This window comes from Metopolophium dirhodum, chromosome 8 (assembly GCF_019925205.1).
Source record: "Metopolophium dirhodum isolate CAU chromosome 8, ASM1992520v1, whole genome shotgun sequence".
Classification (NCBI taxonomy): domain Eukaryota; kingdom Metazoa; phylum Arthropoda; class Insecta; order Hemiptera; family Aphididae; genus Metopolophium; species Metopolophium dirhodum.
Genome location: NC_083567.1, coordinates 15286457 through 15430635, shown reverse-complemented (window position 1 = coordinate 15430635; position 144179 = coordinate 15286457). Strand labels below are relative to the sequence as shown.

General features: G+C 28.9%; 8 protein-coding genes and 1 long non-coding RNA gene across 14 annotated transcripts in view; 4 read left to right on the top strand and 5 right to left on the bottom strand.

Annotated features, from left to right (window-relative positions):
- Window positions 1–40864: 40864 nt before the first annotated feature.
- On the bottom strand, window positions 40865–50929 carry LOC132950130 (lysine-specific demethylase 4A-like). The gene is given in 18 exon segments (XM_061021371.1): window positions 40865–41680; window positions 41820–41944; window positions 42009–42110; window positions 44867–45025; window positions 45086–45256; window positions 45341–45487; window positions 46251–46496; window positions 46675–46805; window positions 47202–47903; window positions 47969–48201; window positions 48263–48576; window positions 48659–48748; window positions 48750–48813; window positions 48918–49102; window positions 49185–49403; window positions 49466–49555; window positions 49650–49780; window positions 50257–50929. Coding segments are annotated over 17 exon segments (3171 nt in total). The 5' UTR covers window positions 49776–49780; window positions 50257–50929; the 3' UTR covers window positions 40865–41613.
- A 299-nt stretch (window positions 50930–51228) lies between these two features.
- Window positions 51229–81515, top strand: LOC132950129 (supervillin). Of its 6 annotated transcripts, XM_061021370.1 has the most exons (26): window positions 51229–51622; window positions 62906–62961; window positions 65162–65195; window positions 65297–66058; window positions 66154–66386; window positions 66998–67144; window positions 67657–67716; window positions 67852–68236; window positions 68296–68518; window positions 68574–68832; window positions 68894–69176; window positions 69275–69426; window positions 69501–69736; window positions 70131–70344; window positions 70416–70567; window positions 70654–70825; window positions 70895–71082; window positions 71165–71290; window positions 71374–71524; window positions 72238–72486; window positions 72833–73005; window positions 75000–75126; window positions 75276–75470; window positions 75718–76058; window positions 77322–77477; window positions 81358–81515. In XM_061021370.1, the coding sequence occupies exons 4-26, from the start codon at window positions 65301–65303 to the stop codon at window positions 81442–81444; spliced, it is 5067 nt and encodes a 1688-aa protein (XP_060877353.1). In that variant the 5' UTR covers window positions 51229–51622; window positions 62906–62961; window positions 65162–65195; window positions 65297–65300; the 3' UTR covers window positions 81445–81515. The 6 variants fall into 6 exon arrangements, with proteins under 6 accessions (XP_060877353.1, XP_060877349.1, XP_060877348.1 ...); XM_061021366.1 differs by having other exon boundaries at window positions 65162–66058; XM_061021368.1 differs by lacking the exon at window positions 51229–51622 and adding an exon at window positions 60648–60667 and having other exon boundaries at window positions 65162–66058.
- LOC132950131 (uncharacterized) lies at window positions 56408–61756 on the top strand. The gene is made up of 2 exons (XM_061021372.1): window positions 56408–56677; window positions 58965–61756. Exon 2 carries the CDS (start codon window positions 58978–58980, stop codon window positions 61495–61497), a length of 2520 nt encoding a protein of 839 aa, XP_060877355.1. The 5' UTR covers window positions 56408–56677; window positions 58965–58977; the 3' UTR covers window positions 61498–61756.
- LOC132950133 (uncharacterized) lies at window positions 75512–77474 on the bottom strand. The gene is made up of 3 exons (XR_009665185.1): window positions 77335–77474; window positions 76817–77084; window positions 75512–76041 (listed from the first exon to the last, which is right to left on the bottom strand). It is a non-coding gene; the product is annotated as an uncharacterized LOC132950133 (long non-coding RNA).
- A 4462-nt stretch (window positions 81516–85977) lies between the features above and the next one.
- Window positions 85978–89885, bottom strand: LOC132951176 (ubiquitin domain-containing protein UBFD1-like). The gene is made up of 5 exons (XM_061022933.1): window positions 89540–89885; window positions 89000–89460; window positions 88818–88940; window positions 87792–87980; window positions 85978–86479 (listed from the first exon to the last, which is right to left on the bottom strand). Exons 1-5 carry the CDS (start codon window positions 89550–89552, stop codon window positions 86381–86383), a joined length of 885 nt encoding a protein of 294 aa, XP_060878916.1. The 5' UTR covers window positions 89553–89885; the 3' UTR covers window positions 85978–86380.
- Window positions 89886–93558: 3673 nt separating this feature from the next.
- LOC132950993 (B9 domain-containing protein 2) lies at window positions 93559–95800 on the top strand. Its single transcript, XM_061022646.1, has 4 exons — window positions 93559–93975; window positions 94606–94731; window positions 94877–95011; window positions 95622–95800. The coding sequence occupies exons 1-4, from the start codon at window positions 93888–93890 to the stop codon at window positions 95798–95800; spliced, it is 528 nt and encodes a 175-aa protein (XP_060878629.1). The 5' UTR covers window positions 93559–93887.
- Window positions 95801–95803: 3 nt separating this feature from the next.
- LOC132950990 (tectonic-3) lies at window positions 95804–100613 on the top strand. Its single transcript, XM_061022644.1, has 6 exons — window positions 95804–96364; window positions 96539–96727; window positions 96812–97025; window positions 97119–97327; window positions 97582–98217; window positions 98794–100613. The coding sequence occupies exons 1-6, from the start codon at window positions 95804–95806 to the stop codon at window positions 99289–99291; spliced, it is 2307 nt and encodes a 768-aa protein (XP_060878627.1). The 3' UTR covers window positions 99292–100613.
- LOC132950992 (maltase A1-like) lies at window positions 100613–134521 on the bottom strand. Its single transcript, XM_061022645.1, is given in 11 exon segments — window positions 100613–101008; window positions 106184–107057; window positions 107160–107303; window positions 107559–107751; window positions 107855–108110; window positions 108190–108388; window positions 109836–110074; window positions 110181–110309; window positions 111018–111175; window positions 111264–111443; window positions 134301–134521. Coding segments are annotated over 10 exon segments (1761 nt in total). The 5' UTR covers window positions 134482–134521; the 3' UTR covers window positions 100613–101008; window positions 106184–106975.
- Window positions 134522–139314: 4793 nt separating this feature from the next.
- The window catches only part of LOC132950825 (histone-lysine N-methyltransferase E(z)), a 5822-nt gene continuing 957 nt past the window's right edge, over window positions 139315–144179 (bottom strand). The window contains 11 exon segments of the mRNA XM_061022405.1: window positions 139315–141649; window positions 141731–141896; window positions 142015–142197; window positions 142269–142439; window positions 142507–142959; window positions 143066–143306; window positions 143368–143471; window positions 143543–143706; window positions 143795–143907; window positions 143910–143948; window positions 144007–144179. The exon segment at window positions 144007–144179 is cut by the window's right edge and continues 10 nt beyond it. Of these exon segments, the coding sequence (XP_060878388.1) occupies window positions 141586–141649; window positions 141731–141896; window positions 142015–142197; window positions 142269–142439; window positions 142507–142959; window positions 143066–143306; window positions 143368–143471; window positions 143543–143706; window positions 143795–143907; window positions 143910–143948; window positions 144007–144179 (1871 nt within the window). The 3' untranslated portion in view covers window positions 139315–141585.

Sequence of the window (144179 nt, the reverse complement as noted above, 5' to 3'; positions counted from 1 at the left end):
TAAAAAAAAAATCAAGTATGCCATAAATAAATAATATTTTTATTATAATCAATTTTATCATTTAATTTTTATAAAATACAATACTGAATAATAAATACAAATAATATAAAGATTACTAAAAATATATTGATATCCAATGTAAAATCGATTTCATACATTCTACAATACTATAGTTGGACTTCACATTATTATTATACAATAATAGAAGTATCAATTGACGGCTAAAATACCCATAATTGTAACCACGAGTCGTGACCCATGGTTTGGGAAAAACCGGGTAAGGTTAACCTACATACAGATTCTAACGGATACTTAGGACACTTAGGTACTCATATTTTTAACGTGATTTTTTTACACATATTTAATAGTTAACATTTTGACATTATTCCTCTAATTAAAAAACTATCTACCTTGTCTATTACAGGTAACCTAGACGGCTTAAGCGAAGATGATCGTTTGATCCTCGAGACCTTATCTGTCTAATAACTAAAATTAACTTAACTTAAAACTTAAGAACACAAAATGGGTAGTATCACCAATGGGTGGTTTCTTCCCTCAAAAAAATTCATATGCAAATACCCTATGCACATTTGCTTATTATTCTAGTTAAGAACAGATTGTACATTTCTTGTAAAAATAAAAAAAAAATTTTTAAAAAAACATTATGACGAAATTGGATATTTTAACAAAATAATAACATTATTAGTTACTTTGTTTTTATTCCAAAAATGTATTATTTATTCCTATGGACTTGAAACTTTTTGGCCTTACATAGGTTATATTTTACTAAACACAAAGAAATTTTTAAGTTATTTAGATTCATTTTAAGCTAATTATTCAACGAACTTATTTATACCGATCAACGGCTACAGACCTGTAGTGAGTTAAACGTGTTAATGTTATAATTTATAATAGTTATTGATCATTATAAAATGATGCGATTTGTTTTTGCCAAAAAATAAGTTCCATCTATAGACATATGGTACCTAACCTAACCTAACCTAACCCACCAGTTTGTATAGTTAAATTTGGCATGCGAACTATAATTGAAATAGAAAACCAGAATAGGTGCATTGCAGATGACAAAGATTTCTGTAAAAGAACATACGATTTATCAATATACCGTATAGGTACTGATAATACTGATAGTACTAGATAATACAATAATATATAAGTTCTATGGATTTATCATAATAAACAATATATTTTATAATATCTATGGCAATCGTCAATTGTCGAAATTCGTCGGCGATGGTTAACAATTCTAATAATTTCAGCAAATACTATTGTATTATAAATATAATATATTGTATATTTTGATTTCAGTGCACAAAAAAACAATAAGCCACTAATATAAACAGACAGTTCGTTAAACCGTACATATTATAATGTAAGTTTTAATAAAAACTCGCAAATTTCATTATGATCAGGTTATTTTCATAAAGTATTTCGATACTTTCAAGTTTCAGTTCATCGGAGTGAGATGATTAGATGGAGATGGATGAAGATGGCTGTTTCTTCGGTGATGGCGGCACTCTAGCTACGTTTCACCGGAAGAGTAGATGTTTACGAGTAAGTTTGTTTTCATATTATTACCTACTATTTTACATTTACTTTTTAGACTTAAATTAGGCGTAAAATAGGAATTATTCTTGTTTTTTTAAATAATTTTTTCGAAAAATATATGTAACATGTATAGCTCATACAATTATGAATTTATAGTTAATAGAAATACGGATGTTTATACTTCATAGATATTTTTTCATTGAAATCGTGTAAATAATTTGATTAAACAATCAGGTACCTACTCATCACTAGTATCAATTTTATTATATTACGTGTAAAATCACCGACATAAGGTGCAGACTGAATTTAAAAAATTAAAAACATAAAACAATGTTGTAGTAGAAGCTGGAAACTGTAGTTTTTATAATCCATATAATGTAACTATTAAATTGAATCATTGAATTATTATTCAGAGATAACTTTGGGATAAATTCCAAACGCATAAATGTAAATTAAATTAAAAATAATTAAAAAACATTTTGTGAAAGGAACAAGATTACTGCTAATATTTAAGTCTTAATTATTATTAACAAATAAATACAAATAATAGATATTTTAATAGCTTTTTACTATTAACATTCAGTGTAAATATAGTTTCTGATCGACTTACCTATATGTAATAAAATAATTATTCATATCAAATAATCCTAACAATTTAATGCAAGGATTCTCATAAATTGATCTTACAGCAGCCTTAAAACACCAAAAATACATTTGTACATCATTTACAAAATTTTAGTTCCCTATTATGGTGTAGGTACTAATACAAACAATAAATTGCTATTCGAAAAAACAATTTCGTATACCTATTATTATTTACTAAATACCTACAACTAAACTAAACTAAAAATAAACATATGATTACATATACTGAGTGCCTATAAAATAATATTATATATGAAAATTGAATCTTTATTACGAATACTTATCGTTTACACAGACCACCAAGAAAAAATAATTAAAAATATTAAAAAATAAAGAACACATCATTGTAAAATTAATACAGTCATCGATCCGCTCAGAATCTAGAATTATGGACTCGGAGTTTTAGAAATCTAGTTGGTATTATAGTATTTGATGAATTTACTGTACCTCTAAAATCCAGTAATCACATTTTTATTTAATAATTCATAAAATACAATATGCTCTTAAAAAAATATTATTGTGCTTCTGATATTTATTCACCACCTTAATCAATAATTAAATTGATAAACGAAAATAATAATTTAAATAATACCCATATCATATTATTATAATCAAAATTATAAACTATTTTGGTTTATTGTCATATCAAATTTCAATGAACAAATTGTTCCTTAACACGGAACTCTTTGATACAAAAAGTTGCATTATATTATATCCGTGGATTCATCATATTGATGTACCTAGTATAATATCTATCATTTATTTATTTATCTATGGCAAATCTCAGAGTCGTTGCAGAAGACACATTCGACTAAAAATTCTAAAATTTCAATAAGCAAAGAAGATATTCTAAGTTCTGGCTGCATTCTGGAGCGTTTCCTCATGGGCGTCGCAATTCACACACGTCACGGATTCCGCCGAAGGAGTCGATAATTAATGTAAGTTTGTTTTTATATTCTTTTGGGGCTTAAATTTACTTTTAAGACTTAAAACAAATATTTAATGTCACGAAAAATGTGCTATCCAAGTGTTGTAGGCGCATATTTTAGTTCCGGACTAGAAATGTATAAAATACGCGAGATATAAACGTCGTCGTCGTTTTTCCAGTCCCTGTTCGTAGAATAATTATAATTAATAGGTGCATACCTTTATAGGGTACTCAATATATATATGTTTTGGTTTAATTTATAGAAATATATGTTATAACTTATAACTGATAATAGTCATAAGATACAATTTTAATTAATAACTGGTATTTTTTTTTTCAAATACAACGTTATAAGTTATAGGTTATAAGCTATTAATTTAGTGTCACATACTTAACTTCTATTGTTCACCTAATATCTATATTCTATATCATAGGAATTAGGGCCGTATAACCATGCACACATAAAAGTAATATTCACGGAATGGTCAACTGCTTAACCTGACGTGTGCGCACTTATGAATAACATACCTACTCATATACTCGTATAGGTATATAAATATACCTATATAAATAGTGTAATACTACATACACGAATGTGTTACCTATTATGTCCCTAAAAGTTCAATAGTTATTATTATATTTATTTATTTTTTACATATAGGTAGGTACATTACAAGACTAATTAAAATCACATTTATTTTTATTTTTTCGAACACAATGTTTCAAAAATTATTAATTAATATATAATTTATTGGTATAGTATTAAATTAATTAATGAAATAAAACAAACACACCTACTATAATTATTAGTAATAATAATATATCTATGTATAAATTATTAAAATACAAAACGAACAAACGAAAAACGATTCTGAGCAAAGACATCGTTAACTAATAAATAATATTGAGATTAAAGTAATTTATTTTACTATTAGACATTAGCGCCTACAATAGTAGGTTAAAGTCATTTTTGACCAAATAATAACATTTGAAAGTGTCATCGTGTCTATAAATTATAATAATATTAAATATACTCTAAAAGTTTCATAAATCCGCGAATACTTACTATTTTTAAATTACAACAAAATAACTAAAATCGTTATTTTTGGTTTTAATATGTAATTTCGTCCAAATTTTAACTTATAATATCTGTAAAAAGTAACTGTGTTTATAATAGATTATTTAGATTTTTCGGTTACAATACGAACCAGGAGCGGACAGGGCCGGCGGGATACTGGGAACTTACCCGGTTGGCCGCTACTCAAAAATGATTTGTTATTGCTATATATTTATAATTATTATTAATATAGAAGATCGGTATAAATCGGTAGAAAATCGGTATAAATATTAATTATAAATATTTTTTATTTTCATATCATGACGCGTGTGTGAAAAATTGTTTATATTAAGTGTTTAAGATGTTAGATTTCGGTTCGGCAGATTGTGCACCTCTCTCACTCTTCAGCATCAATGCATCAGAAATTATTATTTATAATTAGGCCACGGATTTAAATATAAACTGCATTTTCTGAATTTTCTAAACATTGCTTTCCAAGCAAAGAATTCGTTTCATATATTATCAACGAATTGAAAAAATGAAATAAGAACATTTATATGGGTTGAAGTCAATATTATAAAAACTTATTAAAAAAAAATTAAATACAATTAAATAAAGGTAATTTTTTTAAATTATATTTCTATTTTTTTACGTACCCATTATGCTACATTATAGAATGTCTATAAACTTGTGGTCTAGTATATGGTTAAAATTGGCATGCGACCAACAACTGGGGGCTTGTTCCGGACAATTTAAATGATCTAATAAGGTTTATCTCATTATTTGAATTAAATTAATTTTTAACCGATTGTTGTGTTAATCAATTTTTTAATTTATTTCATTCAACACACTCGTCTCAGTTTTCTAGTACCTCTAGATTTCTCACAAAATTCATATCGATCATCTCACAGCTTTCATATTCAAAACCAAAAAAATATGTATTTTTATCTTATTTCAATCTTTTTCATCGAACACCAGAATATATTACAGATCATAAAGGTACTAGTATTGTATACTAGATAAGTTTCAATTAGCGAGATGTAGAGAGAGATGGAGATGGAGCGAGATGTAGACGGATGAAGATAGCTGTTTCTTCGACGACAGCGTGTGCTGCAGTACAGCTAGGTTTCACTGGAAGAGTCGATGTTTATGCATATTAAGTTTGTTTTTATATTATTTTGGTCTTACATTTACTTTTTAGACTTGAATTAAATATTTATTGTCGCGGAAAATCTGTTAACTAAGTAACGTAGAAGCATATACGTTTACTACTGCCTACCAAAGGCGCAATGTATAATAATAATAAATTATACGCCAGTCCGAACAATCCAAACGCTGTCTTACTCGTAGTCGAGTTCTAGTTGATAACTGACTTGTGAATAAATGTAATTTTTGTTAGGTATAAAAATAAAACTAATAAATCCTTAAATACAACATTTAAAAATACAAGCTCTGTATAATAAAAATTAATATTAGGTATTTATTGGTAGATTTATATAATATCTGTAGACTGTAACGCATAGGTCATTAGAATATTGTAGAACATTTTACTGCATAAGATGCGTGTTATTTCAGAAATGGTATTCATCAGTGAACATTTTCAAACTGGGAATAATATATCATAAGCAGATTGAAATGTGTGAACGTTTCAGTGTTTTGAAGACTAAGTTTCGTAGCAGATTTCGATTCCGTCACGGGGTATGTATTTTCTTATTTCTCAGTAGGTTTTTTTTTATTATAGTTAATTGATCAGGGGATGTATTGCCCGAACATTATCAATATTTGTATTGTAACTATACCGGTATAACACTATTCGGGCTATCAATAAAGTCGTGTTCAAAATTAGAAAATTGGTGAGGTATGATATTTTTTTAAGCAATTCTTTCGAGTAGGGAATTCGCTCAATGATATTTAAATATTTTCACCGATAATCAAGTACGATGACTTGTAGGTAACTAGAAACTGGGTGAATAGGAATTAGGTAGTGTGTAATATGGCGAAGATAAGGAAATGGGTCAACAGGATTTCAGAATGTTTGGTGTATGAAAGGGAAAGATGAAAAATAAATGTAATGTTAGGGTAGGTAAGAGGAGTGAGGGTAGCAGATATGAGAATAATAAGTAAGGTGTTAAGGTACAAAAGAGGATAGAATAAGAAATTAATTAATTAAGGGTAGTGTAGGGTAGTGTACATATTGTAGTGAAAACAAGAGAGAATAGGTTTAGGTGGTTCGGCCACTGTATGATAAGAGATAGTGAGAGTGGCTATAGAAGTTAGTTAATTTAGGTGGGAAATGAGGGGCGAGAAGACTGAAGAAGAGGTGGATAGACAGAATACCGATCATATGGAGGTGTGGAATGAGAGTGGCTGAACCTGTATATAGCTGTGAGAGACGGGGGAAGAAAAAGTGTAAAGGTAGAATAGTTATGTTAACAATGCCGAATACGTAGGATAAGATCTTGAATTGCAAAGGCCACTAGCTTCAACTAACCATAGGTTTACCTAACTAACCTTCTTATGACTCATTAGTACACTTTGAATAAAAAGATCCTGAGTTGCTGCAGGTTGCCGAACTTGGTTGCCGTGTTTGATTATCAAGTTGATCCTCTGATTGTTGACACCATGGATAGTCCACGCCTATGTTAAATACATTTGAGGCCGCGTTCCCGGAGGGGAAGGCAATTGAGGCTCCTTTATATTGATAGTCGATACTCGATATGAGTATACTTTATTTGGCCTCAATTGTTCCCCTCGAAGGACGAAGACCGCTGATAAGACCATTATGTCCTATCCATATCTTTATTATCTATGATGGAGCCATACCCAGCTCACTCGTGTAAGTTGGGATGTCAGCGCACTATTTGTTTTCCATCTTTGACCCACGCGTAGCATACCAAATGTACGATTAAGAAAACACTAAAATGATTGTGCGTGGGTCAGAGAGAGAAATAAATGGTGCGCTAAAAATCTGACATCCTCTTAAGTGTTAAATATTTGCCTGCATGTATGCACTAAAAACAGGCAAATATATGCACTGAAATATTCAAAAATATTAAAAATAATAAAATATTCAAAAAAATACTGAATGAAAACGTTTTTATTAAAATTTTTTTAAATTAATAAATAATAATTCAAATTGGTTTACAAAAAAAATTCTTTATTTATACACTTGGTAGGTAGGTAACGGATGAACCGAAAATATAAAAACATTTTAAGAAAATAAGCATAAATACGAAGAAATCATGAAAACATGCAATTATATTAACTAACCAGAAAAAAACGCATATTGGTAACGGTGTTGTAATAATAGGGATCTCCCCAAAAAAATACGTTCTAATAGTTCAAACAAATCATAAAAGCCAACTGTAATAAATATTAATTTATAAAAAAGTATATTAAAAAGCATTATAATTATAAATGAAACAAAACTATCAACTATGGACCGTGACATAATATAGGTATTTCTATATTTTTAGCTCCATAATTTCTGTTAAAATATTAGGAAAATGTATTAAGTACCGTAAAAGTGCTAAATTTGAGTTATTACTTAAAATATTATATTCATAACAAATTATAATAGAAGGTTAGGTACTGTTATTCCACATACCTATATTATAGTTTAATTTAACTACAACATTCTAGTAGAGTCTGATAAAATTTGGTTCCACGACTTTGATCATACAAACTTTAAATACTAAACTATGGGTCTGAAATTTAGTTTATATAGATCTAAATAATCCAAAACATATAATGTTGCTTCAAAATATAAAAATAAAGTGTCTTGTATTGTAGTAGGCAGGAAACTATCAAAAAAAAAAACTAAAAAAAATCATACTTGAAATCTATGTATAATATACATATATTGTAATAAACGTTCAAATGTTTACTTAGTACATTATAAAAAATTAACTTAAGTTCATTATAATACATTATAACAGGTGTTCAAATAAACATTTCATACCACAAATTTTGTTAATTCACACAGTCTCTCTTCAATTTTAAATTTTTCTTCAAATTATCTACAAAACATAAATGTTTAAAATTATCATTTATCTAAAAGAGATGTGCCGGGTCGCCACATTACTATATCGAGGGGCCATGGTGCAAGTGTCGTCCATAAATATCATAACATATATTATATTAGTTACAAACTCTTGAATTAAGAGTTATGTTTGAGAATTTAATTAATTTCCTAAAAGGAAATGCCTCAAGGTTGCCTTAGTAGATCGAGGGACCGTTGTTAAAGCGCCGTCCACCAATAAAGTACCGGGAAAAAAACGAAGAATTCAAATATAGAAGGTACTTATATCATATACTTTTATCAAAGTATGATTGTGTTAGTCACAGTCTTGTAAATGATATTGTCTTATGTTTTCCCAATCTAATTATACAAAATACTGAAAATTAATGAAATCACAAATATTAGTACAATAGAGAGAGTGTGCATTGATTTACAAATTTGTCTTAAATTTACTTTTTGCATAGAGAATATGAAGGTGGGCAGGGCTCTTAATATCAGAGTATGGGGGACAGGTCTGGGATTTCATATTATCAGACTCGTTAATCGCTTTTATGTGCTTCAAATTGTTTACACGAGTGAGCTGGGTATGGCTCCATCATAGATAATATAGATATAACATAATGGATAGGACATAATAGTCTTACCAGCGGTCTTCGAGGGGAACTAAGGTGTCAACAATCTAAGGATCAACTTGATAATCAATCACTTATAAGTTCGGCAACCTGCAACTCAGGAACTTTTTATTCAAAGTGTCCTAATGTAATTAGTCATAAGAAGCTAGTTTGGTAAACCTAAGATTAGTTGAAGGTATGGTGATGATAGACGACTACAATCACTAGTCGAGAGCTTTGCGATGATGTTTTCCTACTAACTATAAAGGTATTCGATATTGTAAACATAACAATGAAAGAAAATATTTAAATATTATTAATTTGGTTATGTTAGGTTAAGTTAGGATAGGACAGTAAATTAGACGTTAACTAATTATTATAGTTTTTAACACGGTCTTAAAGACTGTCAGCTAGAGTTGTACCAGTACAGTTATTAAAAACTTAAATACAGCCAACATTAAATAATGATTTTTTTAACACAACAAATTATAAAATGTATTTTAAAATATAACAAAATATAATTTTTTTAGGATTTTATAAGGTTTTCAATACTTATGAGCTTTTGTAAATAGAAAATGTATAAAATCAATAGTTTTAATTTAATATATAGTTTTGTGTTTTATTATCCTACTGTCAAAGAATTTTCAGGGTTTTCTTTCCACATTTTTTTACATTGTACTATATCTAATTTTTTTCCGCACATATTTACAAAGACTAAAACAGATATCTGATTATGTTTTTATTTGCATTTAGACTCTATAGTTTGTTATGTAATATTGACTGTAGACCCAGCCAAACACAATATTATTTTAAATTAAACATTATTTTGTGTCCTTCATAAATTACAATCACATAATAGAGTCCGTGCAGGACCTTTTTCGGATTTAATTTTTTTGCATCCTTTATAATTTACATTCGTTTTTATACATTTTCTAATACATATATTACGGTGATACACCTCTGATCATAATAACTGTTCGTATTATTATAATGTAAACAATACCTAGTTTTTGGATTGTAGTTAATATGTATTGCAGTATTTAGCTTCCAGCGTATTCTTTTGTTAGGTGTTATTTCACACAGATTTCTCAAACAATTTTTTTTTCAATTCATTAAACTCTAGTAGATTTTTTTTGTATAAATATTTTTCAAGATTAACCGGCTATACTTGGGAGTACGCTGAGTACCCGTGTACTCATAAAGCGTGTTCCTACAGTCAAATTTTTTCCAAATTTTTTTTTTGTTTTCTAAAATCAATTTGCCTGCAGGCGCCAACACCTCCCTTCAATTTTTTTTTTAGTACTGTAACTCTAGTTGAATATTTTGTATTGACTTGAAAATTGATAACTTGGTGCCCCATGAATAATCATTCTTCAATGAATTAAATATTTTGAATAGTTTTTTCAGTTTAAGATTTGGTTAGGACATTTTAGTTTTATTCGTAATGTGTGTTTCTAATGTAAATTTTTTTCCAAATTTTTTTTTTGTTTTCTAAAATCGATTTGCCTGCGGGCGCCAACACCTCCCTTCATTTTTTTTTTTATGATTTTAACTCTAGCCAAATTTTTTAAACATTGACAATCTGTTCATTTTTTTTTTGTTTTGTGACTAGTTGAATTTTTTGTATAGACTTTGTAGTGTGTATTCCTACAATAATATTTTTTTTTAAATTTTTTTTTTGTTTTCTAAAATCAATTTGCCTGCGGGCGCCAACACCTCCTTTCATTTTTTTTTTCATGATTTTAACTCTAGCCAAATTTTTTAAACATTGACAATCTGTTACCCTTTGAATAATTCTTTAATGAACTAAATATTTTGAATAGTTTTTTCTAATTTTTTTTCCAAATTTAATTTTGTTTTCTAAAATCGATTTGCCTGCGGGCGCCAACCCCTCCCTTCAATTTTTTTTTTTCAGTAGTTGTAACTCTAGTTGAATATTTTGTATTGACTTGAAAATTGATAACTTGGTGCCCCATGAATAATCATTCTTCAATGAACTAAATATTTTGAATAGTTTTTTCTGTTTAAGTTTTGGTAAGGACATTTTAGTTTGAACTTCGTAATGTGTGTTTCTAATGTAAATTTTTTTCCAAATTTTTTTTTTTGTTTTCTAAAATCGATTTGCCTGCGGGCACCAACACCTCCCTTCAATTTTTTTTTTATGATTTTAACTCTAGCCAAATTTTTTAAACATTGACAATCTCAAAGGGTAACAGTAATTCTTTAATGAACTAAATATTTTGAATAGTTTTTTCTAATTTTTTTTCCAAATTTAATTTTGTTTTCTAAAATCGATTTGCCTGCGGGCGCCAATCCCTCCCTTCAATTTTTTTTTTTTTAGTACTGTAACTCTATAGTTGAATATTTTGTATTGACTTGAAAATCGATAACTTGGTGCCCCATGAATAATAGTTCTTTTATGAACTAAATATTTTGAATAATTTTTTCCATATTTTTTTTGAAAATTTTTTTATTGTTTTCTAAAATCGATTTGCCTGCGGGCGCCAACACCTCCCTTCATTTTTTTTTTTATGATTTTAACTCTAGCCAAATTTTTTAAACATTGAAAATCTGGTACCCTTTGAGTAATTCTTTAATGAACTAAATATTTTGAATAGTTTTTTCTAATTTTTTTTCCAAATTTAATTTTGTTTTCTAAAATCGATTTGCCTGCGGGCGCCAACCCCTCCCTTCAATTTTTTTTTTTCAGTAGTTGTAACTCTAGTTGAATATTTTGTATTGACTTGAAAATTGATAACTTGGTGCCCCATGAATAATCATTCTTCAATGAACTAAATATTTTGAATAGTTTTTTCTGTTTAAGTTTTGGTAAGGACATTTTAGTTTGAACTTCGTAATGTGTGTTTCTAATGTAAATTTTTTTCCAAATTTTTTTTTTTGTTTTCTAAAATCGATTTGCCTGCGGGCACCAACACCTCCCTTCAATTTTTTTTTTATGATTTTAACTCTAGCCAAATTTTTTAAACATTGACAATCTCAAAGGGTAACAGTAATTCTTTAATGAACTAAATATTTTGAATAGTTTTTTCTAATTTTTTTTCCAAATTTAATTTTGTTTTCTAAAATCGATTTGCCTGCGGGCGCCAATCCCTCCCTTCAATTTTTTTTTTTTTAGTACTGTAACTCTATAGTTGAATATTTTGTATTGACTTGAAAATCGATAACTTGGTGCCCCATGAATAATAGTTCTTTTATGAACTAAATATTTTGAATAATTTTTTCCAAATTTTTTTTGAAAATTTTTTTATTGTTTTCTAAAATCGATTTGCCTGCGGGCGCCAACACCTCCCTTCATTTTTTTTTTTATGATTTTAACTCTAGCCAAATTTTTTAAACATTGAAAATCTGGTACCCTTTGAGTAATTCTTTAATGAACTAAATATTTTGAATAGTTTTTTCTAATTTTTTTTCCAAATTTAATTTTGTTTTCTAAAATCGATTTGCCTGCGGGCGCCAACCCCTCCCTTCAATTTTTTTTTTTTTAGTATTTGTTACTCTAGTTGAACATTTTGTATTGACTTGAAAATTGATAAATTGGTGCCCCATGAATAATCATTCATTAATGAACTAAATATTTTGAATAGTTTTTTCTGTTTAAGTTTTGGTTAGGACATTTTAGTTTGAACTTCGTAATGTGTGTTTCTAATGTAAATTTTTTTCCAAATTTTTTTTTTATGATTTTAACTCTAGCCAAATTTTTTAAACATTGAAAATCTGGTACCCTTTGAGTAATTCTTTAATGAACTAAATATTTTGAATAGTTTTTTCTAATTTTTTTTCCAAATTTAATTTTGTTTTCTAAAATCGATTTGCCTGCGGGCGCCAACCCCTCCCTTCAATTTTTATTTTTTTAGTAGTTGTAACTCTAGTTGAATATTTTGTATTGACTTGAAAATTGATAACTTGGTGCCCCATGAATAATCATTCTTTAATGAACTAAATATTTTGAATAGTTTTTTCTAAATTTTTTTCCAAATTTTTTTTTTGTTTTCTAAAATCTATTTGCCTGCGGGCGGCAACCCCCACCTTCAATTTTTTTTTTGCCATGTGACTAGTTGAATTTTTTGTATAGACTTTGAAATGTGCATTCCTACAATAATATTTTTTTTTAAATTTTTTTTTGTTTTCTAAACTGCATTTGCCTGCGGGCGCCAACACCTTCCTTCAATTTTTTTTTTTTGTTATGTAACTAGTTGAATTTTTTGTATATACTTTTTGAACATTGATAACCTGGTGCACTTTGAATAATCCATCATTAATGAACTAAATATTTTGAATGGTTTTTTTCTGTTTAAGATTCTGGACATTTTAGTTTGAAGTTTTTAATTTCAATTTTTTTTCGTTTTCTAAAATGCTTTTGCCCGCGATCACCAACACCCTCCTTCAATTTTTTTTTTGTTATGTAACTAGTTGAATTTTTTGTATAGACTGAAATGTGCATTCCTACAATAATATATTTTTTTAAATTTTCTTTTTTTTCTAAACTGCATTTGCCTGCAGGCGCCAACACCATCCTTCAATTTTTTTTTTAGTTATGTGATTTTATTTAGTACAGTATGTCTGATCCTAGTTCGAATTTTGTGATTTTTTTTATATTATGTAATTTTAAGGATTTTTTTTTATCTTAAAATTAACTATGCATAGATATTTTTTTTTATAGAAACACAAGTTTGTGTGTTAATTTATAATATGAAGTCGAATATGAAGTATTAGTTGGTGTTTTGGTAATTTGGCTGAAGCCAATAGTGTCAATTAATTTTTAAATTGGAATCGTTTTTCGTATACAATGATATTATATCATTGAATTCAAATGTAACACTATCCATAACAGTCACCCACTTGTACCCTACTGTTCAGCAGAGTCACTTCCAAATTTTTTTTTTTTTTCAATTGACCTCCCTTTCTATTTAAATTCTGACAAACGAGTTTTGGTTAAGTATACATGGCCCTGTCTACGGCCAGTAAAACAATTAGGATTCTTGGGGTCCCGGACAAAGTCAATGTATTGGACCCTGAGGTATATGTATACAATATTTGTTTATAGGTTACCTATACAAAAATAAATAATGATGGTGATTTTTTTTTTTTAAAAACCTAAAAAATTTTATGTGAAGGCCCGCTGACCAGTGTATTGTTATTAAAATATAACTACACTTTTAGTGTTCTTTTTTTTATTATAAATATTAATTAAAGCTTTTCACACATAAAAGTAACTCAATAACAATAAAACAATAAAACACTATAAAAATATAATTTTAAAGATAAATATAGGTATTATTATGGATAAATAGGGGCCCCTTGTTCTTCGACAACAAATTAGATAACATGATAAATTATAAAAATAGATATTTTTATTTAATATATTTTATCTGATTTAAACATTAGATTACAATGCAATTATTTAAAAATTTAAAGTAGATGCTGTGCGCCGTCGGGGCCCCTTGAGCCAACGATTAGCAGCCCTCTACAGGGGCATTGACCCGGCTGCCCCTGCGGTTGTTGCGGCACTGTTATAACTGGTAATTCAGTTATTGATATTATAATATATATTTATACTATTTGAAGAAAAAAAGCATATAACTAGAGCAGTAAAGCAATATATTATATATTACTATAGTTTAAGGATTATTAAGAGAATATTTTTGGATTTTTTAGAACATATTAGAATCATATTTTAAACCTAATAATCCATTATTTACTTATAATTAACTTATATTATTGTAATATAATATAAAAACATGAATAACATTTTGTTAGATAGTTTATTTAAATATTATAATTTTTCGACTTACATTTGCCAATGACCATACCACGTTGAATACACCAGATCTCGTCCAATCACTGCAACGTCGGGGGTAGTTAGTACTTGGATGGGTGACCGCTTGGGAACACTACGTGCCGTTGGCAATTTTTTGCTTTTTTTATAAACTTTACTTCTTTATTTATTAAAAGAAAAAAATTTAAGTAAAATTTGTCGATTTCAGTTCATACAAATGATTTAAACTTACTGGAGTGCCATTCACTCCAAATTCCCTTAGTCCCTACACCCTTGTTTTGTCAATATAAATAATGTCCATCGCGTTTACAATCATTAACAATTCATAACTTTCTTAATTTAATTTTGTTTAGTTTGCCAAAGCATTCTGGACACTTAATATACATACTTTCACTAATTATACCTACTTGTCTTATTCTGTACTGAAACGTAATCATATAGAATATAATATGCCTGTTATTATTGATTAATGTATTATCTATTAATTGTATACCTACGCACCTTTACAAGTCATTATATTATTTTTTTGTTATCGCTATAAACGTTTTGTATGTCAAAATAAATGCCATTCAATTTTATGTGTCAATACTCAATTTAGTCGTCGTTTGCCTTTGCTCTTTGCATATGCAGTGAAATCTCGATAACTCGAATCGATGACAGGCACAAAAAAAAATTAAAAAAATTAAAAAAAAAAAAAACACACATTGTAAAATCAATACATTCATCGCTTCGCTCAGAATCTAAAATAGTAGGTATCTATTTTAAATATATAGACAAAAATAATTTAACCACAAGTTAAATTAAACGCTTACTTTTGAATATTATTATTTTAATTTAACACCAATATTTAAATAAGTTTAAACACTGATAATTTTTATGAAGCATAAAAATTAATTTTAGACTAATTGGACTTTATTTTTGGGTCTGTCGTCATATTTCGGAGCAGTAAAAATACCAAGATTTTCAACTTTAATATCTTTTCTAGTTGGTAGTTTGTAGTGTCAAAAAGTAACATATTCTCCGTACTTGTTTTAATAGTTTTAATTAATAAGTAACCAAGTTTTCAATAAAATCTATTCTCTTATTTTTTTTTAAATTAAAAAACCAATAACCGTATATCTTGAACTGTTCTCCAAAATATGTTTATATTAGCAATTTTTATGCATGGAATAATTTTCAAAATATTTTAACTCTTTTTGAGAACTTTAGACATTTTAAATTTTCGAATTTTTTTGTTGTTTTTTTAATAATTGTTGATAAAAAACTTTTGCTTTGTCAAAAACATTGAACATTTAATACAAAGTGTAACATTAGTTCTTATTACTGGAAGAAAAAAAAAGTTGAGGGTTCCTCATATGTTTTTTGTGAGTGTTTTAAGTTTTTTACAATTATTGTTAATATTTTTTAAAATTAAGTTCATATTTCATATTCAATGGTATTATTTAATTAATTGGTCATTACAATTAAACAAACATTGACACTGACTATTACAGACACCATGTCATGTTTTGAATTTATTAAAGCTATTATTTTTGTAAAATAGAAAAATAAGATAAAACAAACTGATAATTTAGTTTTTAGATTCTGAGTGGAACGATGAATGTATTGATTTTAAAATGATGTGTTTTTTTAAAATTTTTTTTTGTCTATGTACACAGTAAGTATTCGAAATAATGCTTCGATTTTCAACTTCAGTATCTTGTTCGATTAGAAAGTGAATATTGTTGGTGGTTAAGCATTTAAAGTTCAAAAATTGACAAAATAATGAAAAATCACGAAAATTAACAAATTATTTTGAGTTAAGAAAAAACTTAGAATATTTTTTCGGTTATTTTGTTGAGCTTGTATAAAATAATTCGTGGGTACTTGAAACTTCTAAAGTATACTAATATATTATATCTATGATAGTATCACGGTATTTTGTTGATGTATAACGCGTTATAAGTACCTAATGGATATTGTGATATAAAAATTTGGCTAGAGTTAAAATCATAAAAAAAAAAATGAAGGGAGGTGTTGGCGCCCGCAGGCAAATCGATTTTAGAAAACAAAAAAAAAATTTTCAAAAAAAATTTGGAAAAAACTATTCAAAATATTTAGTTCATCAATGAATGATCATTCATGGGGCACCAATTTATCAATTTTCAAGTCAATACAAAATGTTCAACTAGAGTTACAACTACTAAAAAAAAAAAATTGAAGGGAGGGTTTGGCGCCCGCAGGCAAATCGATTTTAGAAAACAAAATTAGATTTGGAAAAAAAATTAGAAAAAACTATTCAAAATATTTAGTTCATTAAAGAATTATTCAAAGGGTAACAGATTGTCAATGTTTAAAAAATTTGGCTAGAGTTAAAATCATAAAAAAAAAAATGAAGGGAGGTATTGGCGCCTGCAGGCAAATCGATTTTAGAAAACAAAATTAAATTGGGAAAAAAATTTACATTAGAAACACACATTACGAAGTTCAAACTAAAATGTCCTAACCAAAACTTAAACAGAAAAAACTATTCAAAATATTTAGTTCATTGAATAATGATTATTTATGGGGCACCAAGTTATCAATTTCCAAGTCAATACAAACAATTTAACGTATGAATACACATTACATAGTACAAACTAAAATGCCCAGAATCTTAAACAAAAAAAACTATTTAAAATATTTAGTTCATTAAAGAATTATTCAAAGCGTAACAGATTGTCAATGTTTAAAAAATTTGGCTAGAGTTAAAATCATGAAAAAAAAAATGAAAGGAGGTGTTGGCGCCCGCAGGCAAATCGATTTTAGAAAACAAAAAAAAATTTTCAAAAAAAATTTGGAAAAAACTATTCAAAATATTTAGTTCATTAATGAATGATCATTCATGGGGCACCAATTTATCAATTTTCAAGTCAATACAAAATGTTCAACTAGAGTAACAACTACTAAAAAAAAAAAAAAATTGAAGGGAGGGGTTGGCGCCCGCAGGCAAATCGATTTTAGAAAACAATATTAAATTTGGAAAAAAAATTAGAAAAAACTATTCAAAATATTTAGTTCATTAAAGAATTATTCAAAGGGTAACAGATTGTCAATGTTTAAAAAATTTGGCTAGAGTTAAAATCATAAAAAAAAAAATGAAGGGAGGTATTGGCGCCTGCAGGCAAATCGATTTTAGAAAACAAAATTAAATTGGGAAAAAAATTTACATTAGAAACACACATTACGAAGTTCAAACTAAAATGTCCTAACCAAAACTTAAACAGAAAAAACTATTCAAAATATTTAGTTCATTGAAGAATGATTATTTATGGGGCACCAAGTTATCAATTTCCAAGTCAATACAAAATATTCAACTAGAGTTACAACTACTAAAAAAAAAAAAATTGAAGGGAGGGGTTGGCGCCCGCAGGCAAATCGATTTTAGAAAACAAAATTAAATTTGGAAAAAAAATTAGAAAAAACTATTCAAAATATTTAGTTCATTAAAGAACTATTATTCATGGGGCACCAAGTTATCGATTTTCAAGTCAATACAAAATATTCAACTAGAGTTACAGTACTAAAAAAAAAATTGAAAGGAGGTGTTGGCGCCTGCAGGCAAATTGATTTTAGAAAACAAAAAAAAAATTTAAAAAAAATATTATTGTAGGAATACACACTACAAAGTCTATACAAAAAATTCAACTAGTCACAAAACAAAAAAAAAATGAACAGATTGTCAATGTTTAAAAAATTTGGCTAGAGTTAAAATCATAAAAAAAAAAATGAAGGGAGGTGTTGGCGCCCGCAGGCAAATCGATTTTAGAAAACAAAAAAAAATTTGGAAAAAAATTTACATTAGAAACACACATTACGAATAAAACTAAAATGTCCTAACCAAATCTTAAACAGAAAAAACTATTCAAAATATTTAGTTCATTGAAGAATGATTATTCATGGGGCACCAAGTTATCGATTTTCAAGTCAATACAAAATATTCAACTAGAGTTACAGTACTAAAAAAAAAATTGAAGGGAGGTGTTGGCGCCTGCAGGCAAATCGATTTTAGAAAACAAAATTAAATTTGGAAAAAAATTTACATTAGAAACACACATTACGAATAAAACTAAAATGTCCTAACTAAATCTTAAACAGAAAAAACTATTCAAAATATTTAGTTCATTAAAGAATGATTATTCATGGGGCACCAAGTTATCGATTTTCAAGTCAATACAAAATATTCAACTAGAGTTACAACTACTAAAAAAAAAAAATTGAAGGGAGGGGTTGGCGCCCGCAGGCAAATCGATTTTAGAAAACAAAATTAAATTTGAAAAAAAAATTAGAAAAAACTATTCAAAATATTTAGTTCATTAAAGAACTATTATTCATGGGGCACCAAGTTATCGATTTTCAAGTCAATACAAAATATTCAACTAGAGTTACAGTACTAAAAAAAAAATTGAAAGGAGGTGTTGGTGCCTGCAGGCAAATTGATTTTAGAAAACAAAAAAAAAATTAAAAAAAAATATAATTGTAGGAATACACACTACAAAGTCTATACAAAAAATTCAACTAGTCACAAAACAAAAAAAAAATGAACAGATTGTCAATGTTTAAAAAATTTGGCTAGAGTTAAAATCATAAAAAAAAAAATGATGGGAGGTGTTGGCGCCCGCAGGCAAATCGATTTTAGAAAACAAAAAAAAAATTTGGAAAAAAATTTACATTAGAAACACACATTACGAATAAAACTAAAATGTCCTAACCAAATCTTAAACAGAAAAAACTATTCAAAATATTTAGTTCATTAAAGAATGATTATTCATGGGGCACCAAGTTATCGATTTTCAAGTCAATACAAAATATTCAACTAGAGTTACAGTACTAAAAAAAAAATTGAAGGGAGGTGTTGGCGCCTGCAGGCAAATTGATTTTAGAAAACAAAAAAAAAATTTGGAAAAAATTTGTCTGTTGGAACACGCTTTATGAGTACACGGGTACTCAGCGTACTCCCAGGTATAGCCGGTTAATCTTGAAAAATATTTATACAAAAAAATCTACTAGAGTTTAATGAATTGAAAAAAAAATTGTTAGAGAAATCTGTGTGAAATAACACTTAACAAAAGAATACGCTGGAAGCTAAATACTGCAATACATAATATTAACTACAATCCAAATCTAGGTATTGTTTACATTTTAATAATACGGTTTAGGTTATATTTGGCTAGAGTTAAAATCATAAAAAAAAAATCTGGAAAAAAATTTACATTAGAAACACACATTACGAAGTTCAAACTAAAATGTCCTAACCAAAACTTAAACAGAAAAAACTATTCAAAATATTTAGTTCATTAATGAATGATTATTCATGGGGCACCAAGTTATCAATTTTCAAGTCAATACAAAATATTCAACTAGAGTTACAACTACTGAAAAAAAAAAATTGAAGGGAGGGGTTGGCGCCCGCAGGCAAATCGATTTTAGAAAACAAAATTAAATTTGGAAAAAAAATTAGAAAAAACTATTCAAAATATTTAGTTCATTAAAGAATTATTCAAAGGGTAACAGATTGTCAATGTTTAAAAAATTTGGCTAGAGTTAAAATCATGAAAAAAAAAATGAAAGGAGGTGTTGGCGCCCGCAGGCAAATTGATTTTAGAAAACAAAAAAAAAATTTAAAAAAAAATATTATTGTAGGAATACACACTACAAAGTCTATACAAAAAATTCAACTAGTCACAAAACAAAAAAAAAATGAACAGATTGTCAATGTTTAAAAAATTTGGCTAGAGTTAAAATCATAAAAAAAAAAATGAAGGGAGGTGTTGGCGCCCGCAGGCAAATCGATTTTAGAAAACAAAAAAAAAATTTGGAAAAAAATTTACATTAGAAACACACATTACGAATAAAACTAAAATGTCCTAACCAAATCTTAAACTGAAAAAACTATTCAAAATATTTAATTCATTGAAGAATGATTATTCATGGGGCACCAAGTTATCAATTTTCAAGTCAATACAAAATATTCAACTAGAGTTACAGTACTAAAAAAAAAATTGAAGGGAGGTGTTGGCGCCTGCAGGCAAATTGATTTTAGAAAACAAAAAAAAAATTTGGAAAAAATTTGACTGTAGGAACACGCTTTATGAGTACACGGGTACTCAGCGTACTCCCAAGTATAGCCGGTTAATCTTGAAAAATATTTATACAAAAAAATCTACTAGAGTTTAATGAATTGAAAAAAAAATTGTTTGAGAAATCTGTGTGAAATAACACCTAACAAAAGAATACGCTGGAAGCTAAATACTGCAATACATATTAACTACAATCCAAAAACTAGGTATTGTTTACATTATAATAATACGAACAGTTATTATGATCAGAGGTGTATCACCGTAATATATGTATTAGAAAATGTATAAAAACGAATGTAAATTATAAAGGATGCAAAAAAATTAAATCCGAAAAAGGTCCTGCACGGACTCTATTATGTGATTGTAATTTATGAAGGACACAAAATAATGTTTAATTTAAAATAATATTGTGTTTGGCTGGGTCTACAGTCAATATTACATAACAAACTATAGAGTCTAAATGCAAATAAAAACATAATCAGATATCTGTTTTAGTCTTTGTAAATATGTGCGGAAAAAAATTAGATATAGTACAATGTAAAAAAATGTGGAAAGAAAACCCTGAAAATTCTTTGACAGTAGGATAATAAAACACAAAACTATATATTAAATTAAAACTATTGATTTTATACATTTTCTATTTACAAAAGCTCATAAGTATTGAAAACCTTATAAAATCCTAAAAAAATTATATTTTGTTATATTTTAAAATACATTTTATAATTTGTTGTGTTAAAAAAATCATTATTTAATGTTGGCTGTATTTAAGTTTTTAATAACTGTACTGGTACAACTCTAGCTGACAGTCTTTAAGACCGTGTTAAAAACTATAATAATTAGTTAACGTCTAATTTACTGTCCTATCCTAACTTAACCTAACATAACCAAATTAATAATATTTAAATATTTTCTTTCATTGTTATGTTTACAATATCGAATACCTTTATAGTTAGTAGGAAAACATCATCGCAAAGCTCTCGACTAGTGATTGTAGTCGTCTATCATCACCATACCTTCAACTAATCTTAGGTTTACCAAACTAGCTTCTTATGACTAATTACATTAGGACACTTTGAATAAAAAGTTCCTGAGTTGCAGGTTGCCGAACTTATAAGTGATTGATTATCAAGTTGATCCTTAGATTGTTGACACCTTAGTTCCCCTCGAAGACCGCTGGTAAGACTATTATGTCCTATCCATTATGTTATATCTATATTATCTATGATGGAGCCATACCCAGCTCACTCGTGTAAACAATTTGAAGCACATAAAAGCGATTAACGAGTCTGATAATATGAAATCCCAGACCTGTCCCCCATACTCTGATATTAAGAGCCCTGCCCACCTTCATATTCTCTATGCAAAAAGTAAATTTAAGACAAATTTGTAAATCAATGCACACTCTCTCTATTGTACTAATATTTGTGATTTCATTAATTTTCAGTATTTTGTATAATTAGATTGGGAAAACATAAGACAATATCATTTACAAGACTGTGACTAACACAATCATACTTTGATAAAAGTATATGATATAAGTACCTTCTATATTTGAATTCTTCGTTTTTTTTCCCGGTACTTTATTGGTGGACGGCGCTTTAACAACGGTCCCTCGATCTACTAAGGCAACCTTGAGGCATTTCCTTTTAGGAAATTAATTAAATTCTCAAACATAACTCTTAATTCAAGAGTTTGTAACTAATATAATATATGTTATGATATTTATGGACGACACTTGCACCATGGCCCCTCGATATAGTAATGTGGCGACCCGGCACATCTCTTTTAGATAAATGATAATTTTAAACATTTATGTTTTGTAGATAATTTGAAGAAAAATTTAAAATTGAAGAGAGACTGTGTGAATTAACAAAATTTGTGGTATGAAATGTTTATTTGAACACCTGTTATAATGTATTATAATGAACTTAAGTTAATTTTTTATAATGTACTAAGTAAACATTTGAACGTTTATTACAATATATGTATATTATACATAGATTTCAAGTATGATTTTTTTTAGTTTTTTTTTTTGATAGTTTCCTGCCTACTACAATACAAGACACTTTATTTTTATATTTTGAAGCAACATTATATGTTTTGGATTATTTAGATCTATATAAACTAAATTTCAGACCCATAGTTTAGTATTTAAAGTTTGTATGATCAAAGTCGTGGAACCAAATTTTATCAGACTCTACTAGAATGTTGTAGTTAAATTAAACTATAATATAGGTATGTGGAATAACAGTACCTAACCTTCTATTATAATTTGTTATGAATATAATATTTTAAGTAATAACTCAAATTTAGCACTTTTACGGTACTTAATACATTTTCCTAATATTTTAACAGAAATTATGGAGCTAAAAATATAGAAATACCTATATTATGTCACGGTCCATAGTTGATAGTTTTGTTTCATTTATAATTATAATGCTTTTTAATATACTTTTTTATAAATTAATATTTATTACAGTTGGCTTTTATGATTTGTTTGAACTATTAGAACGTATTTTTTTGGGGAGATCCCTATTATTACAACACCGTTACCAATATGCGTTTTTTTCTGGTTAGTTAATATAATTGCATGTTTTCATGATTTCTTCGTATTTATGCTTATTTTCTTAAAATGTTTTTATATTTTCGGTTCATCCGTTACCTACCTACCAAGTGTATAAATAAAGAATTTTTTTTGTAAACCAATTTGAATTATTATTTATTAATTTAAAAAAATTTTAATAAAAACGTTTTCATTCAGTATTTTTTTGAATATTTTATTATTTTTAATATTTTTGAATATTTCAGTGCATATATTTGCCTGTTTTTAGTGCATACATGCAGGCAAATATTTAACACTTAAGAGGATGTCAGATTTTTAGCGCACCATTTATTTCTCTCTCTGACCCACGCACAATCATTTTAGTGTTTTCTTAATCGTACATTTGGTATGCTACGCGTGGGTCAAAGATGGAAAACAAATAGTGCGCTGACATCCCAACTTACACGAGTGAGCTGGGTATGGCTCCATCATAGATAATAAAGATATGGATAGGACATAATGGTCTTATCAGCGGTCTTCGTCCTTCGAGGGGAACAATTGAGGCCAAATAAAGTATACTCATATCGAGTATCGACTATCAATATAAAGGAGCCTCAATTGCCTTCCCCTCCGGGAACGCGGCCTCAAATGTATTTAACATAGGCGTGGACTATCCATGGTGTCAACAATCAGAGGATCAACTTGATAATCAAACACGGCAACCAAGTTCGGCAACCTGCAGCAACTCAGGATCTTTTTATTCAAAGTGTACTAATGAGTCATAAGAAGGTTAGTTAGGTAAACCTATGGTTAGTTGAAGCTAGTGGCCTTTGCAATTCAAGATCTTATCCTACGTATTCGGCATTGTTAACATAACTATTCTACCTTTACACTTTTTCTTCCCCCGTCTCTCACAGCTATATACAGGTTCAGCCACTCTCATTCCACACCTCCATATGATCGGTATTCTGTCTATCCACCTCTTCTTCAGTCTTCTCGCCCCTCATTTCCCACCTAAATTAACTAACTTCTATAGCCACTCTCACTATCTCTTATCATACAGTGGCCGAACCACCTAAACCTATTCTCTCTTGTTTTCACTACAATATGTACACTACCCTACACTACCCTTAATTAATTAATTTCTTATTCTATCCTCTTTTGTACCTTAACACCTTACTTATTATTCTCATATCTGCTACCCTCACTCCTCTTACCTACCCTAACATTACATTTATTTTTCATCTTTCCCTTTCATACACCAAACATTCTGAAATCCTGTTGACCCATTTCCTTATCTTCGCCATATTACACACTACCTAATTCCTATTCACCCAGTTTCTAGTTACCTACAAGTCATCGTACTTGATTATCGGTGAAAATATTTAAATATCATTGAGCGAATTCCCTACTCGAAAGAATTGCTTAAAAAAATATCATACCTCACCAATTTTCTAATTTTGAACACGACTTTATTGATAGCCCGAATAGTGTTATACCGGTATAGTTACAATACAAATATTGATAATGTTCGGGCAATACATCCCCTGATCAATTAACTATAATAAAAAAAAACCTACTGAGAAATAAGAAAATACATACCCCGTGACGGAATCGAAATCTGCTACGAAACTTAGTCTTCAAAACACTGAAACGTTCACACATTTCAATCTGCTTATGATATATTATTCCCAGTTTGAAAATGTTCACTGATGAATACCATTTCTGAAATAACACGCATCTTATGCAGTAAAATGTTCTACAATATTCTAATGACCTATGCGTTACAGTCTACAGATATTATATAAATCTACCAATAAATACCTAATATTAATTTTTATTATACAGAGCTTGTATTTTTAAATGTTGTATTTAAGGATTTATTAGTTTTATTTTTATACCTAACAAAAATTACATTTATTCACAAGTCAGTTATCAACTAGAACTCGACTACGAGTAAGACAGCGTTTGGATTGTTCGGACTGGCGTATAATTTATTATTATTATACATTGCGCCTTTGGTAGGCAGTAGTAAACGTATATGCTTCTACGTTACTTAGTTAACAGATTTTCCGCGACAATAAATATTTAATTCAAGTCTAAAAAGTAAATGTAAGACCAAAATAATATAAAAACAAACTTAATATGCATAAACATCGACTCTTCCAGTGAAACCTAGCTGTACTGCAGCACACGCTGTCGTCGAAGAAACAGCTATCTTCATCCGTCTACATCTCGCTCCATCTCCATCTCTCTCTACATCTCGCTAATTGAAACTTATCTAGTATACAATACTAGTACCTTTATGATCTGTAATATATTCTGGTGTTCGATGAAAAAGATTGAAATAAGATAAAAATACATATTTTTTTGGTTTTGAATATGAAAGCTGTGAGATGATCGATATGAATTTTGTGAGAAATCTAGAGGTACTAGAAAACTGAGACGAGTGTGTTGAATGAAATAAATTAAAAAATTGATTAACACAACAATCGGTTAAAAATTAATTTAATTCAAATAATGAGATAAACCTTATTAGATCATTTAAATTGTCCGGAACAAGCCCCCAGTTGTTGGTCGCATGCCAATTTTAACCATATACTAGACCACAAGTTTATAGACATTCTATAATGTAGCATAATGGGTACGTAAAAAAATAGAAATATAATTTAAAAAAATTACCTTTATTTAATTGTATTTAATTTTTTTTTAATAAGTTTTTATAATATTGACTTCAACCCATATAAATGTTCTTATTTCATTTTTTCAATTCGTTGATAATATATGAAACGAATTCTTTGCTTGGAAAGCAATGTTTAGAAAATTCAGAAAATGCAGTTTATATTTAAATCCGTGGCCTAATTATAAATAATAATTTCTGATGCATTGATGCTGAAGAGTGAGAGAGGTGCACAATCTGCCGAACCGAAATCTAACATCTTAAACACTTAATATAAACAATTTTTCACACACGCGTCATGATATGAAAATAAAAAATATTTATAATTAATATTTATACCGATTTTCTACCGATTTATACCGATCTTCTATATTAATAATAATTATAAATATATAGCAATAACAAATCATTTTTGAGTAGCGGCCAACCGGGTAAGTTCCCAGTATCCCGCCGGCCCTGTCCGCTCCTGGTTCGTATTGTAACCGAAAAATCTAAATAATCTATTATAAACACAGTTACTTTTTACAGATATTATAAGTTAAAATTTGGACGAAATTACATATTAAAACCAAAAATAACGATTTTAGTTATTTTGTTGTAATTTAAAAATAGTAAGTATTCGCGGATTTATGAAACTTTTAGAGTATATTTAATATTATTATAATTTATAGACACGATGACACTTTCAAATGTTATTATTTGGTCAAAAATGACTTTAACCTACTATTGTAGGCGCTAATGTCTAATAGTAAAATAAATTACTTTAATCTCAATATTATTTATTAGTTAACGATGTCTTTGCTCAGAATCGTTTTTCGTTTGTTCGTTTTGTATTTTAATAATTTATACATAGATATATTATTATTACTAATAATTATAGTAGGTGTGTTTGTTTTATTTCATTAATTAATTTAATACTATACCAATAAATTATATATTAATTAATAATTTTTGAAACATTGTGTTCGAAAAAATAAAAATAAATGTGATTTTAATTAGTCTTGTAATGTACCTACCTATATGTAAAAAATAAATAAATATAATAATAACTATTGAACTTTTAGGGACATAATAGGTAACACATTCGTGTATGTAGTATTACACTATTTATATAGGTATATTTATATACCTATACGAGTATATGAGTAGGTATGTTATTCATAAGTGCGCACACGTCAGGTTAAGCAGTTGACCATTCCGTGAATATTACTTTTATGTGTGCATGGTTATACGGCCCTAATTCCTATGATATAGAATATAGATATTAGGTGAACAATAGAAGTTAAGTATGTGACACTAAATTAATAGCTTATAACCTATAACTTATAACGTTGTATTTGAAAAAAAAAATACCAGTTATTAATTAAAATTGTATCTTATGACTATTATCAGTTATAAGTTATAACATATATTTCTATAAATTAAACCAAAACATATATATATTGAGTACCCTATAAAGGTATGCACCTATTAATTATAATTATTCTACGAACAGGGACTGGAAAAACGACGACGACGTTTATATCTCGCGTATTTTATACATTTCTAGTCCGGAACTAAAATATGCGCCTACAACACTTGGATAGCACATTTTTCGTGACATTAAATATTTGTTTTAAGTCTTAAAAGTAAATTTAAGCCCCAAAAGAATATAAAAACAAACTTACATTAATTATCGACTCCTTCGGCGGAATCCGTGACGTGTGTGAATTGCGACGCCCATGAGGAAACGCTCCAGAATGCAGCCAGAACTTAGAATATCTTCTTTGCTTATTGAAATTTTAGAATTTTTAGTCGAATGTGTCTTCTGCAACGACTCTGAGATTTGCCATAGATAAATAAATAAATGATAGATATTATACTAGGTACATCAATATGATGAATCCACGGATATAATATAATGCAACTTTTTGTATCAAAGAGTTCCGTGTTAAGGAACAATTTGTTCATTGAAATTTGATATGACAATAAACCAAAATAGTTTGTAATTTTGATTATAATAATATGATATGGGTATTATTTAAATTATTATTTTCGTTTATCAATTTAATTATTGATTAAGGTGGTGAATAAATATCAGAAGCACAATAATATTTTTTTAAGAGCATATTGTATTTTATGAATTATTAAATAAAAATGTGATTACTGGATTTTAGAGGTACAGTAAATTCATCAAATACTATAATACCAACTAGATTTCTAAAACTCCGAGTCCATAATTCTAGATTCTGAGCGGATCGATGACTGTATTAATTTTACAATGATGTGTTCTTTATTTTTTAATATTTTTAATTATTTTTTCTTGGTGGTCTGTGTAAACGATAAGTATTCGTAATAAAGATTCAATTTTCATATATAATATTATTTTATAGGCACTCAGTATATGTAATCATATGTTTATTTTTAGTTTAGTTTAGTTGTAGGTATTTAGTAAATAATAATAGGTATACGAAATTGTTTTTTCGAATAGCAATTTATTGTTTGTATTAGTACCTACACCATAATAGGGAACTAAAATTTTGTAAATGATGTACAAATGTATTTTTGGTGTTTTAAGGCTGCTGTAAGATCAATTTATGAGAATCCTTGCATTAAATTGTTAGGATTATTTGATATGAATAATTATTTTATTACATATAGGTAAGTCGATCAGAAACTATATTTACACTGAATGTTAATAGTAAAAAGCTATTAAAATATCTATTATTTGTATTTATTTGTTAATAATAATTAAGACTTAAATATTAGCAGTAATCTTGTTCCTTTCACAAAATGTTTTTTAATTATTTTTAATTTAATTTACATTTATGCGTTTGGAATTTATCCCAAAGTTATCTCTGAATAATAATTCAATGATTCAATTTAATAGTTACATTATATGGATTATAAAAACTACAGTTTCCAGCTTCTACTACAACATTGTTTTATGTTTTTAATTTTTTAAATTCAGTCTGCACCTTATGTCGGTGATTTTACACGTAATATAATAAAATTGATACTAGTGATGAGTAGGTACCTGATTGTTTAATCAAATTATTTACACGATTTCAATGAAAAAATATCTATGAAGTATAAACATCCGTATTTCTATTAACTATAAATTTATAATTGTATGAGCTATACATGTTACATATATTTTTCGAAAAAATTATTTAAAAAAACAAGAATAATTCCTATTTTACGCCTAATTTAAGTCTAAAAAGTAAATGTAAAATAGTAGGTAATAATATGAAAACAAACTTACTCGTAAACATCTACTCTTCCGGTGAAACGTAGCTAGAGTGCCGCCATCACCGAAGAAACAGCCATCTCCATCCATCTCCATCTAATCATCTCACTCCGATGAACTGAAACTTGAAAGTATCGAAATACTTTATGAAAATAACCTGATCATAATGAAATTTGCGAGTTTTTATTAAAACTTACATTATAATATGTACGGTTTAACGAACTGTCTGTTTATATTAGTGGCTTATTGTTTTTTTGTTCACTGAAATCAAAATATACAATATATTATATTTATAATACAATAGTATTTGCTGAAATTATTAGAATTGTTAACCATCGCCGACGAATTTCGACAATTGACGACTGCCATAGATATTATAAAATATATTGTTTATTATGATAAATCCATAGAACTTATATATTATAGTATTATCTAGTACTATCAGTATTATCAGTACCTATACGGTATATTGATAAATCGTATGTTCTTTTACAGAAATCTTTGTCATCTGCAATGCACCTATTCTGGTTTTCTATTTCAATTATAGTTCGCATGCCAAATTTAACTATACAAACTGGTCCAGGCACGGACTGGCTGGGATGCTGGGATGCTACAGCATCCCTTGCCCTAAAATATATTTGCCTAATATTATTTATTATATATTTAAAGACTCTAGACACCTAATGAACAACAGATTGTTACCAACTTACGATTACGAGTAATCTATAATATTGTACAACTTTGATTGAAAGTTTTTTGTAACTTGGTACTTATTTACGTGTTTAACGTATATTCAATATTTTTTCAAAACAAAATAAAATATATTAATATTTTATAAATAATCTACATATATTAAATTCGCCCCAACAATTTATGTTATTTGCCCTTTAAATTGTGTAGCATCCCGTGCCCTATTTTACCAGTCCGCGCCTGTTTGACACTGCCGGGAGAATGTATTAGAATGTCTATAAACTTACGGACCAGTTGTCCTAACCTATTTACTGATGGTAAATATTACTAATATCAATTTAAATTTCCTTAGTAATATTGGTTGACGGACCATCTCCGCTCAAAATCGTTTTTCGTATGGAACTATTTATCATTGAATTCGGACTTTATAAACAACCATTACAGTGACCTACTCACTGAAGATGTAAACTCGTGTACTCCACGCTCACTATACAGCAGAGTGGCAATACCTTGGTTTTTATTTCAAAAAAAGTGATATTGTTATTTTGCTGCTTTGAATTCCGTCTATGTGCAATGTGCGTAGTACCTATATAGGAACCTAATACCTGTGCGAATAAATATACAGATATCGTTTTAACAGTAAACATTATATCACGAAAAATATTAGGACTTTTTGTATATATTTTTTAGTTAATTTGAAGTTATATAATGACAAATATAATTTTTGTGAAAAAAATTATGATTGTGTTTGACTATAGTTTAACAATGTATAACAATTATTAAGTAGTTATTTCCTGATTTACATATATACAAATATGTTATTATATTATATACTAATATTATTATACTTACCAAATTAGTTAATATTTGTAAGAAATATGAGTAATAGTTACTAATGTATAATCATATATATAAAAACTATAAATCCTTAGAAAACCCAAAAACCTGTCTAGCTGTCTCGTATATAATGTCAGGGAAAATCCAAGATTTACGCTACTGCAGTTAATACGTATACACTTACATGAAACAATGTTGTTTTCGGGTTTCCGGATTAATCATCGTTCGACGCATGCATCATAATTCATAAATACTTAAGTACCTATATTGTATAAGCGATGAAAAATATTTCCAGAATATTTGATGATAAGTCAATTTGTAGAAATTATAATAAACCATGATATCCATCTTTGTAATAAACATTAACTAAGTATAATTAGGTACCTATTTGGTTATTTAAATATAGGTAGGTGCTACTTTTGTATTACAATTGTAACTGGGGCAGTAAAACTGCTTCGATTTTCTTTTCGAAATTCCCAATAGTTTTTAAAAGCGCCGGGAAAAACGGAAATATTTACGCAAAATCGATTTTGGTCTTTGGCGTAACTATAAAACAAATGACCGTAGATACATACAATTTTCACTGATATGCATTTGAAATACACCATAAAATACTCAAAATATTTTGGCTTGTTTTTAGCTATTAACGGACATTATTGATTTTCAATTCTTTTAGTTTTTTTTTCTATGATTGTCAATAAAATGTTATTTGTTGGGTAAAAAGCTTGAAAATGTAATACAAGGCTCTTAATATATTGTTATACCTAATGACATTTGAAAAATATTAAAAATCCATATACTCTGTCTAGTGAGATAACGCACAGCGCACCGACCAAAACTGGTTCCCCTACGCAACACCCTGCCATTGGGGCACCGGTTTCTATAGCATGGTGACGCGGAGGGATGCGCAGAATCGGCGCGTTCTCTCGCTGGACATAGTTATAATTTTTTTATAAGCATTTCAAGTTCAAATTTTGATAAAAAGCGTAAAAATCACGAAAATGTGCAAATGTATTATAAGTTATAGGTAACTAAAAATATTACACTTGGTATGTTTTTAAATTATACACTAACATTGAAATCGTGTGAATATAATGTTTTAAACATACCTAATATCTTTATTATGGCGTTATTTTTCCTGGTCAAAATTTCTTGGGTATTTTTCCGGGGTTATTTGTTTATTAGAGGAATTGTATTTAAGACGTATTGCATACCTATACGTATTACGCGTAAGGCATGTGTAAAATTATATCACGTTACAATTATTACACGCCATCAAGTTTACAACTCCATACATATTACATATATATACCTATACATATATCCTATAGGTAGGTATGGGGTGTAATTTTTATGTTTGAAATTAGTATAGCCGTATGGGTATCAAATATCTATAATTATGTACTAATAAATAATTATAGGAAAGTCGATAAGGATTCCTTCAATTCATCATTCTCACAACGTAAAACCCAGATAAAAAAGCCGATGTCAGTGATTATCGACCGCGATCTATCATAATATACCTACACTGCGACCGGTTTTCACAGCAGTCTTTGTGATGGATGATATTACTCAATACTGAAATAAGTGTTGTTTGGACTTTCCTATAGTTTAATTACAAAATTAGACTAGTTAATAACAATCTTTTCGGCGCATCCCAAACGGCTCCAGTCGAAAAATGTTTCACGAACCGGTAAATTCCCAAAAGGCGGACGGTAATACTGGTGTCTGGTATACCGATTTGATGTCGACATACCGATAAACCGTATACAAGTATACCTTATACCGCTGTATTTTAGATTCTGTGTGGAACGATGAATATATTGATATTACAATGATGTTTGTTTTTATTTTATTTTTTGGGTCTCATCACCTTTTAGGACAGTAAAGGTAAAGTTTTAGTAAAGTTTTAGGACTTGGATTTTCTTCAACAGTATCTTTTCTGATAGGAAAGTGAATCTAGTTGGTACTAAAGGGGTCAAAAAGGGAATTTTTACTAAAATTGGTACAAAGATTTTGGTTTTTGACGCAACTCTAAAACAAGTGATCGTAGGTACATAGCATTTTCTATGTACCATAACATTTTCCAAATATTTTGACTTATTTTGAGCTGTTGACGGACATTTTAAGTTTCCATTTTTTTTAATACACGATTTGAAGATTCCCCGTAAGTTTGGTTACCTTTATTAAAAAAAAAATGTCTACAAGAAAGTCAAATTAAATTTTTATGAGCGTTTGAAATTCATATTTTTACAACATTTGATATTCACTCGATTTCTCATGTAACGATTTTCTTATTTTGTTGTAATTAAAAAACGAATGACTGTAGATACTTAAAAATTTCACTAAATGTTTATATTAGCATTTTCTACACACGATAATATTTTGAAAATAATTTGACTCTTTTTGAGCTGTTTACGGACATTGTCAGTTTTCATAAATATCAATAAAATTTTATTTGTTGGGTAAAAAAGCGTGAAAATTTAATATAAGGCTCCTGATATATCCTTCTAATAGCAGTTGAAAAATATTAAAAATACAGAGGCACAATTTTTTTTTATAAGCATTTAAAGTTCAAATGTTGACAACATTTATCAAATTTATAATTTATTAATTATTTTATAGTTATAAATGTATAAAATGTTTAACTTTCATAGCTAAGGATTGAAAATTTAAAACAAGGCTCCACGTAAATAGGTTATATATAAATTACTTTATTCACAATAATATAATCAAATATACTTGGTAATATCATAGGCTGACTGACCGTTTTCGCTCTGAATCGTTTTTCTTATACATTGATATTATATTATTGAATTCAAATTTACCCCCATCCATTACAGTGACCTACTTGTAACCTACTTTACAGCAGAGCAACATCCAATTACCCACATATTTCTTTAATTTAAAATGATAAAAAATATATATAAATTATGAATAGGTAGGTACAACTAAATCGAAAAAAAACAGGGTCTCATTGAAAACATTATTGACGAATTTTCATTTAATAAAATAACACATGTGTGGGTAACCACCACTCAAGCTGAGTCCACGTTAGGCTATCAAATGCTCACACTAGAAAGAGTGCCTTCCACCCATGATTTTTTTGTTTTTCGAGGGGAAGGAAGGTCGTGTGAATTTTCAAACTAGGCGTGCGAATTCGTGCGAATTACGTGCGAATTACGTGCTAAATATCTGTATAGTTTGTTTATAGATTTTTCCTTTTTTTTTGGGAGGGGGGGGCTGGCAAAACGTACGTCAAAATCTTAATTGTTTTCTATAAATGTCAATATAAAATTGTTCGCTGGGTCAAAAAGCTTGAAAATCAAGTTTTCTCCTAAATTGTTATTGCTGTAAATAAAAACAACATCTGAGCTGATTCCTCAAATAATTTTTATGAATGACTATAATGTTTAAATTTTGACAAAATTGGAAAATAACGATTTCTCGCATCCAACGATTTTCTTAATTTGTTGTAATTTAAAAATATTTTCGAATGCATGCAACATATAAAGTATAGGTATATTATCATATATTTGAACACACACAGTGACATTTTCAAATAGGTACAATATTTTTAACAAAAATTAATTAAACCTATAAATACTATAGAGTATAGGTAATAGGTATAATGCAATAGTATTATAGTAAAATAAATTAAGTACTTTAATAGCAATATAAATAGTAAATATTATATCATAAGTTATACCTAGTATAATATTATATGAGCTGACTCGACTTATACATATTATATAGACTTCACTCAGAATCGTTTTTCTTTTGCATGATTTACTATGAATTCAAATATTTAACACACACATTACATTAATATGATCCTCAATGACGAGGTAGAATAGACACCTACTGTATACAGAGAGAGATTACCTATTTCCCCCATTTGAATAAAGTTATATTATTATTTTAAAATTTTAAAATCTAAAAAAATGTATAATGTAAAAAAAATAGTAAAAATTATAAGGTTAGGTTAGCTTAGGCTGGTCCCTTGAAGAGCGTCTTAGGGCCCGTATTACAATCGTTAAACTAAAGTTAAACCACCGAATTCGGCCGGTAAAATCAGTGGGTTAGGTGTAACCGAGGTTTTAAACTATGATTGTAAAACAGCCCCTTAGCGAGTTTCACTGTACTATACGTCTATTATACTACTATATGCATATTGACGTAACAATAATAATTTACTTTGTGGAGAGAGGGTGGAAGTTTATACATTTTTAGTTAAAATCTGTAAACTTAATACAGGTATACCACCTTCAAAAACCTTTAAACTCTAAAAGAAACGCATTTTTTTTTTTTATAGGATGTCAGCACAACATTATTGTTTTCTCTCTAGCTCACCCACGCGCAACATCGTCAAAATGCATTCACGTAAAATCGTCCTCACGATATTTTTTATTTTACTTAGGTACTATAAAAACTGTAGACAATATTATTATATTTGGAGTGCTTGAAATAATAATAGGTATCACATATCGGTTTTATGTTTTATTATTATTTTTCTTGATATTCGACTTTAAAAATAAAAAAATCCCAAAGCCGATTTCGCGTACTTTCCCAATCTCGTGTGTCGACAGTCGTCACTGTCGCGACTCGCGGTATTTACCCGACTTTCTGACTACGTGCTACGAGCGATTTACGGATTTCCGAATATATTATTGGGCCAACCGCTGTCGTCACGCCGCAGTCTGAGCTGCAAGAAAACCGGTCGCGGTCCGCCTTCGTTTCTCGTACGAGTTTATAAATATGATATTATTATTATTATTGTAGGTAGGTCGGCGGGTATAATTTATATATAGTCGTTAAGTATTACAGGTAGCAGTGACGTCAACGAGTGTTAAACTGGAAAACCAAAAAAAAAAAATACCGAGTTTACCACATTATGATGGATTGATGGGTATTGACGTTAATCGGTATGCGGTAGGCGGTGCCGCGGATTAAATATAGATTAGTGATAAAATAGGGAACTATAACTTCGTTATGTGACGTCATTCTAAATTGTACGTACCTAGTATTATAATGTCATTGTCGGCAACGTTGACGAAGGGGTAATAGGTCTAACCTATCCATATCCCTGAGACCAGTATCCAACATAATGGAATCCACAGGTCCTCCTCCCAATAGCTCTCTGCCAAACAACTGGTGTTAATTTGATAATTGAGTGTTTTTCAATTGATCATGCACCACCCAGGTACTGCAAGTAATGCGTATTTTGTTATAGTTAATAAATAATTTTTGATTTGTTTTTTTTTTCAATAATTTGTTATTGAATAATACATTAGGCCTATCCGCCTAGGTCACAATAGAGACCAATAGGTTGATCTTTCAACCTTTCTTAAATAAATTGTCATCAGAAAACAAATACAATTTTTTGTAAATTATTTTATCTTCGATTAACCCACATATATACAAATTGAATAATTAAAAATTAATAAAGCTGGCAATAATAGTAACTATGAAAAACGAAATTATACACTGAGAACGATTAGCTAAAAAATATTTGTTTTAAATATTATTTAAATATAATATTTGAATTATCTCCTTTTAAAACTAATAATTTGTAATTAAATAAGTGTAACAAAAGATTTAACAAAAAAAAAAATTAATGCTAGTTAAACGTATGACAAAAATTGTAAAAGATATTAAATAATTTAAGAAATATTTTTATGTCATGAAATTCCCAAAAATAATAATATAAAAAAGTTATTATACCTGTTTTAAATTAATTTACTCCAAAAATTATTGATATTTTAAAAGAATTCTAAAAAATAAACTACTGTATTTAGATAAATGTTTTTTACCGTCAAAATTGTTCTTATAATCAGATTTACAAATTGGCAATTTTTAAATATTCCAAAAAAATTTTAATCAAATCTTAATATTTTCAGTTTCAGTTTCATGAAATAAAAATGAAAAAAAGGTAGATTTTGATCTGCTGTATGTACAGTATTTTACAAAGTGGTCACTCTGTAATGGATGGTGTAAGGTGTTACATTTGAATTCAATTATACAATATTATTATACTATTTTTTTTGGCGTTATTTACGCATTTTTTAAATTATAAAGTAATGTAAGTACTTTTAATATTTTAGTTCATGATGATAATTATTATAAGATAGGAACCACCAAAGTAAAATTGTAACATACATGATACATAAATACATAATATATTTATATATATAGTATATACCTATATAGTCGTATTCAATTTACTATGTGCAAAAAAACTTTGTTGCGTGCCTGATCTAACAATAATATATATTATATTATAATAAGAGAAACAGCAAGGAAATATTCAAATTTAGGTGGTTAAGACCGGGTTCTGACTTATGACAGATGTAATTGTACCAAAAAATTTTGACATAGGTTTACATAGACCAACCTAGACTGGGAAATGTATAATTTTGCCTACCTACATTTCTTTGGCATAATCAAACCGTAGGTACGCCATATAATGCACATGTAGTCAATGTACAAATTTCCCGATAGTGTACTTTTCCCGTAGGTCATTACGTATATAATATTATATTGTGTTATTGAATAAAGGTACCTATATGTCTATGTGTGGACATAATATGTACCTACCTACCTATATTATTACTATTATATTTGTGTTTTATGTGTGTGGGAATAAATTGTTACATTGATTAACGCATGGGGCGGATAAGCTAAATTATTGTTATTGGAAAATTTATGAAAATGGTCAAAAGGAAAAATGTTACTACCGATTATTATCCGATTACATAAGACCGACTCGTGCGAGATTTCACCCTGCACCATCCTCCCATTTTCCTTACACAGTCACACAGGATGTATTTATTCTTTGATTGGGCCCTGTATATATTTAAATGTTTAGAATAGCAAACACTGTAATAGTATGTAAATAATAATAATAAAAAAGTGGGTACCTGATTGTGTCACTCTGCTGTACAGTAGGTTACAAGTGAGTGAATGTAATGGATTGGTGTTAAGAGGACGTTACACCGACATTTGTTGTCTCCGTCTTATAAGTATAGCAAATTTTGCGCTCCGCAGATCACGTTCAACTTTATTTAAAAATTAGAGTGAATTTACCTCTAATAAAATTGAAGTAAGATTGTTATTTAGGGCATCTCGTAGGCTTCTTGTTATATTTTAATTTTAAAGCGAAATCTGAGTATTTTGAAATTGTGAATTGTTTGTATGTCTTAAAATACTCATAATTCGTTTTAAAATTGAAATATTACAAAAAGACAATGAGATGCGCTAGATAATAATCTTATGTTTAGATTGTAGTATAAATTAATTCACTCTAATTTTTAAATTAACAGAGTTAAACGTGATCTGCTGAGCGTAAAATTTGATGTTACGAACTTGTAAGACGGAAACAAAAAATGTCTGTGTAACGTCCTCTTAAATTTGAATTCAATGATATAATAATAATATAATTGTAGTATATAAGTATAAGAATATATGTATTTTAGATTTTTTGGTTACAGAATAACCTACTTAAGTGGAACCTTTTTTTAAATTTCAATGGTTAACTATAAAAGAGAACATTTTATACATTTTTATGCTTATAAAAAATTATGATTGTAATTTTAAAATTTTTCAACTGCCATTGTACTAATATATTAGTATAGTCTTGTATTAATTTGTTGTTACTATAACTGTTGACTGATGTAGTCCGCGGCTACAACTAATGCACGTCTACAGTTCTACTGGTAATTATTTATTATTATTATTATTTATTAGTTATTACCAGTGCTCGACATGTCAAAAATCAAAATTAAAGTTGAGGCCTCTGTTTACTTTAAAAAAAAGAGCGTCTCCATCACTTGTTAAACGATATTGAGTCATGGGGGGTTATGCTTCCCACATTCATTAATTTCACTTAACCCCTCTTTAAATCATATAAAAATATTTACAAATAATCAATTTAAAAAGTTTAAAAAAATATACAAGTTAATAAAAGACATGCGTAATTGATGACTAATGACTCTACCTATTGGCTATTATATAATATATAGGTATTATAGTTATAAATAAAAACAAACTCAAAAGGATAATATAAGTAAATAAATATATAATAGTTTAGCAATTATAAATCCGCGGTTATGAAATAATCCACAAGACAATTTGTTGGTATTTCACGCATTTGTGATAAAAATGCAGAATATAATATGATGAATCGTCCCGTGCGTTCCCCTTAAAAATAATAGTAAGGGTACCTACGCTAAAATGTCTGAAAAATTAGTTGGGGTACTCCATCCCCCTCCAAGTCGATAACTTATAAGTTATAACATTTATTACGATTGGAGGGGTCGGCGGTCGTACTAATTACTGTTGTTATTTATTGCATATTTGTCGAATTGATATGAACGAGTTAAAGACGCGCGTAATAGTCACGATAAGTAGGTAGTCGAAATATTTCTTTGATTTTCAACTTCAATCACTTTTCTTGAGAGAAGGTGAATCTAGTGGGTACATTCGAGAGATAAAAATAAAAAATTCTCGGTAGTTTTCAAAAACATCTGGAAAAACGGGATTTTTATCGCAAAATAAGTTTTTGATAAAATCGAAAATTTGGTTTTTGGTGTAACTCTATAAATGATTGATGGTAATATTAGCATTTTCTTTTAGTCATAACATTTTATAAATATTACTTTTTGAGCTATTTATAGGCATAAGAAATTTTCGATTTGTATTAGTTTTTATTTAATTATAATAAAAAAAAAAATTTTGCCCGTCCAAAAACCTTGAAAATTTAATATAATAGGTTCCTCATTAGTTGTTGTTAGTGTAATTTAAAAAAATTGATCGAAATTCACAATATTTTTTATGAGCGTCTGAAGTTAGAATTTTTACAAAACCACATTTGCAAATTATTTTGAGTTAGAAATTCATAAATGTTGATTTATGTATCTCATTTCAAAATTTTATGTAAAATTCATTATATTTACCTTCAAAAAAAAAATGTTTTCCGTAAAAGTAAATTCATTTTTAATGAGCATTTAAATTAAAAATTTTTTTTTACGGTGTTCACCCGTAAACTAACGATTTCTCATGGAACAATTTTCTTATTTTGTTGTAATTAAAAACGAAATACTGTAAAATGTATAGTTGACATTTTTACCAAATGTTTATTTTGTATTTATATGTAGATGATAAGAATTTCAAAACAATTTGTCTCATTTTGAGCTTTTTAAATAGACATTTGAAATTTGCAATCTTTTTTTAGTTTTTTTCTATAAATGTTAAAAAAATGTTTTCGTTGGCATCAAAAATGTAATACAAATGCAAATGGTTCCTCATAAGTTATTTTAATATATTATCAGTCGAATACGAATAATATTAAAGATTATTTTATGACGATAAAGGTTTTTGACACTATTCATCAAAATCACAAAATTTTCTAATTATTTTCTCATAAGTAATTTCTATTGAACCCAATATATATATATATATATATTTATACCTAGATATTTTGTTCAAATTAGGACAAAATTTACTATGTTAACGAAGAATAATAATTTTAGTTATTTTGATGTAATTAAACCTACTTGAAGCTTTTTAAATATACCGATTGTATTTAACCCACAATGACTTTTTTAATCCATTTTTTTCAAAAAAAAATTAATTCAACCTACTATATTACCACAGATTATATAAATTTAATTATATTAGTTTCATAATATAATTTATGGTATTACTAATACTTAAATAAATTACTTTAATACCAATATTATAAAATATAATAGGTAATATTATAGGCTGAGATCGTCTTCGCTCAGAATCGTTTCTCGTAAACTATGATTTTATATTATTGAATTCAAATTTAAAACAACTTTTACACTGACCCCTCTACACACATACTAAACTGTAAAACAGAACGGTATCCCCCACTTGTCCCTTTTTTTATACTGACATTAAATTACGCAAATAAAATATTTTTTTTTCAAATTAATGAGTTTTTATTGTTGAATTTGCTGGACTAACAAATTTTTCTAAATCGAGAATATTTTGAGTTGAATTATGTATTAAAAGTTTAACTCCATAATATTATATGCACGAGATAGATATAGACTGATATAGCTGGTATTTGTAAGAAAAGCAACTGAAAGAAAATAAACATTTTTAATAATACTATAAACTATAATAGTCTAAATTAATAAAAAGAAAGTGTTTTTTCCCTTTATTTTTAATAAAAGCATTTTTTTTATATTATTTTACAATAATTGAACACAAAAAAAAAGTTTATAATACATGAGACAAACACAACTACACAAGTAGGTACTTATTAGTATTGTAAAAGTTAAGTAAAACAAATTTACAAATAAAAATATATAACTTTATCTTATATCTACGAATAGAATAATTAGTAATGATATTGACTTTTCAGCCATCGCTAAAGTCGAGTGTAGTTGTCGAATAAAATTAAAGTATTGGTTAATATAAATATGTTAATATAGCTAACAAATTTTAAACATATAATATACCACCTGGGATAGTGAGATCACATGGAAACTCATTATATTATCAAACAAAAATAAATTGTTTTACCTTAAAATGTAAAGAAACATTATTGTGCAACATAACACATAGACAATTAAAAGTAATTATTTTAAAATAAAGCAACTAGAACACAAACTTTGATAAAATAATTACAATACTGTACATAAATAATGGTCAAATTAAACTATTGATTTTTCTTAAAACTCTAAAATTGATGAAAAAATACATTTTGAAAACAGTATTAATAATACAAATGTTGTAATTTAAAATTAATATAAAATAAATACAATTAACGGGACGAAAAAAACTGCAGGAACATCACTATCATAATATAATTTAAAAATAAAATAAAATATATTGAACAAAACCAGAAAATTAATGCAAATGTTAATTTCAGTAATTTTAACTATAAATTGCTTACAACTTCTAAAATGCTGGATAAATTATTAAATTTCTGTAACCATGTTAATTTTCTAAAACAAAAAGTAAAATTAATTCATATTTCAGGTAATTATGAAAATGTTGTCCATATAAAATAGCTAAGTTCTTATTATGAAATAGTTAACTATGATATACAACAGTAAATACATTTATAAAACATCAATTATTTACTTTTCTTTTAGATATTTTTTTAACCCACGCTTGCCTTGCAGATTTAAACGGCCCATACCCTGCTCATCTTCACTGTATATATCCTCAGGGTGTATAAAATCAGTTGTGCCATCATTATATAAAACCTGACATATAAAATAACATTAATTTTAAGTAGAAATTTAATGTAATATGATAAATCACACTTACTGTATATACGGTCCTGTAATATATCCCCAAGAATAAACCTTTATCACCAGATTCTAACTGTATTTCTGTGTTAATGGCTGGAGGATCTTCTACTCCATAATTCTAAAAAAATAGTAATTAATGAATGTTAGAGGATATCAATTAGGTTGTAGGGAATTTTATTTACTCCATGTTTTGTAATTTTATTAATTTAACTTAATAAAAAAAGACTAACATATTAAAAAAAGTGGGAAAGTGGGTGTAGCTCTGCTGTACAGTAGGTTACAAGTGGGTCACTGTAATGAATGGTGTTAAATTTGAATTCGATGATATAATAATATTCTGAGTAAAGATGGTCAGTCAGCTTATGATATTACTTAGCATATTTGATGATATTATTGTGAATAAGTAATATATATATATATAACCTATTTAATGGAACCTTGTTTTAAATTTTTAACCCTTAGCTATAACAATAGTTGAACATTTTATAAATTTTTAACTACAAAATAATTATAAAATTTTAAGTTTGATAAATGTTGTCAAAATTCAAACTTTAAATGCTAAAAAAAATGTGTGCCTATGTATTTTTAATATTTTTCAATTGCTATTGTAAAAATATATCAGGAGCCTTCTATTAAATTTTCAAGTTTTTTGGCCCAACAAATAAAATTTTATTGGTAAAAATTTTTAAAAAAAACTAAAAAATTAAAATTTGAAAATGTCCGTAAAAAGCTCAAAAAGAGTCAATTTATTTTCAAAATTGTATGGTGTATAGAAAATGCTAATATAAACATTCAGTCAACATTTCATTTCATGTTTTTCAAATTGTGAGTATGGAGTTTAATTTTTTTTCATCTACCTTTGAAACAATATACTAGGAGCCTTCTATTAAATTTTCAAGCTTTTTCAACTAACAAATAAAATGTTATTGATATTTATAGAAAAAAAACTAAAAAAATGGAAACTGAAAATATCCGTAAACAGCTCAAAATAAGCCAAAATATTTGGAAAATGTTATGGTATATAGAAAATGCTAATATAAACATTCAGTCAACATTTCACATACCTACGGTCAGTTGTTTTAAAGTTGCACCAAAAACCAAAATCAATTTTCTCGAAAACAGTTTTTGCTTAAAAATTCCATTTAATTTTCATTTAATAAAGGAGAAAACTTGTGAGGAATCTTGTAGTACATTTTCAAATCTTAGATTTAAAAAGCAAAATGTTTATGAATTTCTATCTTGAAATAATTTGCACATTTTCGTAATTTTTAGGTATTTTGTCAATATTTGAACTTTAAATGCTTATTAAAATAAATTGTGTTTGGGTTTTTAATATTTTTCAAATATCATAGTAACAATATATTATAAATATAACAGTATATTAAGAGTCTTGTATTTAATTTTCGAGCTTTTTTAACCAACAAATAAAATGTTATTGACATTCATTGAAAAAAAAAACTAAAAAAATTGGAAACTGAAAACGTCTGTTTAAAGTTCAAAACAAATCCAAATGTTTTGAAAATTTTATAGTGTATAGAAAACGCTAATATAAACAACCAGTGAAAATGTGTCATTTGTTTTAGAGTTACATCAAAATTGATATTGTCAAAAACCGAATTTGCATAAAAATGTCCGTTTTTCATTATTTTTTTTTTGTTTTACCTGTTGAGAACCACTGGGAACTTTAAACTTTTACCTCTCAAAAGTACCGTCTAGATTCACTTTCCCACCGGAAAAGATACTGAAGTTGAAAATCAAAACATTATTTCAACTACTTATCGTGTAAACACACAAAAAAAATTTTAATTAAAAAAACACACATCATTGTAAAATCGATACATTCATTGGAGCGATGCGCGCTCAGAATCTAAAAAACATGAAGTCATAAAATACCTGTGTAAAATAATAATGTTCTTAAGCACCAGGTCAATTATAGAAGCATTATAATATTTTGTATTTAATTCAATCGTTACCATACAATATAAATCAATTATACTATAAACTAAATAATATATTTGTTAGTAGAACCATTGATCATAAATATTAGTATCTATATCAATAATAAAACTAAAATCTTTTGTTATAATCCTAAATAAATAACATAACATAACAAAAATATAATATAAGTTAATTTGTTATTTAAGAAGATGCTACACAGCCATTGGTTGTCTCTGTCTTACAAGTGCGTAACATACCAAATTTACGTGAAGCAGGTCACGGGGCGTTAGTTTAAAAATTGGAGTGAATAGACCTATTATGAAATTTGATGTTATTATTGTATGTGGTTTTTTTTACGATAGTTCAATTTGTAAGCAAGTTATGCGTATATAATATAGTGTAAATTAAAAATGCCCATAACTTACTTAAAAACTGAGTTATTGTAAAAAACCTACATACAAACACAGTTAATGTTCTTACCCTCAAATTTCATAATAGGTCAATACTCAATTCACTCTAATTTTTAAACTAACGTAGTTAAACGTGATGCTGAGCGTAAATTTGCTATGTTACGCACTAGTGAGAAAACAATTATCTGTGTAGCGTCCCCTTAACATTAGATGCATTACTTGAAGATTTAAATAATAATACAAAAATTTGTTACGTCCACGTAAACAACACGTATCTCCAACTGGGCAATTACACGTATATTTTTACCAATAACACGTAAGTACCAAATAAATTAAAATTTTTCCAGAAATCGTTTTTCTGTTTGGTAGCCATAAAAGACATATTATTAACTTTATCTATCAAAATCAATAATATTTTAATGGTGTAATCAAAATTAAGAAGTTTTTTTACTGTCCTAAAATATATTTAAAATGGATATACGTGTTGTTTAAGTGGACGTAATGAAGTGTAACAAAAAAAAAATACCTTAATTTCATTTAATGAAAAAACGTCCGATATTGTATCATCATTGAATTTTATAATGCATGTAGGAGCTTTACCAATTTTTACAATTTGACATTCAGTGATCCTTCTATGTTTAGAGTGCCTGGCCCATACTTTTTGGTTTAAGTGAACTACCGGTTGCTAAAAATAGAAACATCCACCATGAAATAACTATCACAAACAATATGGAATATAACTTACTTTATCTGGAACATGACAATGACTTATGCAATGGATTAAAATATGCTTGTTTTTTCGGTCAATTTGATAATCAAATCCAGCAAATATTCCACAAGAAATATGAAACCAAGCATTGCAATTGCCTTCAGAGCAACGAAAACAACTACCACAAGTTAAATTGCATATTACACACTGTAAAATATTTAATACATTAAAAATGCTGCACTTATATAGGTATACAATTTAATACAACTTCAGAATGAACCCAAATTATACCTTTTGGTTAGTTGAAAAGTCTGTTGAAAAAGTATTGCTAGTCAATGGACTACTGCCATGCACAAGTAGATGACATTCAGCATGTGCCCATGCATTGAATTTAAATTCTTTTAGCGCCCCGCCTTTTAATGGACAGTATACACAAGTCTATACATAAAAATACTTATTAACATTTTATCATAAGGTAGGTTTGATAAATTAAGTATTTTTTCTCTGCATAGATCTTTTTATATATTTTAAAGGCAGAAAAAAAACTTAAATTTAATTAGTTGCGCGAGTATTCTCTTTTAAAAACAAGTAGAGTTGAGTATTAATTTTTCAAGTAGAGTACTTTAAATTGCAAAAGTACTCAAATTGCTCAATTATTTTAGAATTTCCCGAATATTGAGATCGTGAGATCCAACCATTTGTTGATTGGTATTTTTAATGAATTTATTAGGATAGTTTTAGGTTTCAAAACACAAGTTCAGAACACCCTATATTCTCATTAGTTACTACTGATATTAAGATGTTTAATTAAGATTGTTGATTTTAAGTCATTACTTATTGTATAAGTATTTAATAGAGATTCAAACTATCTAAAATATTAACATTACCTAATACTTTTTGGAATTATTCCCGTATGCAGTTTATTACTTTGTATTTTTTTTAAATGTATTAAAACAAGTTTTGAAACTGGGAATTTAGCATGCTCGCAGAGTGAGCTTTCTTAATTTGTTGACATTTATTTTAAATAAAATAGCTGAGTACTCAACTTCAATTGAAAACTAGTGTTTACGAGTATAAAAAAATATAGTAGTAGAGTATTTGACTCGAGAATTATTGTTTTAATTGAGTACTACCACAACAATACATAATTCATTAATTTACGAATTGTTTCACGTTTTATTATAGTAGAAAATACACTTACAGCAAGCATCTTATTTTTCATGCATCGATCACACAACCAATGTATACTTGTGTCTACATTAATGCCATAACACACTTTATGAACTGTCAAATAACATTTTTCACATCTTATGAGATCTGCCTTAAGACCTTTGTCACCGCCAGAAAGTGCATGTTTAAATAAAGCATTGCTAGGTTTCTGCAAGTCGGGTAACTTTGGATGCATGAAATTAGTTGCTGTGGTTTGCCAATCCAAGTTGAAAGTTAACTATTCATTAAAATATTAAACAAATAATAACATATTTTAAATGTAGTTTATTTAAAACAATTTAAATTCTTAAAACATATACTGGTGAAAGCAAAAATCATATTTTGATCATAGTTAATGCCAAATCTACATTTTTATAAGGATAAGTGATAAACTTTAGAAATTAATTTTCTATTACCTTATGGCGGCGATTAAACATCATACACAATGAACAATAAGGATCATCCATACTTCTAAATACATTATACAGTCGCTCAATCTCAAATGAGCAACAATTGTTAATCATATCACATATATTATTTGGTATACCTGTGAATAAAAATTTCTGTTTAAATAACAAATTTAAATAGATACTCATATTCTATTCAACATAATAAGTAAACCTCCGCGACTGAATTGTGGATAAAGGTGTGGCTTTAAACATGGTAACTTACAGATAGTTAACTTAACACATGACTTAAACAAACATGTGCAACTGGTTGTCAATGAGGTTATGTCATATGTTGACTAGAGTATGGTAAAAACATTTTGAACATAAAATTAAAATAACAAAATAGTACTATCATAGTTAGTATTTATATTGTAACCAATAATACTAGTATCATAGATAATATATTGTACTTTAAAATTTTTATGTTCACTTTCATTAAAATAGTAAATTTAATATTTTCTGATTGTTATAAGTAGGAATTAACTGAAACATACCATCAATTACATAATCTTCTGCATCCTTAATTTGTATAGGTTCAAGAGTTGGAAAATTCTGTGTAGATTTTATATCTACTATTTTTAGAGTTGGAGTCAGAAATACTTTTGACATATAATTAGGTGGATATTTTGTATTAACCTGGGTATTTAAACTAGTAAGAGATGAATTATGGGGCTTTTCCAAGTTATTTGGTGGTAATGGTTTTATTATAACTACTTTAGAATGTGCGTTATTATTAACACTGACACATTTTTTAGATAATAAACGATCATTGTTTGAGGTATTGTTAAAAACTGTTGAATTATTAATACTCTTATTGAGATATTTATTCACTCGAGACTCTTCTGTAATTTTATTAATATTCGAAGAATTGAGACTTTCAGATTTTATAGGTGATATAGTTATTACTTTTTTAATACTATTATCACTCTCTTTAAGGCTAATGGTTGTTGAACTCGTTGGGTCAATAGTTTGATCAAGAGGAACATTTTTTTTCTCAGTTGATTTAGATATTTTCTTTTTCTTAGATTTTGAATTCTTTTTTGTTTCTCGTTTTTTAGACTTTCTTTTCTTGGCACATTTTTTTTCTGAACTATCACAATAATCACTATCACTTGTAAATTCTATATCTTCCAAGATTGACTGATTTTTATTCAAAAGCCTAGATCTTCCATTGTTATATGATACTTCAGTGACATCTAAAAATAACCATTTAATTAAAAACAATCATTGAAGCAATAAGATCAATGTAAATGTTACCCACCCATTTCATCAGCTTTTAGCCATATATCTTCCATTACTTCTCTCTGTTCATCATTGAGTTGTTCATCTTCATATTCCTTTTCATCTAACTCTTGTACACTTGTTGATGAAGATACATCTATACATTTATTGTCATTTGTTGTATCATTAGACAATTCAGAATCTGAAAATTTATGTGTTACAGGATGACGTTTTCTACCAGCTTCAATATAAAGTTTTGGAATACCTGTATTGCTGTACCATTAAAAATCAAAATTAAACATTTTATATTTTTGGATAATGAAAACAAACTTACTTCTTGTTACATAATATGTCACATTTACTAGGCAAGGGTGCTGCTAAAGTACGAGAAGGATCTTCTGGATGAGTGCCAATATCATTTCCTTGTAGCCACAATTCATACTTTTCAGGTTGTATACGTTTAACAAATGTGTCCATACTGATCTTCACTGAATCTTGACGGCAATGGCACTGTGAAGCTCTTTTCCCGTACTCCACCCAACGTGGTGATGCAAAGTTTGTGGATTCAGCCATATTAAAGCCATGGTTAAAGCCAGCATGATACCCAAAAGGGAAAGTTATCATAAACTCACCTCGTTCTTGTGTTATCTGAAACAAATAATAATATCGATCATAAAAAAACATAAATATTGATAATTTAGTTTAAAATTAGTAATTCTTTAGTGTTTACTTTATTAAATGGTATAGAATATTGTTTCAACATATGGGGAGATATAACAGTCATTTTATGTCTAAGAAAAGCAGAACATGTTGTAGCATCGGTTGGAAAAAAAACCATTAGCCAATCTTTCTAGGCGGCGACCATGTTCTGGAGGTATTGCATACCTTAAGTAAAATAAAATATTTGCAATTTAAATTTAAATTTAAAAATATTGTACAGTTACAAATAATTACAAAGGTATAATAATAAAATGTAAGATAAATCTTACCATGTCTTCGGATATCCTTCATGTATATAATTTATACTGTACAAATCCATGTCTTCAGTATGCCATGCAAAAGAGGTTTTCCACATACCGAAATACAGATAAGCTGTATTAACACCTTCAATGCTGATACCATAATCTTCATTTACATAATCCAGTATTGTGCCCAGTTTGTTAATATTCCAAACCTTAATTTAATAAAAAAAAGATTATTTACTTCATTCAAATATACAATTTGAGATAAAATGAAAGTATAAATTTAACACATACATTAACATCTTTATCTGTAATAGATCCTGATACATCTGCACCATACATTGGGGACTTGTAAATTATATTTTTCCAATATTTTCTTTCAAGGTCCCCATAATCAAAATGGTTAGGTGTCTTATACTCATCAGATTCAGCTATTAACTTGTAATCTCCTACTGTCATAGGTTTCTTTTGTATATTAAGTTGTTGATAAAGACCTTGTTTACCTTGTACAACCTAAATCAATATAATAAATATTAGACATAATGTATTAAAAGCTATGTACTTAAGCTCGTTACTTGACATATTGGAGCTGGAATTTTCAAATTCATAATATCATCTTCATAATAACTTCTTTTTCTAGGTATCCACTCAGGTGGTGGGATAACCTACAAAATTAATATTATTTATTTAGAAAAAAAGTCTAATTGTAACAATAAAATCTGAAATCTTAAAAAAAGCTATATTTTTATAATAACATACTTTTGCCACGCCAGCCTTATGAGCACCTTGTGATTCCATCAGCTCAATATAGCTACTAAAATTTTGAAATTCTTTCCATGTTGGTCTGAATACCATGATTCTAGGTGCAGTTTTATTCGAACACATCTTATCTAAAATTATAAATAAATCATTATTAAAATCAATCTGTTTTAAGTACAACTATATTTAAATTAATCAATCATATTATAATAACTACATTTTTACTCCAGGTACTTTTAATGATGGCAATAAAATATATATATTGTTGTGTTTTGAATATCTGTAGATGAGAAATTGCAACAAAAAATAGATTTAACACTATTTTTTTTTAAAAACTTTAAAAATATATTTTTAATCAGGTAAGTACTTAAAACTAATGATCAATCGGTGAAAAAAAATAATGATAAGCAAACTTTAGTGTTGCATCTTTAAAATCAGCATACGATTGAAAAAATTTAGTATTAAGTGTTGTTCTGATAGCTTTCATAAAGAATAAGATTAAGCCAATCTCAAATTGTATTTTTGTTAAGTAGTATGTACCTAAAGACATACCCAATCTATTCCATTATCAAATTTTAATAAACATCAAACACATTTGAAAACTCACAATTTGAAGAAGATGTAGGTATCAATGTAGAAATTTGAATGTTACTCGCCGTTCCCTCACCTAAGCGTCGTAAACCATCTATATTCTATTTTCTTTCAATCCGTCCGACGGTGACACCGACGGACTCATCGGTCAAACGCAATACCTGCTGATGATTGTGTCGATTCTTTGCTAACTTGGTAACACACGAATGTATCAATCAACAATGAATGGCCATAATACTTCGGACTTGACGAGATGGAAATTCGACTGGATCTATCGTGGTTTCAATGAAAACTTTTACCACCAACGAACGACTCGCAGCGATGTTCTTCGGGTCTGTGATAGCGAAGTGTTTCGATGCTTTCACGGCAAATACCGTGTGGTTACTACTTACAAGTTTTTATGATTTCGTATTTATCGTCAAACTTCCAAGTTTCCAACAGACTACGACGAGATGATTACGGTACACATAACATGTATAACTCAGTATAAGCTGCCTATATTATAAGGATTAAAGAGCCACAATAGTATATCTATACAGATCACAAACGTTATTATTATTGTTGTTGCCGAACGCCATTAACAAAACACTGGAAATCTCGTAGGCCACAGCCAACGAATTCGTGCCGGTGCGAAACGTTCGATGTCCGGGTCCCATACCATATTACCATGTCGCTGTGACACAATCGTTGTTCCAGTAGGCCACGGATGACTATATATTATAATTATATTATGACTTTATTATTACAGTATTAAATAATATTATTAAGACATGACCGGTGCGCCAAAATGTTCACTGTTGTACTCAAACCCAAGTCACCACTTACCAGGCACGTCGAACGTACCTATTTACGCGGAAGTGTTGTTGCGGTAGCGGTAGCGGTACGCACCATTGACCAACGGTTCGCACCGGCGGTGATGGCATCAGTTCAGCAGTTCGCCAACATCACGGACGGGAGTCCGAGTCCGTCGGATGGCTACACTGTTTTACCTCGACTACAAAAACTGATTACGGAAGACGGGAACAAGTAACAACAACTACTAACTGATAATGTTGTAATTGGTGTCCAAGCAAATAAACAATGTTATTGTTTTTTTTTTTTACACATTTAATATTTATTATTTTTTATCACAGTATTAACATAGATCAAGGGTCGTAGACCTAGTATGTAGTTTTAGACGTTTTAGTTTAATAAATTCTTAGACGAATCTTTTTTCAGTTTTTCTTGTTTTTTATCTTTGTTTTAACCTACCATATTGTTCATTTTTAATATTTATTCTTGGGTTAGTTGTTCCTCTAGTACTGACATCAATAATTATTCTAATCTGTCAAATATTATTATGTAATGGTTCAGTGCAATACCAAACTGATCTGGATACCAAAGTAAGAAAATTATTTTAATGTTCATATTTTACAATCAATAATAATGCTCAAATATATTTTAACAAATTATAAATTAAGTAAGACATTTAGGTAATAGAAAACTCACCATCTTTAAACTTTTTTTTTGTATTAGTTTTAAGACGGTTTTAAAAAAGTACCCAACATAATTTCTTTTTATTCCCATTATGTTGATAGGTAATAATCTTTGATATTTAAACAATAAACTAGTTAGGTAGTATTTAAATGTGATCAAAAGTTTATGTTAATTATAATGTCAAATTCATTATGTTTTATAAATTATAGTATGACATATTTAGTAGGTTTACCTATATTTTTTAATAGGTACTATTTAAATTAAAATAAATATTTTTGAAGAATAGGTAATACAAATGCTAAACAATTGTGTAAACACTAAATTGGTCATTTAAATATTGAATAGGTAGTTCAATTTATAAACACCTAATATTAAAGTACACCTAGTTGGTGACAGGAAATAGGTGCAGTTAGTAAAGCTATAATTTTATAAATTAGTTTTGAGTATTGATAATCTTTGTTACAACACTTTATCAATGTGATGTGATAAAATAATTTAACAAAAATCCTAAAATATCAAATTTATGTTGAACATGTAATTAATTACTAAAAAGTTGGTAATTTAAAATATCCAAACTATTTTTTTTTAAATTTTAAGATAACTTCAGTGTTTAAATTAAAGCGGTTTAATGCTATTATCAATTGGTGACGCTGATATTTGTATGTATACACTTTACAAAATATTTTATAATAAACACATTTAGGTAAGTACTTTCACAATCTTAACACACAACAGTTTTATAAAAATAATTTTCTCTTTAAATATCTTTGAAAGTTATTCTTAAGCAATGGGGTGTGTTTAGACAAATTTTTTGGGCTTGTAAAATTTCTCAAAATATAACAAATCCGGGAAGTGAGGCCGCTGCCAAGAATTTTCATTTTGTACATTTTATACAATTTTAAATAAATGAAAAGATATAGATAATCCCTGATATATATCTATTTAAAAAAAATGAATAGTTGAATAGCTTGAAAGTTAATTACATTTTTATTGTGTCCAGTCTAATAATATCAGACATTTAGGCAAGGTATTTTAAATTATTTTTACAATTTCTCAACTTTTCTAGTAGAAAATATGTTCTGATCATCAAGCAAATTGGAACTAGTTGGTACTTTTGGGAGGCCAAAATAGAAAATTCGGAGTACTTTTTAAAATAATTGGGAATAACAAAAATAAATAAATGACAATTTGTTAACTATAGTAACCTTAAGGGGATTCCATACCGTGATTTTCTGTTTTTGTCTAACACACCCGCAACATAGGATTTTTGATAGATCCTTTGCCAAACATATCAATTGATCTAATGAAGTGATGAGAATTCTGAAAACAGATTTGAATTTGTGTCAAGTTTACTTGAAATTGACTTTCCCACAATTGTGATTTTTTGATTTTAGCTTCTCCAAAAATTGAAATACAAAAATGTTTAAAACTCTTTTGTAATATGACGTTTTCTGGAATTTGGGGGATAATATCAAAAATGTGGGAAAATGGTTTTCAAGTAGACTTGACGACGAATTCAAATCTGTTTTCAGAATTCTTATCGCTTCAATAGATCAATTGGAATGTTTGGAAAAAAAACACGTCTAAAATACTGTCGCACGTGTGTTAGACAAAAACAGAAAATCACGGTATCGAATCCCCTTAAGTAATTACTCATTATAACAAAATAGATACATTTAAAAAATAACTAATATTGTAGAAATGTCTGGAGTCACAAAATAATATATTTGCAAGTTTGCAACCCTGGTATTTGTTAGGGCAATAATACTAATTTAACGCCTTGCAACCCATACTTTACACCACTGCTCTAAACTCTAAAGTACATATGTTAACAAATAAATGTTTAATGTAGTTAAATCTTAATAAATTGCTTTTTTTTGTTTTTTATAAACAAATATTAAAAATTGAAAAAATCATAATATACAATATCTTAACTTTAATATAAATTCAATATTATTTACAAAATATTTTATGTTAATATTCCAAAAAATGTTCATATTTGTACAATTATAAATAATAATAATAAAAAATAGTATGTACTATGTAACTACTTTTTTTGTAGGTACCCAAGGCTTAAGTGGTTTTTGTGGCTTTTTAGGATAATATGATAATTTTGCCATCTGTTATAACACATTTCAATCAAGTTTAAGCCTTATATACGAGCTTATATATGATATTTATACCCATCAGGTACCTATTACAATTTTTTGAAGCTTGTATATCTACTTTAAAATTCCTAATAATATATTAATATATTAAGTCAAGTTTAAAATTTAAAATTACTAGTTAATATTATTTTTGAATGATAAAAATATGTATCTGGTTTTTAAATAAAGTTAATTAGATACCTAAATTAAGAAATATACATTAGATAATCAATAGATAAGTATATTATGCATTGTTAGTTATATAATGATCATTTTCATTAACTACCACACTCTACACACTGTTTAATTAATCACTAACACTATATACAACATATAAATATACTATATTATGTATATTATTCTACCTAAAAAATAAAACGCTGATTAAATCTTAATGACTTAATAATATTTGTATTAATTTATGTTGGTACATAATACATTTTGTAATTTATATAGCAAGTAGGTACTGTAAGTGCCTAATATAATTGTTACTTATTATTATTATTTTTTTTTACTATGGTAGACGGTAGTATACTCATATTTAGTTACCAATTTTTGATTTTGTTATTCTGATATGATTTTTTCAAAATATGAAAGTGTGTTAAATAATTGGTGTAATATACTAGTAATATTAAATTTAGCAAATCACTAGATAAATTAATGGTACTATTATTTATACATTTTATGTATTTTAGAAATTGTAGAAAAAATAATAATGCAGTAATATATGTTTTAAGTTTAAGATAATCTTCAAGGGACTAGTTAAAAAAACTTATTAAGCAGAATTTTTTTTATTTTATTACTCTGGATAATATGCATGTTATCTATTAATCAGGAGCGTCTTAAACCAGTTTTATTGTACTTTTTAGTTTTTTTTACCCTTTTACAGAGTTATTTTAGTAGTTTACCAACATAGGTGTGTGCACAGGGGCAGAAGATGTAGCATAATATACTGCCCTTGAAATTGTTTTCAGACGGTCACCAAGTGTTGAATTTTGGGCTGCATTCAATTTTACCTCCATAAAATTATATTTACATTAACTATATACTGTACATTGTAAAATAAAATTTAAAAAATGTTTAAGATATTATTTAGTAAATATGTAGAAATGTTTCTAGACCCGGAGGGGGGGGGCTAAATCAAATTTTTGGATTTTTTAGGAGTTTTTCATAGTAATTGATAAAAAAAAAATAAAGAAATTTAGCATCTTTTGAACGCCAATAATTAGCAAATAATTAAATTTGCGTGACCTATTTTGGAAATGTACACCAAAACCCTATTTTTTAAATATCTTTACTATTGGAAAATAGGCCGGATTAATCTCACGCTGCTCCTGAGTTTGCGTACGACTGGTAACCAACGATATAACTACATTTTTAAAATATTAAATTATTAAGCTAACCATTATAATTATACCTATTGTTTTCATTTTATTTAAAAAGTATTTACTTATGGTGATTCTATTATTCACAAATCATAACATCTGAGGGTGAAACATTAAACATAATATTATAGTATAAGAATACACTGTAATTTTTTGTGATATTTCTTACTTGTTTATGAGATATATTAAATTGTATTCTTGATTTTTATATTACTATAGTATCAAATACAGTATAAATATTATACAAGTACATTTTTCAGAATTGATGCTGTTATTTAAATATTAAATTGTGATATTATATTTTGAAAATATTTAATTAATAGTTTTATTCGGATTCGAAGATTAACATTACACTGTACGTAAGAATGTATAAGGTAAGTAATTTAAATATTTACTAAATAATTTATTTTTTATCCATTATATAAATTTAAGTATCTTAATTAGTTAATACTTCAAGTACAGGTATAGTTTCAAGTTAAGCAATTTAATTTCAATAAATAAGCACAAAATTACCTAATTATTTTAAAACTAATATCATTAAATATTAAATAATACACGTTAATATTATATTCTAGTTTAAAGATTCCCATTACTATTTTTTTTATTTGATGTTCCATTTTGTTTTGATTTTAAAATACAATTTTTAAATTTGTGTGAGTTGTACATATTATATTAAAATATGGTTGTATGATTTTAAAATTTCATTTAATTTATCTTTACTTAAAGCAAGCAAATGTTCACTAAACTTTTTTAAGTAAATAAAAATAAATATTTAATTCTCTATTGCTTTATATAGTTCAAAAGGTGTTTAAAATATAAACAATTTAAAATCAGTCAAAAGTAAATATAAATATTATCCTGAAGTTTTGATAAATTACTTTTTTTTAACCTGTATATTTTGGATTTCATGAAGAATCAAATTGTTAAAATTTAATTATATTATATATTTGTGAACTTAATTTTCAAACGTTTTAATTGTCCTCTTATTTTAAAAATAATGGATTTTTTTCTCTTTAATAAAGCTTAATAAAATGCCCTAACAATTGCCTAACAAAAATGCACCTTACTGTACAACGTATTCTCATAAATATATAAGTTATAACTTATAACCATAGTAGGTACATAATTTCTGTCATTCTTAGTTGTGTATTTGTTTCTATATCCTAATACGTGTGCATATGAGCTCAATGTCAAATATTACTGCCATATAGGTGATGTGATAGTAGAAGGGGTTTGTAACGATATTAGTATGGACAAGACAGAACCATGAATGCCGCAGTGTTGTTTTAGCGGTCGACCTCATTGGCGGTATTTTACTACCTTTATTTTACGTGTGTAGTAAAGCCTATTAAAATTTGTTTCCCCAGAGAAAGTTAAATTAATATACATATTGGCGAGAGTGTTCTTCTAGTCAATTACAAGAGTTTTGGTAAGATTCTACATATTTATTGACTCGTTTTACTTTTATAATGTATTATCGTATTTCGATTCAAGTAGGTAACAAAATAATGTCATATCTACGATAGCCGATAGGTATTTAATATTCATTATAATATCGGACTTTAGGATTTAATAATTGAGGTCATAAACTCATAATTCGTTTTGTTATTATATATTATGTTATATTATCAATTTTTAATACAACATCGTGTTTTGTATGTTATAAATCTAATAGGTCAATAATTTTACCATAGTAGTGGAGCCGTGAAGGTAATAGCAGACGCCAATAGTTTATTCAGCTGGTTATATAACTATCCTAAAAAAATACGATATGAAATATAACTATTTTTCTATCATTCGAATATGAGTGGAGCTTAAAATGCATAGAGTTTTTCACGTAGGTTGTTGTATAAAGTATAACATTATTTATATACAAAAAGTTAGTACTTAAATAATTAATTGTTATGTTATGTAAGTAAAAATAATGATTATACATAGGTTTCGAACATATAATAAAAATAATTTAAAAAGTAGATAAAATAATAAGGGTGAGAAAAGAAAAAATATTTTCAACATAATTCGTTTTTTTATATTATTCTTATGTATGATGCATTTCTAAATAATTTAAATTATTATTATCGATTTGTTTATGATGAAGTCATGTATAGGTATATGTTAACATGAATATTTTGTAAAACTAATATTACAATATGTGTTTTAAATGAATTATATTATTTTAATAATTGTATATAAAACTGTATTATATAAACTAAATTTACTCATAAATCATAATAGGTTTACGTGTGTATCGTAAATGACCTTAATGAAAATATACTACGGTAACGTTGATTAGGGGCACTTAAACGGGTTAAAATTTTATTTACATTGAATGCACCATCTCTAAATTGACTCCGGTTCATAACTGAATTTCAATCATATTCAAATATCATAATACCTCTGAATATTATATGTTACCTATTGAATTTAATGCAGTATCTTTCGTTCCGCAGTTACTTCATTCGTTTTAAATGACAAATTAATTAATATTTTCTTCAATCTGAATGTACAATTTGTATAGAATTACAGTATTTTTAAATTATCATAATACTATTCGTGTGGGTAATAGGTACCTATATTATATGTAATTTGATAATTTATATTATATAGGCGTACTACATTATGTTAGAAGTTAATTTTCGTCGTTCTAAAGCATAATAGGTAATATTTTTTTTATAAAATATTGAAATGTAAAAATTCCATATTCCCTATTATTTGCAAAATTAAAATTGCTCTTGTACTTGTGAAACATAAACTAAAATTTGCATGTGCCAAAGATCAAGTCGTATCGAAAGTAATTTCTTTGTTTTTTCCGCAATATTTGTGAGTAAATTACCGCGATAAACTACATGTAGCGATTAGAAAAAAGTGATTTGTATAAAGTAAACGTTTCAGTAGATTAATAAACATACGATTCAAATTAAATAATACTTAATGACTTACAAATTATTATGCATTTTTAATAGTAATAACAATTTACTTATAAATAATTGTCAATTGATATTAAAATATTATATCATACTTATTTATATTGCATAATCTTATATTTAAAATTATAATCCAATGAATTCTCAACATTTACTTCATATATCTTATTTTATAAAATTTTAAAATTTTATTGAGTGTAAATTGTAATTTTATTTTTGTTAAGTTGATTTTTTTAATCATTTGACTTAATTTATTGAATAAAAATTTAAATAATTCTCATGAATAATTAAAAATACCAGTTTTTTCATCAGATAAATAACAATAAAAAAAAAAGAAAAATTAAAGCTAATAAACTGTTAACCATCTATCTACATATATATTATATATTCATCAAAAAAGACGAAATTAAATTAAAATATCAAAATATTAAACATCCTAAAATATATCATAATTTGATCTTAAAATAAATAATTATTCTATTTTAGTTGTTTAACCTATATTTTTCTTCTTCAGTTATTGCTTTGGCCATTTTAATTTCTCCTTGAATTTCCTGTTTGTTTTGATTTTCAAGGTGAAAATAGTTAACTTCACCATTTAATAGGAATTGTGAATTTACGTCTAGTTACGTATCACATATGTCCGTATGTGTAAATTAAAAAAAGGGAGAGATAATAAAATAGGTCTGTGTAATATGTATTCGTATTCTATGTATATTACGTCACTCTCATAATTTAAACTAATTAAATTCCTCTCTAAATTGATGAAATAACAAAATATATTATATTTTCCAGACCATTATAAATTATGCCAGTGCCAAATGAAAAAAATGAGACAAATAGTCAAAAAAAACAAAGACGGTGGTCATTGATTGGAATTTTATCAAAAAAAAAGAAATTAAAAAAAAGTCAAGAGAGTGTGGACTTCTGTCCGTATGATGGGAAAATAAATCAAAAAGTGGCACACAACAACCACTTAAAACGTTCTACTGACTGTCTTATCGAGCAGTACACTTGTAGTCCCAGGCTAATAAGAAGATGTAATTCATTACAGTACACAAATCACATGTCCACGTATGCAAATATTAACAACCAATCTTCATCAAACGAATGGAAAACATCACAACAATCCGTATATAGCTCTAGTTCAAGTGCTTGCTATAGTGATATCGGTGTGTATAGAAGTTGCGGTAATAGTAGCCAATCGTCGCATTATATTCAAGAAGAGGACGAGCAGACACCTTCAGTTTTAAAAAGTGTTCCGTTTAGATGTTCGTCTGAAATCGGACATTACCAATATAATACTAACTATAGAAAAAAACACCCAAAATCATATGTAAATCCAAACAAATTAATTGGTAAGAAGATTCCACCTCCTCCTCCCCCCAGAGACCCTAATATTACAACGGTTTATTATTTTAGAAATAATAGACTCATGTCACGAGAATCAGACTCGACGTATTTTAAACAGGGATCTTATGATAATATTACAGATAAAGTCAAGTCTCTTGTCGATAAGACAGAATGTCGAAATGAAAATTACACAAAAGAACCGCCGAGAAGTAGACGACCCATTCAAATCTGTGACGTTGAGACCTTGTCGTCTGAATCTGAAAATTCCGTACCCAAAATTCAAACCGTTGAAGAAGCACTTCAAGAACTGGAGGACATGTATAACAGTTTAGGACTAAGTGACGAGGATCTACTGGACAGAGCTGAACGGCGTGACCTTCCTACAGTACACCAAAACATGCGATACCAAAGTTCCGACGAGCTGGACTGTATAACTGTTAAAAGAGTATTGCCCAAGACCCGACGGTCAGGCGTACCTGATATTATATCCGATGATATGGCTTACAGAAGGCTGAATAAAAAAGAATCAAAACGGCAAAGTTTTATACCAGGAAGTTTCCTCTTAGTTTTACCGACAGTTTATAATCTCGATAAAATACCTAAACCGTCGTCCGGAGAACCTGACATTACACTAGATGACGTGGTTTTCCGAAGCCAGCGACAACACCTCAACTTCCTAAAGATTTCTGATCCGCAACCGCCGTTTGGAATACCTCTAGGTCCGATCGTGAGCGCCGCTCCCACTGATTATTTGCATGCGGTGCCTGAAGGCCGTTATAAACCATCGTTCCACCCTAGAAAAATACCAGACACTGTTGAAGACGATTTGGCATTTCGGTCTCTTAGGAAAGACCATAAGTTTAAAACTTGTATTGATTTTTCGTTCGTTCATAGAAATCGATTCAGAATTGATGACCTGATTCCCAAACTGGATAATAATAGAATAAAAAACGATACTCATTGGATTATAAAAAAAAGACCATCTGATAACAGCTATAATAAAAAAAAACAAGTAAAACTCTCATATGACGATTTGGTCGATTCTATCATAGCTGAAAACCAACAAAACTTGATGGTAGTCAAAATAAATCATCATAAACCAATTATGCTGACAGGATTCACTTTTAGCGAAGCCAATCAATTAAGTAAGTCGCTTTTTTGCACGAACTTATTACAGCATGAACCTCATAAATTATGTTTAACGAATGACACTTGTATTACAAACGATGCACCACCACTAAAGTTAAAATTGATTTGTCCGTTATCGAACGAACGAAACGTAAACGGAGCGTCACCCGTTGCTCTAACGTGTTCTAAAAGTTATCACGTTGCAAATTATGCCACTGATGAGTATCTAAAATATACGGCTAAAAAAACACCCAGCGCGTCCATGCAATTCACAAATTTAGGTTTGACGAGCAAAAGCGTTGACAATAAAAACCAACCGAATTTTAGAGAGCTTATTAAACGAGAGTATGCCCATAGGTATCTGCGGTCGACCGATAACCGATCAAACGATGGTTTCGTGGTGGTAGGCAATAAACGCGAACGAGACGAAAATATCAAATACCAATTTCTAAAATATAACAAAGAAGATAATACCCGTGCTTGTGCCACAGTCGAGCAACCGGCCAATGTACTCTCCGCCATCGTCGCCGAGCCAAAGACCAAATGCCTACACATCCACAGCGACGAACCTGCACCAGTGGTTTTTGAGTCAGCCGTTTCTTCTTCTGCAAGTGCATCCGAAAACCGAACCGAGACTTCTAATAATAAACAACCTAGTAAAGACCTATCATCCCTATCTACCGCTAATGTGCCGTCGATGGAGTATCCAAACCGTATGCCCGGATATCTGGAGGTGTGCTTGTACATCACAATATATATTTATCAATTATTTAGTGTAAACGCATACGGCACTTTTATTGCGTTGATCTTTCTCATAACTTTACATCTGTGTAGACGCTTTTCGTGAAGTTATAATACGCTCTTGTACAATTTTGTTGAATTAATATTTAAGCTTTTTGTCGCTTTTTTTTATTTATTTACTACCATAACTATTATTATTATTATTATCATTACTATTTATTTATTACACCTATATATACGTATGTAGGTGTTCGGAAACCAAATATTTTTGTGTACATACGGTACGTTTAGTCTGTTTCGTAATATAATAACGCAATGTACACGCTGGGAGAAAATAAAAACTGCACAACGCATATTAAATATTATTATTATTATTATTATTACACAGTTGATTATTTTCCTTATCCCTTCCCCCTCCTTACTCCTTAGATATTATAACTCGCTCACTCTCCGCCTGAGCAATTTAGTCTGTACAGGCTGTTGTCGTAAAATATTGTATACATATATAATACTACCTTTATTGTAATAATATATGTAGTCAGTCGAAAAATAAAAAAACAAAACATATTGAGTTTCAAAAATATAATGACAGAGAATTAACACACACAAGTATGGTTTATGTATAGATGTATATTCTATAGTATGATAATTAAATTTAATCTTGACCCGCCAAATAAAGCAACACGAATAGTGTTTACAATGGAGACATACTACAAAGGTGTGTCATTTTGTCAAAATAATAATAATTTTGTTCGAATCGTTTTACCAATTGTTTTAACTATTTTTTTCGTATATTAGATTTTATTCATAAATATAATATAGTTATATCGAAGCAATTTGCGATATCAGCCATATTATTACAGTTATTTCTTGTACACTGAAATAAATTATACTGTGCTCAACGTTCGTAACATAGTACCTAACTGTCGAGTTTTAAAAATTAAGTCATTATTCTCGCGTTTTTTGCAAGTCGACTCAAGTCGTATACATATAAGACATTAAATCGTTAAACGAGGTGGTTAACTTTCTTATTTTGTTCACTTTGACAATTGATTAGTGACAACTTTCTCTAAATTGAGTTCTCGAATTCTTCACTCTGTATATATGTATATTTTCGCCCCGAAGATATCTACAATTTGCTTTTCCTCTCTGTAATACCTACCTGCTTATGTACACCGTTTATGTGTGTATAGTAGATATTATGCATACTAATTTTAAAGATTTGTTTCCCCTTGGGCCTTAAGGTATAGATATTAGATATATGTAGTGAAAAGCCTAAATATTGTGTTTAACAACGCAGTGCACATACCACTATAATACCTACCTACTTTATATTAGTCTAAACATACTAATCACACATTCACACATTCTATGTATTGTTGAGCACGTGGCTATCAAAAAAACTATTCTTGAATTATAAAATAATTACTTGTATTTTGTTACTAATATAACCTACTTATATGTACCATTATATTATATTATTAATTTTAAATAAGTAAATGATTGTTTTTCAGGACGACTGGAATGTAACTTAACATTTAAAATCGGAAAAACTCCAACGTATTATGATGTAAGTCAATCTAAATGCATTACACATAAAACGTAATAATAGTTAAAGTATTAATTCAGTAGATTATGTACCTACCTATTAGAATTTTAAATCTTACCTATATTTTTAAAATTTTAATCACTTAACATAAATTACAATAATTCAATAATTGCTACCCATGTATTCATATTTATAGTGTAATTATTATTTTAAAATTATTATAACACATCTACTTTAGTAATTCAGTAATAAAATTAAAATAAATACCTAAAATGTGAGAATTTCAAATTTAATTTAAACAATTTAAGAAATAGTTATTAGTTATTTAAAATTAAATATGCATGTGGTTTGAGACGAACAGATAAAATTATTTGGCTGTTTAAATATTGTCGGTTTAGATGAAAGGTTGAAAATCTGTGACGTAGTTATAAAAAATTAAGTAGGTACCTAACAACTTGGCCTACAAAAAATATATATTTTTAAAATTAAAGAATTGCTCGATAAATACCTTAATGAGAACATCACGCAGTAACAAGTTGATACTGAAATAATAAAATTTATCATTTTTATATATACCTATAATGGTTGCTATTCAGTATTACTATTATCAGTATTAATTACACTACCATTTTTTTTTTTAAATCGTATATTGTAGTTTAATAGAAGCTAATTATGGTAACAGTAACACCAACATATAAATTAACATTCCTATTATTTTATTTCCCCCCGTGAACCCCTGAGAACTTTTACTTGAAACTTAAACAAGTCCCTTAAAAAAAGTATTCAAAATTACAATTTAATATTTTTTAATAATTTATTTAACGTTTGCTCATGTTATTATTTTATTCTGTTATCTACTATACATTATTTTAATGTTATTGTTTTTTTTCTGTCCATACTAAAATTAAAATTATGTTTTTTTTTTCCATTGAGCTGAAGCCCGGAAATAGACTGGTTATTAGCTGCAATGTTTGTTAATTACATAATAAATACATATTATTATCATTGATTATGAATACTAATCAATTATTATTTATAATTTATTTATTAATATTTATATATGTATTCATAATCAATGATGTATTTAATATAATATGATATATTATATACTATACGTATATTAACGATATAAATATATAATATTATAAGTCATTAGTTCATAACATACATCATACATGCGTTGGACTTGTAAGTCATCAGTTACAGACTGTGGCTATCAAACTAAAATATTTTTTTATATAATATTTTAAAGACAATACAAACTATATTGATATTAATCAGTCGTTAATTCTGAAAAATGTAATTTATTTGATTTTTTATACGAATTATATTTAATTATGTTTTAATCGTGAAATATTGAACAGTAAAATCGTTATCTATGACAAAAATAAGTATTTTAATAACCATACGGTTTTTATAGTTTTGTAAAAACGGTAAAAATAATGTATTATATTTTTCAAATCTATACTCTGTAGCTATATTATAATATCTGAATGTCTATAGAATAACAACCAACTTTAAAAAAAAAAGTTATACTACTGGTTTTTTCGAATAACATTTCAAGGATTACCTATATGAATAAAGTATTTTTAAATCATAACTGCAGTAAGAAGATTAAAATAATATGTTTTTAAAAATTTACAGTTCTTATATTATATTAAGATTATATACAGATTATTCGATTAACCGTGTTTATATTATGTACCTACTTATATATAATATAGATGCTGATGATGTCATAATAATTGTCGACGATTTAGTTTATCTTGGAATTCTTTCACCGTAATAAGTAATAATAGCAATAATACTAAAAATATTTTAATCAACCATTGTTGTGACGAAATATTGTGGAACCGTGCTAGTATTCCGATATTTTCTTACGATATTTTCTTTGTTTTCCAAGGAGCTAGTCTATATTGTCAGATTTCACTAAAATCATTGAGCGTGTAATAGACCAAAGCTGGAAAACGCTATAGGTACCTTTCATTAATGCTAAAATGACGGTAAATCATTCGATTGTGAAGGTCTATTAAATACTGGAGGGGATCTGTTACTCTCAAACCATGTAAGGTTGCATTATTGCTGTTAGGAAAGATGTTATTCATTAATTCACGCACTTCGGTCCAGCTCGGCTAGTTGTTATTACGCGATATAACAAACATTATAGTACGTTGGTACATAGTGAATTCATATACTAAATTGTTACTATTTTTTTTTCCAGCTCAAAATGCCCTAATTATTTATCCGACTCGTATGTAAGTAATTATAATTTGTATTCGTTCGAACACAGTATTATTCAATTGAACTTGCCTAATCAAATTTCATATATCAATAATTATAATAATCGTCACTGCAGCAGTATGGACCATCACCACCAACCCCACTACCTTCGCCATCAACCAAATAGTTCTAAATCTATTTTGAAACGGAAATCTCTTGAAATAATGCCCGCCGACGAAGACAGTCCGATGACGCCCGCGATAAAGGCGGACGTCAACGCAGACCCTCGGCTACAGCAATGTTCCTTAAAAACGTCCAACCACAAGTCATTCTGCAGACAGGGCATACTAAAAAAACAGTCGGCCAGTTTTGACGACGAGTCGACACAGAAACCCATTTTGAAAAACCGCTGTCAGTCTTGCGACGATGAGACGTTGCTCGCCAACAATTTTAGCGAACTCCATTCGATTTTGAAACGGAAAACGAGCGAACCGTCGCCGGAACCGCCGTCACATGGCATACTAAAGAGGCGTGGCGAACGGGACGTCCGCCCGCCTCGGGATCGCTGTCAGGCGGCAGTGGTGGAAGAGTCAAACCGAGACTGTCTCAGGCCAATTTTGAAGAAGATTATGTCGGCCGCGGCGGTGGCGGCCGCGGCGGACGACAAAAGGCCGATTCTAAAGTCGAAGTCAACGGCTGACGGTCTGACCAAGTGTAGTTCGTCGTCCAAACGACCATCGGTCGCCCAGCGGATATCTGACCTGGAGTCCGGGGTCGTCAGAGATGATCCTCCCGGCAGCATCCGTGACTGCAGACTGCAGCACACGCGTGGCGCCCGGGACCGGACGAGGTTTCGCACGCAGCCTGTGACTCCCAGCGAAATCAATGCCGTTAAAAAGTACGTTTTTCAAGGTGACAATCGCGTAAATATGATAATATTATGATGACGCGCGTATTGTGTTGTCATGCGGTTTATTACATTTATCGTTCTAGAACTACTGCTGTTACTACGCACTCGGAAAACGACACTCATCAGATCGTAAGAAACGTTTCGACACCCGGCTGCAGCGGTCGCAGTTGGGCTGATAACGAGAATGTTGTCGATGCGTCCTTGAAGCGCACCAACAGCGTTTCGGTGAAAAATCGCGAATTCCAAAGTATTTTCGATAAGACCGCTGCAGATATCTGCATCACATCGTCGGATGTCAACAGTAATATCTGCACAGGTATTTATTTTATTGTTATTAAGTACGTGTTTTGTTACCTTATCTTTTAAACTATTTTTTTATGATAAATGTATTTAGCTTTATATAAAAAAAATTAATTAGTTTAACAATAATAGGTAATAACGATAATGATAATAACCTGGATATAAGGATATATATATTATTATACCTAAGTTAGATAAAAAAAATAATCGCTCTAGAGAATAATTATCGTATTTTTTTTATGTATTTTAATATGATATACTTATGTATAATGTATATTCTAATTAACGAATTTTTCTAAGGGCGTTTGAACTTTTGGTTCTAAAACACTGTAATATATACCTCCGCGTATAGAGATTTTGTATAGCATTTTTATTGCTAACCGTTTTATTTGTAAACGTGTAAAGAACAATTGTCAGATAACCTACTAGGTAATTAAAATACTAAAAAACACTGTTGTCAATTTTGCTCTTGATTTGACTCGACTTGTATCGTGCATACATTCCGGCCAATTACGCTGCTACTTAATTGGGTTCATTACATAAAACTATACTATATGTTAATTGCTGATATAATATTTAATAGTTTTACTGAAAATATGTATTATATTGTATATTATGTATAAATAGCCCAAAGTAGACCGTCAAAATATAAACAGTGCCAAGAAAAGAAGCTGAATGCTGCCAATCGTTACTCGACGCAGCCAGTGACTAACCACGAATTACAAGAAGCTAAAAATCTGAACAGTGCTAAATGCAAAAACGATGATGATAATGGTATGTCACGTACTTGTAGTAAAGTATTATGTAAATATAACAATGATTACAATTAGCTTCAGTAGTACTTATACTAGACTATTAGTACTGTTTCTAAATTATAAACAAATATAATATGTACAATATTTAATTTAGTTCTTTTACTATCTGAAATTAACATGCTGTATTTAAACTAATAGTCTTTCTTATATAACGTAGTTTGTTTTCAATTTTAATTTATTCACATTTGGCTTGATTTGAAAATATCTATAGTTTTTATCTTCGAATCTAATCTCACAGTTAATATACCTATGCAAAATAATATTTTATTATTTAGATTTGAAGCCTAGTTGTTTAGTCTCACATATATTAATTATGATTTGCAGTAATTGTATTTATGTATACTATTGTATGTGTTATGTATAAATTAAATAGAATATTATTTATAGTAATAAATATTTAACGAGAATTAATTATTTTGCTTTTGCATGCGTTTTGGTGATTGTTTTTGTATTCTGCTTAAAATGTAAAAGGAAGATTGCCAAGAAGAAAATTAGGAAGCTTTATAATGGATCGGCTTCGTATATTTAATGGTAACGTTTTGTTGTTTTATTCATTTTTTTTCAATACACTACTTCTTCAACTGTAATTAATTTTCCATGCAAAATCTTACGTAATTCGTTGAATAATTTAAATAATAATATACGTATTACGATTATGAAATGTAGGTAACACTTGCACTATTGACGTTGACAAAGTAGAGGAAAAAATATATTTAAGAAACGGGATGGCAGAATCTACAAAAAATCCAATTGAATGTCTTAATAAAGAACAATTAAAAGATGAGACGAACAAAATCGCAGATATTATCGTCCAACCAAAAGATGAGACAAAAACTGTACTAAAAAATAAAGTCCCATCAAAAAATCCGAAAAAATCCACCGAAATTAAAGTTCAATCCAAAGCTAAGACAAAAAAAAATCCAGAAATTAAAGTTCAACCTGTAAAAATGGCAAAAGAATCCGCTGATAGTGAACGTATTAAAAATCGTATTTCCCGAAATGTCGCTATAAATCGATCATTCAACAGCAATTCAAAATTGGAATTGCTCAGGTATAAAATCATATATACAAATAAAATTGTGATTTTTCAAATAAACTTTTTAATTGTAGACAAGAAAAATTTGGAACCATGACCAAAGAAAATGAAGAGTTACCGAAGCCTAAAAAGTTAGTTGAACCATCTAGTGATAATACTGATGGCACTTCGGTTGTTAATGGAGGATCTATTAGGGATAGGCTAGTAGCTTTGAAGAAGAGTGGTCAGATGGATTGGCAAAAAAGATTATTGAAAATAAAACCAGAGGATCACGAGGTGTCAAATAATTCAATAAATGTAAGGTAACTAAAACTAATGCTTATTAAAACAAAACCTAACTGTAGTATTTTAGGAGGCTCAAGATTTACTTCGTAAGCAACTTACTAGACAAGTTAAGTCTACCGAAGAACCAGTTGAATGTATGGATAATATTTTAGTTGATCGACTTAATCGGCTTGAAACTTCTTCCAAGGATTGGAAAAAACGAGTTGAACAAAAGGACACTACTAATTTTACAGTAGCTGGAAAAATGCAAAATAAATCTTTACCACCTCTTACGCCTGTTCTTCTGTCAGTCACTCAGCGTACCTCATTAGAAAAATCATCTTCAAGTAATTAAACTAAACTTAAAAATATTTATCAACTTTTAGTAAATTGTATTTATTTATAAAGGTGTAATGAAAAATAAAATATGCGATGAGTCTACCAAACAAATAAATGTCCGTCGAAGTCTTTCAATGTCTGATAGTAAAACAAAATCTTACCTCAATAACAAGTCTGAAAAAATACCTTTAGAAAATGGATTAAATAACATAAAAAAAGAAAAAACCGTTAACGTACCAATTATGATCGATGATGATTTCGATAAATTTTTCGGTAGTTCGGTTCAGACATCTAATGACGATCAAATAGAAAATGTAGATTTTGATCATTTGAAATCGACACGATCTAATTTGTAAGTATATAATATGTATTTTCGTTATTAATTATTGAACATTATGAAAATAATAGACTTTTATGTTATGTAATATTACTTATATTTTTTATTTTCAGACTCGTGCAGCGGAAAAAGGTTAAATTTAATCAAAGAAAACACGAGGGGTCAAAAAACCCATTAAAAGCATTAGCGACAAATCGTGATCTGGCCCAGCAAAAATATACAGAAAATAAATCAAATGTATTATTACAACGTAGTTTGGAAACATGTAAGTATACCTTTAACTTATATTACATTATATATTCATTCTTGTAAGTCAACATTGTTATGGTCGGTATTTAGCAACTATCAACACTCCATTGGCTCGAGAAGCTCTTGCAGCATTGGCCAGTAAAGAAGATTTTGCATCTGTGAATCTTCGGAAGTCTGGAGATTCAACTCCTACTCTATTACCACCATACAAAGATTTGATGTTGTTACATATAAAAGGCCGACGGCGGGTTCAAACTCGTCTTGTTTCTCCGTCTGCTGATTCTATCAATCAAGGCGATTCCTATGTGTTAGTCACACCTTCACAAGTAAGATTTACTTCATATATATGTTGTAATTATTATTATTGAACGCCTTATAAAGGGAAAAATATGAAGTCCATTTAATACAAGTAACTAGTACCTATAATAAAACAATCTAAAAAAAAAAAATAATAATCCATTTTATATTATTATACATAATAATACTAACAATAATAATTTTCCGAAATATTCATATATATCGATGTTAAGCAAAAATTAAATTATAGTGTTATATGTTGATATATGTTTCATGTTAATTCTTATAAAGATATTATAGGCATAGATTTAATATATTATAATATAATCAAATCAAATCAAATGTATTCTACAATCAATTAAACTTTATAGCAGTTCCATCGAAGACATTAGTTGTTAACCATATCGGTTATAATTTGTTTAGATTTTCGTTTGGATCGGAGAATATTCAAACGTTATTGAACGATCGCATGCTGCTAAAGTGGCTCAAAGCATATTTGATAAGAAAGATCTGGGCTGCAAATTTGCTAACCAGTTGTACACAATCAATTGTGATTCTTCATTGCCCAATAGTCAACACGAAAAGAAGTTTTGGACTCTTCTGGGCGTCACGTCCAGTGAAACGTCTTCCATCAAAGGTAAGACTTGCAACAATTATATTCGCTGGGAATGGTTTATAACATTAATCGTAAATGGATTATGTGCTCAGGCCAAGGAGCGGGACACCCGGACGAAGATGAATTGTACGAAGCGGCCATCGTTTCCACAAACGTGGTGTACGAGGTTACTAACGATGAGCTCGTTATGTTGCCAGTAATATCGGAAACCATGGCCAAAATAGAAATACTAGATCCCTCAAAAGTGTGTAATTTTTTTATTATTATTATTATCATTATTAGCCCATTTTCCTACGCCCCAACTTTGACCGTTCTTGTTTTATTTTTTAGACGTTGGTTTTCGACTTTGGTAGCGAAATATATGTGTGGTACGGCAAAAACGTGAACGTTGCCAAACGCAGGCCGGCTATCCACCTGGCTCGTCAACTTTTCGACGACGGTTACGATTATTCACAATTTGACGTCAGTCCGATTGATGTAGCCACGTGTTTGGGTGACAGAAGTAAGTATTGTGGTAATATTTTCCGATTATCATTTGTTGGGCGTTTTTACCTGTGTTTATCTTGCGTAGATAAAGACACCGTCTACGTCAAGTCGGGAGCAAAGAGGCCTGAATGGACGCTATTTGCCAAGATAACGCAACATATGGAGACGGTGTTGTTTCGAGAGAAGTTTTTAGATTGGCCGGATTATAGTCGGGTCATAAGATCGTCGAAGAAGAGCGACGACAAAGAAACTGGAGAACATGACACCACATGCGTTAGTTTGATCGTTATAATTTATATCATGTTAATATAATTTACTGTGAAATATACATTAAATATTGAAACTTTGTCCGTAGATCGATTGGTCGACCGAAATAAGCGCGTTTGACGCGGACGAGATGCTGAAAATGTCGGTCAATGAGCCCGATTTGGTCTTAGAAGGTAGTCATCTCGGTCGTGGGTCCTCGTACTACGACAAAGAGGTAAGTTGGTGGACTTATATAATGTATGATATCATGTGCGTTATATATAGCGTTAAACCAATTCTGTGTTCTCATCATTGAAGACTTTACGAGAGTTCGTCATAAACACCATGGAGGTGACCGTATGGCATGTCCGAGAATTCGACAGCACCGAATTGGGACCCAAATCTGCTGGTCAATTTCACAGCGGTGACTCATACATTATTCGGTGGACATACAACGTTTCTATTCAAGGTACGTAAGTGCAATGCATGCTTGCTATTATAATAATTGTATAGAACCTACTTAAAATACCTAATACTGGTGGGTGGTGGCTAACATTTTACAAATTGTGTAGTATACTGTAGTGCATTCATATAAAAATATTCTCTAAAGGGCCTGTACACATTTCTGGGGAGGCGCAAGCATTAATCACGAAGTAAAATTTGTATTTACTTAATTATTTGTATTTTACAATTCAAGGAAAAAATAAAAAAATAATAATGACCGGTTATTACGGATGTCGATAAAGATTATGAGTATTTAGCCGCTAAACACTCAAAATCTTCGCCGGGGTACTTAATTGTTTTATGCCATCACGACGTCCGTAAATAATTTTTTTAGGAAGAGTGCGGGATTACTACAAAGAGAGCCTAGAATAGAAGAGGTGGGAACCACTAATCTAGTATATATTTTTATACTAAAAATGTATACAATATTTTTAAAAAAATTGAATATTTGAATGTACATTGTAATCTATGGTTGATAAATACCTTTAATTTTGTTACGTTATACTTGAAAAATTGGAAATATTGTTTATAATTTATAAAAAGAATATAATTCTTGTTTGAGGTCTGGTCACCTCTAAAATGGCCTTGATTTCAATTTTAGGCTCTTTATGACCATTATGATATACGTAAGTGTATATAAGATCAATATTTACTTAACTTCAAGTTGATTATCTACAGGTAGAGAACTCAGCGGGTTACCGTCCCGTCGAATGGTCACTTCTGGCAGAAATCGCTGTGCGTACTGGTATTGGCATGGTCGTGACGCTACCCAAAACGATCAGGGTGCAGCCGCTCTGTTGACCGTACAACTAGACACAGAACAGGGACCGCAGTTGAGGATTGACCAAGGTCACGAACCGCCGGCGTTTTGGAATCTGTTCAAGGGGACCGCGATCGTTTACCGTGGCAAGAGAAATGGAACACCAAGTAATTTTGTTATTATATTAAATTGATTCAATGTTGTTTTATAATAAATTACAAACCTGGTCGTTTCGATAAACAATTTTAAAAGAGAGCAAAACCAACATTTGATTTACAATTATACGTGTTTCTTATCTGGAGGATGGTGTATTACTTGTCTAGATGGATGTAATGTGCGGGTACCAATATATATAATCGTACCATTTTATGTATAATATTTTTGACGATAATACACGTAAAAACTCGATTTAAAAATACGCTAATTTCCTTTTAATAGAATGCTCACGAAGCCACAAATTCACGATCTATAATAATATATGAGACGATTGTAATCAAAATACACCAATTTCAGGCACTTGGCGTCTATTCATGGTCCACGGGGCGAATGAGAGTGAAGCCCATTTAACCGAGGTACTGTGTTCTACAACGCAATTACGTAGCCAAACGTCGTTTGTTCTTCTCAACTCTGAAAACGGCACAGTTTTCATTTGGCACGGGAACGGATCTTCAGATGCAATCAGAGAGGTATGTTCCTTCCTATAATGTTAGATCTAACATGTGGTGATTTACCATCAATTATTCAATTTTGTGTTTATCAAGACATCAAGTACACAATTTAGATTTTAATAAGTAACGGACAAGTTAAACATACTATAGTATATAAGTTTTATTTTTTTATATCGTTCTATATAAATATAGAAGTATTTACTGATTTATAGTACCGTATTCTCGAGTACCGAGTATTTTTTTTTGTTTTTTAATAGTTTTATTTTATAAATGAGTCTGGCTTATGTTAAATCTTAAATGATTTTTTAATTATAATATATCAACAGGTTTTTTTTTGTTTGCGAATAACGGTTTATTGTCAGTTTTATAAACTTCAAAATTTGTTATGAACAAATTACGTTTATAAACAAAGTATATTTGAACACTTGTCCGGTTATTATTTAATATTAAAAATAAATATCTCAAAAATAGTAAATAACATTAATGTATTATTATAAACTTATTTAGAGTTGGACAAATATCAATTTAAAGATGCAAATTAAGTATTCATTTTTATTATTATAGTAATTCTATTTAAATCTTTAAGTATAAAGAAAAAAATGTAATAGTAAACATCTACATTATACAGGTTAAGACAAGATGAAAATATATAAAAGTTGAGCGTTAAGAGCCAATATTATGAGTATGTAAAATATTATAGTTTAAAAAATGAAATATTGTAAACCCACTTGGTCGTACCATGGTAAATGTCTTTATATTTAAGTTTGATAATAAATCAATTCACTCTAATATTAAAGCTAATACAATATTTGAACAGCTAAATATAAATTATATGCTTTGTTGTACGTTTGTAAAACGGAGACAAGATGTCTACGGGGTCGGCATCCAAAACGTGATAAATATTAAGTAAAAGTGTAAAAAAATTGAACATATTATATTCCTTTGCATTAAAGATCAATGATCTTTTTAATTAAATTTAAAAACTAGTAAGTAGTTCAATTTCAAATCAATCTTCCCCCAACTTAAAACATGTATAACACCGTAATTATATACATTACATAATAATTAATAGGTGTTCATAGTCTAAAATCAATAACTTAATACTACTACAATAGGACCGTAACATTATTTAATGGGTGTAATATGGCACACATACTCACGCCTCTTAACGTTTTAAGTAGGTATCGAAATTGATCAATTCATTAAAATATGTTCTTGCTCTAAATCTCAATACAGTCAACTCGGCATAATAACAGTTAATTAGTCGGAGAAAAAACGATACAGCTGTGTAATGCGAGTATGTGGCATTCATCACGTATTACGTAATCGTATAATAATTTCATTATCATCACGAACGATAATGAATTTTATCACGCTCAAATAATAACAAATTAATCGAATGATAAATAGACCATTTCGTGAGCTTCTTTTGCTGTTTTCGCCGATACATTAAAATATTAAATGACAAATAATATACGCGACTACTCGAGTATGTCTGAAATCCACATCATGAAAATATAAAGTATGCACACTGGGTAGAGGGCCCTCTACCGGCACGAAACCTATATGTAATCGCCGCTAGTTTTGAAATGCAAAATGGTCATGAATTAATCGTTACCCGTCATATACTTTGGTATTATGTTTACTTATTGTCTATAGACATTATACATCATAATATGGGATTTACATTTTGTAGTGTCGTCTTTCCGTGTACAATACATTTACGAGTATAAACACGTTACATTATATACATTATACCTATTTCTAATTCGGACCTACGTGTCCGTGACCATAACTATAGGACTATAAATTAACTTATTGGGGATATAATTGGACTAGATATATGAAGTTATTGTGGTTATAGATAACTCTTCTAAATCGATATTAATAATAATATATTCATACATACCTAATGGTGAGGATTTAATTTATAAAATTTTTGTAATGCCGTAAAAACATTCCGTTAAATTTTTTAACTAATTTACATTGCGTGTGAATATATATTATTACAGCTATCATTAAAAGTGGCCGGTAGTCTGTCAAAATTGGACAGAGCGGAATTAGGACTAGCCGATGGCGTCGTCCCGCAGGAACCGAAGACTGTTAGTGAAACAAACGAGTCATTAGATTTCTTCAGAGGTATGTGAAATGAAAAACTATAGAGGATTTTGAGGCGTAAAAGACCTGAAAATTCGAATAAATTATAATAATAACGACGACGGGCAACCGTATGCATAATATTATAATAATAAATTGTATTGTGTGTTTGTGTATTCATATATATATAGCTCTGGGCTGCAAGAACTCTCGGAGACTTTGCAACCAGCAATTGTCTCGGCCGGTCGGACATGGTGCAAGCGATATGAAACTGTTTCATTTCTCGTCAGTTCTCGGGCAGTTCAAAGCAACGCTGGTGGCTGGTGCATATGTGCCATCGCCGTATCCGTACTTGCAAGATCACCTGTACAACGTCAGCCAACCAGGTAGGTGATTTGTCGTCATCTATTATAATATGACATTAACATTTCAAATGTATTCATTTTATTTTTTAAATATAGACTCGTATTGTGTAATTACAAATTAGTCATTGATAAATATTATAGCTAATTATTTGGTATTGCATAGTGGCACACGAATGGTTTTTATTCTTTAAAAATAATTTAATTTTATAAATACGCGATAAGAATTTGCACGATGTCTTTTAAACCGCTGTTTCGTTTTCACGTTTAGCGACGTTCATGCTTGACACGGGCGAGGAGTTGTGGCTGTGGCAAGGATGGTGGCCCGAGACGGCGGTGTTGACGGCGGAGGAGGGAGATGACGCTGACGCGGAGCCCGCTACCTTTACGGCAACAGCGTTAAACCATCGCGGATCATCGTCGACCAGACTTCAAGCCGAAAGGAGGGCGGCCATGCAGACGGCGTTAGATTACTGGAAACGACAATACGGCGACGACGATGACAACGATCCGAAAGCGTTTCTGGTATGGGCCGGACTCGAGCCGCTCCGGTTTACGGACTGTTTCCCGGAATGGCGCGACCGCGACGACATCGCTGAAATCAATATGAAGGTAACAATATTCATCCCACCCTAATTAATCAAAAAGGGAGGGGGGAGAGGTATTTACAACTAAAATGTAAAACTGATTAAATAGCTATGTACAGACATTTTTATACCTAATCAAAAAATATATTAATACTTTTTCTATTATGGTGCAGCTCTTTCAATTACTGTGTGGTCGCTATATAAATGCATTAATTAGGTGTTAGATTCTGAGCGGAGTGAGGAATCTAGTGGTTTTACAGTGGTGTTTTTTTTATATCCTGTATACAAAATTTCTACCAGAAGGAGTGCTTCGATTTCAACATTTCAACAATCTTTTAGCAAATTGGATCAAAATGGTACTTCATATCACCACAGAAACGATTAAAAATAAAAATAAAAATAACGATTTTAGTTATTTTGTTGTAATTTATAATATTAATTCAACTTAACAGGCTATAATAAAATATAAAATATCCAGACTGACAAACCGTCTCCGCTCAGAATCGTTTTTCGTATACAATGATACGATATCATTTTTTTATATTTACCTTTTCATAACAAATATAAGGAATATGCCAATTATAATAAATAAACCTAATTACATTAGTACAAATGGATAATGTAATAAAGTATATTTAATATCAATTCAATTTTACAATTAATGGTTACTTATTAATCCATATTTATGATTCATACATTTTCTTCTTAATATGGAGTAGCGTGCTACGGTTTTCTTCTTTCATTTTTTTATAACTTCGGATTTCCGTATCTTTCTTAATTTACCTGATGTATGAATTGCTAGGTCGTCCTGGGCGTTCTTTTCCCTTCCATCATACTGTTTATTATTATAGTTTGCAACTCTTCTAGGTGTCTTAGAGCATGTCCAAACAATCGAAACTGTCTCTTAATTAATTTAATTAGTGACAATCATCAGAAAATGTTCTTCCTAGCTTCAACATTTTCACTTCCTTATTTGGTTTTCGTGCTATTCAGCTTAACATTTCCATACATCTCCAATTCCAGTGCTTCTAGTGCTTGCTTTTCAGCTTAACTACATAAACATTAATTAACATTTGAATAAATATGTAATTAGATGTATTATAAAACTGGGTGAAAAGGACAGTATATTGTAGATAAACATCCTAATAGTTTTAATCTTTGCTCTCAAAATCGAGAAAAAACTAATTTAAAAAAAATATTTTAATCTCTTCTGAGACGTTAAGTAATAAACTAATATTATATAATAAGTATTTAGCCGAAGATAAAAACGTTTGTTTTATGGTTTCAGCATAACCACAAACCTGGTGAGACGCAGCTTGTCGAAATAGAGTTGGCGCGTATCACTCAAGAATCCTATCCGGCCGCCCAGCTACTCCAGAGACCTCTACCAGACGGCGTCGATCCCACCAGACTGGAGCTCTACTTGTCACCGGCCTCGTTCAAAGTACACTTTACATAATAATTAATAGATAATAATTGATTTATAATGAATAATAAGTACCTACAAAGATAACCATTAGTCATTAGTAATGTCTCATTACCATTCTGATTCCGTTATTTTAGACTTAAAAAGAGTCCCACTCGTGTACCTAATGCATAATGATATGCGTTGCTATACATTTGCTTAAAATATTTTATAAGTAGGTACTTACCTAATAAGTAAATAAGATTTAACTATTTACTTAAATTTATTTTAAATCCACATTAATTTCTATGAACGTTTGATGTTCAAATTGAATATTCACACGTAAAATAACAATCAAAAAAATAACGATTTTTTTTTATTTTTTTGTAATTTAAAAACTTGAAACACTCCAATATTACTTGAATTACCTATTATTTTTTTATAGAAAACGTAATTTTCAAAATATTAACACTAATTTGTAGCTATTTTATAGGCATTTAAGATTTTCGTTTTTTACATAAAGTATTTTTTACATAAGTGTTAATAACATTTTTATGCTCGGTCAAAAAGCTTATAATATAAGCGTTTGAGGTCCTGCACATTCGTCTAAATAACGTAAATAAATAATTTTTTAGTTAAAAAATATAAAATATTTTAAGTTTTTATAGCTAAGTATTGAACATATACAAGGTTTAGGTTATTCTGTATTCATAATATTCGTATATATATAAGTTGTTCTTACCGTTGTTCGTAATTCTGAAAATATACAATTTAATTTTGTAAACATTTGAACTTCAAATGGATTTGGAAATATTTTCAGAGTAATTTTTATCAAACCACTCTGCTCACTAGCAGTATGGTCACGCGTCGCGTCGTAGTAATAAATTGTGGCACGACATTACGACAACCATAATAAATCGATAGTATTATAATTTTAAAATCTGAATATTATTGCGTTTACTATGAAGGGTGAAACTTTTACGTGCCTTTACGTGGCTGTTTTAAATTTTCATCAATATTTCTTAAAATAATACATTTTTTTCATCGGATTGTTTTGATAAATCTGTATAGAATAATTTAACTTTTTATTAATTTGAATAAAAAAAAATTGTGTTGTGCGCGCTCCTTTAAACAACTATTGAGATTAATATGCTAAAAATAGTATAATGTGAAGATTCGAAGACCTACAATCTAAATGGTATTATATTTCGGGAACTACAATATTTTAATCCAATTATAGCCCCTGAACATTCTCTTGATATATAACACGACATACATTGGGTGGAGTGGAGTAATTGTTAATTGGATCAATTGTAAAAAATGTAGTTATTATTATATTAATATATTATTTTTTATCAACGGCTCAACAACCTTAAAGTTTAAAAAACGTATTGTTATATTGCGAAGTGCGAACAATTAATAATAAAAAATAACCGCCATGTTTAATGTTATGCAATTTTTATTCTGATAACACATATTATGATTTTGATTATTTTACAATCAACAAAGCAGTAGATACTTACCCAGACGGTGCCGTAGACACGAATTTAATATGGTTGGAAGGGGGAGGGCTAATTCCCCCAAATATTATTTTCAAAGCTATCCTAAAATTATAATAATTATTTTTCTCCTCATACAGATAGATATTCCTAGTCACTGAAACAGCCTAACTATACTACTCTAAATTCAGAAATCGCCTTTAAAATCATACCAACCGCCGTCAGCATGCTAAAAATATACCGTTCATCTCCGTCCCTAGACCCCTCCTAGACGGCTCAAGTGACAATGGTCCCAAAATCTTATTTGTTAAATACACAAATTTCCTAAAAAATCTATAAATTCACGCTAAAGTACCTCTCTGAATAGTTCATCACTCACATCATTCAAGCCACAATATATAAAACATCCATTATGCTTATTGTCCTATTATTTGTAAAGATTATATAATTTTCTAAATTAATAATTAAAGAATTAATTTGTTTGCCTTTTAATTTGCTTGTATTTTATGAACTCGATTTTAGTTCCAAAAAAAAAAAATTCAATCAAATTCTCATCTATAGGTTATCAGGGGCATAATAAATTGGTGAATTTTGAGAGTGTTCGTTTTTAGAATATATCTAACCAATGAAAATTTATAAATAATCAAAATCAATTCGTTATTTGTGGCCTGTGGGACTTTTAAGCAGAGAACAATTTTTAAAATACATTTAAACAATAATATAAAAAAGGTGGATAAGTGGATGTCGCTCTGCTGTACAGTAGGTTACAAGTGGGTCACTGTAATGGATGGTGTTAAATTTGAATTCAATGATATAATATCATTGTATAAGAAAAACGATTCTGAACGAAAACGGCCAGTCAGCCTATGATATTACCAAGTATATTTGATGATATTATTGTGAATAAAGTAATTTATATATAACCTATTTACGTGGAGCCTTGTTTTAAATTTTCAATCCTTAGCCATAAAAGTTAAACATTTTATACATTTATAACTACAAAATAATTAATAAATTATAAATTTGATAAATGTTGTCAAAATTTGAACTTTAAATGCTTATAAAAAAAAATTGTGCCTATGTATTTTTAATATTTTTCAACCGCTATTAGAACGATATATCAGGAGCGTTATATTAAATTTTCACGTTTTTTTACCCAACAAATAAAATTATTGATATTTATAGAAAAAAAAACTAAAAAAATTAAAAACTGAGAATGTCCGTAAACAGCTCAAAAAGAGTCAAAATATTTTCAAAATCGTATGATGTATAGAAAATGCTAATATAAACATTCAGTGAAATTTTCAAGTATCTACAGTCATTCGTTTTTTAATTACAATAAAATAAGAAAATTGTTACATGAGAAATCGAGTGAATATCAAATGTTGTAAAAATATAAATTTCAGATACTCATAAAAATTTAATTTAAGTTTCTTGTAGATATTTTTTTTTTTGATAAAGGTAGACAAACTTATGAGTAATCTTATATTACATTTTAAAATCTTCGATTTAAAAAGAAAAATTTTTATGAATTTTCAACTCAAAATAATTTGCTAATTTTTGTGATTTTTCCGTATTTTGTCAAAATTTGAACTTTAAATGCTTATAAATAAAAACTGACTAAGGATTTTTAATTTTTTTCATCTGCCTTTGAATCAATAACCTTGGAGCCTTCTATTAAATTTTCAAGCTTTTTTACTCAACAGATAAAATTTTATTGATATTTATAGAAAAAAAAACTAAAAAAATTTAAAATTGACAATGTTCGTAAACAGCTCAAAAAGAGTCAAAATATTTTCCAAATTTTATGGTGTATAGAAAATGCTAATATAAACATTCAGTCAAAATTGCATGTCCCTACGGTCATTTGTTTTAGAGTTACACCAAAAACCAAAATCGATTTTCTCGAAAACAGATTTTGCGTAAAAATTCCCGTTTTTCCTTAATTTTTCTTTTGTTTTTCACGTCGCTTTTGAAAACTACTAAATTTTTACTTTTGACCCCCCAAAGTACCAACTAGATTCACTTTCCTATCAGAATAGTTACTGTTGAAGAAAATCCAAGTACTTTTACTGTCCTAAAAGGTGATGACAGACACAAAAATGCAAAAAAAAATAAAAAAAAAACACTCATCATTGTAAAATCAATACATTCATCGCTTCGCTCAGAATCTAAACAATTTTATTATACTATTATTTATCAATTATCATAATTAATATTATATAGTAATCGTCTATAATAATGTAAGTAATATCCAATGTAGGTACTTCCTAGTTAGTTCACTACCTATTTTATATTAACTATACCTGCAAGGCTACAACTAAACATATTGAGGAAAAATATTATACTTGAGAAATTATTTGCCACCTGTAATATACATTTATATAACTGATATATCTATATTGTATTATTTTTTGCAGGGCTTATTAGACATGAACAAAAATGAATTCCTACAACTGCCGAAATGGAAGCGTACAAAAATCAAACAGTCTGTTGGTCTGTTTTAATACGATCCAAAATCAACCACTCAAACTATATTGTCGTTGAATTTTTTTTATGTGTGTGTATGTGTGTGCGTGAATTAAAAAAAATGTATTGTGTATGCAATCTTGTATTTTTCTATTGTGAATTTTTATTTATTACATTTTAGAGATACAATATATTTTTTTTTTACTTATACTATACGATGGGATGTAACAAGTTACTAAAACAAAACATTATTTGTATAATATTATATTTATAAGTAATATTTTACCTTAATGTTTTGGTTTGCTGACGTTTAATAACTTGTAACACTTTATGTATAACACGTTTTTCAAAACACGAGTTGTGTGCTATTTATTTTTTTACTTTAATCTGAATACTCAACATTTTTTTATTTATATAATTACAATAATTTGATGTTTATTTGTTTTGTTTTATTTTTAGGCTGTGATTCTTTGTAATAACAATATTTTTCAATTAAAGGTCTCAATATTTTCATACTTTTCTATTAATATTTATATATATTTATTTATATCAAGAACAATTGAAGCTCAACTTAATTTAATTCAAATGAACATGTATTTAATATTACCCGTATATTTTTTAATTGTAATTTAATGCATGCGCCTCCTGAAACCAATTTAGTATTTATTTCATTACTTATTGAAAATTATCATAAATGCAAAATTTGTAAGTCAAATACCGTGTAACGGCAGAACACCACCTTCGTGTTTGATGTTATGTCTTACTGCAATATTTTGTTTTTGATTCAATAATATGTACAAAAAACTGTTCCTCTGTAATTACATGTCACAGATTAAATGTCTCAATATTGTTACATTACCACTATCTGTTAACATGTGGTTACTGCAGATGAACTACACTTTATAGACAATTGCACGAATGGTGTTGCAGCCACCTTTAAATTAATGATGAGCATATTTTGACACTTTAAATAATTTTTTTTGCCGTATTTTTCCTTGTACACCAATTGATTTATATTATGATGTCCTCAAGTTCCTTGATCTTAAACCAACAACAATGTTCCGTGCATAGACTTATAATATATTATAATTTATAAGTATTGAGTCTATGGTTCAATGTTCCTTCAATATTCTTTCAGTTGTAAAAAAAATGTTTCTTTTGTATATATATAATTTATACTGTCTCCAATCAATCGATACAGATCCACTTTGTGAATTACTAATATTATTAATACACTACAGTGTGACATTTAGCTTTAAAACTAATGATATTGTTTTTTTTTTCGGTTTTACTGCAATATTTTGTTTTAATGTGTTGTTCAACCTACCACAAGCAACTATTTTTATATTACCTTTTGTGATTTCAATAATGTTGTCAATTACATTCATCTAATTATTTACATCCATAACTAATCATTTTTTAACATAAATAAATAATATTTGTAATAAACAAATGCATTGGTCATTTATATTTTCAATTTCTGTGTTTCCAGGTGTACAATTGATTTGAATAAATTAACTATACATATAATGTATACATTTTAAAACTACACATGACATTGTAATCATGACATGAAAATAATAAATCAAAAATGCATATCAATTAATATAAAATATATAATAATATGTATTTATTCATTATGATATGTCACATAGGTACACATTTTTAAAAATATTTAAAATGTACTTATTCAATAAGTGAAATTTTGGTACAGAATCAATATTATTATTATTAAAATGTTTCCTCCTTATTGGTGAAGATGACATTTGTATTTATTACAAATCATAATATATAATATTAAGTGGACTATTAATAATTATTTGTGATGCATACAATGTTATGTATACAATAAAATAAAATTATTGACACATTTTTAAATATTTACATTTGTATGGCAAAAAAGATTAAATATAATTTGCTACTGTTTGAATTATTGTAATCTTCATAATTTGTATCCAAAGGCATAAGTTATTGAACTTGAAAACAAACCAAGAAGCCTTCTTCTTAAAGTGTGTAGCAGAAATAATTCACTATCCCCTTCATCATCTGAATAATGTTTGTTGTGATATTTTTTACATTTTCTTTCTGCCCATTTCTTCATCTGCTGTTGTGTCACAATCAGTATCATCTTCGAAAAGCTTTATTTTTTTCCTCACCTTTTCAATAATTGTTTAATTAAATCAAAGAACTTTGATAGCCATTTCTATTTAATATACATAGAACCAGGATATGTTGCATATTATTTTCGTTCATTGACTAGTTATATGTTATATTTTGTATACCTCGATAAAGACAAATTAAATATTCAATCTGAATTTCAAAATAAAGCCATAGTCTATTTTTAAATCTAATGATTACCTACAACTTACAAGTGTAGTACCATACTCGTTAATTGAGAATGGGTGACTGGGGGAGAAGATCCACTCAATAAAATTAGAGTAATGCCACCCTCAGTGTATCGTAATTAATTTAAAAATATTAGGTATTAATTATATAAATAATATAGAGAGGTACCTATTGTATTGTAATACTCTGTACCAAATAAGAGCGCACCGGGCGGCGTACGAAAACCGGTCGAAGTTCGCGCATGACAGAGTGCGCTACCGCAGCGTGTTCCGGCGGCGGCAGGGTCAACTGTGTATACAGAGTGTTGTATATTATCACACCATTTCAACGGTATTACGCGGGGTTACGTAGGTACAAAAATTAAGGGAAAAAATGGTGGTAAGAGTAAAAACGTTTATGATATATTGTGTGCAATACCTATGTTAAGAAAAAAAAACGAAAAATATGTGTATTATTTTACTGTATACTACGCGTGAAACGCATTATTACTTCAGTTCCCTGTATTCACGACGGCGGCGAACCCGACCGACGCCCGGCGACCAATGACAGAGCGAATAGACCCGGACGTCGCTCTGCGATTCATTTGGATGCGCCAGCGCGGTGCGCTCTTATTGGGTGCAGAGTATAATATTTCCTTTATTTATATAATATAAAATTGTTGAAAAATTAAAAATAATTATTCAACATTTTAACTTAAAACCAATATTCACACACACACGATATAAATAACATTCAAAATTAATTTAAATGTATCAAAATATATCCAACTAGAGTTTTGATATTATAGTTAGCATAATGAGTAGTTTAATAAAATATAAATTATTATATAATATTATAAGTATATCAGTAAGGCCCATTTTATCAATCATCAGTTAAATGAATTTAAACTTGAGTTAATATTAATCTTAAGTTAAACTAAAATTTTGATTTTATGATCTCTTGGTTAAATCTTAACTGTACCTTAATCAAAGTTTTAACTAACTGACAATTTATGGTCAGTTAAGGAATTTAATCTGTGATTAAGTTCAATGTTATTAGGTTGCTATATTTTGTAGGGCTATTATAATACAATTTTTTGACATATCATAAAAATATTCTTTAAATAGGTGATTATTTAAATGTAATTGCCAATTTAATTTATAATGCCTATCAATTTGACATCATCACAGCATTACATATATCGTAGGTAGGTACTTAAAAATCAATAAAATCAATAAAATTCATCCTAGATGGCTGATTTAAGTAGTAGCAGTAGCAGTGACAGCAGCACTGATGAAGAGTTTGAGTTTTTGGGTTATATAAACCAAAACTTTAATAAAGTTTGAAGACCATATTTATTGTCAACTAGAATAGACCATTTAAATAAATGGGACGACCAGGATTTTTTTGCCAGATTCCGTTTGACTAAAAATACTTTTAAAATTGTATTAGAAATTGTTCAACAAGAAGTTACAACTGTTACACAAAGGTAAAATAAAAATAAAACTCATCAGTAATTATAATTAAAACCCAGATCACTTAAACTCGGGATAAATTTGATTGATAAAATTAAAATTATTTTAATCTTCGGTTAATTAAAAACCAAGATTAGTTAAACCACTATTTAACTATTGATTGATAAAATGGCCCTAATGAGTAATAATTATTATAAAGTAATTTTGGTGATTCATTATCATTTATCATGTTTTCAATTCCGATAATATAATCAGTTGCCGATTTGAAACTACAAAGCTATTTGACAAATGTTTACCGTTATCAATATCTTAAAAGAGTATAAAATACCTGCAGTATTCGTACATAATTTTAAAAAATAAAAATAAAAAAATAAAAATTTACTGCAAAATTGTTGTTTCTATCTTCTTTTACTAATTGTTGTCATCTATCAATTCTATTATTTTACATTGAATTTTTTTCACACTGATATTTATAGTATAAGAATTTATAGTTTTAGTTTTTATTATGTTAGTGATTTCTGTTTTTTAATAATTTAATAATTTTTTTTTTTTTTTGACGTTTTGTAAATCAGATTCATAAGCATAGTTGATTATTGTCACAAAATACCTACGTTACAAATAGTGCAAAACTTATTAATTATTATATTATGTCAATCTTTTAAACTTGGGTATGTTTAAACAATTTTGGTATGACTTCAAATATATATATATATCAATATCTTACATGATTAAATAACCAGTGCATGTCTGAATATATGATAAGAAACAACATTTATCAGAAAACTTAGTTTTTATATTACTTGTATAAAATACAGCATAATTAAATTGAGTAAAATAAACACTCACATTTTAAAATGATGCGCTTAACTGGTTTTAAACTATGCAAATGTAAATACACAATTTATTATTTCGAGGAACTTGATTTTTATTTTATACATTATCGAAATATTTATCATTCGTTCTGGAAATGTGTACTTGTAATTTACAGTATTGGAAAACAAAATAATTTTTATAAATACAATCTGGTAATTTTTTCAAGAATAATAATAGAAATCAAAATTTTGAGCTGTTAAAATTAAATTAAACATCCATATATATATAATTTGATTTAATGAATGTATATAATAAAAGTGTTGTATGGAAAAAAATCGACTAGAATCACAACAACACACGATCAACCACCAAATATAGCTTCTTTTATGGAGTCTACATACTGTGCTGGTACCCAGTATACCCAGTAACGAGATGCTTCTGTTGTTCCCAACTGGAAACCCTGTTATAAAAATAGACAAAAAGCATTATTTAATGAATATACATAAATATTTTCATATTGTATTACTACATACTAGTATAATCAATATTATTTCTTTAATTTATGTACAAGTAGCAATTAATATATTTTTATGATCATATTGATAAATTCTGAAAACAATTATCAAATTATTACTTATTAAAATCTATAGATGAATGTATTATATAGTATGTTGTAAGTTCAAATATTTCAGTTTCTAAAATTAATCACTATGACCAAATTTTTGTTAATAAAAGGTTCAACTATCAAATGTAATGTATTTAATAATTTATTCTTTGGTGGCAATGCTTTAAATGTTTTTAAACAAGTAATCCAAGTATTTATCGATTAAAATGGGTTGAAAAATGTTTCGATGTTTTTCAAATTCAAACAAAACCAAAAGATCTATAAATTTGATTATCCTACCCATAGTTACAAAACAACAAGGACTAAAAATATTTTATCGAACTTAAAGAGAGTATAATCTTTAAACTGTAGTAAAACAATCTTTTTTTATTAGGAAAAAAAATATCTGTTGTGCAGGCAAACGAGTTGTTGATTTTTATGTAATTGAAAGTTAATCATCAGCATACTTGAATGTTAAAATATAAAATATAATATTAATATTATGTAATTAATTTACATTTTATAAGTAGCTATCTGCAATAATATAGTTTAAAAGATACAATTGTTAAAGACATTTAAAAGTAAATTAAAACTGTATTTAGCTATCAAAATTGTATATTGATTCTATACCTATATTCCTAGAAAATCCATTAATTATAAAAGAAAATAGTATTTGTACATAAATTGTATATACTTTTTTGTATAAAAAAAATGAAATAACAATATCTTGGTTTTACTTGAATAACAATTAGGATTATTTCTAAGTAAATAAAATACAAAATACCTATATACAAATCATACCAAGGTTTTAATAAAACAATTTTACTATATTTTGTAGATTGTAGTATTAGCCATTAGATATATTATATACATTAAGTTTCTGAGGGTAAGCTAAAATCTATTAAAACAAGTTATTTGAAACCAGATAATACATATTTTGTATAATTTAAAGAAAAAAATCAGGATTTTTTAAAAAAGTAAGCCCATAAGAAATCAATCACAGTAATCTTTAAATAACTTGTTTTTAAGTATAATTTTATAAATTATATATATTATATATATCTAATATATTACAGTATTATACTGAAAAACAAGTTATTTTAAGATTATAGTGATAGATAATTTATATCTACTCAGTACTCATTGTATAAAATAAGTAAAGACTTACCACTATATGATACTCTTCATGTCCTTCGATTGGCTCACTAACCACATGCCTGATAGTATTCATAGCAACCTTTTGAGTTCGTTCTTTAGTACCTATCCAAAGTTGATCCACTTCCAATTTAAATGTCAGTCTTACTTTTCCCCCGTGCTTATTAAGCATTCCACTTAAAGGGTGTGGTGGTAATGGATCCTAAAATACAAAATATTATGATTTCTAATACCCATAATTTTAGGTGAAAGGAGGAGGGGCCTTAATATGTTTTCACCATATGATTGTTGTCAATAGTTAAACAATTACAACATTTTAATATGTTAATTAAATTTTTTGTTTTCAAAATAGAAAATATTAACTATACTCTGTCGCAAAAGAGAACTATCACTTTTTACAAATCGTGAATGATGCGATTGGCTAACATCTTGAGAATTGTGCTAACACAGCCACTCTAGGTAGTTGGAGGGAGAAGCGCAGCACTGATAAAAATCGATCGGCAGACTGATTATTCTCTTTTGAGAAGGAGTATAGGTTACTTAGATAATATCACCTAAGTAATATTTTAATTTCATAGTGTCTTTAAAATTAAATTATCACAAACACCATGTTAAATATAATATTTAACTAAATTATTAAAAATTATTTTTTCAGAGAACATTAAATAATATTGTGTATTGAAATTGTTTCGATTTTTCCAATATTGTTTTGCGATTTCGAAAATTGTATGATACCAATATAGTATTGAAAATATAGAAAATACACATAAATATTATCTACTTAGTACTTATTAGTTATTACCTATTAAAATGAATAATTAATAGAAATGAATAAATATAAATATTTAATTGATAGTTACTAATTCAAAAATTTGCTTTACCTAGCTAATTGAAGATAAGAAAAAAAACTAGTTCCCAATATAATGCATTTTTTAATAACTTGTTTATATATTACCAACTATGTAATTACCGATTGGCGTTAATTGATGCCCATCACAGATACATATATTGATAAACTTATTAATAAGGACAAACAAACCTTGATATTTAAAATCCCAACCAAAGCATCATCGGGTATACCTCGTTCCAACACTTTTAGATGCAATTTTTTCTTACATAATGGTTCTTTAACCGATGAACCTGATTTTGATGAACCCGATTCCTAAGAAAAGTACAAGTATTATAAATTTGTAATAATTTAAAAAAGCGATTCTCACAAACCTCCTCAACATTAGCTACTGATACAGCTACAATATCTTGTAACTTGGCACCGACTACCATTATTTTGGAAGAGGAACTAACATTCAAAGACTCTAGAGTTTGATCGTCTTTTGCCAAACCCTTGATCATGATTTTTTGCATCTTGCTTGGTACGCCTATCATGTCAACCAATTTGTCTTTAAGTTGCGCAATTGTGGACAATAATGGCATGGAAACCGTGTACTTGTCTTTGTTGTGTATTATAGTGAATTCCACAGACGGGGAATCAAGGATCAAATCACATGCTTCATCTTTATCAGCAGATTCTGTCGTTTGCTCCTCCACAACACTTTCGGTAGCTATCGCCTTTACGGCACTTTCAATAGATTTCTCCTTTGCAGTACATTCAGAAGACTCTTCCTTTACAGCGCATTCTACTACTTTTGTCTCATCTTTGGCCTCGCTGTGACCGTTTATTTCTTCTAAAATCAGATACCAATATACAAATTTGATATGAGTCCAATGCTACAGTACCAGTACCCATTAACTACAGTTACTCACCAGGCGACTCCATTTAGCTGTCCAACAACAATTACCGTACAATGATAACAATGTAATTTATTCTAAATTTCAATCCACCAGTCCAGTTCCCACATTGATTAACTCCTGTCGATCGGTTAAATAACGGACCTGAGCCTTCTATCGAGGGAAAAAAATTTACGTATTATCGACAAGATGCGGCAACACAATCAAATTTCAACGGATAAATGACACAACGAACATCTAATTGACTAGACGTCACTGTGTACTTAAATACTTTGTCACGATGATCATCATTTATTAAACAATATTTAAGCAGGTAAACGAAAACGAATGATACGAACAATTTTGATTCCCGTGTTATCTTTGCGGCTAAGTGGTAATCTGTGGTGGTACTGTGTGGTACTGTATAGTACGCTTATCAATGAGACGGACAGTGCGGCAGCTTCGCGAGAACTCAAAGAAAATTCTCGGAATTACCATACTATTGTTCTATGCTTTAGGGTATCTATTATAGTCATTATTGTCACGGCTATAGATTCTACTAGACAGCCTTCATATTAAAGCCTTTATTATAAAGGCTTTTTAGATACTACCATATACTATAAGTCTTCTTGGAATCGACTTCCCACATTTTTGATATTATCTCCCAAATTCCTAAAAAAATTATTATAATTAAAAAAGGAATTAAAAAATTGTGCTGATTCAATTTTTGAAGAAATTAAAATTAAAAAGTGGATGTCGCTCTGCTGTACAGTAGGTTACAAGTGGGTCACTGTAATGGATGGTGTTAAATTTGAATTCAATGATATAATATCATTGTATAAGAAAAACGATTCTGAGCGAAAACGGTCAGTCAGCCTATGATATTACCAAGTATATTTGATGATATTATTGTGAATAAAGTAATTTATATATAACCTATTTACGTGGAGCCTTGTTTTAAATTTTCAATCCTTAGCCATAAAAGTTAAACATTTTATACATATTTATTTTATACAATTATAAATTTGATAAATGTTGTCAAAATTTGAACTTTAAATGCTTATAAAAAAAAATTGTGCCTATGTATTTTTAATATTTTTCAACTGAACGATATATCCGGAGCCTTATATTAAATTTTAAAGCTTTTTTACTCGACAGATAAAATTTTATTGATATTTATAGAAAAAAAAACTAAAAAATTGAAAACTGACAATGTCCGTAAACAGCTCAAAAAGAGTCAAAATATTTTCAAAATTTTATGGTGTATAGAAAATGCTAATATAAACATTCAGTCAAAATTTCATGTCCCTACGGTCATTTGTTTTAGAGTTACACCAAAAACCAAAATCGATTTTCTCGAAAACAGATTTTGCGTAAAAATTCCCATTTTTCCTTAATTTTTCTTTTGTTTTTCACGTCGCTTTTGAAAACTACTGGGAAATTTTTACTTTTGACTCCCCCAAAGTACCAACTAGATTCACTTTCCTATCAGAAAAGTTACTGTTAAAGAAAATCCAAGCACTTTTACTGTCCTAAAAGGTGATGACAGACACAACAATTAAAAAATTAAAAAAATTAAAAAAATTAAAAAAAAACAAAAAAAAAACACACATCATTGTAAAATCAATACATTCGCTTCGCTCAGAATCTAAAATCCAAGATGTGAGAAAGTCGATTTCTAGTAGACTTAAAAGACGAAAAATTCAAATCTGTTTTTAGAATTCTATCGCTTCGTTAGATCAATTGGTATTTTTGGCAAAGAACACGTCTAAAATTATGTGTCGCGCGTGTGTTGGACAAAGACAAAAAATTACGGTATCGAATCCCTGTTATATCTTGTAATCTGAAAAAAAAAATGTTAAAGTAATAATTTTACAACTAAATAAACAAACAAACTAGAATTTTATCGACCGATTTGCTTTACGCGATAAACATATTACATATATTACAATTGTTTGCGCATTGTTATATTATTAGAACAGAGCCCAACAAAAACATAATGTACATGATCCAATGTTTTTTCGTGCAGCAGAGAATTATCTAGATTTTTTAGCTAATAAAAATTGATTTTATATCAACAGACTCCGCATCGGCCACACCCGTCTTACACACGGATACAGTATCGGATTTGATTCGTCTTCTGGGTGGGGGGGAGGGGGCATTATCTTTTTGGTCCAAAATATTTTACTTTCAATTATTTACCCTCTTAATAGTAAAATTTGTAGGCCGTGATTATAACTTATAAACATTCCGAACTTCTATACAGATTTTTGAAAGAAGTTATTATTTATACATAGTTTATGATGCCTAGAGGGGACTGGCCCCTACGGCCTTACCCCCTCCCATAAACGGCGCATCTGCATGGATACCTCGTGGTAAAGGAAGAAAAACCAGGGTCCAATACTTGCGAAACGGAACTAAGAACTCTCATGGCCGTTTGCACCAATACAACTTAAAAATTAAGCGTAGCTTAAGTCTAACTTAAAATTTAAGATTGTTGCACCATAATTTAATGCCAACTTAAATTTTCTTAAGCGTAGTTTGAACTAAACCAACGTTCAACTGTGGCTTAATTGTATTAAGGATTACTTTAGTAATTAATTTGTTTTTGTTATCAGTGTTTTCTCGTCAAACTCGGACCTGATGACGCTAGTTTTAAAATTCTAGACAAAACTAAATTGTATAACTTAATATTTAATAATAAAAAAAAGTATTACTAATGACCAAGGCCTAACTTTAGGCATTTGCATATTTGTCTAGAAAGTGCATATTGAAATTTTGATTATCGATACAAATTCGATTCATAATACGTATATTTCAAAAACAAAAATTGTTGTTGCATAATTTTCATATTTTGTTATTTTATGTACGAATTCGCATATTTTAGGTTTAAGAACATTTTTATGCATATTTCATAGATTTAACGAAAACATTTTTTTTTTTTTAGAAATTTATAGTTTAATAAAAAATTATTAGATTTATGACAGCCAAAATTCTAAATTTTATAATATCGTGTTATACCCAATGCACTCGACAATAATATTATAATCTCTAAAGTACTGAGAACTCGTAGGTAATAGTCAAGGTTTATAGATACGTGATATACGTGACCGCCGACCAGCCCGTATTTATTTTTATCCAAATTTACCACTGCAATAATATTTTGTACCATGATATAAATTAAAAATATATTAACTTTTTTGTAGGAACTCAAGAAGATTAAAGTTTGATGAGTGGTGATATGAAGGTATACAAACAGGATGACACAGCAATACATAAGGGATGCAGCATGAATTTTTTTCTTTTAATTTTTTCAGGAAGGTACCTAATATAAATTTGTAATTTTGCATGTACAATTTATTTTGTTCAATAAATTGCATAGTTTTGCATATTTTCCATTTTTTTTTACTGCATAATATACCGCATATTTTGATGTTTTTTAACGCATATGTATGCGCATATTTGAGTAGTTTTTAGCGCTTAAAGTTCCGAGCCTTGCTAATGCCTAATGACCACTGACCGCTGTTGTTGATGTTAATTAAGAACAGAAAAAAAAATTGATTTGCCTTTGGACACCCCAAATCTCTTCCCATTTTTATTTTTTGATACCATATCAATAAGTTTATTAGTAGGTAATTTTAATACTTTTTACTATGTTAGTTAATTTTTTTCGCTATTGCCTATTTGAAATACATTTGCCTGCGAGTGCCCGTGTTCGCAACCCAATATTTATTTTATATTAATTAAATAATTAATGAATTGATTTTTTTATAAACATTTTTATACTCTTACCATCTATCCCATAGTGACCACTTAAAACTCTTGATATTTTTTTTTTGGGCTTAAAAATCAGATTAGAATGCATTATCTTATAGCCAGTTATAGGTACTACTGTGTAAATTTTTCCCCATAGCTGTGCTGATGCAGTCCGTTAGTCCGTATCTTATCATGTATACGAATAAGGGTCGTGGTAAAGTCGGTCGCTAGGCAACGAGTATTCGTCCATAAACAACAACAATACGAAATATAATATATTATTATACATTAAAAAAAAACTGGTCACCGTGACAAGCAATTTTCACTCGTATGTTTACGAACATAATATATATTATATTATACCTAACACAGTTGTACCTGTATTGCTTAAGTGATAGAAACACAGTAGTGCGGTACTGCAGTGGTAGTGGGTTATAACGGTAGATGTACCAATAACAATTTTCTATTATAGATGGATATATTACGAATTTAAGGGTTTCCTAATATACGCACGATTTCTGTTCAATTTCGATTTTTGATCGGCGGCTGTGCCGTAAACCAGTGTGAGAAAAACACCATGTGCACACCGCAATGAACTCGGCGGAACTGACATCTCGTACGCTCCGTTATGGCCGAGCTTTTCATCATCGGACAACTGTGTAGCGCCGAACAGTTTCCGTCCAAGAGTTTATTTTGCAAATGGAGCGTTCACGCTGGTGAGGATAAGTCTTTATATTATATTATATAATGATGTATTGACGCTGTTCTATTATGCTTGTTTTATCATTATTATTTGTATTGCAAAATAACGTTTATGCACTTGCATTGATTTATTACACACACACACGCACACACACACACATACATATATAATATTATACTCTATGTAAGCATTAAGCGTGCAATATTTGTGTGTATACCTCCTGTACCAACATATGCACATAAATATAGCCTGAGGACATTTTTTTCCGTTTAGATTCGATACCTATTTAGTATATAGATTATAGAATGATATATATTTTTTTCTACTGAAATCCAAATCGTTTGCAATGTGCATTGGTTAATGATTTCTCAAATAATAATATATGTGTATTAAAATTGCAGCTTTTTCCCGACAGTTGTTTATAGTTGAAGTAATGAAGTGGTTGATTTTGATTACAATACCTATATTTATTAATTCATTAATTCATTTTTTTATAAAATGTTCGAAACTTTTGCAAACAGCAGGAGCGTATATAACCGTTTAATTTGTATCTTATAAATTATAATATTAGTTTATCTTATGTTAATATTGTCAATTTAATGTAATGGCGTTTTCTATAACTAAACATAACATACTCACTCAGGTACTAACTGGAAAATTATATCTGGTCACAAAGAAGGACAAACCCAAGTTGACTCGCCGTCTTACGATAGCAGAACCTGGTGGTGTCACCCGATCGACATTCACTTCGCGTCCAAAGGCATACAAGGTACATACATTATAATAGTAGGTATTTACTTGTTCAATTTACGGTTATTATAATGTATTATATAGGTACTGGTACTCATATTGTAATTAGTTAAAAACATTATTTTATATTATACACGGATGTCAACGTTGTTTTCCGTTTCTAGGTTGGCCTAAATTTCACGTGCAAGTATATCACTACGACAGTTACGGACGTAGCGAGATTTACGGGTACGGATTTTGTTACGTGCCGACCACGCCGGGAACGCACACGGTAGATTGCCACACTTGGCGGCCGATCGGTCAGTATATGTTAAGTTATAATATAACAATGTGCATAGAAACATATTATTATAAGTTTCAAATAATAATCAAATTTTATAAAATATATGGGCTAATATAGTTAAGACTTTAAAACAATATATGGATTATGGGTAACTATAGGTATTATAGGTATTAGCGATTAGTGCTGAATAATCGCTTGCAGACCGATTGTGATCTAAGTTCAAAAAGGTATCGAATTCCGGAATCTGTTTTTCCGGATACTCGAATAGTTGAATGAAATAAGTTAATTCTATAGTTTCAAATTCAATCATAGTTTTACTTCGGTATCATATATCTATATCCATGTTCGAAATTGTAATGTTCTTGTGATTAAGAAATGTAATGATGTAAGTATACTACTATAACTATAATTTTAATTTTAAAAAAGTACTGCTAAAATTATATTACTGGCTCTCGTTAATACCCAAATTAAAGCAGGCTATATATTATCACTTTTAAGTTTTATGATCTTAAATCCGGTTTATAATTTTTTTCACGATACACTTAACAGAATACATTTTTGTATACAACTTTTGAGATCAATATTGATCGTGGATATTATGTAATAACTCGGAGAACGATTTTTAGGTAATCTCAGGGACGAGTTTCGCCGGTTCTTTCTCGGCGGTGGCGCCCAGTTGAAATCGCCGGATTTCGTATACTGTGGCACGGACCGGTACCGGTTGCACACCGAGTCGCTGGGAACGGTGCGCTTCCGATTCAACGTGATCGCCCGGAACTTTAGGCGGTACGGAGTGGAACTATAAACGATGGTCAAAAGTAGACGAGCGGCTTTTTTCACGACCGTGGCTTTATTGTCGTTTAGCTGTGCGTACGCCGAGACGCCCACCATCAAAGACTGCGTGGCCAACGAAACGTGCTCGGTGCAGCCAACGGTGGTTGTGGCTGCGGCAATAACGACGGCGACAACGCCAAAAAATGCGCTCAAAACTACCACTGTCGGGGGTAGTAGCCCGAAAATAGTTCGTTACGACGTCTCCGGAAACGATTCCAAAGGATCGACGCTCAAAGACGTGGTCGTACAGGTTGATGACAGAACCGTCATGTCCCTTGGCGGTGACAAGGCCAGCGGTTCTGGAAACACTACTTCTGCCAGCTCAAACGTCACTGTCGTCGTTAAACCTTCAGTTGGAAAAGCTAACGCTACGGCAACTGAAACGAATTTGCCGGTGACAAACGCCACCAATACTACCAGCACCAGCACCACTGTTACAGAATTTACTAGTGCTTCGCCGCCAAAATATTTGTCTGAAAACGGCGCAGAAGTCGTTCGTTTCGTTCCCTATAAATACTGCCACTGTGACCTAATCGTAAGTATACCAAATCGTTTTGTATTTAAACACCAATGTAAAAAAAACTAGACAGGCCATTTTTATCTGTTAAACTATCTCGCATATCATCATAACCTAACCTATAATTGCTACCTAATTTCCTTATGGAATCCATTATATGTGTGGAAGTTTTATAATACTTATTATTCATAGTACGGCAGCTGTGACATAAACTGTTGCTGCGACACAGATTGCACTAATCACGATTTGAAAACATTCACGTTGTGTCCCGATCAAGCCAAGTCTACTTTGATAAAGCAAGAATCAATCTTGTTCGATTCTTCGTTGTTTTACGTGGTGATCGAAAACGTACCATCGGATTATTTCTATCCCGAACGAGACGTAATTATATACCTATATTATATTATATAATATATAAGTAGATATATGTTGTAAAGCTGTATGTTTCGATAACGTGTTTTACAGACAATCGAATCCGAAACGCAAGTAGCAACTTCTCTTCGGAAACGCGACATCTTTACTTGGCGCGATGAAAAGGCCATAAGCAGACATTATCCTTTCACTTCTACACTTCCAGTGGATTCCTCCATATACAACAACTATGACCTTACTTACAAGTCTTTGCGATGGATGTTTAATGTCGTGTCTGACGTAAATTCTTCTGAAATCAAAACATTTGGTCAGTATACAGTTGTTAGCGTATCCGACGCAACCACCACCTCCACGTGGTGAACAAAAATGTATAACGTTAATAAGGTTTTCCTTTCATCAGGTTTGAAAAATAGCGCTCTCGATTCACTGTGCAGCGTGGAACAACCCGTCGAATACTTGAAAACAAAGGAAACAAACTGCAAGACGTTCGTGCCTAATCTGACAGACGTTTGTAACAACATCTCATCGTTGAGCTTCAAGTACTACTACGGCGAAAGAGGGCTGTTCAAAGTGGTGCAACCCATTTACAATAGCGTCCACAAGACCGAGGTAAAGATTCTATATTACATGTTTATTACGAGGTTTATTATATTATGTTAATTGCAAGGAAGTGACAATTATTTCATGAAAATTACGTAATGGGTTCGTAGAATATTTTAAAAACTGATCTATAGAACTGTATTAAAAAAAGTATAAATCGTTATATTATAGAAGGTACCATTGCAAATGTTTAATAACTGTGTTGATTATTATACCGATATCGATGATAATAGTGATAACTGTGAGACTTTTGATATTTGTAGAAAATCGATTTGGTAACCATCCAAGCGACGGCGCACCATCACTGCATGACTGTGAACGGATCGTCGTACGATTGTCAGGTTGGAAAAATCGGCGTCGGTACCAGAGGCAACGACAATCGTTCGCACTATGATCCTGTTTACTTAGGCGGTGTTTGCCGTCGGGTCGTCGACGGGGTCGAGTACTTGGTGACGCACAACGGGTCTAGGGGCGTCCGCCGGGTGGACGTGCACTTCTATCACCGGGACGTGCCGGACGCCGGTCGTTCCATCTACCTAGATCAGAGGTTCGGCGTTCGGTTCGCCTGGGCCACCGTCAAGACAGCGGTGGAGTCGTACGAGCGGAGTGGTAAGCCCGGTTACGTGACCGGGAGCCCAGTGCTGGTGACCATGGCCGGTAAAGACGTAGTGAAACTCCGACACCCGAAGAAGATGTACTTACCAGAAACGGACGGGTACGGTAGGTGTGTTCACTCCACCGAGCCTCGGCAGTCCGTCAACTTCTTGGAGAGCGTCGACGTCCAGTGTCGCGTTCGGGTCCGACGTCGAAATATGCAGTTGTCCAAGAGAGCTGATGATCATTCCATACCCAGTGGCGGCGTCTCGTTTGCAGACATTTGTAACTACATTCAAAACGAAGTATGATACATTATTATTTTTTTTTTTTTTATTGGGTAACCCGCGGCAACATAGGCCATTGGGTGTGGGGGAGGGCACTGTAGGTTTTTAAATTGGGTAGGTTGGTACACGTGTGTGTTGTGTTTTGGCAGAATTTCTAATGGGGCACCCGTAGGTTTCTGCCATGCCCCGGGTGGGGCATAACCTATATATACCTTGGGTTGTTAGCTTTTATATTGGAGTGAATTTATCTTATATTATAAAACTTATATTTAAGAACGTTAAGAACTATATTTTTACGTTGGATTTTTTACAATATTTCCACTTTAACACATAATACGAACCTTTTTAAATTGAAATATTGTGAAAAGGTCCAACATAAAAACACAGGTGTCAGGTAATGTTCTTAACTTTGTTCATAAGTTTGATCATATAGGTCAATTCACTCTGATACTAAAGCTAAAAACATACGGACATACCTACATTGCAAATTTGCAATGTTGAGCGTGGGCGAGAGAGAGAAAATAAATGTGCGCCGTCATCCTCTTATCACACACAAACATATTATTTTTAACTCACCACGATATCATGTTACAGACGATGGCAGTTCTCGGAGATTACGAAGGTGCCCTGGTTGCCAGTCTCGGCGACCCGGACGTAACCAGGTGGATACCGTTCGTGGTCGCCAAACCGCCAGTACAGCAGTCGCCTCCGTCTGAAGACTCGTGTCCGGCCGTGACGAACGGCGTGCACATACGGGTGTTGTACTCACACGTGGGCCCGTTTGACGGTCCGCGAGCCACTGTGCTTGGCGTGCTGACCAATTACACGGCGTCGGCAGTCACCGTCAGCGGCGGCGGCGGCGATCGGTCGGTGGCCGTTGAAGTGCCTGTGAGGGTCACCGTGGTGTACGTGGACCTGACCCGGCCGCCCGTCAGGACGTTCGCCGAACCACCCACGTACGAGTTCAGACTGCCCGAAGACTTTTACTATCCGTTCTGGTCGTCCGGCGCCGCCCGAGTCTCGCGTTCCATTCACAAAGTCTATTTCGTCGTCGGTCTGCAGGTGTTATTGTCGTACCTACACTGCCACTGATGACATAAGCGCCAAAGGTGTACAAATTACATATCATTTGGGCCAAAATCAGTAGGGCATAAGCACCAACATAAAACTATATCCAACAGAATATGTCAAAAGCGCTAAAGATCTAAAAAATTAATATAATTTGTAACAATAATATTTTACACAATAATATTATTATTGAATTATATTTTATATATTCAAAAATATTTAAAACCGTCAATAATCAATATTGACGATTGAAAGCTTATCAATTATCAGGCCGGCGGGGGGTGGATTTGTAACGGGGAACTAATAAAATAACATATAAAATATAAACGATACACAGCGTCCCCGTTACATCTTATCATTTTCAATCGCCAATAAAGTAAAATTAAAATCCTAATGATAAAATAATAGGTAGGTACTAGGACTAGGTAGTAGGTAACTAATACAAATAAAAATAAATAAACATAATAATATTTTTGTATAATACAAATTGTCTACTTACTTTTCCATTGTAAAATTATGCCCTCATTTGATAGTCCTAAATTTCGATTCTGAAGGAGAAGAATTTAGAATTCATAAATAAATATATTTTCACTTTATAATTTTAGTAAGACATCAATAAATTACTATAATAATATATTATACTGATCAATGAGCAACATAAAATTGGTCTTTTAAATGCCAATGATTCAGCTAGTCTTTGTTAATTAATTAAAATGCATAAAATACCTTTATTTGTAATTGTTTTTGCAAAAGAATTTTCTATATAGCTTACGTGAAATACGAATGCTTACTAAGTACACACAAACAATATAATGCTATTACTTATTAGTTATTACTTAGGTATAACACAAAAACTCAAAACAACAAAATATATTAAAATATTCCAATCATTCCAGTCATTTGCCTTCGTCTCATTACAAAAGCCCACTAGTATGTCAGCAATCTCTCCCTCCACTCTGACCTCAAAATCCCAACCATTCATTTATTTTATTAATTATATTAATTGGCTATTTTGAATTTTTCCCAGAAAATTGATAATTTTTTTTCTTTCAATATTAAATATTAAAATAAAAAATGAAATATCGTATTTGTAAAGCGAGCATCTCTAAACTATATACAATTTTTTTTTAGTATTGGTTAGAACAAAAGTTAGTTATAGCTTATTTAATTTGTCATATCTTTCGTTACACCGTGTATACATATAGTTACACTTCAAGTATACGTGTGGTGTGTTCACAACATATTTTAACTTGACAATAAAATATACTTTACATTTTAGTATTGTACCTATCTATAGACTGCTATATCATATTATATTAGAGTACAACTAAAGATTATACTAACTTATCCTAGTGCGTCTACTACTCTACTTGTCAATCAGCTAAATGTATATATAACATATATAACATATAACACTACCCAGCGTAGCAAAATTTGTTTTTTGGCGTAATAATTTTTTACAGATTTATTTATAAAAAAAAATACTAATTTCTACTAAATTATAATAATGACTAGTGCATATTTTAAGCTTATAAGATATATCTTAGAGCAATTTAGTATCAGGTATTTATTTTTAATTAGATTTCAAATGCCATTGGTAGAATACAAAAATAATATAATATTTCCAAAATGACGATTACCATATACATAAAGAAATCTGTGTAAATACTCACAAGACTGCTGTCTACTCATACTTAAAATTTTATCGACACAGTCGTGATGTATACATTGCACATTGCACCTGTAATAACGTAAAATTAAGATAAAATATAAATAAAATATATAAATACGACTCCTGTCGATAGTTATATTAAAATAGTAAAAGTTAGCTATTGTAAAATTACGCTATTACCTTCCTCCAGGTGTTCGGAGGGCTCTCGAGATCGTGTATTCGAGAATTATATCAAATACACCATACAATATGATTTTATGAAAAAAAGCACATAGAACGTATTGACTGCAATCAACATAAAATATTATATCAAATGCCTTACCTGATTCGCAGTTGTTCGTAGACAGTATTGTGAGAGTTTTAGGTTTTAGATAAGATAAAGTACTACTTCAAATACACAAATTGAATTAACGAACGCACTGATTATTGCTTGCATAAGAAGTCCAGTTGTCGCTCGTTGAAATCGGTTTCTTTGGTACTTGAGAGGTTGTTACTTGGTGGCTGGTGCTCATGCACTGGTTTAAGGGACGGACGCGAGGATGCTGACCAGAGAGTGGTGGGTGGCTTTTTTACTAAATTATCGTGGGCCTGGGAACTAAATTATTCTTTGGCGTCAGCATAAAATAAAGTCACACACATCCTACGTAATATTGTTATGAGTGCGTGTCAATATCTTAGTTGTCGTTATCAATGGTTTTATTTGATGCGACCGATTTCTACAAGCGACAGTCTGGCTGTTGTTTATTAATCTGTAAAATTTTAGTTTATTATAATGGTGTGTGAGCATATCATTACATCCACCCTGCACTTTTTGTGTTGTGCCCTCACAACACCACTCGTAGGCGAGAGTGAGAGCAATACAAATATTCATGTAGAGGAGAGATAAAGTTAGAAAAAGTTGAAAGTCGAAAACTTAAAAGTTGAAAGTTGAAAAATTAAAAGTTGAAAGTTGAAAGTTGAAAAAAAGTTATACAATTTAAACTGGACATTTATATATATATATATATAAAAGAAACAAATTTTACTATACAATCTAAAAGGGGCAATGTAAGTAATATTAAAGTTTACATAATACATTGGAAAACAAAAATTAGGAAGATAGAGCTGAAGCTGAAAGTTCGTATTCCCCGCATTCCATTGATGTGTTTCTATTCTTATGTATTTTATATTTTAAGTTCCCTATCTGGTGTTGTAATGATAGCTATACAGTTTTTTTTTTTTAATTTTAATATTTGTGTACAATATATTGTCATGTTGACATGTTATGAATTTTTTTACATATTTTGGTTTTTATCCTATATATTCTACATAGTTTTAACTTTTAACTAATCTAATTATACATTTTTTATATTTACTTTGCTTACAATGTATTTAGTTCATAGACATTTTTTTTTTTGTTTTTATGATAACTTAAAAGTTAAACAAAGTTAATTTTTTTTATATATAAATATTTTTTTTTTTGGTATTTCGTATGCTTAACATTTATTTTCTTATTAGTACTAGCTTAAAATTAAGTTAATCATTTTACATTTTTTTTTTTACATTTGTTTTCAAGCTTATGCTGATTTAAATAAGTTAGAAAAAATTTTACACATTCTTTGTACTTGACTTGCTTTAACATTTTTTTTTATATCTTATACTTACTTAAATTGAGTTAATCATTTTACATTTTTTTTTTTTTTTAAACTTTTTTTTTTACATTTGTTTTCAAGCTTATGCTGACTTAAATAAATTAGAAAAAAAATTTTACACATTCTTTGTACTTGACTTGCTTTAACATTTTTTTTTATATCTTATACTAACTTAAATTGAGTTAATCATTTTACACATTTTTTTTTTTTTTAACCTTTTTTTTTTTTACATTTGTTTTCAAGCTTATGTTGACTTAAGTAAATTAGAAAAAAAAATTTTACACATTCTTTGTACTTGACTTGCTTTAACATTTTCTTTTATATCTTATACTAACTTAAATTAGGTTAATCATTTTGCATTTTTTTTTTTTTTTTAACTTTTTTTACATTTGTTTTCAAGCTTATGCTGACTTAAATAAATTAGAAGAAATTTTACACATTCTTTGTACTTGACTTGCTTTAACATTTTCTTTTATATCTTATACTAACTTAAATTGAGTTAATCATTTTACATTTTTTTTTTTTTAACTTTTTTTTTTACATTTGTTTTCAAGCTTATGCTGACTTAAATAAATTAGAAACATTTTACACGTTCTTTGTACTTGACTTGCTTTAACATTTTCTTTTATATCTTATACTAACTTAAATTAGGTTAATCATTTTACATTTTTTTTTTTTTTAAACCTTTTTTTTTTTACATTTGTTTTCAAGCTTATGCTGACTTAAATTAGGTTTTAGTGCTTATGTAAGTAACTTAAGGTATGTTATTTGTATTTGTTAACGTTATTCTGTAAAATTTTTTTATTTAAAATCTATAATTTATGTGTATATTACTAAAGAGAAATGAATAGTTTGAGTGTGTTGTGCGACGTCTCGGTTTCCATTTTTTTATATTATTATTATTAATGTAATTCTGTGTTTATAATGTTTATATTATATGGTTAGATATATTTATATATTTATATATATTTTATACTGATAGTCTTCTGTTGTTCGATTTTAATAACTGTTCGGATTCTTTGTCGTGCCTTTTATTTTTTATTGTTCTAAGCTGGCAATTGCTGGAACTGTATTGTTTTTTATGCGTGTTATGCATTAAGTGGTGCGTTACGTTGGAGAATAAACCCGCAATAAGTTTGATGCTCCACCCGAATGTTTTATATAGTAAAGTGATATTTAGTCCAGTATTTATGAATGTTATGATCATTTTACAAATTATGACTAATCCTAGCACGCCAGACATTATATTGCCGAAACTCGTGAACCAGCCCCACATGTTGTGTAATTCCTGATGTACTAATTTACTTATAGTTTGCTCATCTATTAGGTTTTTTATGTTTATGCCCTGGTTTATAACGTCATGGCCTAGTGTCTGTCGTATTAAATTTCTTTGAGCCGTTTCAGATTCTTGAGGGAACATTAGGTGATTTTGGAGTGCTTTCATGATGTCGGGTGTGTATATGCCTGCCGTCATAAAATTATCTGAACTTTCGTATGACCAACTTAGTGTGGTGTCTGGTTTTAGTGTTTGTGGATTATTAACTTTATGGGGCTTTGGTGTTAATGAAAACCATTTTCCATTTTTTTGGAAAGCGGGTGGCAGATATTCATTGCAATCAATCTGTGTTCCGTAAGTTTGAAGTATGTGTGATTTTGGGGTCATGAATTGTGTTCTATTGTTATACAGTACTGGTAATTCGTTGAAGCATGAGGTTTGTATAGATATCTCTACATTAACAGGTTTACATTTTTGGAGATATATGATTTCCCCGTTTTTTATAGCAATATATCCGGGTCCTTCTCCTATGGTGTATGCGAATTCGGAAAGGCTATATGAAGCGAGGGTGAGTTTCTGTAAGAGGAGCTGTCTTTCAAAATTACATTGTTTTTTTATGAGGTCTTCGTAAAGCTTGGTCATTGTTCTTTTTATCGTGTATTCTAGGTATACAAATTTTGTGTTGATATAAGATAGTAGGTCAGTATTAAAAGGTTGAATTTGTTTGGGAGTGAAACTGTTTGCGTAAATTGGGTGGGATATAATTAGTAATTGATTGTTTTCAGTCTGAATGACCGGGATATTGCACGCGAATGTCATAGATACTTTTTTTAGCGCAAAAGCTATGTAGGTTGTCTCTACAACGTATGTTTCAATCTTATAATTGTTATGGGTTTCGGCTGTGACAATAGAGGCTGGTCCGTCATATAATACGTCGTATTCTGATATACTACAGTCTTGTCTTTCGTTTGTCCATATTATTTCCCCCTTGTATTGGTCAAGCCCATAAGAATCTGATAACTTTAATCTAGACCCTGTCGGTAAAATTAGAATATTTTCTTTGGTGTTTGCCATGGCTGTGCCCTCAGATAGATGAATGTTATATTTAGCCTGTACTATTACATTGTTCCATGTACCCCTGGCATTTGTAAATGTTGTTCCTATACAGTTGCCATTTTTGTCTAAAGATCCACCACTTGTGTGTGATGTAATGAAAGTTTCATTTATATGTAGGCCTGATATTATACCTCCCAACGGGGTTTGATATATTAGTTTGTGGTGTACTTCTTCGCATCGAGCGTGTCCTAATTCAATTATTTCGGAATAAAATCCCCCTTCTACCATTTGTGCGTCTTCGAATGTGGAGCATCTTGTTATTAAGTAATCTATGGAAATGAGACATGATTTGTATTGTTGTGAATGTATTTCAATTTTCTGCAATAATTTTATTTTAGGTATTGATTGTATCTCTGTGGGTTTTGGATTTTCGCAAAAGTCTACGTTTATGCTATTAAATGCACTTATGTTGACTTGTGGACCTCCGCAGTCGTAAGCTATGAATGTTTGTGTGGGATTAAATTTTAGGATAAGAATAAATGTGAATATTAATTTTGTATTAACTGACTGCATCTTTGTGAAATTGTTGTGTGCGTTTATTATTATTTATTATTTTTTTTTTTTTTTTAGGGTAATATTTAATTATATATTTGTTTATTAATTATTTATGTATGTTTTAGTTATGGGTGATTTGGTGTTTTGGTTTGGTCTCTGAAACAATATATTGTTAGTGTGTGTTTGTAATATTTAGGTACCTGTATAATAAAACATAATATGAAACAATATATGATAAATAAATTATATTAAAATATATAGTGTATTACATATTATAGAGAAAAAAATTTTTTTTTGAGTAATAGTGGGTTTACCTATTATGGCTGGGATATTTTTATATGTATGGTTTTATTTACTGAATTTGTAATTTAAGTTATGTGATACATAATAATAATAAATAATGTGCATACAAATGTAATAATGCACTAGTCTTAAATTTAAATTAATAGTGTATTTTCCATTATTTTTGTGTAAGTATTAATATTCAATTCATATTGTTAGAAATTATTGTGGGCCTGGGAACTAAATTATTCTTTGGCGTCAGCATAAAATAAAGTCACACACATCCTACGTAATATTGTTATGAGTGCGTGTCAATATCTTAGTTGTCGTTATCAATGGTTTTATTTGATGCGACCGATTTCTACAAGCGACAGTCTGGCTGTTGTTTATTAATCTGTAAAATTTTAGTTTATTATAATGGTGTGTGAGCATATCATTACAGACCTTTAGCGGGCGTTACCGATAGATATTATGATTAAATAATAAAAGCCATTTACCTACATAAACATAAGTATTACCATTGAAAAAATATTGTATAATATAAACGCAATGATATTAGGTAAACAAAATCCTCCTAATTTAATTTAGCAAAATCGAGCACTGATTAAAGCTGTATGCCTATATGTATGAGAACAGTTTTCTTCAATGTTGATCGTTGTCCTTTGCTAAAAATCAGAGCGGAACTTACCGTTGGCGTGCTTCAAAAATATAATACCATACCATTTTCAATATTGGTGACAAAATCTTTGTCACAAAGATTTATATCTGCATAAGTACTTACGTGTTTCTATAGTATCGTATTTGTAATACATAAGTATATAACTGATTAAATTGGTTCAATTTGTCGGTTGAAAAACAATAATTCATACGAAAGGATGTACATTTATATATATATATATATATTCTTTATATTATATTTACATAGATACTGCAGGTGTTTAGTGGTTATACTTTTAAGACGTTTAAAACAAACTTACGATACTTACAAAATTGATTAATTAAACCAATATTTAAGCTTCACTAGTTTGGCATAAAAACATTTTTTGTTCTTTGAGTGTGACATATTATATAAATATTAAATAGGTACATCTACATGTAGGTACTTATTAGATGTAACACACTAAATAAATAAAAACATCATTTAACACAATCCTGAGAATATTATCATCGATATAATCTAAACATACAGCCAATATATTATTATGTGTAGGTTAGGTTTATATATCAGATGAATATTCATTGATCCTTAGTCCTTAGTGTTGTGAGTACAAGGGCGGCTTTTGGTCTCAACAAAAATAATTCTGCATTTACTAAATTTCTATAAAATTATAATAACAACATAATAATTATAAATTATTATATAAGTTATTATTATTGTTACTATGTCTGTACTATTTATTTAAAATATTCTGTTGCTTACCCAATTACATATCCAGAATTAACACTAGAAACCTTCACTATCAAATTAAGTGGTAAAGTATTTCTAGCTTTTAACAAATTAACTGTTTCTATTTCACTTCCAAAGATAACTACGATAAAGTATGTTGGATGATCATAAAAACTCCTGTAATAAATTATATTTTAGTTTTTAACATCGCAGTTGTCATATTAATTCACTAGGTAACACCGAGGGCGCCCGCGGAAATATAAGCCGAGGGGGGGGGGGGGGCAAAGTCAAAAGTCTGTGATAATACAAAACATATAGTTTTAGATTCTGAGTGGAACGATGAATGTATTGATTTTACAATGATGTGTGTTTTTTTTTTATTATTTATTTATTTATTTTTTTATTTTTTTAATTAACTGTTTAAAAACGTACCTTGAAAATCCAAACACCCATTTCGACAAAGTGTATAAATGCAAATCGCCTTTAACAAATGTTGGACTCTTCCTTAATTGAGCCAGTTGTCTGTAGATCTTCAGATTACTTTTGCATTTTGATTCTTCTGCCATATTTTTTTTCCAATAGTCTGGATTGATTGGAAGCCATAATTTAGATGAATTGGAAATACCTGCAGTCAAAAAATTATTGTATCGACGTTTATAATGGTTTAAAATATGAATATAGGTATTCTTATTTAATAAATATACAGCATCGTTAATTTAATAATTAACCTGCATTATTTGAGGTGTCCCATGGGAATGGGGTTCTTACAGGATCTCTGCTGAATTGCAAAAACCTATGTGGTCCCACGTTAAGACCTGACGGATCAACGGTTTGATCCCAACGGATATTTGTGTTAATCAAACCGAGCTCGTCGCCGTAATACGCCACTGCGGTGCCCGACAAGAGGTTTTGAATCATATGAAGTCCGTCTATTAACATTGGATTGCTCCGAGTAGCCACCCTCGGGTTATCGTGGTTACCTAACTGTATAGAGTGTCACGTTATTCGTTGGCGGTAATAACTGTTATCGAGTACAACTGTATAATCAGGTGTTTCTACTTACTATCCAGTTAGGCCAAGTTCCATTAGGCATATTCTGCATCCAGTATTTTATCATACTATGAACTGACGCTGCGTCAGATTGTTGGTTGAAAGTTTCAATAAATAAAAAATTGAAAGGGAAATGAGCTCCAGGTGACGTTGCATTACCGTAATACAATAGAACCTTGTCCAAGGGCGAGTGACATTCCACCACAAAAAATCTGAACACCAGTTTATAACCGTTTAAAATAAATTGTAAACTATATATTGTCAGTTAAAATAAATTTATCTTTAATAACATAAAACATTAGTACATTCGAGTCTCGATAACTCGAAACTCAGAGGGAATACCAATATATTCTACTTATGAATTTTTCGAGTTGTATACCTCAAATACAACTTAAAAACACTTCTAGGGAAAAGACAAAAATTTGAATTTTCCAGACTTAACTAATTCTCTACTATATATTTTAACGATTCGATGTTAAGTCGTCAAAGGATAAAGATCGATATATATGTACAGAGTCATCCCAATTGTGTCTCTAAAAATGAAAATGTATTCAAATTATGGTTTTTTTAATCATAAATAGTTTACTTATACTTATCGACAGATTTTTTAATGTTTAGTTTCCGTCTTACAAAATTATAACATAATACAACAGTAAGTTATATAACAAGAACATTTTTTTTAAATAATGAGGTTTTTCTACGATGTATATAACTTACGATAAGTATATTTCTGTAGAAACATAATCTTTTTTTCAAAACCTTTTTATTGTAAATGTTTAAGATGTTTTTTATTTTTTTTTTAATATTTATGTACCTAAGTCAAAATTGAAACGAGAAGTTTCTGATAGTTATTAAACTTTAAGTCTTTAAGGCTTTAAGTACTAATACTTAATAGGATACCACGGTAGACGATATACGATGATAATAGATTTAGGAAATAAAAAAATATGAAATTATAACTAAATTAATAAACTAAAATGTTTTATGTTTAATAATAGTAAATACTACATCAAATTCAAATGTCAACTATAAATACTTTAATCCACTTAACATAAAGTTTAATATCTCAGAAATTACCCGAATTTTGATTTAAAATATTTAAATACTCCAACGTTTTTAAAAAAAATTATCAAAATGATTTACAATAAAAAGAGGTGCACTTAATACATAATCAGAATTCTAATTTGAACATTAAGCTTACATCGCCACAATTCAAAAACGGTATAATGTAAGTATTCGAAAATATGGTCTTTAAGTAGATATAACTAAAATTCAAAAAAACTAAATTTGAATTAATGTAATTAATGAAATTAGTTATGAATAAAAAAATTGCGTGCATATACACTTTGCGGAACACCTTTAAAAATAAAAATACAAACAAGTAATATGTGGCATGATTGGTGAAATAATCGAGCTTCATGCAAAGGCAAAAGGCTTACATACATATTTTTAATACATAATTATAGAAATAATCCTATCAATAAGTGATATAAGGCTTGGTCATCGAAGCTTTACAAGTGAATATTTGTATACCTATCTTTGGTTACATACAGCAAGACAACAGTACGAAATAATAAAGTAAAATAATTATTATTTCTCAGTTGTAAAAATTTTATAATGAATACCTAGTATTTAATTATAATTTAACTCAATTTTTACTTGGTTTTCTTATCCCTCGTCCTGTAACTATCAAACAACTGCCTCCATTCATGTACAATTTTAAAACCTTCCGGCTGATCGACCGTGCTCGTATGATTTAACGAATGGTAATCAGTGTCCAAATAACAGATTTTGTTTGATTTCGGTTCGTCAGCTAAATCTTCTCTTTCGAATAAAAAATTTACCGAATTCATTTTAAATCCATCTACATCGCGTCCCAACCAAAACAAAAGCGTGTTCTATAGGGAAAATAAATTATAAAAGGTTTGATTAGCTGACTAGTGACTATAGTCAATGTGACATTGTGACAATGTGTATTTTTTGATCGATAAGTAATGAGGCTACCTTCATTGCTTCTCTAACTGATGGATTCCTATAGTTCAAGTCTGGTTGTTTTTCTTGGAATTGATGTAAATAATACTGTTGTCGTTGTTCGTTCCATTTCCACGCAGATCCGCTATTGAATGCACTTAACTGGAAATTTTTATACCATCATATATTTTAAGCTGCACATAAAAAATAATATTGATCCAATGAACCCACTTGGTATAAAAACAGGTTACAGTTTGGATTTATAACATTTTATTTAGTGTTAATATAAAAAATATAATGTTTTATTGGTTTTTTTTTTCATAATTTATGTATTTTTATGTTAACTTATTAGGATAATATATTAAGAGCATATATGACACAATAATTTAATTCGTTCTACTTTAACATAATATGTATATAAATATTAAACTCCATACGTTAAAACTATTATTGTATTATTATTATCATATTATAACCAATGATTAAACATAATATTATGACATATGCCATAAAAAAAAATGTAATGATATTTTCTCCCGAGAATAAAAAGTTATTAGATTTATTATTGTACTTAAATGAAATAGAGAATATTAATGTCCATATAACTTCAAATACATTTTTTTATATTTACAAGACAGTATATATTATAACTACTTGACTTTTAAGAAGTTAAGTTTTAATCGTTTTAGAGATAAAAATGTAAAAGTGTATCTCAAAATCTGACTTGACCCATTTATACCATATACACCAAACATGTTCTATATTTCATATTTCAACCTACCATCAGCTTCTATATTATATTTTACAGTAAAATGTTTACTGTATTATATTATACTATTGTTTAGATTGTTTTAACTTATACAGTTGTACCCAGTTACTTGGAGGTATCTTATTGCCATTCTTGTCAATAATCGGATCCTTCCATACGTAATAGTCGGTAAAGGGTTAAATTCTCATAATTGATTTTCGGAACTATTCGTGTTCATCACTTGTATGGTTAGGCACAAAGTCCAACAAAACTTTTATACCTATATACGCATAAAATCCATATGAGAAGGATAATAGGTAGTTGAATTATTCTTTAAAAACAATTTTTGATAAAGTTCAAAGTGCTACCGTATTTATGGAACTCGTCCCTCAATCGTTCAAAGTCCTCCATTGTACCATAAACAGGATCGATCTCTTCATAGTCCGATATATCATAACCGAAATCATTTTGTGGAGAGAGGAATATAGGCGATAACCAAATTGCACCGACATCCAAACGTTTGAAGTATGACACTTTTTCGGTTATACCTATAAAATATATAAAGATCAAACAATATACGTACGTATATGTATAATGTCACTTGTTAGTAAATATACAAATTATAATAATAAGAGTGCCAATTTTTTTAAAAGATAGGATATATGGAATCATCAATTTATTTTAAATATATATGTATCCTATCAGGCGCGGACTGGTAAAATAGGGCACGGGATGCTACACAATTTAAAGGGCAAATAACATAAATTGTTGGGGCGAATTTAATACATGTAGATTATTTATAAAATATTAATATATTTTATTTTGTTTTGAAAAAATATTGAATATACGTTAAACACGTAAATAAGTACCAAGTTACAAAAAACATTCAATCAAAGTTGTACAATATTATAGATTACTAGTAATCGTAAGTTGGTAACAATCTGTTGTAGTGTTGTTCATTAGGTGTCTAGAGTCTTTAAATATATAATAAATAATATTAGGCAAATGTATTTTAGGGCAAGGGATGCTGTAGCATCCCAGCATCCCAGCCAGTCCGCGCCTGGACCAGTTTGTATAGTTAAATTTGGCATGCGAACTATAATTGAAATAGAAAACCAGAATAGGTGCATTGCAGATGACAAAGATTTCTGTAAAAGAACATACGAATTATCAATATACCGTATAGGTACTGATAATACTGATAGTACTAGATAATACTATAATATATAAGTTCTATGGATTTATCATAATAAACAATATATTTTATAATATCTATGGCAAATTCGTCGGCGATGGTTAACAATTTTAATAATTTCAGCAAATACTATTGTATTATAAATATAATATATTGTATATTTTGATTTCAGTGAACAAAAAAATAATAAGCCACTAATATAAACAGACAGTTCGTTAAACCGTACATATTATAATGTAAGTTTTAATAAAAACTCGCAAATTTCATTATGATCAGGTTATTTTCATAAAGTATTTCGATACTTTCAAGTTTCAGTTCATCGGAGTGAGATGATTAGATGGAGATGGATGAAGATGGCTGTTTCTTCGGCGATGGCGGCACTCTAGCTACGTTTCACCGGAAGAGTAGATGTTTACGAGTAAGTTTGTTTTCATATTATTACCTACTATTTTACATTTACTTTTTAGACTTAAATTAGGCGTAAAATAGGAATTATTCTAGTTTTTTTAAATAATTTTTTCGAAAAATATATGTAACATGTATAGCTCATACAATTATGAATTTATAGTTAATAGAAATGCGGATGTTTATACTTCATAGATATTTTTTTATTGAAATCGTGTAAATAATTTGATTAAACAATCAGGTACCTACTCATCACTAGTATCAATTTTATTATATTACGTGTAAAATCACCGACACAAGGTGCAGACTGAATTTAAAAAATTAAAAACATAAAACAATATTGTAGTAGAAGCTGGAAACTGTAGTTTTTATAATCCATATAATGTAACTATTAAATTGAATCATTGAATTATTATTCAGAGATAACTTTGGGATAAATGCCAAACGTATAAATGTAAATTAAATTAAAAATAATTAAAAAAACATATTGTGAAAGGAACAAGATTACTGCTAATATTTAAGTCTTAATTATTATTAACAAATAAATACAAATAATAGATATTTTAATAGCTTTTTACTATTAACATTCAGTGTAAATATAGTTTCTGATCGACTTACCTATATGTAATAAAATAATTATTCATATCAAATAATCCTAACAATTTAATGCAAGGATTCTCATAAATTGATCTTACAGCAGCCTTTAAACACCAAAAATACATTTGTACATCATTTACAAAATTTTAGTTCCCTATTATGGTGTAGGTACTAATACAAACAATAAATTGCTATTCGAAAAAACAATTTCGTATACCTATTATTATTTACTAAATACCTACAACTAAACTAAACTAAAAATAAACATATGATTACGTATACTGAGTGCCTATAAAATAATATTATATATGAAAATTGAATCTTTATTACGAATACTTATCGTTTACACAGACCACCAAGAAAAAATAATTAAAAATATTAAAAAATAAAGAACACATCATTGTAAAATTAATACAGTCATCGATCCGCTCAGAATCTAGAATTATGGACTCGGAGTTTTAGAAATCTAGTTGGTATTATAGTATTTGATGAATTTACTGTACCTCTAAAATCCAGTAATCACATTTTTATTTAATAATTCATAAAATACAATATGCTCTTAAAAAAATATTATTGTTCTTCTGATACCTATTCACCACCTTAATCAATAATTAAATTGATAAACGAAAATAATAATTTAAATAATACCCATATCATATTATTATAATCAAAATTATAAACTATTTTGGTTTATTGTCATATCAAATTTCAATGAACAAATTGTTCCTTAACATGGAACTCTTTGATACAAAAAGTTCCATTATATTATATCCGTGGATTCATCATATTGATGTACCTAGTATAATATCTATCATTTATTTGTTTATCTATGGCAAATCTCAGAGTCGTTGCAGAAGACACATTCGACTAAAAATTCTAAAATTTCAATAAGCAAAGAAGATATTCTAAGTTCTGGCTGTATTCTGGAGCGTTTTCTCATGGGCGTCGCAATTCACACACGTCACAGATTCCGCCGAAGGAGTCGATAATTAAAGTAAGTTTGTTTTTATATTCTTTTGGGGCTTAAATTTACTTTTAAGACTTAAAACAAATATTTAATGTCACGAAAAATGTGCTATCCAAGTGTTGTAGGCGCATATTTTATTTCCGGACTAGAAATGTATAAAATACGCGAGATATAAACGTCGTCGTCGTTTTTCCAGTCCCTGTTCGTAGAATAATTATAATTAATAGGTGCATACCTTTATAGGGTACTCAATATATATATGTTTTGGTTTAATTTATAGAAATATATGTTATAACTTATAACTGATAATAGTCATAAGATACAATTTTAATTAATAACTGGTATTTTTTTTTTCAAATACAACGTTATAAGTTATAGGTTATAAGCTATTAATTTAGTGTCACATACTTATCTTCTATTGTTCACCTAATATCTATATTCTATATCATAGGGATTAGGGCCGTATAACCATGCACACATAAAAGTAATATTCACGGAATAGTCAACTGCTTAACCTGACGTGTGCGCACTTATGAATAACATACCTACTCATATACTCGTATAGGTATATAAATATACCTATATAAATAGTGTAATACTACATACACGAATGTGTTACCTATTATGTCCCTAAAAGTTCAATAGTTATTATTATATTTATTTATTTTTTACATATAGGTAGGTACATTACAAGACTAATTAAAATCACATTAATTATTTTTATTTTTTCGAACACAATGTTTCAAAAATTATTAATTAATATATAATTTATTGGTATAGTATTAAATTAATTAATGAAATAAAACAAACACACCTACTATAATTATTAGTAATAATAATATATCTATGTATAAATTATTAAAATACAAAACGAACAAACGAAAAACGATTCTGAGCAAAGACATCGTTAACTAATAAATAATATTGAGATTAAAGTAATTTATTTTACTATTAGACATTAGCGCCTACAATAGTAGGTTAAAGTCATTTTTGACCAAATAATAACATTTGAAAGTATCATCGTGTCTATAAATTATAATAATATTAAATATTCTCTAAAAGTTTCATAAATTCGCGAATACTTACTATTTTTAAATTACAACAAAATAACTAAAATCGTTATTTTTGGTTTTAATATGTAATTTCGTCCAAATTTTAACTTATAATATCTGTTAAAAGTAACTGTGTATATAATAGATTATTTAGATTTTTCGGTTACAATATGAACCAGGAGCTGACAGGGCCGGCGGGATACTGGGAACTTACCCGGTTGGCCGCTACTCAAAAATGATTTGTTATTGCTATATATTTATAATTATTATTAATATAGAAGATCGGTATAAATCGGTAGAAAATCGGTATAAATATTAATTATAAATATTTTTTATTTTCATACCATGACGCGTGTGTGAAAAATTGTTTATATTAAGTGTTTAAGATGTTAGATTTCGGTTCGGAAGATTGTGCACCTCTCTCACTCTTCAGCATCAATGCATCAGAAATTATTATTTATAATTAGGCCACGGATTTAAATATAAACTGCATTTTCTGAATTTTCTAAACATTGCTTTCCAAGCAAAGAATTCGTTTCATATATTATCAACGAATTGAAAAAATGAAATAAGAACATTTATATGGGTTGAAGTCAATATTATAAAAACTTATTAAAAAAAAATTAAATACAATTAAATAAAGGTAATTTTTTAAATTATATTTCTATTTTTTTACGTACCCATTATGCTCGATACTATAACTTCGGTCTTCAGTTATAGAAAACAACACTTGCCAATATGGAATTACTGTCGAAGTTTTTTATTTTAAAATATTAAATAGCATCTGATTGACTGATGTCCTATAATGAAACTCAAAATATAACGAATACACTACCTATACACCTATCTAAATTATATTTTATATTCGTTTAAATTGGACTTATAATTTTTCTGGACATTTTATTAAGTTACGAATTTATTTAGTTATTTTGTTATTTAGGTAATACATATTAATTAATAGGTATTTCTTAAATTTTTTTTATTATTTTATTTGAAACATTATTTTTAAATATTGGGATCAATAAAACTATTTTTATTCAATTACTATTTTATATCAATTAGAATTTGTTAATAAACCAAGTAATAAATGAATGGTTACCAAGTAAAAAAAAACCGTTATCTATATTATAAATTTGAATTCAATTTACCGCATTTGCGTCTAGTAGAAACAAATAAATGTTTATTTGAATATAATGTAAAAATATCCATCATCCATCGGTTAGGACCATATATATATTTTCTATGATTAGGACGGTGAGGTTATAATTATAAATAATCTATGGCAAATGACAATCGTCTGAGACGAACAGCGATTCCAATACGTACTCACACATTTCGTTCCATTCTGGTTATTAAACTAGGTGCCTATTTTTATAAATGTCATTAATCTCAATACTTCCAGACTGAACTTTTGGATCGGAGATATGAAGACGCGCGCTGCATTTTCCTTGGCGGAGATGCACAGCTCTGACACTAGACAATATTATATACACTCGAAGGGAACGCGTTTCGCCGGAAGAATAAATAATTACGTAAGTCTTGTCCTTCTATTCTGTTGAGGCGGTAGACCTAATGTAAATATTTATTGTCAGACAAACTTATATACCCGCTAGACGTAGTGTAGTTTTTAAAATCCAGTTGTTATAAGTGTACAAAAATTAGGATATTATGAAAAATACCTTAAATTATAATACTTTGCCTACAACTGTTAATTTATTGTTATAGTAAAATAATTTTTAAAATTTTAAATCAATGATTAGGTAATGCTTTTATAAGTAGGAAGGTAGGTTTTTATACCTACCTAACAAAATAAGAAAATAAATAATGATTAATGTCATTTAATATGATTTGTAAGTACATAGCAGATCATACCTAGAGAACACCTCAAACGTACGTTTTTTTGGGGGGGTTTTACGGGATATACCTAAGGGAAATTTTCTTCAAATTTTCACATTTCACTATTTGATATTGTGATATTATTTGTGCCTAGGTTAAGTTTCTGTTTTAGAATCGATCAATAGGTTACCTAGGTATATCACATTCTTTAATTTTAATTCTGGTAGTCGAGTATTGGACAAGTACCTACGTAATTTATAATTCGTATCGTAATTTAATTACTAAAAAAATATATTTTCCCCAACAGTGTCACCGGCAGGAGAATACATTATAGAATGACTATAAACTTGTGGTCTAGTATATGGTTAAAATTGGCATGCGACCAACAACTGGGGGCTTGTTCTGGACAATTTAAATGATCTAATAAGGTTTATCTCATTATTTGAATTAAATTAATTTTTAACCGATTGTTGTGTTAATCAATTTTTTAATTTATTTCATTCAACACACTCGTCTCAGTTTTCTAGTACCTCTAGATTTCTAACAAAATTCATATCGATCATCTCACAGCTTTCATATTCAAAACCAAAAAAATATGTATTTTTATCTTATTTCAATCTTTTTCATCGAACACCAGAATATATTACAGATCATAAAGGTACTAGTATTGTATACTAGATAAGTTTCAATTACCGAGATGTAGACGGATGAAGATAGCTGTTTCTTCGACGACAGCGTGTGCTGCAGTACAGCTAGGTTTCACTGGAAGAGTCGATGTTTATGCATATTAAGTTTGTTTTTATATTATTTTGGTCTTACATTTACTTTTTAGACTTGAATTAAATATTTATTGTCGCGGAAAATCTGTTAACTAAGTAACGTAGAAGCATATACGTTTACTACCGCCTACCAAAGGCGCAATGTATAATAATAATAAATTATACGCCAGTCCGAACAATCCAAACGCTGTCTTACTCGTAGTCGAGTTCTAGTTGATAACTGACTTGTGAATAAATGTAATTTTTGTTAGGTATAAAAATAAAACTAATAAATCCTTAAATACAACATTTAAAAAGGTGGATAAGTGGATGTCGCTCTGCTGTACGGTAGGTTACAAGTGGGTCACTGTAATGGATGGTGTTAAATTTGAATTCAATGATATAATATCATTGTATAAGAAAAACGATTCTGAGCGAAAACGGTCAGTCAATCTATGATATTACCAAGTATATTTGATGATATTATTGTGAATAAAGTAATTTATATAATATAACCTATTTACGTGGAGCCTTGTTTTAAATTTTCAATCCTTAGCCATAAAAGTTAAAAATTTATAAATTTTTAACTACAAAATAATTAATAAATTATAAATTTGATAAATGTTGTCAAAATTTGAACTTTAAATGCTTATAAAAAAAAATTGTGCCTATGTATTTTTAATATTTTTCAACTGCTATTAGAACGATATATCAGGAGCCTTATATTAAATTTTCACGCTTTTTTACCTAACAAATAAAAATTTATTGATATTTATAGAAAAAAAAACTAAAAAAATTAAAAATTATCAATGTCCGTAAACAGCTCAAAAAGAGTCAAAATATTTTCAACATTTTATGGTGTATAGAAAATGCTAATATAAACATTCAGTGAAATTTTCAAGTATCTACAGTCATTTGTTTTTTAATTACAGTAAAATAAGAAAATTGTTACATGAGAAATCGAGTAAATATCAAATGTTGTAAAAATATAAATTTCAGACGCTCATAAAAATTTAATTTAAGTTTCTTCTAGACATTTTTTTTTTGATAAAGGTAGACAAACTTATGAGTAATCTTATATTACATTTTCAAATCTTAGATTTAAAGAGAAAAATTTTTATGAATTCTCATCAAAATAATTTGCTATTTTTCGTGATTTTTCCGTATTTTGTCAAAATTTGAACTTTAAATGCTTATAATTAAAAACTGTGACTAAGGATTTTTAATTTTTTTCATCTGCCATTGAAACAATAACCTAGAAGCCTTCTATTAAATTTTCAAGCTTTTTTAACCAACAGATAAAATTTTATTGATATTTATAGAAAAAAAAACTAAAAAAATTGAAAACTGACAATGGCCGTAAACAGCTCAAAAAGAGTCAAAATATTTTGTAAATTATATGGTGTATAGAAAATGCTAATATAAACATTCAGTCAAAATTTAATGTCCCTACGGTAATTTGTTTTAGAGTTACACCAAAAACCAAAATCGATTTTCTCGAAAACAGATTTTGGTAAAAATTCCCGTTTTTCCTTAATTTTTCTTTTGTTTTTCACGTCGCTTGTGAAAACTACTGGGAAATTTTTACTTTTGACCCCCCAAAGTACCAACTAGATTCACTTTCCTATCAGGAAAGTTACTATTGAAGAAAATCCAAGCACTTTTACTGTCCTAAAAGGTGATGACAGACACAAAAATAAAAAAAAAAATAAAAAAAAATAAAAAAAAAAACACACATCATTGTAGAATCAATACATTCATCGCTTCGCTCAGAATCTAAAATACAAACTCTGTATAATAAAAATTAATATTAGGTATTTATTGGTAGATTTATATAATATCTGTAGACTGTAACGCATAGGTCATTAGAATATTGTAGAACATTTTACTGCATAAGATGCGTGTTATTTCAGAAATGGTATTCATCAGTGAACATTTTCAAACTGGGAATAATATATCATAAGCAGATTGAAATGTGTGAACGTTTCAGTGTTTTGAAGACTAAGTTTCGTAGCAGATTTCGATTCCGTCACGGGGTATGTATTTTCTTATTTCTCAGTAGGTTTTTTTTTATTATAGTTAATTGATCAGGGGATGTATTGCCTGAAAATTTTCAATATTTGTATTGTAACTATACCGGTATAACACTATTCGGGCTATCAATAAAGTCGTGTTCAAAATTAGAAAATTGGTGAGGTATGATATTTTTTTAAGCAATTCTTTCGAGTAGGGAATTCGCTCAATGATATTTAAATATTTTCACCGATAATCAAGTACGATGACTTGTAGGTAACTAGAAACTGGGTGAATAGGAATTAGGTAGTGTGTAATATGGCGAAGATAAGGAAATGGGTCAACAGGATTTCAGAATGTTTGGTGTATGAAAGGGAAAGATGAAAAATAAATGTAATGTTAGGGTAGGTAAGTGGAGTGAGGGTAGCAGATATGAGAATAATAAGTAAGGTGTTAAGGTACAAAAGAGGATAGAATAAGAAATTAATTAATTAAGGGTAGTGTAGGGTAGTGTACATATTGTAGTGAAAACAAGAGAGAATAGGTTTAGGTGGTTCGGCCACTGTATGATAAGAGATAGTGAGAGTGGCTATAGAACTTAGTTAATTTAGGTGGGAAATGAGGGGCGAGAAGACTGAAGAAGAGATGGATAGACAGAATACCGATCATATGGAGGTGTGGAATGAGAGTGGCTGAACCTGTATATAGCTGTGAGAGACGGGGGAAGAAAAAGTGTAAAGGTAGAATAGTTATGTTAACAATGCCGAATACGTAGGATAAGATCTTGAATTGCAAAGGCCACTAGCTTCAACTAACCATAGGTTTACCTAACTAACCTTCTTATGACTCATTAGTACAATTTGAATAAAAAGATCCTGAGTTGCTGCAGGTTGCCGAACTTGGTTGCCGTGTTTGATTATCAAGTTGATCCTCTGATTGTTGACACCATGGATAGTCCACGCCTATGTTAAATACATTTGAGGCCGCGTTCCCGGAGGGGAAGGCAATTGAGGTTCCTTTATATTGATAGTCGATACTCGATATGAGTATACTTTATTTGGCCTCAATTGTTCCCCTTGAAGGACGAAGACCGCTGATAAGACCATTATGTCCTATCCATATCTTTATTATCTATGATGGAGCCATACCCAGCTCACTCGTGTAAGTTGGGATGTCAGCGCACTATTTGTTTTCCATCTTTGACCCACGCGTAGCATACCAAATGTACGATTAAGAAAACACTAAAATGATTGTGCGTGGGTCGGAGAGAGAAATAAATGGTGCGCTAAAAATCTGACATCCTCTTAAGTGTTAAATATTTGCCTGCATGTATGCACTAAAAACAGGCAAATATATGCACTGAAATATTCAAAAATATTAAAAATAATAAAATATTCAAAAAAATACTGAATGAAAACGTTTTTATTAAAATTTTTTTAAATTAATAAATAATAATTCAAATTGGTTTACAAAAAAAATTCTTTATTTACACACTTGGTAGGTAGGTAACGGATGAACCGAAAATATAAAAACATTTTAAGAAAATAAGCATAAATACGAAGAAATCATGAAAACATGCAATTATATTAACTAACCAGAAAAAAACGCATATTGGTAACGGTGTTGTAATAATAGGGATCTCCCCAAAAAAATACGTACTAATAGTTCAAACAAATCATAAAAGCCAACTGTAATAAATATTAATTTATAAAAAAGTATATTAAAAAGCATTATAATTATAAATGAAACAAAACTATCAACTATGGACCGTGACCGTGATTTTTAGCTCCATAATTTCTGTTAAAATATTAGGAAAATGTATTAAGTACCGTAAAAGTGCTAAATTTGAGTTATTACTTAAAATATTATATTCATAACAAACTATAATAGAAGGTTAGGTACTGCTATTCCACATACCTATATTATAGTTTAATTTAACTACAACATTCTAGTAGAGTCTGATAAAATTTGGTTCCACGACTTTGATCATACAAACTTTAAATACTAAACTATGGGTCTGAAATTTAGTTTATATAGATCTAAATAATCCAAAACATATAATATTGCTTCAAAATATAAAAATAAAGTGTCTTGTATTGTAGTAGGTAGGAAACTATCAAAAAAAAAACTAAAAAAAATCATACTTGAAATCTATGTATAATATACATATATTGTAATAAACGTTCAAATGTTTACTTAGTACATTATAAAAAATTAACTTAAGTTCATTATAATACATTATAACAGGTGTTCAAATAAACATTTCATACCACAAATTTTGTTAATTCACACAGTCTCTCTTAAATTTTAAATTTTTCTTCAAATTATCTACAAAACATAAATATTTAAAATTATCATTTATCTAAAAGAGATGTGCCGGGTCGCCACATTACTATATCGAGGGGCCATGGTGCAAGTGTCGTCCATAAATATCATAACATATATTATATTAGTTACAAACTCTTGAATTAAGAGTTATGTTTGAGAATTTAATTAATTTCCTAAAAGGAAATGCCTCAAGGTTGCCTTAGTAGATCGAGGGACCGTTGTTAAAGTGCCGTCCACCAATAAAGTACCGGGAAAAAAACGAAGAATTCAAATATAGAAGGTACTTATATCATATACTTTTATCAAAGTATGATTGTGTTAGTCACAGTCTTGTAAATGATATTGTCTTATGTTTTCCCAATCTAATTATACAAAATACTGAAAATTAATGAAATCACAAATATTAGTACAATAGAGAGACTGTGCATTGATTTACAAATTTGTCTTAAATTTACTTTTTGCATAGAGAATATGAAGGTGGGCAGGGCTCTTAATATCAGAGTATGGGGGACAGGTCTGGGATTTCATATTATCAGACTCGTTAATCGCTTTTATGTGCTTCAAATTGTTTACACGAGTGAGCTGGGTATGGCTCCATCATAGATAATATAGATATAACATAATGGATAGGACATAATAGTCTTACCAGCGGTCTTCGAGGGGAACTAAGGTGTCAACAATCTAAGGATCAACTTGATAATCAATCACTTATAAGTTCGGCAACCTGCAACTCAGGAACTTTTTATTCAAAGTGTCCTAATGTAATTAGTCATAAGAAGCTAGTTTGGTAAACCTAAGATTAGTTGAAGGTATGGTGATGATAGACGACTAAAATCACTAGTCGAGAGCTTTGCGATGATGTTTTCCTACTAACTATAAAGGTATTCGATATTGTAAACATAACAATGAAAGAAAATATTTAAATATTATTAATTTGGTTATGTTAGGTTAAGTTAGGATAGGACAGTAAATTAGACGTTAACTAATTATTATAGTTTTTAACACGGTCTTAAAGACTGTCAGCTAGAGTTGTACCAGTACAGTTATTAAAAACTTAAATACAGCCAACATTAAATAATGATTTTTTTAACACAACAAATTATAAAATGTATTTTAAAATATAACAAAATATAATTTTTTTAGGATTTTATAAGGTTTTCAATACTTATGAGCTTTTGTAAATAGAAAATGTATAAAATCAATAGTTTTAATTTAATATATAGTTTTGTGTTTTATTATCCTACTGTCAAAGAATTTTCAGGGTTTTCTTTCCACATTTTTTTACATTGTACTAAATCTAATTTTTTTCCGCACATATTTACAAAGACTAAAACAGATATCTGATTATGTTTTTATTTGCATTTAGACTCTATAGTTTGTTATTTAATATTGACTGTAGACCCAGCCAAACACAATATTATTTTAAATTAAACATTATTTTGTGTCCTTCATAAATTACAATCACATAATAGAGTCCGTGCAGGACCTTTTTCGGATTTAATTTTTTTGCATCCTTTATAAATTACATTCGTTTTTATACATTTTCTAATACATATATTACGGTGATACACCTCTGATCATAATAACTGTTCGTATTATTATAATGTAAACAATACCTAGATTTGGATTGTAGTTAATATGTATTGCAGTATTTAGCTTCCAGCGTATTCTTATGTTAAGTGTTATTTCACACAGATTTCTCAAACAATTTTTTTTTCAATTCATTAAACTCTAGTAGATTTTTTTGTATAAATATTTTTCAAGATTAACCGGCTATACCTGGGAGTACGCTGAGTACCCGTGTACTCATAAAGCGTGTTCCAACAGACAAATTTTTTCCAAATTTTTTTTTTGTTTTCTAAAATCAATTTGCCTGCAGGCGCCAACACCTCCCTTCAATTTTTTTTTTAGTACTGTAACTCTAGTTGAATATTTTGTATTGACTTGAAAATCGATAACTTGGTGCCCCATGAATAATAGTTCTTTAATGAACTAAATATTTTGAATAGTTTTTTCTAATTTTCTTTCCAAATTTAATTTTGTTTTCTAAAATCGATTTGCCTGCGGGCGCCAACCCCTCCCTTCAATTTTTTTTTTTATGATTTTAACTCTAGCCAAATTTTTTAAACATTGAAAATCTGGTACCCTTTGAGTAATTCTATAATGAACTAAATATTTTGAATAGTTTTTTCTGTTTAAGATTCTGGGACTTTTAGTTTGTACTTTATAATGAGTATTCATACAGTAAAATCTATTTGCCTGCGGGCGCCAACCCCTCCCTTCAATTTTTTTTTTTTTAGTACTGTAACTCTAGTTGAATATTTTGTAATGATTTGAAAATTGATAACTTGGTGCCCCATGAATAATCATTCTTTAATGAACTAAATATTTTGAATAGTTTTTTCTGTTTAAGATTTGGTTAGGATATTTTAGTTTGAACTTCGTAATGTGTGTTTCTAATGTACATTTTTTTCCAAATTTTTTTTTGGTTTTCTAAAATCGATTTGCCTGCGGGCGCCAACACCTCCCTTCAATTTTTTTTTTATGATTTTAACTCTTGCCAAATTTTTTAAACATTGAATATCTGGTACCTTTTGAGTAATTCTTTAATGAACTAAATATTTTGAATAGTTTTTTCTGTTTAAGATTCTGGGACTTTTAGTTTGTACTTTATAATGAGTATTCATACAGTAAAATCTATTTGCCTGCGGGCGCCAACCCCTCCCTTCAATTTTTTTTTTTTTAGTACTGTAACTCTAGTTGAATATTTTGTAATGATTTGAAAATTGATAACTTGGTGCCCCATGAATAATCATTCTTTAATGAACTAAATATTTTGAATAGTTTTTTCTGTTTAAGATTTGGTTAGGATATTTTAGTTTGAACTTCGTAATGTGTGTTTCTAATGTACATTTTTTTCCAAATTTTTTTTTTGTTTTCTAAAATCGATTTGCCTGCGGGCGCCAACACCTCCCTTCAATTTTTTTTTTATGATTTTAACTCTAGCCAAATTTTTTAAACATTGAAAATCTGGTACCCTTTGAGGAATTCTTTAATGAACTAAATATTTTGAATAGTTTTTTCTGTTTAAGATTTGGTCAGGACATTTTAGTTTGAACTTCGTAATGTGTGTTTCTAATGTACATTTTTTTCCAAATTTTTTTTTTGGTTTTCTAAAATCGATTTGCCTGCGGGCGCCAACACCTCCCTTCAATTTTTTTTTTATGATTTTAACTCTTGCCAAATTTTTTAAACATTGAATATCTGGTACCTTTTGAGTAATTCTTTAATGAACTAAATATTTTGAATAGTTTTTTCTGTTTAAGATTTGGTCAGGACATTTTAGTTTGAACTTCGTAATGTGTGTTTCTAATGTACATTTTTTTCCAAATTTTTTTTTTGTTTTCTAAAATCGATTTACCTGCGGGCGCCAACACCTCCCTTCAATTTTTTTTTTATGATTTTAACTCTTGCCAAATTTTTTAAACATTGAATATCTGGTACCTTTTGAGTAATTCTTTAATGAACTAAATATTTTGAATAGTTTTTTCTAAATTTTTTTCCAAATTTTTTTTTTGTTTTCTAAAATCGATTTGCCTGCGGGCGCCAACCCCTCCCTTCAATTTTTTTTTTTTTTAGTACTGTAACTCTAGTTAAATATTTTATATTGATTTGAAAATTGATAACTTGGTGCCCCATGAATAATCATTCTTTAATGAACTAAATATTTTGAATAGTTTTTTCTAAATTTTTTTCCATATTTTTTTTTTGTTTTCTAAAATCGATTTGCCTGCGGGCGCCAACACCTCCCTTCAATTTTTTTTTTATGATTTTAACTCTAGCCAAATTTTTTAAACATTGAAAATCTGGTACCCTTTGAGGAATTCTTTAATGAACTAAATATTTTGAATAGTTTTTTCTGTTTAAGATTTGGTCAGGACATTTTAGTTTGAACTTCGTAATGTGTGTTTCTAATGTACATTTTTTTCCAAATTTTTTTTTTGTTTTCTAAAATCGATTTGCCTGCGGGCGCCAACCCCTCTCTTCAATTTTTTTTTTGTTATGTGACTAGTTGAATTTTTTGTATATACTTTTTGAACATTGATAACCTGGTGCACTTTGAATAATCCATCATTAATGAACTAAATATTTTGAATAGTTTTTTTCTGTTTAAGATTCTGGACATTTTAGTTTGAAGTTTTTAATTTCAATTTTTTTTTGTTTTCTAAAATGTATTTGCCTGCGGGCTCCAACCCCTCCCTTCAATTTTTTTTTTTAGTACTGTAACTCTAGTTGAATATTTTGTAGTGACTTGAAAATTGATAACTTAGTGCCCCATGAATAATCATTCTTTAATGAACTAAATATTTTGAATAGTTTTTTCTAAATTTTTTTCCAAATTTTTTATTTGTTTTCTAAAATCGATTTGCCTGCGGGCGCCAACCCCTCCCTTCAATTTTTTTTTTTTTAGTACTGTAACTCTAGTTGAATATTTTATATTGATTTGAAAATTGATAACTTGGTGCCCCATGAATAATCATTCTTTAATGAACTAAATATTTTGAATAGTTTTTTCTAAATTTTTTTCCATATTTTTTTTTTGTTTTCTAAAATCGATTTGCCTGCGGGCGCCAACACCTCCCTTCAATTTTTTTTTTTATGATTTTAACTCTAGCCAAATTTTTTAAACATTGAAAATCTGGTACCCTTTGAGTAATTCTATAATGAACTAAATATTTTGAATAGTTTTTTCTGTTTAAGATTCTGGGACTTTTAGTTTGTACTTTATAATGAGTATTCATACAGTAAAATCTATTTGCCTGCGGGCGCCAACCCCTCCCTTCAATTTTTTTTTTTTTAGTACTGTAACTCTAGTTGAATATTTTGTAATGACTTGAAAATTGATAACTTGGTGCCCCATGAATAATCATTCTTTAATGAACTTAATATTTTGAATAGTTTTTTCTAAATTTTTTTCCAATTTTTTTTTTTGTTTTCTAAAATCTATTTGCCTGCGGGCGCCAACCCCCACCTTCAATTTTTTTTTTGTTATGTGACTAGTTGAATTTTTTGTATATACTTTTTGAACATTGATAACCTGGTGCACTTTGAATAATCCATCATTAATGAACTAAATATTTTGAATAGTTTTTTTCTGTTTAAGATTCTGGACATTTTAGTTTGAAGTTTTTAATTTCAATTTTTTTTTGTTTTCTAAAATGTATTTGCCTGCGGGCTCCAACCCCTCCCTTCAATTTTTTTTTTTTAGTACTGTAACTCTAGTTGAATATTTTGTAGTGACTTGAAAATTGATAACTTAGTGCCCCATGAATAATCATTCTTTAATAAACTTAATATTTTGAATAGTTTTTTCTAAATTTTTTTCCAATTTTTTTTTTTGTTTTCTAAAATCTATTTGCCTGCGGGCGCCAACCCCCACCTTCAATTTTTTTTTTGTTATGTGACAAGTTGAATTTTTTGTATAGACTTTGTAATGTGTATTCCTACAATAATATTTTTTTTTAAATTTTTTTTTGTTTTCTAAAATGCTTTTGCCTGCGGGCGCCAACGCCCTCCTTCAATTTTTTTTTGTTATGTGACTAGTTGAATTTTTTGTATATACTTTTTGAACATTGATAACCCGGTGCACTTTGAATAATCCATCATTAATGAACTAAATATTTTGAATAGTTTTTTTCTGTTTAAGATTCTGGACATTTTAGTTTGAAGTTTTTAATTTCAATTTTTTTTTGTTTTCTAAAATCGATTTGCCTGCGGGCGCCAACCCCTCCCTTCAATTTTTTTTTTTTTAGTACTGTAACTCTAGTTGAATATTTTGTATTGACTTGAAAATTGATAACTTGGTGCCCCATGAATAATCATTCTTTAATGAACTAAATATTTTGAATAGTTTTTTCAAAATTTTTTTCCATATTTTTTTTTTGTTTTCTAAAATCTATTTGCCTGTGGGCGCCAACCCCCACCTTCAATTTTTTTTTTGTTATGTGACTAGTTGAATTTTTTGTATAGACTTTGTAATGTGTATTCCTACAATAATATTTTTTTTTTAATTTTTTTTTGTTTTCTAAAATGCTTTTGCCCGCGGGCGCCAACGCCGTCCTTCAATTTTTTTTTAGTTATGTGACTAGTAGAATTTTAGATTCTGAGCGAAGCGATGAATGTATTGATTCTACAATGATGTGTGTTTTTTTTTTATTTTTTTTTTTTATTTTTAATTTTTAATTTTTAATTTTTAATTTTTTTTTTTATTTTTGTGTCTGTCATCACCTTTTAGGACAGTAAAAGTGCTTGGATTTTCTTCAATAGTAACTTTTCTGATAGGAAAGTGAATCTAGTTGGTACTTTGGGGGGTCAAAAGTAAAAATTTAGTAGATATTGTCAGTTTTCAATTTTTTTAGTTTTATTTTCTATAAATATCAATAAATTTTTATTTGTTGGGTAAAAAAGCGTGAAAATTTAATATAAGGCTCCTGATATATCGTTCTAATAGCAGTTGAAAATTATTAAAAACACATATGCACAATTTTTTTTTATAAGCATTTAAAGTTCAAATTTTGACAACATTTATCAAATTTATAATTTATTAATTATTTTGTAGTTAAAAATTTATAAATTTTTAACTTTTATGGCTAAGGATTGAAAATTTAAAACAAGGCTCCACATAAAAAGGTTATATATAAATTACTTTATTCATAATAATATCATCAAATATACTTGGTAAAATCATAGGCTGACTGACCGTTTTCGCTCAGAATCGTTTTTCTTATACAATGATATTATATCATTGAATTCAAATTTAACACCATCCATTACAGTGACCCACTTGTAACCTACCGTACAGCAGAGCGACATCCACTTATCAACCTTTTTTTGTATAGACTTTGTAATGTGTATTCCTACAATAATATTTTTTTTTAAATTTTTTTTTGTTTTCTAAAATGCTTTTGCCTGCGGGCGCCAACACCCTCTTTCAATTTTTTTTTGTTATGTGACTAGTTGAATTTTTTGTATATACTTTTTGAACATTGATATCCTGGTGCACTTTGAATAATCCATCATTAATGAACTAAATATTTTGAATAGTTTTTTTCTGTTTAAGATTCTGGACATTTTAGTTTGAAGTTTTTAATTTCAATTTTTTTTTATTTTCTAAAATTCTTTTGCCTTTGGACGCTAACACCCTCCTTCAATTTTTTTTTTTGTTATGTGACTAGTTGAATTTTTTGTATAGACTTTGAAATGTGCATTCCTACAATAATATTTTTTTTTTAATTTTTTTTTGTTTTCTAAACTGCATTTGCCTGCGGGCGCCAACACCATCCTTCAATTTTTTTTTTAGTTATGTGATTTTTTTTAGTACAGTATGTCTGATCCTAGTTCGAATTTTGTGATTTTATTTATATTATGTAACTTTAAGGATTTTTTTTTATCTTAAAATTAACTATGCATAGATATTTTTTTTTATAGAAACACAATTTTGTGTGTTAATTTATAATATGAAGTCGAATATGAAGTATTAGTTGGTGTTTTGGTAATTTGGCTGAAGCCAATAGTGTCAATTAATTTTTTATGTTCTCATATACTTTTGTAGTTTTGTACATTAATCCTCAATATATTTATTCTATACTTTTATAAATCTTTATTAAATCTAATAGACAAACGTATAAATGTATAATATATACTTAAACATTTTACACTTAGTATCTAACCAAATAAAATATTATTATTTTTCCAAATATGTTGTGTTTATGAATGTTTCCAATACTATTATTATGTATTATGCATACAGCAGTATTTTATTATTATTATGAACCTTTTACATAAAAACATAAATAATACACAAATACTGCCAAATATGTTTAGGTAGTTATTTATTATTTTGTAAGATATCATTAAGATTAAAGATCATTTAGATAATCTTTACATTTGTAATGAGTAATTACCGAATAAACCTTGAACAAATTACCTAACAAAAAAAATTATTTATACATGCATTTTTTTTTGTCATTCACTACAACATTAAATTATTAATAATAAAAAAGGTGGGCTAGTGGATGTCGCTCTGCTGTACAGTAGGTTACAAGTGGATCACTGTATAATGGATGGGATTAAATTTGAATTCAATGATATAATATCATTGTGTAAGAAAAACGATTCTGAGCGGAGACGGTATGTCAGTCTAGGTTTAAGACATTATATAGGTACTTATCTATAGTATTAAAAAAATAATTGACCTATAATAAATTCCAAATTAATCATATCACAATATCCATTAGGTACTTATAACGCGTTATACATCAACAAAAAACCGTGATACTATCATAGATATAATATATTAGTATACTTTAGAAGTTTCAAGTACCCACGAATAATATTATAGAATCTCAACAAAATAACCGAAAAAATATTCTAAGTTTTTTCTTAACTCAAAATAATTTGCTAATTTTCGTGATTTTTGTCAATTTTTGAACTTTAAATGCTTAACCACCAACAATATTCACTTTCTAATCGAACAAGATACTGAAGTTGAAAATCGAAGCATTATTTTGAATACTTATTGTGTACATAGACAAAAAAAAATTTTAAAAAAACACATCATTTTAAAATCAATACATTCATCGTTCCACTCAGAATCTAAAAACTAAATTATCAGTTTGTTTTATCTTATTTTTCTATTTTACAAAAATAATAGCTTTAATAAATTCAAAACATGACATGGTGTCTGTAATAGTCAGTGTCAATGTTTGTTTTATTGTAATGACCAATTAATTAAATAATACTATTGAATATGAATTATGAACTTAATTTTAAAAAATATTAACAATAATTGTAAAAAACTTAAAACACTCACAAAAAACATACGAGGAACCCTCAACTTTTTTTTTCTTCCAGTAATAAGAACTAATGTTACACTTTGTATTAAATGTTCAATGTTTTTGACAAAGCAAAAGTTTTTTATCAACAATTATTAAAAAAACAACAAAAAAATTCGAAAATTTAAAATTTCTAAAGTTCTCAAAAAGAGTTAAAATATTTTGAAAATTATTCCATGCATAAAAATTGCTAATATAAACATATTTTGGTTAACAGTTCAACGGTTATTGGTTTTTTAATTTAAAAAAAATAAGAGAATAGATTTTGTCGAAAACTTGGTTACTTATTAATTAAAACTATTAAAACAAGTACGGAGAATATGTTACTTTTTGACACTACAAACTACCAACTAGAAAAGATATTAAAGTTGAAAATCTTGGTATTTTTACTGCTCCGAAATATGACGACAGACCCAAAAATAAAGTCCAATTAGTCTAAAATTAATTTTTATGCCTCATAAAAATTATCAGTGTTTAAACTTATTTAAATATTGGTGTTAAATTAAAATAATAATATTCAAAAGTAAGCGTTTAATTTAACTTGTGGTTAAATTATTTTTGTCTATATATTTAAAATAGATACTATTTTAGATTCTGAGCGAAGCGATGAATGTATTGATTTTACAATGAGTGTTTTTTTTTTTTAATTTTTTTAATTTTTTTTTTGTGCCTGTCATCGATTCGAGTTATCGAGATTTCACTGCATATGCAAAGAGCAAAGGCAAACGACGACTAAATTGAGTATTGACACATAAAATCGAATGGCATTTATTTTGACATACAAAACGTTTATAGCGATAACAAAAAAATAATATAATGACTTGTAAAGGTGCGTAGGTATACAATTAATAGATAATACATTAATCAATAATAACAGGCATATTATATTCTATATGATTACGTTTCAGTACAGAATAAGACAAGTAGGTATAATTAGTGAAAGTAGGTATATTAATTGGCCAGAATGCTTTGGCGAACTAAACAAAATTAAATTAAGAAAGTTATGAATTGTTAATGATTGTAAACGCGATGGACATTATTTATATTGACAAAACAAGGGTGTAGGGACTAAGGGAATTTGGAGTGAATGGGCACTCCAGTAAGTTTAAATCATTTGTATGAACTGAAATCGACAAATTTTACTTAAATTTTTTTCTTTTAATAAATAAAGAAGTAAAGTTTATTAAAAAGCAAAAAGTGCCAACGGCACGTAGTGTTCCCAAGCGGTCACCCATCCAAGTACTAACTACCCCCGACGTTGCAGTGATTGGACGAGATCTGGTGTATTCAACGTGGTATGGTCATTGGCAAATGTAAGTCGAAAAATTATAATATTTAAATAAACTATCTAACAAAATGTTATTCATGTTTTTATATTATATTACAATAATATAAGTTAATTATAAGTAAATAATGGATTATTAGGTTTAAAATATGATTCTAATATGTTCTAAAAAATCCAAAAATATTCTCTTAATAATCCTTAAACTATAGTAATATATAATATATTGCTTTACTGCTCTAGTTATATGCTTTTTTTCTTCAAATAGTATAAATATATATTATAATATCAATAACTGAATTACCAGTTATAACAGTGCCGCAACAACCGCAGGGGCAGCCGGGTCAATGCCCCTGTAGAGGGCTGCTAATCGTTGGCTCAAGGGGCCCCGACGGCGCACAGCATCTACTTTAAATTTTTAAATAATTGCATTGTAATCTAATGTTTAAATCAGATAAAATATATTAAATAAAAATATCTATTTTTATAATTTATCATGTTATCTAATTTGTTGTCGAAGAACAAGGGGCCCCTATTTATCCATAATAATACCTATATTTATCTTTAAAATTATATTTTTATAGTGTTTTATTGTTTTATTGTTATTGAGTTACTTTTATGTGTGGAAAGCTTTAATTAATATTTATAATAAAAAAAAGAACACTAAAAGTGTAGTTATATTTTAATAACAATACACTGGTCAGCGGGCCTTCACATAAAATTTTTTAGATTTTTAAAAAAAAAATCACCATCATTATTTATTTTTGTATAGGTAACCTATAAATAAATATTGTATACATATACCTCAGTCCAATACATTGACTTTGTCCGGGACCCCAAGAATCCTAATTGTTTTACTGGCCGTAGACAGGGCCGTATATACTTAACCAATACTCGTTTGTCAGAATTTAAATAAGAAGGGAGGTCAATTAAAAAAAAATAAAATTTGGAAGTGACTCTGCTGAACAGTAGGGTACAAGTGGGTGACTGTTATGGATAGTGTTACATTTGAATTCAATGATATAATATCATTGTATACGAAAAACGATTCCAAGTGGAGACGATTTGACTGCAGCCTAGGATATTGTATACTATACTTATATTGATATTATTAAATATTATTAATACCGTAGCCGGTTAAGTTGAGTTATTATTATTTGTTTATTATCATATTTGTATATAATAATACATTTTAGACGTTTCAATTACCCACGAATAATATTTTTAAAATAGGTATATAAATAACAAGTTACAACGAATTATGAACGATATTTCAAAAATTAATTGCCGAAAATCATTAGTTTTTAACTGAAAACGACAGAGAAGTCTGAATTTGGCGGTCAGTCTTATTTTTAAGTTATATTATAGCTAATTGAACTTTTTGGTATTTTCATATAATATATCCGGTTTAGTCACTCGCACACTGCGCTTGCTCGAACAATTAAAATCAAAAACATCCCTCGACTTGTTATGTAAATCCACCATGGGTGGGTGTCAGAATTATTTTTGCATCATCAATTTTAAAACGTTGATTTACCTAGATTAAAAAAAAAAATTAATTTGTTATACTTAAGCTCGGTAAACTTTAAGCGTTGTACGGATGCGTAAAACACCGAAAATCGTGAACTTCGTAAGGCTGTACCATAAATACCAATGGCTTCCCGGTAGTAGAGTTTTGGACAAGTACCTACATAGGTAACTTATAATAATTCATATTGTAAATTAATTAGGTACCAAAAAAATATAACTTCTCAAACACTGTGTCTATTGACACTGCCGGGAGAATGTATTAGAATGTCTATAAACTTACGGACCAGTTAATCCTATATTTATATAAAATTATAGATATAATTTTGTATAGAATCTAATGAAAAGTCACTTACAACTTGTAATTATAATATATAGAGTATATTATAGACTATAAAAATAAATATTTTCTAAATCAAGTTTTTGTATAAGGTATCCTACATATATTATTATTTGAACATTAAATTAGTTGTATATTTTGTGTGTGGTCGGATTTAATTAGCTGATGAGAAATATTAATTGCAATGTCAGTGTTGGTAAAATGCACTTACCGTTCAGATCTCCGATTCCGTCACCATCGCTGTCTTTGAATGATCTCACGTATATTTGGTAAACGGTATTTGTTTGCCACCAGTTTGGTTCAAAGGAGTTACTTAAACTTCCACGAATAAATTCGGATGACACCAAACTGTTTGACACAAACAGCCACAAGACTGCAATTATTTTAAACATATTGACGACATACAAGTTGTTTTGACAAGTTTTTCAGTGTTATTTTAATAATTATTAATTGATCATGGTATCAGGTAGACAGTGTGATGTTTGTGTAATGTCAAAACAATCATAAATCAATGACTATTTATTCACTTTGATTTAGTATTTATTACATTATGTCTACACATTTAATCTATAGGTAATTACACATATATAGTTAAGTATGTATGTATTGTTAAGTAGCTGAAATCGTATCTTATTGAATTAACGTAATCGAGACTGAAGTGTTATTTATGACGAATTAAGTATACTCAGTTGACGAGTAGGTATATACATAAAAAGTGTAAATAACATCAGTGGTGGATTTGATCATTTCCACAGGAGAGCTTAATTAGAATTCATGTATTTTAGTACTTACCTATATAGTTGTTGATGCATTAAAAAAAATTATTTCTAGAAATCATTACTTTGTACTGTTACAAAACATTTACTATAGCTGATAGTATAATATATGTACCTATATAGGTTGTATAAATAATTGTTTATTGTATTTTGGGATTAATACTTCTGGTTGGAACCCTACTCATTAATATTCCGAACCTTTTCAAGTCATAATCGTAACCCAATATGATTTATATAATCATACATTTTCCAAATTGTTAGGTATACAATTTTAGTTTAGTTGAATGAAATTTGCATAACACAAATAAAAAACAAGTATTTTCAACACAGGTGTATTACATTTTAAATTCAAACACTTACTGCAGTTATCGTGATATTATAGATGTAAATTAACGCAATAAATAAGCTTTATTTTTTATATTAACTGTATAATATTATATCCTTCATATTATCTTGTTTGTCTTTTTCTTATTAGTTATTTTGCATTCATTGTGTAATACACGTACAGCTTATATTCTTGGATATACATAGCTGGGGATGGGCCAGATACTTAAAATTGAGTATAGCGATGCGATGCACGATACTAAAAATATTACTTCATAAATAGGTATAGGTATGTATACTAGATACTCAGAAAATATATTCAAAAAATACTTAAAAATGCAATCATTTCAATTATGATTATTTTTTTGTAAATTAGTGCATATGACCAAAAAAGTTTTATTTAAACGGTGAAAACAAAAATATGAACATTATCAGATTTTAATCGTCCTATATACCTATAATATTATTACAAACAAGCCTCCAAAATATTTCAGTAACGCATAACTCATAACTCATAAGTATAACCGCTCATAAACAAACATTTTAAAAAAAGCGGGTAAGTGGATGTCGCTCTGGTGTACAGTAGGTTACAAGTGGGTCATTGTATAATGGATTTATTAAACTTGAATTCAGTGATATAATATCATTGTATAAGAAAAACGATTCTGAGCGGAGACGGATTGTCAGTCTGAATATTATAATATTGTTATTTTTTATTCGTTTCTATGGTGATAAACTGATAAACAAAGCGTTAGAAATTAAAATCCCATTTTTAGTGATTTTTCGGTAGTTTTTCCCGTGGCATTAAATAACTATTGAGAAAATCGAAAAATTATCTCTTTAAAGTGATCTTGATCCAATTTGCTAAAAGATAAGGTACTATATGTTGAAATCGAAGCACTCCTTCTAGTAAAAATTTTGTATACAGGATGAAAATAATAAATAAATAAATAAACATCATCGTAAAACCACAATTATAATAATCTAAAATAAAAAAAAACTATAATAAGTTAATAAGAGATGAAATCAGTTTCTTATTCAAGTATAATAAATTGCCATTGTAACAACTAAAAAAATAATAATAATACAATATCCATTTTAACTATTAAAAACGATACAAATGACAGTTATGACTTCTATAACCTAGCTAGTAAGTTTACATATGGGTACGATGTTCTCTTAATCAGAACACAACTACCCATCACCTTATATCTATTCTGTGCTAATTAGCCTAGTTATTAATAATTATTATATACCATAGGGCATACAATATAGTACAAATTAGATATACAGTTATTACACAGTATAAAACTACAATATTAGATTAAGTGCAATATTATGTCAACTATTTGATTAGGTATCTTAAACAGTAGAATAAAGAATTATAAAGAATTTAATCGAGAATTATGCAGGCAAGGATTGAATAATAAATAATAATAACCTATTTTAGAGTTTAGACACGGTTTCAAGATATTTGATAAATTTTAGAATATAGACATCAAAAATATATAAGCTATAGTTATTAATTATTATAAATAATTTTATTTTTTATAAGATGAAAAAAATAAATTTCACAACTTATCAAGAGTTTAAGTTCAATATTTCAAAAGTGCTAATGGTTACTAATAAGTAATTGGCAATACCCAATAGGTATAGTTTCTCTTCGCCTGTATCCCATATTCTCTTGTAGGTACCTGTTTTTTCTTCAAATTATGTCATTGAATTTAAATATTTTTATTAAATTAACTATTAAGTATAAAAAAAAGTTTAATATTTTACTTAAAATGTATGATAATTGATGAAAGAGTGCCCCTTGTATCAGATCAATAATATGTAGAACAGGGGCTCTATTTGGGGGGGGGGGGGCACTTTGGCTCCACTATTTTTTTCTGTGTCTTATTGGCCTGGATTAAAATTTAGAATGCGCCGACGGCCGTCCCGAGCCCAAATTCTCCCACTCTCGCACTCGATCGTACATGACGGTCGCCGATCAAAACTGTCCAACAAGTATACACCAATTTCAAATAAATTGTACGTAAACACGTATATTATAGTGGTGGCAATTGGAACTGGCTGTATATTATAGTTTACAACGGACTGACGGCACTGCACGCACGTCGCGTACCGGCGGTTGTTGGTAGGGGTATCCAGTATAAACAATATCTGTATTTACTATTTTTAAAAAACGACCTGACAAAAAAATTGGCCTGCTTGAATTTTGGCACCCCTATCATAAAACTCAAATGGCGCCCCTGATGTCGAATATTACAACACTGGAAAATTCGTCAGAAATTAAGATCCAGACCGCGACCGAATTATTTATGCTACTATAGTTTTCAACAATCTCCGGACAAATAGACCGAACGCGTTGGTAGCTGTGATTTCAATTGTTTGCAGGCGCACAAACGATTTGCATCAATGCCTATTATTATGGCCTTGCCGACAAATTACGCAGGCGATGCACCCGAGATCGAGGTGCCGTCCACGACTGATCTAATCCTCCGGGTCTTCAACAAACTCCGGACGAATCACCCAAAACCGTTGGAACGTCGTGATTTCAAAAGTTTGAGGGTGCACAGGCGATTTATATTAATGCCTATAATGGTCGTACAAACTGTTTTGCGCGAGATGGAACCGAGAAGGCTAGTCATAACTAAGAAATGAGATTTTCACCATATGAAAAAGAGAACTTTGGCTGTACCTACAATATCGATTTAATTTTTTTGATTTCATTTGTACGAAAAAAATCCTTATTGTTTCAAAAACCACTGTTGATTGTGTTTTTCAAACCTGAATAATTTTTTTTGTAGTTCAGAAATCGAAAAAATTAAAACGACATTGCGCAGCCAAAGATCTCCTTTTTATGTGGTGAAAATCTCGTTTCTTTGTTATGAGTGTAAGGTGTGACCTTCTCAGTTCTTTCCCGCGCAAAACAGTTTTTGCTGTGTTGTACATTTGTAAAACGGAGACAAGTGAGACAACACATGAGGGTGTCTAACTATATTCATATATGATATATTATACAGTCGAGTCACGAAAACTCGAATATTGTGTTTTATTCCCCTAGAAAATGTGTCCCCTATAAGTTAGTTGGATATACCGAAGTGAATTTGTATCCCCCTTAAACTTCGAGTTGTCGCGACTCGATTGTATAATTTTTTTCCCCTTAGTTTCCTAACAAGTCACGGCACCAGCATGACGATATATACTTTGTCATGGGCACCAGTTCCTTTTTAGACGACACCTGATAGGTTGCCAGGTAAGGTTTTGGTGGACTGGTTTTTAATGAGTGGGTTTTTGTGTGTTTGGAGACAGGTATGAAAGTTTTTGTAGAAGCATGCAGCATCATCTATCACAGTTTTAATTGAAAAGTCTATGTAAAGTGTAATTATATACAAATAGTTGGGCATTCGTTATCTTCTTAAGGGCAATATTCTGGAGTTGTTGAATTTCGTTTGTATAGGAAACTTTTGTCGTACCCTATAATGTTGAAGACCATAGATCCAGTTTTATACAATATAAGAACTTCAACTTTTAATCTGGAGTGTTGATTGTTGGTCGCCTGCAGAGACGGGCGTTGAAGTCAAGTCTCTTGATATATAAATTCCAAGTGAGACGCTTATCAAAGTTAAGTCATAGATATCTAACTGTGTTAGATGTGGGAATAGGGATATTATGTAGGTAGACATTAGGGAAAATGGATGTGATTACCTAACTTTTTCTATTATCAATGTCTTATGTATGTTTTGATTAACAAGTAACAATACTTATTTAATAAATAATAGTGCGTATAGTACCGACCTGCCAGTTTTTTTTCTTTTCTTAAACAATACAAATATTAATATATTAATAATATCATTGTAAAAAACAATCGATAATGGTAATTTTAATATTTTAATAGAAAGTGGTGGATGTTGATAGTGTGATGGCAAGTTTGAGAGGGACCTAAATGATTACTAACCTGACTTTGGTAACATCTTAGTAAAATATGATTCATTTCTCAAACACTTAAATTATCCATATAGTGCTATTATTACCAGATGGTAAACAGGTAATTTGTATGCCTTGTCAAATGGATTTTTACTCATAACCATTTTAGGATTTTTGATATAATTAATGCGAAAATCCAAAATATAATGTAATACATTTTTCTAAATCGATGTATTAACAGTATTTTATTCACATCAAAAATAATTAAAGTGAATAAAAATTAAAATTAAATAATATTGTTACAAAAATTAATCTTATGAATACAACTTTTTACTATAACAATTTATTGAAATACGATACCTATGATATTTCTATAATTGGTAAAACTATAATTTACCCAATCACTATTCTGTGGAAGAATAATTATCACAGGTCGTATTCCTTACAGCTGAATATTAAGCATAATTATCTACAACCAATAACCATTAACCATAATATTTATTTATTTGAATATTACAGGACAGCCCAAAAAACAAGTAAGAATAGTATATCAAAATTATATTTATTTGTTTTTGTTTAAGTTTCTAAAATGTAAAAATGTAAAAATTTTTTACAGTATTTTGATTGGTCACCACAAATTTATGACATCTTCACATATACAAATGAACCCGCTTTATCTTTAAGTAAGTATTCAATTTTCTAGTAAAAATTTTTTATATTTTTTTAATTTGCATGAGAAGATAAATTGTGGATTTATAAATGGAAAATGTTGATAAGTAATATTAACCAAATATAAAATATGTTTAAGGTTATTGGAGAGAGAGCAAAATAATATTATACCCTGTGTTTTTGTAATGCACAAAAATGCCACTTTTAATTTTAATTGTTAATTAAGTTTTTGTTTAATGCTTGTTAAATAACATTTTCAATTACAATTATTTGTATTCACATTTGAATATAAAGAGTTAAATTAGTTTCACATTGTCTATAGAAGAGATAAAATAAAAAAATTATGAAAAAATGTATGCTGGCAAATAATTAAAATTTTTTTTTCTTAAAAAATTCAACTTAATACATACAATTAATAGGTTAGGTTTTCCTATATATTACAAAAAAATAATTAATGAACATAATATATTTATAACAATAACACTAACTTATTATTACTTCTACTACTAAATTAATTTAATACATAACATTAATTAATGAATGAAATGTTAAATACAGTAAGTGCCAAGTTCTAATATTCAACATAAATAATTGTTTAAGGGACTAGATAGTCAATAGTTTCTTTCAGTGACATATTTAGGATTTACCAAGCTAGTGCATATTTATATTTTGATATAATGAAAGTTAAAATATTTATTGTATCATTATTATGATTTAATAATATTTTTAAGATATAAATATAAATGTATCTATCCTAACCGCAAATCAATAAATATGCCACTGTTATCTTACTATATTCAAAATTTAAATATTGTATACAGTTAACGGAACTAACATATCTTTAACTAACAACAGAAATAGAAGTCAATCAAACCCGCTACATAGATTAAACTTCTTGTGTTTGCCAGGACATTAGGACAAGTTGCATAGAATCATGTTTGAATATTTTGTTTTATAATTGACGATGATTGATGACTATAATGTTTTTAAAATGATATTGAGAGCAACTTTTTTTAAAGCTTATTGAAAAATTAAAACAACAATTTAAAAAAAAACGTAAAATAAAGTCATGGCAATCTCATACAATATTAACTGTGATAAAATCTCACATCATAATGTATTATATTGTACATGATCTGTAATTTATTCTTAGTAATTTATTATATTGAGTACATCTAAGACAGATCATACCCAACTTACTGTAATACGATTTGTTAAATTATTGGTATTAGATAAGTAATATTACGTATTTATAATGTGATTTGTATAATCATCAATTTATACTGTCAGTGAAAATAAAAAATGTTTATGTAATTACATTACAACAGTTACAACTTACAGTTATATCATATTATTACAGTGTGATCGACAAATATTTAACAGCAAAAGAACTTGAAAATAACTATAACTGAATTAACTTTTAATGGTGCCAATATTTTTTATTTTGTATATATAATTAACTAATACATACATAAATTAAGTTAATTTTTATAACTGATGTTTCAAACAATTATTGTATACAAGATATTTAAACTATAAATTATTTGATTTTATCTTGCATGTATGCCCGAATAAAGTATTTTAATATATCTGAATACATTTTTATAATTGTTTTGCCTAAATTAACTAAGTACAGTATAATTAAATTACAGTATGCGTGCTTTTAATCATTTTCAAGTATTATAAGTAATCCTTAGGATAGTACTAAATACTGTAAATAGTTTGAGTATTTTGTAACATACATGCCATGAGATTGTTGACTGGTAAAATCAATGTAAATCGATCTTGTTAAGAACACTAAGGTAAAAATTCCATTTCTCTTTCAATTCCAACAAATTTAAGTTGCTCAGTTGGTCCATATCTAAAAGCATAATAAAAATTATAACAATAAAATTAACTCAATGAATAAATGTTTAATAATTTGTGAGAATAAATTAGTAACCTGTAGTCAAAAAATAATTCTTCGCCAGGTTGTATAGGACGTTTAGCAAATATACCAATTCGATGATCACCATTTACCATCATTACTTTAGCATAACAATTTGGATTTATAGAATGATTGGCAAATCTTATTTTATTACCTTTTCGTGTAGCATCAACAACAAAATCTATTATACAAACAATAACAACACTCAAGTTAAATAAAATTCTATAAAAAAAAACCTTAACATAAATGCTAAATTGTTATTTAAAAAAATATTATCATTAACTTGATGTGTTACATACCATGATTTAAATTAAATAAAAAGCTACACATGTATTTATCATAAACTTTCCCACGTCGATCAGCTTCGTCTTGAGTAATAATTTCTCCACAATATTCAGATATAAATTCATTCTTTTGTGCAGAATCTTTCAAAAATATACCCCAACCAGCAACATCCGAAGGTGCCATTAATAAGTGTTTACCTAAAATATAAAGCAAATGATTATTATAAATGCAAACACTTTTAACACATTTTACTTTTTAGTATACTTACGAAGGCCTCTTTGAACACTGACATTTTTACATGTTATATTATCTAAATTAAACTGATCTGCACCACAAGTTAAACATAAATCTGGATCACATTCACGAACAGCTAAATAACAAGGACATTGTTTCGTGTTGCACTGAGCACGACACCTACAACCAGGAAATCGATTTTGACCTAAAATACAAGAATTACTTACATTTAATACAGAATCTAATAATATAAGAAATCTTAAACCACTCACAATCTGAACTGCACTTGCAGAATTTTTCACAGAAATTCTGTGCCATTACACAAGGACACGTTGCATCACAACCTTGATTTGGTGGATGAGAACACGGTGTATAGTTATATAAATGATTTGATGCAGAATCTCTCTTTAGTTGTACTTTTCGACAATGTGTTTGCCATAAACGTAACTTTTTCTTTTTTTTTCTAGGCGGAGTTAACTCACTAATAGCTTCTTCAACAGTAACCTCATCGTTTTCATTTTGTGCAAACTCATAAACCTGCTGACAACTTTTTGTTAACATCATCTGAGCAATGACACAATAGTTATTCAGGAATGTGCGACGGAGTGCGCGGAAAATTGATTGGTCTGATCCAGTCCAAACTTGTTTATCTTCTGTACTCATGCGTGGAAGTAAAGAGAAAGATGTTTTAGTTGACAATGGATCTTCCATGTCTAGTTCACCATCTGTTGAAAAATGATTTTAAAAAAATATTTAATTGTCATAAATTATAAAATATAGTAAGTAATATAAGTTTTAATTAATTATTCATTGGTATACTAAGTATACTACCTTTACTGCTATCTCTGCTATCTTCAGAACTAGCATCATTACCCCAATCCGAGCTATCTTTTTTTGACAATTTAGTAGAACTAACTGGTTTTTCATTAATTTCATTCTGAGGTGACAACTCTTTCGTATTACTAGAAATTGTAGTAGACCCCGATCTATTAGTTTCTTCATCTCTATCCGCTTGTTTTTGTTTTTCAGCTTTGATTTCAGCAATAGCAGCTAATTTTTCTTTCATTCCATCCTGTAAAAAAAAAATTCGTATAAAATCCTACTTAATGTATTAAATATTTCAAATGTCTTACGAGTAACATATAACAATCTTGACTACAGTGAGACGCAAACGGTTTTAATAAAGGTCCTTTAAGGCCAATTGGCAAATTAGTACCAGAATCATGCTCTTTAAGTTCTACAACATAAAAAAATAAGATATTAATGATTAAAAATAATAGCTGATTATAAGAAATAATATATACATACTGTGTAAAAAACAATCATATTTGTAACACCTTCTACAAAACAAATTTAAAAATGAGTGTATAGTTTGCTCTTTAGGTACAGACTCAGCCTTTGGTCCATCAATGTTTGGAGTGCATTGGGATGGCTGGGCATTAGGGTCAACACAAGATGTTAATTCTATATACCTAAAAAAAATTAAGTATACAAACATAAATTTCCCTCAAAATAATAACTTAAAATGATATACATAAAATATTAAAATATAATATTTACTTTTCTTTAAATTCTTCAGGAGTTCCTTTATCAGGGAATGCAGCGGACATGGCTTCAAATATAGCTACACTTGGAAACGGCCTATCATCTTTATTGTATTTTACCACCATTTTTTGGGTGTCAATAAAGTTTGTTGTTCTTTATCTTCTTCTTGCTAAACAAGTTCACTAACATTAATTTCAATTAGAAAATAGATTTTATTTTCATTTTACCTGAAATGGGATAAGTGCATGGACTAAGTCTATAAACACTTGATCATCCAAAAAGTTTGCAGCATCATCGTCATGAACTTTATTATCATAATTTTTTAATAGTTCCTCAATAAAAGAACCATCTTGATCAAGTACCTCGTCCCCCATGTATGGAATATTATGTAGTACTGTTT

Bases quoted from the DNA above. Each gene is read 5' to 3' on its own strand.
- LOC132950129 (XM_061021365.1), top strand. From the start codon at position 51,585: ATGGTTCAGTGCAATACCAAACTGATCTGGATACCAAA. The intron at 69,737-70,130 runs GTAAGATTTACT...TAATTTGTTTAG, and splicing joins TGTTAGTCACACCTTCACAA to ATTTTCGTTTGGATCGGAGA. The intron at 73,006-74,999 runs GTATGTTCCTTC...ATATTATTACAG, and splicing joins CTTCAGATGCAATCAGAGAG to CTATCATTAAAAGTGGCCGG.
- LOC132950131 (XM_061021372.1), top strand. From the start codon at position 58,978: ATGCCAGTGCCAAATGAAAAAAATGAGACAAATAGTCAAAAAAAACAA.
- LOC132951176 (XM_061022933.1), bottom strand. The intron at 87,981-88,817 runs GTTTGTTTGTCC...TTTGTATTTTAG, and splicing joins TTGGGATTTTAAATATCAAG to GATCCATTACCACCACACCC. The intron at 86,480-87,791 runs GTAAGTCTTTAC...TTTTTATAACAG, and splicing joins ATGAAGAGTATCATATAGTG to GGTTTCCAGTTGGGAACAAC.
- LOC132950993 (XM_061022646.1), top strand. From the start codon at position 93,888: ATGGCCGAGCTTTTCATCATCGGACAACTGTGTAGCGCCGAACAGTTT. The intron at 93,976-94,605 runs GTGAGGATAAGT...ATACTCACTCAG, and splicing joins CAAATGGAGCGTTCACGCTG to GTACTAACTGGAAAATTATA. The intron at 95,012-95,621 runs GTCAGTATATGT...AACGATTTTTAG, and splicing joins CCACACTTGGCGGCCGATCG to GTAATCTCAGGGACGAGTTT.
- LOC132950990 (XM_061022644.1), top strand. From the start codon at position 95,804: ATGGTCAAAAGTAGACGAGCGGCTTTTTTCACGACCGTGGCTTTATTG. The intron at 97,026-97,118 runs GTCAGTATACAG...TCCTTTCATCAG, and splicing joins TTCTGAAATCAAAACATTTG to GTTTGAAAAATAGCGCTCTC. The intron at 97,328-97,581 runs GTAAAGATTCTA...TGATATTTGTAG, and splicing joins ATAGCGTCCACAAGACCGAG to AAAATCGATTTGGTAACCAT.